The sequence below is a fragment of the Pteropus medius genome, unplaced genomic scaffold, assembly GCF_902729225.1.
Source record: "Pteropus medius unplaced genomic scaffold, Ma_sr-lr_union100, whole genome shotgun sequence".
NCBI lineage: Eukaryota > Metazoa > Chordata > Mammalia > Chiroptera > Pteropodidae > Pteropus > Pteropus medius.
The window spans coordinates 2,412,088-2,556,266 of record NW_024352004.1 but is presented as its reverse complement, the minus strand read 5'-3'; the positions used below and the strand labels follow the sequence as shown (position 1 = coordinate 2,556,266).

Below are 144,179 nucleotides of genomic sequence, written 5' to 3'. Positions count from 1 at the left end.
CAATGAAAGGTGACATGTCAGAAGACTTAAAGGTTAGGGAATAAGCCAGGTAGATATCTAGAAGAATGTTCCTGGTAGAGATAAGTGTAAGTAAAAAGTCTTGAGATGGACTATCTTGTGCGTCTGGAGGCTAGTATGTCTGGAATGGACTGAAGCAGAAAAATGTAGTAGGAGAAGAGATCAGAGGGGTTTAGAAAACCATGTTCCTACGTCATAATAAGGACTGACTTTTACCCTGACAGATATGGGAAGCCATCGAGCATTCTGTGTAGAGGACTTTCATGATTTGATTTATCTTTTAATAGGATAACATAGGATACCATATGAATTATCAACAAGGGGTAAAGGTGGAAGGAGAGAGGCCAGTTAGAAGATGACTGCAATAATCCAGAAGAATAATAGTGGCTTGGAAAAGGAAAGGCATGTTGGAAGTGGTAAGAAGTGTCAGACTGTGAGAGAGCCATAATTCTGAAGGGAGAGCCAATATTTATGGCTCAAGGATTGGAAACAGGGTGTGAGAAAGACAGAGGGGTCAAGGTGACTCCAAGATTTTTGGCCAAAGCAATAGGAATGATGGAGTTGACATTTACTGATATGAAAATCTCAGAGAGAGGAGAGTTGGTTTGGTGCAGAAGGAGGTTTGGTTTTAGACATGTTAAGTTTTAGATCCTTTAAGATAGCCAAGCTGGCAGTTAAGTATATAATTCTGGAAATCAAAGTAGAGGTCTACACCAAAAACGTAAACAAACTGGGATTTGTCAGTATATCACCATTAAATAGCAGATTTTCTGTTACACCTTCATGTTCCTTTTGCGTGAGCTCGACTCCCAGGTATTCCAGGAGAGTGTCTAGGTTACTGGCCTTAACCTCTCCTCCTTAGGAAACAAACAGGAATGGAACATGAGGCAAAATGAGTTTAAATTATTAAAAATATTTTTTTTGCATGTGACTTATTATTTGAATATATATGCTTTACCATTACTATAATAAAGACAAAGAATAACATGTACTTCATGTGATTATTACTTTTCTGTATGAACTCCCATTTAACTTATCTTTGAGCACAATAGAAAAATCAGAATTAGAACCTCTATCTTTAAAACTTACCTTGGGTAGAAGCCTGTATTATAAACAATTCAAGAAGGGATAGTCTACAGAATTTGATTAAAACCAATATCATAGAGAATAAGAATGGGATTTGATGCCAGGGATCTCATTAATCAATCAAGCAAGCAAGCAATCAATTAGATAATAGAGTAAATATTATAAGGTAACTTTAAAATCGTAAATAGAATCTAAATACTTCTTTGAGGTGACATTCACATACATAAAATGAATCATCATATAGGGAACAATTTAGCAGTATTTAGAACACATTCACAATGTTGTACAACTATAACCTCTAGTTTCAAAACATTTCATCCTCCCCAAAGGAGAGCTTAAACCCATTACAAAGTCACTCCCGACTTCCCCCTCCACCCAGCCCCTGGAGACCACTAATCTACTTTCTGTCTCTATAGATTTGACTATAATCTTCCTATATAATAGGCTCTCATTAAACAGTTCCCTGAAAATTTTTAATCCTTTTCTTTATAGCTTACTGTGTATGTTTAGATTCTTTGGGTTATGAATACGGAGTCTCTGGAAAGATGTAATGAGACACTGCAGTATAAAACATTATGATGATGAAAGTAACTAAATAAAAAATCTATACATAGGAAGGTAGACAGGACTCAATCTAAATGATAAATATGAATCTTGAAGATTTCAGAAGTTTCTGCCTTTCTTATCAGGCTTTTAATTTATCCTTCATAGATTTCACACCATCCAACATTCTATTCTGAAGTATGTTTCCAGCAGCTATAGGAAAAGGAACAATTCATGTCAGAAGGGAAGTGGTATGACTATTCCAACAATTATTTCATAATTTCAGTAAGGCGCTGATTTATAATTGGGTAAGGAATGTGTTCTAACTCATTCTTAAATTAAAAATGAAGTTATAGAAAGGAAAATTGTCTCAGTTTAACAAATATACACTTTTTTTTTTGGCAACAAAGACTGATAGCTGAGAGAAACACTATTATGTTGAAACAATTTTTCATTTTTCTTTTTCTCTTGATTTCTCCTTTTTCTTTCTTTTACTTGTCCTCCACAGTCTTCTTCCCTTTTTTACTTAGGATTAGGCTGATGAGCTGCTTGATGTTCTGAAGGCAAAGCTATGGCTGAAGGGTTTGGTAAATTGCAGACTAAATCTAAATAGCAGTGCCCTTTTCTGGTCATTTTCAGTAATTTTCAAAACGGCCTAAACAGGCAAAAATTTTTAACTGTTTACACAAGCCTATAGAACCAAGCTCCCTAGAGGGCCTTAGTGGCTTCTCTATAGCTCACCATCAATTGGCACAGTTTCCTGCAGCTTTATGAGTTCCTCATCTGTGAGCTCACTCCCCATGCTTCCCAGAACTCTCTCCATTTCGCTGACATGAACCTTTTTTCCTTTGAAAATATAAGAACATCAATTTCTGGAAATAATCATTCCAAAAATTGGTGAAGATTCATTGCCTAAAATGCTCCTTCCCCTACTTGAAAAAGTGTAAAGGGAAAAATGAAACATATTAAACTATACAGGATTATGGGGAATCACAAAATAGGACACAATCCTTTAATATTTAAAAAAGGAAGTTCTCTTATTTCTGAACACAAGTCTACCCTGTGGAGAACTAGTTTGTTTTCATAACTGGCCAAGAAATAAAGATAAAATATGAAAAATTTATATATTCTACTATTATTATTATATTTATTATTATCTTTTTGTCTGAATAATATGATTTTCTTTTCATAATGAGAATAATCTGATCCTATCAAAGCTTTAGTTTTACATTTATTTCAGTTTTATATTTTCATGGTCTTTCGATAATTAAGTGAACCCTGTTACTTATTATATTCAAATTTTAATACTAACATAGAGAATTTTAATAGAGTTGTTAAATCCTAAACAATGTAAAATCAGACTGTGGCAAAAACTGAGTACATGCCATTTAACAGTGTAAGTACAGAGGTTTCAATTTAAAAGTAATCTCTTAATGACAGATCGAGTGACATCAGCAAAAGTAGCTGAGCAGCGAGCTCTGTGGAACTATCCCCCCACAAAAATGCAAAAACCTGAAGGGAAAAAACCTATCAGAATCAATTTTGTCAGACCTCTAGAAAACAGTCAAAGATTTAAATGAAACAAGCTAAAGCTGAATCCAAGAAAAAGGTGACTTACATACAGTTAGGGAGTTCTGTGGCATTTTAACTTAGCTTTGCTCCACCCTCCTCCCCAAACTAGTTTTGATCATCTATCTCTGTCAGCAATACATTTTTAAGCACAAAAAGGCCATCTCTTATTTACCTGTAAAATCCTTCATTCCATCCACAAGTTTCTTCATTTCAAACTTTTTATTAATTGTAAGAAAATGTTAATCAAATAAACACATCAAATATATATATGTTCACATGGTTGTTAAATCTAAGCTAAACAGAATCATTCTTTGTATTCTGGATGTAGGCAGAACATTCCAAAAGTTATTTCTATAGTAAAACCAGCTAGGTTAGGAAAGCATGACATCCACTGAGAAAGGCAAAACAGGAAATGCAGTCCATTTATTGACTATAGATTTTTATCCTCCTCCTCCCCCAATGAGAGCAAAGTACATGAAAAAAAAAAATCACTCTACTTACTAGAAATGTGCCTGTTTTAACAATTGCCCTGATTTATTGTCATATAGGAAAACAAACTACAAAAATGTGAGATTCAAAAGTCAACTATTTTCATAGGACCAGATTTTTACCTTCAGAATTTGGAGAAACAAAAACTATTTTGATCAGGTCAAAGATAACAAAATTTAAAATTGGAATCTATTCACCACTGTTTTATTGGATTTTTGAAATTATCCTTTTCATTACTGAAATTCTAATTACTGTTTTCATTTTCACTGATGCAGGCAGACTAGTTTACTCTTGATTTACATGAGCAAAATATTCAGCCTTTTGAGGTCAACTTGTCAACTCTAATGACTGGCATATTTTTCACATCAGATACTCAATGGAATTTTGTAGAAATCAAACTATAAAAAGACTTTAAACACAAATTAAAGAATAGAATTAGCTCACAAATAATTATTGAAATATATATTTTTTACCAAGAAAAAGACAACTTAAAAAATTGTCACTGTTTGTAAGTTATTTGAAAAATTCATGATTTTTGTCATATTGTAGGTGATGCTATAGTATTATGTAAAAACCTCTATGACATGAAAAATTTACAAATAAAAGTCCTAGATAATTGAACAACTATTTACTGAAGTATTAGAAGTATATACAAGTCATATAATACATATGTATACATATGTTGTATATAACAACAAATATTAGAGCTGTAAACAGGAAAATATATACATATACAGTTGTTCATATGGCTGCTAATACAAGCTAAATAGAATCATTCTTTTTCTTCTGAATGTAGGCAGAACATTCTAAAAGTTATTTCCATAGTAAAACCAGCTAGGTCAGAAAAGCATGAAAAATATGAATCAGTTTCACTGGGCACCACCAGTAATTCTCGGAAACAAAAATGATAGGACCTATTAGGTGCAAGGCTAGCTATTTAATCTAAGTTACGCTTCCATGGGTCACATTTTAGCTAAATCTTGACCTCTACAATACACCACATCTTCATGATGACATATATCATAAGAAATGCTTTTTCCCTAAATGGTAAATTCAAGATCTTTCTGTCCCCAGTGATGTAACTAGGGCTCTAAGCTTGAGCCTGGGTCGTTCAAGAACCTTCTTTTTAAGCTCAATCCTAACATTAACTCCTCAGATGACTAGATCACCAATAAGCAGTAACTTAAGAATTCTAACTCTAAAGAAAAAAGGCTTAATCATCCCACATGTCCACTTTATTTCACATATACTTTTTAATCTAACGATCAATCATTTTCACTCTCTTGGTTGATCTTGTTATTTAAAAATGAGGAACAGGACTCAATGGCAAGATTAGAATAGAGGATACTCTCAAACAACAGCTATATTTTTTCCTCATAATTCTGCCCATTTTGGCAATATTAAAAAATTACAATTCTATCATAACCTAAGACAGACATCTTAAGCAAAACAAAAACAGTTTTCTGTTATGAAAATTGATGGTTCCCCATCTAGCCTCACTTTTCCTAATGGACACATCATTGCAAACAAAGAAAATAAGACAATGAAGACCAGCTGCCTATTCTTTGTGGTAGACTAAAACTGGTAAAAGCTCAAGAATTAACAAAAATATATTTTACAAAACAGTGCCTATGCTAGACAATGAAAGGATTAAAAGTACTGAAAGCAAAAAAATAACAAGACAAACAAAAACTTATAGACACAGATAACAGTTTACTGGTTACCAGAAGGAAAGTGGAGATGGAGGAAGATAAGGGTAAAAGGAGTCAAATATATGGTGACGGAAGGAGATTTAACTTTGGTGAACACACAATGCAATAGACAGACAATGTATTATTGAATTGTACCCATGAAACCTATATATTTTTGTTAACCAATGTCATCCCAATAAATTTAATAAAAGCATAAGATGAGCAAGTATTGAATCATTTAAAGGTTAGGTTGAGGAATGTTCCAAACAGACACTTCTTAGACCCATTGAAATGTTCTCAGGTTAATATCTTCAAGTTTTGCTTTTTGGCTTGATAATTGGTTTAGCCTTGATTCAGAATTTAACTTTGGAGATTGTCTCTAGCCCATCAAGAGGGATTAGAAGTCTAGGAACATAGTGCTCCAACCATGGAGCCTGGCCAGGAATGTGAGAATGTAAGCGGAAGCATAAATGGGGTGGCTGGGCATTCAGATATTCCACACATTCAAACTAAAACGCTTCAGTGGTTATCATCTGGAGTATCAGAACTCTGCCATATTCATCTGGTATAGAAAATAGGTCCCACACCTCTCATACCTCCTTTATTCTGACTTTTTAAATGTCTTTGGAAATGTTGGTGGAGTAGGAACAGAATTTTTTTTTAATAAGTTCTTACTTTTGATTATGTTCTCTTTTCCCTCTAACTTTTTTCAATTTTCCCGTGTTAAAGTTGCTTCTACGTATCCTATTCCCTTCCCCAATTCTTTTTCTAAATCTGTCCAGGTCTAATAGTGGCCCTGGCCATACTCTCATCTGAAAGTTGCTGAATATGTCAAGGGACAAAAAATATTAACTTAACGTTTTGTCCTCTTGATACCAAATAAGCATTCTCAGAGGTTTTGGGGGGATTTTTTTGTTTTTTGTTTTTTTTTATAGAAGCCTACATTCTCCAGATGTCCTGAACAATTCAAATATATCTTAAATACTTACTATCAGCTGGTAGACTATGTGTCAGATCATTAATTCCTTGTTCTGTAAGGTTCATCTCCATGTTTTGGAAAAGAGTTCCCACTTTATTAACATCAACAATCCCTCCTTCTAAAAAAGAAAAGCATACGAGAAAAACTTATTGGCTCTAAAATGTGACCATTGATATTACTTACTGTGCATTATGATTATCAGTCTTATGAGGAAGACCAAGATTAAATAAGATCTGTTTGTATATATCAACAGGTCAATAGGGTATTAGAATTAGAACAGAAATCTTCTAGGAGGCTGAGCTTTATCTCAACCATTAACAGCACATGGTAACAAGAAATCAAAATATGGCTGATAATGAGTAGAGTGTTTGCTTTCTGAACTCCCAGATTAGGTACCTCAACTCCTGACAAATATCTGTAATCAGGTTCTGTTTCCATTTATTCGGGTGACCTGGGTATTCACAAAGTCCTTTGATAACTCTACTAACTATACTGAAATTGTAATAAGTACCAATAAAGTAAATTATAGCCCAAAAAAGAGACATCTAGTGACTTAAACTAGAAGGACATGGCAGTTGAAAGGGGAGATGACAGAGAAGAAATTGGAAGAAAGTAAGAAAAGAAGCAGCAGGTTCTATTTCTCTATTGTACATGAGACTGTCTTCCTATTATGTCACAGAGAATAGAAATGGATAGCAATGGATTTCAAGCTTCCCTGAGAACATGGGTTCCTAAATGCAAACAAGACAAAAGTACTCCTTGCAATGCTAGAAGACAATTTGACTCTGTGTGGCATAACTATGACAATATCTTGGTACCAATGATTGGTATGAAATTATTACAAACAGTTTAAGTAAAAAAAAAATCAGCAAATACTTGAGGCATCTGTCAATCACATCCCATCACTACCCAGCACTGGCAGTCTTTTTGTCTTTCTCATTTTGCATAGCAACTCCTTTCATTTATTCTATTCATTAATTGTATATTTGTTACCTAACTAATATGTTAAACTAATACTTTGCTGGGGGAGGGATAAAGATGCACAAGGAAAAATCAGTCACAGTCTCTCCCAAAAGAAGCTCACATTTTGTAGAAGAGAAGAGTGGTACTCATTTGTAATACAATGAGTTAAATAAGAGAAGTTGAAGGAAGGTGGACTCTCAGGATTCTAGCATATATTACAAGGATAATAATGGGGGTACCACAATTGAAAAACAGCATGGAAGTAGGAGCTGGGTTAGGGTCCAGAGTTTGGCAACTACTGAACATGCTATTGGCATTTTCTTGTAGAGCAACTCTTCATTGCGTTGAAAAGTCCCACGAATTGTAGGGCACTTATCATAACCCCTTGCAGGACTTGTGGCCCTGTCTCAGTGTCCGCTGAGACATTTTGTCTACACTAAAAAATCCAATGACATTTGGTTCTTGATATGTGCCATTATCAGCTAAGCTAGGCTGCTGAGGCAAGAAGGGTTATTACTGATAATATAGCCACAACACATTTATTGGACCAATAATATATGATAGTATTTTTTATGTATAATCCTGTAAACTAAACATATAAATAAACATTATGGGCTATTAGAACCAAATATCAAGGAATAGTTGGCGTGGATTAAATATGCTCATGGACATTTTGATAGACCAAATGTCAAAGACTTATTGGTGTGGACCAAATGTTTCTGTGGATGTTGTGGATAGGACCAAATGTCTGCTAACCAGTATCCTTGACATTCAGGGAATTTAATGTTAATAGCACCTACTCAACAATCACATTGTGACAACTTTTCTTTTTCACTTAGATAGGAAATAGAATCGTTATAGAAATTCTCACCACCAACTGGTAGATTGTTCACCAACTCCCAATGTTTCTGATCTTTGAGTTGTATTCCCATGTTTCCCCGAACTTTTTTTATGTTGTTGACATCAACCTCTCCTCCTTCAAAGCAAAAGAAATGGAGACTTATGCCATTATTGTAAATGATGTCATAATTGCATATAATTTCAAAAATTGCCTTTGCAGCATTACATCCAACTGCTGGATGAACAGAGAGCTGACCTAACAAATAGGCCATTGGGCCTTCAGATAAAGACTTTTTTGTTAATTCTAATATAATCTCTGAATGATGGTCAAGGCAACAGAACATGTAATTATGAGTAAATACTTTGTAGTAAATTAGGATGATATAGATTGCTAATCTAAATACTATGTATTTGCTTTATTTTGAGATTACCTTTGTAGCTTTCACATTTTTCTTCACCATTTACTGTGCTGAACCAGAATTTATTTAGCTTTCCCACCGTAAGAGAAAATATGCTCATTATTAGCAAAGGCTTCAGATAAGAACTATGGAAACAACATAGTGCATTGAAGTTTTATTGCTAAAAGTTCTAATAATCCTCTATCTAACTCTAGGCATTTATACATAAAATGTTTTTAAAGATGTGTGCGGATAATAGATTTTATAAACCCATACAATTATGATGTAGAAAGAACATTAAATTATAATTTAGTGGAAAGAACTCAGTTCTCTAATTTCTAGTAGCATCTTATTCTTAGGTGCTATCCTAGGATCCTGCCTGTTATAGTCTTTATTCTATCCATTAAAATCAACCTTCTCATTAGCTAGGAAAAAAAAAAACTTAGTTGGAATCTAGAAAAACATATAGATTTAGAATATAAACATAAACTATTTATATCAAAAAAAAACCTCCAGGCAGAGTCCATTAATTCCACTATTTTATTTGAGTACATTTTTTTTTTTTATGGTGACACTGGTTAACAAAATCCAATAGGTTTCAGCTGCACGCTTTAAATGTGAGAGAGAGAGAGAGAGAGAGATATTAAAATTACAGTTCCTAATTGTATATATATATATATAAATATATATATATTTATACTGTGTGTTATATATAAATATATATATTTTATACTGTGTGTTCACCTCCCATAGTTAGATTTCTTTCTGTCACAATGTATTTGACCCCCTTTATCCCATCTACCTCCTCTCTCCTTCTTCTACCCTGTGGTAACCACAAGTCTACAGTCCATGTCCATGAGTCTCTGTTTATTTGTCCTGTTCATTTGTTGCTTGTAAGGTTTATATCCCAAATACAAGTGATATCATCTGGTTTTCAACTTTTTCTATCTGGCTTATTTCGCTTAGCATGATTATCTCGAGGTCCATTCACATTGTCACAAATGGCAATATTTCATCTCTTCTTATGGCTGAGTAATATTCCATTGTATATATGCACCACAGCTTCTTTAGCCGATCATCTATATAGTACACTTCGGTTACTTCCATGTCCTGGCCACTGTGAATAATGCTGCTATGAACATTGGTGTGCAAATATCTTTTTGGATATGGGTTTTCAAGTCTTTGAGGTAAATACCCAGTAGAGGGATTGCTGGATCATATGGTAGATCAATTCTTAGTTTTTTGAGGAGCCTCCATACTGTTTTCCATAGTGACTGTACCAATTTGCAGTCCTACAGCAATGTGACAGTTCCTTTTTCTCCACATCCTCTCCAACATTTGTTATTACTTGTCCTGTTGATTATAGCTATTCTAACAGGTGTGAGATGGTATCTCATTGTGGTTTTGACTTGCATTTCCCTAATAGTGATGACATTTTCAATTTATGATTTCAGGCTAAGATTCATTCTATATTAGCATGCATTCAAAAAGAATATGCACTGAATGTTCAGAAACAAAAGTATAAATAAATAGCAAAGATAAAACTTTGGAAAATGCATGTTAGCTGTGAAAATTACAGTTCCTAATTGTATATAGCTATACTTAATAGAAAGAAATCTCTTTAAAATTGTGTGAAACATGGAACCAATAAAAGATCATTTTTAGCTGTGGTACATATACACAATGGAATATTACTCAGCCATAAGAAGAGATGAAATACTGCCATTTGCGACAACATGGATAGACTTTGAGATAGTCATGCTAAGTGAAAAAAGCCAAACAAATTGGTGAAAACCACATTACGCCACTTATATGTGGGGTTTAAACCTAAAAGCAACAAATGAACAGGACAAACAAGCAGAGACTCATGAACATGGACAACAGACTAGTGGCTACCAGAGGGTGCAGGGGTGGGGGAGGTACATGGGATAAAAGAGGTCAAATATGTGGTGACAGAAAGAAATCTAACTATGGGAGGTAAACACATAATTCAATGCCTATGTATGCCTTACTCTGGAATTGTATACCTGAAACTTACTGGATTTTGTTAACCAATGTCATCATTATAAAAATAAAAATAATAAAGTTAATGTTTATCATATGTAATGCTTTAATTGTAGGGCAATTTGTTGCTTAACTCCAGGATATAAAACACTTAAGTTTGTAGTATAACAAAACGTATACAATATTGTTCAAGAAAGGTTGTCCTCCTCGGCTCACATTAACCTATAGTAATTCTACAACAGTCTGTATAGGAAATTTCACAAAAATAAACATTAAATGATTGTTGTACCTACCCCATGGATAATAAGCAGCCAAAAATTGGCTTCAGAGTAAATTTGGTAGGACATTAATATTTTTGATACTTTTTTTTAACTAAAGATCATTTTTTTTGGTTCTATAAACACATTTTGTGTTTAACTACAATTGGCAATCTCAGCACAAGAAAAATCCTGGCAAAATGGAAAGAGTCACTTTCTGCTTACCTTATTTTTATGAATAAACTATTTCAGGAGATAAGAATTTACAGAAAAGGAATATAATGCTCAATTCACTTACGACTTATCAGGAGTGTTATGACATTTTTCTAATGTCTTGTTTAAACTTCTCCAAAAGAAAATCAAAGGTAACATTTCCATTCTTACTATGGCATAGCCCTCAATTCAGAAAAAGTATACACTTTGAGGAACCAGAAAAGATTGTCCAAAAGTTAGGGACAACCTGAAAAGCTCTTGGTAAAAAACATTAAGTCCTCTAGGGAAATTAAATATATGTGCAGACTTAATTACAAATATTTACATTTCAAAACAGAACCATATGTTAATTATTCAGCTGCTCAATTAAATTGGATATTCTCTATTTAGTGACACATTGTTCTCACACTTTCCTTTAATTTTAGACTTGGTATTTTAAAATTATTTAAACACACTGAAAATAGCTGATTTAAATAATTTGTCTAGTAAGTTCAAAGTTTGGGTTTCTTCAGGAATAGTTTCTATTTATTGCTTTTTAAATTGTGTATGGACTATGCTTTCTTATTTGTTTGAAGTCTCATAAATTTTTGTAATAAACGAGACATTTTAAATAATATAATGTGGCAACTCTGAAAATTAGATTACCCTCCCTCCCCAGGGTTTGTTTTGTGTTTGTTTTAGTTCTTTCTTTTTTTTTTTCAATTACAATTGACATAAAATGTTATTCATTTCAGGTGTACAACATAGTGATTAGACATTTATACAACTTACAAGGTGATCACCCCAATAAGTCTAATACCCATCTGACAGCATACATAGATAGTTATTACAATATTATTGACTATATTCTCTATGTTGTACTTTACATCCCTGTGAATAGTAGTTCTGGTTGTTTGATGTTTTGGTGACTTTTTAAAACTAATTCTTTGAAATCTGTATTCTTTGTTGTATATGGCCACTGAAGTCTCTGCTCAGTTATCTTAGTGGTCAGTTAAAGATTGAACAGATTTTTTTAAATGCCTGGAACAAATAAATCTCTCACTCCTTATTCAGGAGCTCTGAATACGTGCTGGGAGATGCTTTCAACCAGGTGACTGGCAACTCTGTCCTTAGTTTTCACTTCCTTCTTGCAAAGAACCTTAAGTCAGCCAGAGTCAGGAGTATAAGGCTGCCTCAGGTCTTTCTTGAACATTCACAGAGCCCTGGGCCTGCATGTGGCCTTCTAGATCCTGAGGAACGTGGCAAAGTCTATATAGATATCTCACTCCCAAGATTTTTTGGCTTTTTGATTTCTGTGTTTTTGCTCCAACAGTTGTGTTATCCACCACCTCAGACAGTTATAATGTTAACAACTGCTTTTCATTGTTTTTGACAAATGACCCCAGGGTCAAGGCTTTTGGCACTGAGACAGCTCCAAGTCAGGTCAAATACAGAAAGCCTTACAAATGGTGTTTGCAAAAGAAGCACCAAACAGGCCAGATAACAACAATTCTTAGGGAATGAGCCTTCGAAAGAGTTCTAGTACACTTCTTCTCCCTTTAATGGCTGCCATGGTACTGGTTTTCACTGCAAATACAGGCTGTAATTTTTCAAGGATATCATGGAGCTAGAGAGCAGGGGTAAGGAATAAGGCAAGTTAAAAAGTTAAAACATAAAAAAACTCACTATTCTTACTGAGATTGTCTTTTTTTTTTTTTTAATAAATGCTCCCTGGATTGCAATAAACCTTTGGTTAATTTCTAGTTCTCAAAATGTTAATTCTGCCAATTTTTGCAGTTTTCTCATTGTTTTTATGGAGAAGAGGATTTTTTGGTGGTTCTTAATCTGCCAATTTCTCTTATATCCCCAGGTGACTTTCTGAAGCTAAAGATTACTTTACATGGCAATTATTAATAGCTCCACTTAACTGTTTTCTGTTTTCTCAGTAAAATTTAAAAGCATAAAGAGAGATCCTGGGAAATATGGCGGAGTGAGAGACGGTCTCAGATCTTTCCCCTTGAAACAACAATAAGCTGAACATCTAAAACTCAACAAAAAACACCCAAACTGCACAGCAGTACGTCTGATGTGAGATCTGCGCATAAGAACTACCAGAGGTCAGAACCTCAGGTGTCGGGAGGTATATTGGGAGAAATAAAGAAGCTGCCTCTTGCAGCCTCTGGAGCTCCTTGCAGGAGGAGGGGGAGAGGTGAAGGTACAGCGAATTCCCTGATCAGCCCTGCCTGAAAAAAATGCCAGGACTTCTACATAGCGGGCAGCAGGATCCAGTCATCAGGGCAGAAAGCAGAGAAGCGGGACAGGACAGCAGAGAAACAACAGCTGATTTAAACTGGCCTGGATTGCAAAACTGAGGCTGATCTGCAGCCCCCAACCCCTAAACCAGGGGGCCACTCCCCCATACCCTCAGAGACTGAACACCATGGAGCCCCAGGGGAATCTGAGCAAACACTACCGAAACAGCTGCTAATACTGACAGGGACTGAAACTGAGAGTAGGCGAGTGTGATTAAATATCTACAAGAAAATAAAAGATTATTTGGGCTTTATATAAAGTAGGGATCCAGGAGGCTTAGATGCCACCTACTGAAAACTAAAAGAAAAGCTCCTTTTTTGCAACAGGCTTAAGAGAAACCTTTATATAATAAATCTTCTTTCTGGACAAACAACACAATACACTTCCATTAATGTCTAGGTGGAGAAATAGTCCATTAAATACCATGAACAACCAAAGTGACAAGGCATCTCAGAAAGAATGAGAAAAATCTCCAGAAAATAAGCTGAAATATATAGAAATATGTGACTTAAGTGACAGAGAATTCGGGATGGTACTTCTGAAAAAACTCAGTGGATTCCGAAAAGAGTCATTTCAACAATTTCAGGAATTGAAAAAACAACTAGATGAGCAGAGCACGGAGATTGAAACCCTCAAAAAGAACCAAATAGAACTTCTGGAGATAAAAAACACACTGCAAGAGATGAAAAATGAAAAAGCAGGGTTGGGAAATAGAGTCGACCAAACGGAGGAAAGGATCAGCGATACTGAAGACAGAATCTAGAAATAAATCACAAGGAAGAAGAGAGAAACTGAAGAATGAAAAATGATGAAAGAGAAATTCAAGAACTAGCTGATACCATCAGGAAAGGAAACATAAGAATACTGGGCATTACCAAAGGTGAGGAAAAGGAGCAGGGGCTAGAAAACATTTTCAGACAAATAGTGGACAAGAATTTCCCAAATCTAAGGAATGAGCTGGAACTGGGAATTCAAGAAGTCAACAGAACATCCAATTATCTCAACCCAAAAGGCCTTCACCAAGACACTAATTGTATTAAAGTTATCAAAAATCAACAACAAAGATAGAATTCTCAGGGCAGCCAGGGAGAAGAAAATGGTAATGTATAAAGCAAAACCCATTAGATTATCATTGGACTTCTCAGCACAGACCTTAGAAGCCAGAAATGAGTAGAATCACATATTCAAAATATTAAATGAAAGGAACTACCAGCCTAGAATAATATATCAAGTTAAGCTCTCCTTTAGACATGAAGGAGAAATTAAGACCTTTACAGACATACAAAAATTGAGGGAATTCTCTACTGAGGCCTGCACTACAGGAAATTCTAAAAGGGGTCAGCTCATCTAAAACAAAATAACAACACAAAAAATACATAATCAGAAGTAAAGTGACTCTCAGGCAAATAGAAGCAGAGGAGTGCAACCCTTAGTAAGAAGAGAGCATTATAAGCTTAAATAATAAGAGAATTGCTATAGCAAGATAGTAATGAATGTTCAGCATACATAGGGACAAATTGAGATAACAATGACTGAAAAGAGGAGGAGTCAAAGATCCAAATTTGCAAAGGGGGAAGGAGATAAGGCATGTGCAGAAGAAAATTAACAACTATATATATATAACTATCTTTTTCATATTTGTAATGGTAACCACACACTAAAGATTCGTAACTGAAGTATGTAACATAAAACAAGAATAAGCAGAGAGAAAATCCACAAAAGCCAATCGAAATAAAGAAAACAGAAACACAAAGACAAAGAAGCAATGGAAACACTGAGCTACCAGAAAGCAAAAGATAAAATGGCTATAAGAAGACTTCATACTTCAATAATCACCCTAAACATAATTGGACTAAACTCACCAATAAAAAGGCACAGAGTTGCAGAATGGATCAACAAACAAAATCCAACCATATGCTGCTTCCAGGAGACACATCTTAGCTCCAAAGACAAATATAGACTCAAAATGAAAGGGTGGAAAATGATACTTCAAGCAAATGGCATTCAGAGAAAAGTGGGAGTAGCGGTACTAATATTAGACAAAATAGACTTCGAAATAAAAAAATGAAAGAAAGATACTGAGCGACACTTCATAATGATAAATGGAATCATGCACCAAGAAGACATAACACTTATTAATATCTATGCTCCCAATCAGGGAGCCCCAAAATATGTAAAGCAATTACTAACAGAACTAAAGGGAGAAACAGACCAAAACACAATGGTAGTAGGGAACCTAAATACTCCACTGTCAGATATGGACAGATCATCCAAACAGAAAATCAATATGGAAATAACATCTTTAAATGACACATTAGTCCAACTGGACATAATTGACATATACAGAGCCTTCCATCCCCAAATAGTTGCTTATCCATTCTTCTCTAGTGCACATAGAACATTCTCAAGAATCGACCACATACTGGGACACAGAGATAGCCTCAAAAAATATAAGAAGATTAAAACCATACCAACCATATCCTCTGATCACAATGCTTTGAAACTAGAGATCAACTGCAAAAAGAAAGGAAGAACCACAAATACATGGAGATTAAACAACATGCTACTGAAGAATAACTGGGTCAGGGAAGAAATAAAAAGAGAGATCAAGAGATACATAGAAACAAGTGATAATGATAGTACAACTTATCAAAAACTTTTGGGACATGGCAAAAGCGGTCATAAGAGAAAAGTTCATATCATTACAGGCCTATCTCCAAAAAACAAGAATGAACCCAAACAAACAACCTAACGCTTCATCTTAAAAAACTACAAAAAGAAGAACAAATGAGGCCTAAAGTCAGCAGAAGGAAAGAAATAATCAAAATTAAAGCAGAAATAAATGAAATTGAAAACAAACAAAAAGACAATAGAAAAAATAAATACAACAAAGAGCTGGTTCTTTGAGAAGGTTAATAAAATTGACAAACCCCTGGCAAGACTCACTAAAGAAAAAAGAGAAAGGACACAAACAAACAAAATCAGGGATGAAAGAGGGGAAATTACGACTGATATCACAGATACAAAGACTCATGCAAGAATACTATGAAAAAGTATATAACACCAAATTTAATAACCTAGAAGAAATTGACCAGTACTTAAAAAAATACAATCTTCCTGAATCAAGAAGAACTGGAAAATCTAAATATCAACAATCAACAGTATGGAAATTGAAACAATCATCAAAAACCTATCAAAAAGTAAAAGTCCAGGACCAGATTGCTTCACCCATGAATTCTACCAAACATTCAAAAAAGATTTAATACCTATTCTCTTCAAATTCTTCCAAAAATATCAAAGAGGAGGTAATACTTCCCAACTCATTTTATGAGGCCAATATTACTCTGATACCAAAACCTGGTAAAGCTAACACACAAAAAGAAAACTACAGACCAATATCTCTCATGAACATAGATGCAAAAATTCTAAATAAGATACTAGTGAACCGAATACAGCAACATATTAAAAAGATTATACACCACGATCAAGTGGGCTTCATTCCAGGGACACGGGGATGGTTCAACATATGCAAATCGATTAATGTGATACACCACATAAACAAATTAAAAAATAAGAATCATATGATCATATCAATAGATTCAGAAAAAGCCTTCAACAAGATACAGCATCCATTTATGATCAAAACACTTAACAAAATCAGTATAGAAGGAAAAAAGGCCATCATGACAAACCCTTAGCCAACATTATACTTAATGGTGAAAAACTAAAAATCTCCCCTTTAAGATCAGAAACAAGGCAAGGCTGTCCACTGTCGCCACTGTTATTCAATATAACATTGGAGGTCCTAGCAAAAGCAATCCAGCAAGAGAAAGACATAAAAGGCATCCAAATAGGAAACGAAGTCCAACTGTCACTATTTGCAGATTGTCTAAATAGAAAACCCTAAAGATTCCACAAGAACACTATTAGAAACAATAAGCAAATACAGTAAAGTCTCTGGATACAAAATCAACGTTCAAAAATCCATAATGTTCCTATACTCTAATAATGAAGTGTCGGAAAAAGTAGAAAAAATAAATCCTTTTGCAATTGCAACAAAAAGAATAAAATATCAAGGAATAAATTTAACAAAACATGTGAAGGACCTATATAATGAAAACTATAAACCCTATTTTAAAAAATGGAAGAAGATATAAAGAAATGGAAAGATATTCCGTGTTCTTGGACTGGAAGAATCAACATAGTTAAAATGACCATATTACCTAACACATTATAGAGATTTAATGCAATCTCCATCAAAATCCCATCAGCATTTTTTAAAGAAATAGAACAAAAAATCATCAGATTCGTATGGAAGCACAAAAGACTGAATTGCCAAAACCATCCTGAGAATAAAGAACGAGGCTGGAGGCATCACTCTGCCTGACTTCAAATTATACTACAAAGCAATAGTAATCAAAATGGCATGCAATCGACAGCAAAACAGACACACAGACCAGTGGAATAGAATCGAGAGTTCAAAAGTAAACTCATCTTTATATGGGCAAATAATTTTTGACAAAAAAGCCAAAAACATACAGTGGAGAAAGGAAAGCCTCTTCAAGAAATGGTGCTGAGAAAAATGGAAGGCCATCTGCAAAAGAATGAAACTAGATGGTTGTCTATCACCACACACCAAAATTAACTCAAAATAGATTAAGAACCTGAATATAAGATTGGAGTCAATAAAACGCATAGAAGAAAACAGGAACTAAACTCAAGGACCTTGGTCTTAAAGAGGATTTTATGAATTTGACCTCAAAAGCAAGGGAAGTAAAAGCAAATATAAATGAATGGGACTACATCAAACTAAAAACCTTCTGCTCAGCAAAAGAAATCGTCAACAAGGTAAAGAGACAACCATCCAAATGGGAAAATATATTTGCAAGCAACACCTTCGATAAGCGCTTAATATCCAAAATATACACAAAACTCATACGACTCAATAAAAACAACAAAAAATAAATGATCCAATCAAAAAATGGACAGAGGACCTGAACAGACACTTCTCCCTAGAGGACATACAAATGGCCTACAAACATATAAAAATATGTTCATCATCGCTAGCTAACCACAATGAGATACCATCTCACACCTGTTGGAATAGCTATAATCAACAGTACAAGTAATAACAAATGTTGGAGAGGATGTGGAGAAAAAGGAACTGTCACATTGCTGGTGGGACTGCAAATTGGTACAGTCACTATGGAACAGTACGGCGATTCCTCAAAAAACTAAGAATTGATCTACCATATGATCCAGCAATCCTTCTACTGGGTATTTACCTCAAAGACTTGAAAACCCATATCCAAAAAGATATTTGCACACCAACGTTCATAGCAGCATTATTCACAGTGGCCGGGACATGGAAGCAACCAAAGTGTCCTATGATAGATGATTGGCTAAAGAAGCTGTGGTACATATGTACAATGGAATATTACTCAGCCATAAGAAGAGATGAAATACTGCCATTTGCAAAGATAAGGATGGACTTCGAGATAATCATGCTAAGCGAAATAAACCAGACTGAAAAAGTTGAAAATCGCATGATATCACTTATATATGGGATATATAAGTGATATATAAGTGATAAGCAACAAATGAACAGGACAAACAGGGACTTAGGGACATGGACAATGGATGAGTGGCTACCAGAGAGTAGGGGGTCGGGGAGGAGGGAAGGGTAAATGAGATCAAATATAGTGGGTAAGGGGAGGGAGAAGTGGGTAAAGGAGATCAAATATATGGTAGCTGAAGGAAACTTGACTTTGGGTGGTAATTACACAATAGAATATATAGATGTCAAATTATAATGTACACCTGAAAATTATATAATTGTATTAACCAGTATTACTCCAATAAACTTAATTAAAAAATAAGTAGAAGAAATAAAAATAAATAAATAAAAATAAAAGCATAAAGAAGCAAATAAAAAACTAAGTACATGTTTTTCATTGGTATACAATAGTATTGGAAAATGGAAGAATGATTTAATAATACCTGAAAATGAAGGAATGATCTCTTTGGGAGAAAGAACTTACCCTAGTAGAAGGATATGCAACTGATGGCAAAGATATAACTAAATGGCATATGAGCCACATGAAAAAATATATTTATATGTAAGAAGCGGCAGTGTTTAGTAAAATGTTCCTAGGTGATGCTGCTTGATCTTATTGGACTGTGCTCAGCTTAATATATTCTCTTTTAGTTTATTTAAAGTGGGAATTACTTTGTGATTCACCACATATCAATTCAAATTAACATTTTCTTTAAGACCTACAATTCTAACCTTGAATCATAAAATCTGATCCAAGGATATGGTGATTTATGTCTATATATTAAAAGAAAAAAATGTCATACATACTAGCCAAAACCTTGGTAGCCCTTATTCCTGTGTAAACTGCTGACCTGACAGAGAACCTAGCAACATTCTCAGCTTCTATTAGAACACTAAGAATTGTGATATACAAGACATTAAGCTCCTTAAATAAAGAGCCATGTCTATTTTTCCTCACCATTGTATCTCTAGCACTTAGCATAATACCTGATTATATAGTAGTAATTATTTGTTGAATGAGTAAATAACTGGTAAAAAATAAAAAAAAGTACCAACTTTAATATATTAAAAGGAAAAAAAATTCTTATTTAAGTGAAATAAGTACTATCAAAAATATTAGCTTCAAATCCCAAATTCTCATGAGGGCATAATGATGTCTAAGTCACTCACCATCAGCTGGTATATTTGGGGTTAGGTCATTAAGTTCCTCAGCTGTGAGTTTGATTGCCATATTTCCAAGAATAGTGTCAAGGTCATGAACATCAACTTGCAACCCTACGAAAGAGAAAGATATGAGGAAAGGGAAATAAAAGTCAAAATATAATAAATATTAATTCCTGTATTGTGGTTATCAATTTCTTCATAAAAAAGAAACCCAAGACATTTAAGTGTTTAAAGAAGGCTATTAATGGACTAAAATTAATCTATTCGTTTATATACATTGAAGATAAGCTTACATTAACAATATGTTGAAAGATGGTTAAGAAACCACACAGATTAATTTTAGCAGCAAAAGAGCAAATATAACAACTTTAATATAAATATTGATATAAGTAAGTAGGGTTCAGTTTGGTCACTGTACATCCATATATACCAGCTTAAATTTTTTTCTCTAGGCCTAAGTTTTATTATTTCCACAGACAAAACTGAGGTAAACAAATAATTAGAAAAGCTTTTAAAAGTAAAACATAAAAGATTATTCAATCAATATGAACACATTAAAAATAAGTTATAGGACTGTATATGAGAATGGCAGGAAGCAATATTGAGTGACAAATAAAAAACAAAAACAAAACATCAGAGTTTCAATCTGACTTTTCAATTTATCTAACTCACCTTTTGGAGCATAATTCAACAACCTATTCTTATATATTTTTCCATTAGCTGTAGTTGTAAGAAAACACATAATTTAAGTCACAGATATAAGAGCTAAATACGCTAAAGCAATACCAAAGTTCAGAAACAAGTCATAAAATAATTTGCTTCTAAAATTTACCTAGTATCTTAAAAAATAAAACAATATGTAAATCAAATCTTTTTTACCTTTTGTTTTTCTATTTCTCTTTTTTCGATTACATTGACATTTGATATCATTTTATATTAATTTCAGGTGTACAGCATAGTTGGTAGACATGTATATAATTTACAAAGTGATGCCCCCAATAAGTCTAGTACCCACCTGGCATCCTACACAGTTATTACAATATTACTGACTATATTCTCTATGCTGTACTTTACATCTCCATGACTATTTTGTAACTACCAATTTGTACTTCTTAATTCTTTCACTGTTTTCACCCACCCCCACAACTCCTCTCTCATCTGGCAATCATCAATTTGTCACTGCATTGATAAGTCTGTTTCTGCTCTGTTTGGTCATTTATTTTGTTCTTTAGATTCCACATATAAGTGAAATCATGTGGTATTTGACTTTCTCTGTCTGACTTAACTCCACTCAGCACAATACCCTCTAGGTCTATATTGTTGCAGATGGCAAGATTTCATTCTTTTTTATGGCCGAGAAATATTCTATTTATATATGAACCATTCCTCTTTATCCAATCCTCTATGGATGGGCACTTAGGTTGCTTCCATATGTGGGCTATGAACAGAGAGGTATAAATATCTTTTCAAATTAGTGTTTTGAATTTCCTCTAATAAATACCTAGAAGTGAAATTGCTGGGTCACAAAGTAGTTCTATTTTTCATTTTTTGAGAAAACCCACTGTTTTTCATAATGGCTGCACCAGTTTGTAATCCCACCAACAATGTACAAGGCTTCCCTTTTCTCCAAACCCTCAACAACATTTGTTGTTTGTTGATTTATTGAGGAGAGCTATTCACATAGGCATGAGGTGATATTTCATTGTGGTTTTAATTTGCATTCTTTGAGGATTAGTGACCTTATGCATCTTTTCATATGTCTGTTGGCTCTCTGTATGACCTTTTTGGAGAAATGTCTATTCAGGTCCTTTGCCCATTTCTTAAATAAATTGTTTGGTTTTTTTGGTGTTAAGTTGCATGAGGTTCATTATAAATTTTGGATACTGCTTATCGGATTATCATTGGCAAATATCTTCTCTCATTCACTAGGCTGTCTTTTCATTTTGTTGATGGTTCCTTTGCTGTGAAAATTTTTTCTAGTTTAATGTAGTCCCATCAAACTAGATGTTTATTTTTTTCTTTTGTTTATTTTTTGTTTGTTTGTTTCCCTTGCCTGAGGAGATATATCAGAAAAAATATTACTAAGAGCATTATCAGAGAGTTTACTGCCTATGTTTTCTTCTAGAAGTTTTATGGTTTCAGATCTTATATTTAAGTCTTTTATCATTTTGAGTTTATTCTTGTAGGTATAAGAAAGTGATCTAGTTTCATTTTTTGCACATATCTGTTCAGTTTTCTCAAGATCATTTATTGTTTACCCCATTGTGTATTCTTGCCTTCTTTGTCCATATAGGCATGGGTTTATTTCTGGACTCTCTATCCTGTTCCATTGACCAATGTGTCTGTTTTTATGCCAATATCATGATGTTTTAATTACTATATCCTTGTAGTATAGTTTGATATCAGGTAGCATGACACCTCCAACTTTGTTCTTTCTCAAGACTGATGTGGCTACTTGGGGTCCTTTGTGGTTCCATATAAATTTTAAAATTATTTGTTCTAATTCTGCGAAAAAATGCCATTAGTATTTTGTTAGGGATTGCATTGAATCTATAGATTGCTTTGGGTAGTATGGACATTTTAACAATGTTAATTCCTCCTATCTATGAACATGGTATATGCTTCCATTTATTTGTATCTTCTTCAATTTCTTTAACATTTTATAATTTTCTGAGCACAGGTCTCTTACTTGGTTAAATTTATTCCTAGGGGTTTTTTTTTGTTTTTGTTTTTGTTTTTTGATGCAATTGTAAATGGGATTTTTTTTTCTTAACTACTCTGATAGTTCATTATTGGTATATAGAAATGCAGCTGATTCCTGAACATTAATTTGTATTCTGCTGTTTTTAAGATTTTCTCTTTGTCTTTAACCTTTGGCTTTTTAATTATGATGTGTCTTGGTGTAGGCCTCTTTAGGTTCATCTTGTTTAGGACTCTCTGCACTTCCAGAGCTTGTGTATGTGTTTCCTTCACCAGGTTAAGAAAGTTTTCTGTCATTATTTCTTCAAATATATTTTCAATCTCCCACTCTCTTTTCCCCTTCTAGTATCTCTACAATGAAAATTATGGTACCCTTGATGTTGTCACAGAGGTCCCTTAAATCAGGGGTCCCCAACTCCTGAGCCACGGACTGGTATTGGTCCATGGCCTGTGAGGAACCAGGCTGCACAGCAGGAGGTGAGCAGCAGGCAAGTGAGTGAAGCTTCATCTGTATTTGTAGCTGCTCCTCAGCACTAGCATCACCACCTCAGTTCCACCTCAGATCATCAGGTATTAGATTCTCATAGGAGGACCAGTCCCTGGTGCCATTTTTAAAAATTCTTTTTTCTTGTTGCTGCTCTGATTGAGTGTTTTCTGGTACCTTGTCTTCCAAATAGCTAATTTGATTCTCTGCTTCTTCTAATCTGCTGTTGACTCCTTCTAATGTATCTTTCATTTCAGTTATTGTATTCTTCATTTCTTATTGGTTCTTTTTTTATGGTTCCTATGTCCTTTTTTATGTTTACTATCTCTTTGTTAAAGTCCTTACTGAGTTGATCTATTCTTCTCCTAAGTTTGTTAATCAGTGTTTTGTAATCAGTGTTTTGAACTCTGCATTTGGTAGTTTGCTTGCCTCCATTTCATTTAGTTCTTTTTCTGAGTTTTCTCCTGTTCTACCATTTGGAACATCTTTGTCTCCTCATTTTTGCTGCTTCTCTGTGATTGTTTCTATGTATTAGGTACATATGCTACATCTCCCAATCTTGGCAGGGTGGCCTTATGTACTAAATATCCTGTGGGGCTCAGTGGTACAGTCTTCCTGGTTATCTGAGCAGGTGTTCCAGAAGTATCCTTTGTGGATTGTGTGTGTCCTCCTGTTGTAGTTGATTGCTGTTGGTACATCAGTGGGTGGGGTTGACCCTCAGGCTGACTGACTACAATCACAGTGGGGGCTGACCCCACAGAACAGGATTTGTCCAATCGGAGCTCTAGTGCCTGCTGAGATGACCCTTTGGGTGTTCTATTTGTAAAGCTAGTCAGGTAGTTCTCTGTTGTGGTCTGAAGCCAGCCACTAGGTATGTTGGTTATGGGGCCTCTTTGGAGGGGCTCCAGTGTAGGCCAGGTTAGTCACTCCCTGTTCCTGGCCCAGGGCTACTTAGGAGTTAGAAAGCAATCCACAGTTGGTAGCTGCTAGTGCTGGGCCCGGGGGCATGTGGAAGAGGCCACACTGTGACCCAATGCCAGCTGTCACCAGCAACGAGACTAGGGCCACAAAGCCAGAGGCACAGGGCCAGCCACCATCTGCCTGTGGCCTGCAGATCCTGGAGAGTTTTTAAGAAAGTCTGCAGCAAGAGCCAAAACCTGCTGCCCTTGAGGCACAGACACCAAAAGAGCCAAGGTGGTGGATCAACTGGGTGCAGAAGGGTCTTAGGAAGTCACTGGGATGGGGTAAGTGGTGTTCACAGGTTAATACAGATTCAGACTGGGTGCCCTGCTTGCACCTGTGGGCTGTGTGTGGGGGGTGCTCAATACAGGGACAATAGTGGCACTCGCCCTGAAGTCACACAATTTAGTTTCTCCCCTTATATCTCTGGTACCTTTCAAGCTTCTGTTCTTCTGCTGGAGCTTAGGGTAAGTGTCTGTGAGCAAGTGAGTATGTACATGGGCTTGGACCCCTTGTTCCCCAGGGGAACCTCTGTAGCTGATATATCCCTCCGGATTTTCGACCACCACATGTAGATGTGGAACCAGCCATTTTGTGTCTCTGCCCCTCCTACCTATCTCAAAGTAGCTTCTTGTAGAAGTTGTATTCAGCTAGTCTTTATATGGTTCTCCAGGTTGATTATGGCCACTAATTTAATAATTTGCTTGAAGGGCTCCAGGTTTCCCTACCCAAAATTACCTCTACATGTTTACTATGTTTAAATCAGAAAATAAAAAAGGAGACTTAATTGAATATATATATATATATATATATATATATATATATATTTTTTTTTTTTTTTACAATACATCAATCCAGAAACATGAAGTTTCTGTTCATATTCATTTCAAATTGAATACTTACTCTGGCGCTCAATAAATTCATCAGCTATAAAATCCTTTATATCCACCACTTTATCTTTAAAAAGAAAGAAATAATTTAGATGTTTTTGTAAAACAGATCATTTTATGTTATAAAGCCAGAGCTATAAACACAAAAATAAAGAGAACTGACAACCATCTGGTGACATATGTGATATGCAAATTAGATCCAAAATAAAAGCTGTCACAGATATTAATTGATATTAACTTTGAAAATTAATTCCTTCAAAACAAACCCATCAATTAAAAGAAAAAATGTTTTTAATTTTATTTTTAATAGATATATGTAGATGTATCTCTTTGAGCATTTAGGCATTCAGAAGCTTCTAAAATACTCAAACTTTGTTCATTTAAAGTGATATAATTATTTATCGTGAGGATTAGTACTATCCAAAGTTGTCTTTATTTTATCATCTGGTAGATAGATTCCTATAGCATTTAAATATTGGAAATGGCTGAAAATTCATTTTTGTGAATGTTGATATTATAAAATTGATCTTTATCACCTGGGAAGAGATAACTACCTTCAATTGGAAAGAAATTTTCATGCAGTATTTGTACTTATTTATGTCCTGCTCTGTTCCTAAAATAATTTAAAGTAGCTGAGGAAATGCACACAAAAAGTATAAATATAAGTAAGGAAACTGGAGAAAAGAACAGAAGAGCAAGAAAAATAACACAAAAGGGAGCAATAGACAAAATGCATTCCATAAGGTCATATATATTAAATTTTGCAACAATATCGAATGTGTATATATCTAACAAGAGGCTTCAAAATACATAAAGCAAAACTGACAGAATTAAAGGGAGGCATAGATGAACCCACAATCAGAGTTGGAGATCTAAATACCTTGTACTTAGTGATTAATAGAACAAGTGGAATAAACATCAGTAAGAATTAGAAGATTCAAGCAAACTAGAAAACAATCGAACCTAATTGATATTTATAAAACACTACCCAACAACTAGAGTATACATTCTTTCAAGTGCACATAGAATACTCACTTAGACCATAGGCTGGGCTTTAAGACAAATTTTAATGAATTTAAAAGAATTTAAATTATGCAAAATATATTCTCTGACTAAGTTGTATTACATTAGAAATCAATAACAATAAGATACCAAGAAAATATCCAAATATTTGGAAATTAAATAGTACATTTGAAAATAACCCATTATTTAAAGAAGATAAATTAGAAAATATTTAACTAAGTGATTATCAAAGCATGATATAAAAAAATGTGAGATGCATGAAAGAAGTGCTCAGAAGGAAATTTGTAGCTTTAAATGTTGGGAAAGTATAAAGTCAATGATCTAAGCTTCTATCTTAATAAGCTAACAAAAGAAGAGTAAACTAAGCCTCAAAAATTAAACACCAAGTGACAGTAAAAATAAGAATATGAATCAATAAAAGAGAAAAACAAACAAAAAAAAAGAAAAATTACCAAAATCAATTTTTTTGGTAAAATGACTAATAAAGTTGGTGAACTCCTACCAAGACTGGTTAAGAATAAACAAGGGAAAAAAATTAGAAACATCAGGAATGAAAAAGAGGACATCACACTACAGGTATCAAAAGGATAATAAGGCAACATTAAGAACAACTTTATGCCAATAAATTTAACAAATTAAATGAAATAAATATCTAGAGAGACACGATTACACTTAGGAAAAGTATATTTCTTTTTGTGATATTTATAGAATGACACATAGAAAGATAGAGAAAATCTAGGTAGCTCTATATCCATTGAACAAATAGAGTTCAAAAATCTAAATTTTTAGGAACAAATGTTTCCACTGGTCATTTCCACCAAACAGTCTATGAGAAAATGATACAAATCATATACTAACTCAACCAAAAAACAGAGGGGGAGGGAAGACTTCTCAACTCATTTTATGAGGCCAGCATAATTATTATACCAAAATCTGAAAATGACATCAGAAGAAATTACAGACCAATATCCATCATAAATATATATTCAAAAATCATGAACGAAATATTAGCAAATCAAACCCAGAAAAATATTTAAAAAGCTAATACCTCATGACCAAGTGGGGCTTATTTCAGGAATGAAAGTTGACTTAATGCATAATTAACCACAATAACAGAATAACCAAATAATAACTATATGATTATTTCAACAAACAAAAAATTTTTGACAAAATTCAATATTCAATTATAATTTTTTAAAAAGCCACAGAAAATTAAAAATAGAAGAGGATTTATTCAACCTGAAAAAAAGTGTATGAAAATTTTATACCTCATGCTTAATAGTGAAATACTGAATGATTTTCTTCTAATATTACAAATAAGACAAAGATGGAGGCTCTTACCACTTCTCTTCAGCATTGTTCTGAAGGTTGTAGCCAGTGCGATAAGGCACACACACAAAAAGATTAAAGGCAGCAAGATTGAAAATTTTTTTAAAAATTTGCCGTTATTCACAGATGAGTGTATACATAGAAAACTGAATTTTAAAGCCTCTACTAAAATAAGCAAATTTAGCAAGAATATAGTCTAAAAGGTCAATATACAAAAAACAATTATATTTCCATACAGTAGCAACAAAAAAATGGACACTGAAATTTTGCAAACACATACAATTTGTAACAGCAAAAGAAAAAAATCAAATATCTGGAACTAAATCTAACAAAAAGGTTCAAGCCAACTATACTGAAAACTGAAAAACATGACTGAAAGAATTTAAAGGACACTTAAATAGAGATGTAGATGATGTTAAAATGTCAATTCACTCTAAACTGATTTAAAGATTCAACACAATATCAAACCTCAATCAGGAGTTTTTTAGAAAATTAACAAGTCATTGTAAAACTTATATAGGAATGGAAAAGATCTTGAATAGCCAAAACAACTTTCAAAAAGAACAGTTAGATACTAACATTATCTGATTTCAAGACTATTATAAAGTTACAGAAATCAAGATAGTATGATATTGGTGTCAATGTAAATAGATCAATGAAACAAAATAGTCTGGAAACAGATCCACATACTAGCATAAATCAACAGAATAGAACTAAGAATCCTCAAATAAACAATCACATTTATGGGCAATTGATTTTTCAACAAAAGTGCTAAGACAATTTGATGGGGAAAGTTTTCATAACAAATAAATATCCACATGCAAAAGAATGAAGTTGAACCACACTTTGAATATATTAAAAAATTAACACAAGATGAACTAAAGACCTAAATGTAAGAGTTAAAACTCTAAAACTCTTAGAAAAAAAACATGTGTAAATCTTTGTGACTTTGGATCAAGTAAAGGCAATAGTTTCTTAGATAAAGCAGTCAGTAGGCAATGTTTTCTTAGATAAAGCACAAGCAACAAAAGAAATCATAAAAAATGGACATAATCAAAATTAAAAACTTTTGTGCTTCAAAGGACATCATAAAGTGAAAGACAATCTATAGAATGGGAGAAAATTTTGCAAACCATTTGTCTAGTCAGAATTTTGTATCTTTAATACATAAAGAACTACTCCAACTCAACAATAAAAAAATAAATAACCCAATTTTAAAACGGACAAAGGATCTTAATAGACATTTCTCCAAAGGAGATATACATATAACCAATGAGCATATAAGATGCTTAACATCATTAGTCATCAGGGAAATGTAAATAAAAACCACAATGGTATACTACTTCACACTCCTTAGGATGGCTATAATCAAAAAGATGAGTGTTGCCAAGAACGTGGAGAAACTGGAACCTTCATACATGTAGATGGGAATGTAAAATATAGCAGCCACTAGAGAAAACAGTCAGGCAATTCTTCGAACAGTTAAAAAAAAAGTTACCATATGATTGAGCAATTTCATTCCTAGTAATGTAGCCAAGAGAAATGAGAAAATATGGCCATACAAAATCTGAATTAATTAATATAGCTGAAACTAATAGTCAAGTTATAACAAAGGTTAGGAGCTTGGGAGTCAGCCTATACTATCCCTTCTTCTTAACTTTCTGTATGGATGTGATTATCAACTTCTGTTCAATTATTTCCAAATATTTCTTGAATTTATCACTATGTTAATTGATGCCTATGCTATTAAAATGGCATCTTTAAAAATGTATACCACCAGTCTCATCTCTCTCCATTTATTTTCCACAATGTGGCAAGAGAGGTCTTTCTTTAAAAAAAAAAAAAAAATCTGATCAATTGCCTGAATAAACTCTTCAACAGCTTCAATATTACTTACAAATGTGTTAAAGTCTAAGTAAAATAACTAGCAAATAGGATTCAGCAGTATAACTAAAAAAATAAAAGTTCTAGATACACTTAGTATAGTTATTCTCATTGAGGCTGATAATTACCTCAAAGAAGGGAACTGGTTCTTAGAGGAGGAGAAAGAATCTTAGATATTAGAATGGTTTGTGGCCATAGTACATAAACAGATATATAGTTTATCTGTGGTATTAAATGTTCATGGTGTATGTGTGTATATGTGTGTGTGTGGGGGGGGTGATAAGTAACAAAAAATGTCTAAAAAGGTTCATTAAGAAAGTGATAATAAACAGAAAAAAAGTTAAGAAACACTGCTTTAGGATAATGGTAGCCACTTAGATTTACTCTCTCCACATGGTCTCCAAAAGCCCACACAAAAGAACAAGTAAAGCAAATAAAATAACCCATAGCCCATGCTACAGCATAACTAGGAGGCAGAATATTACAAACTTTAATTTACATGTAAGTCAAGAAATAAAAATCTAGGACCAACACAGTCAGTTCTGGAGCCCACACCAAAATGAAAAATCAGGTGACAATTTCACAGAAGAAAAAATGATGAAGAGTCCTTTTAAGGCAGAACACAGATAATATCAACCAGAGTTTACCCATAGGTGAAACGCTAAGAATAGGTCAGAGATGTGATGGATCAGAGCTATAACCTCTGGGGAACTACAAGAAAGGAGCTGGGAAATCCATGGGACCAAAGGCGGCATCGGGATGGGGAAGAGTATTGTATAAGATTGGTGATGAAGGAAAAGATGGAAATAGTTAAAAATGAAGTCCCTACTAAATGGTATCAAAATATCCAAAGAGTCATCTATCTCCCCAAAGTTTCCATTTATTAAAGTAAATGTACTTCACTGCAGAAACTGAAGAGGGCACTCTTAAATTGTATAAGCCACCCAACATCTTCAGCAATTCCAACAAATCAGAGTAGAAATGGACAAAGGAAACTTTGAAATAAGAAAATAGATTGTGTAGAAACCCAAAATCAACTCCAAAATAAAGACTCAAGTAAAGGTACTCAAGGTAGAACAGATATGACTAAACTGTAGTAAGTAACATATAGAACAGAAATGAAAACCAAAAGAAAAAGGAGAAGGGGACCTATGAAAAAAAGTACAGAATAAAAGTGATAGATATAAAAGACAAAGAAGATGTGATATGTGTATAAAGTCTCTGAAAAAAAGAAAAATATAACAATGGAACAGATTTTACTTTTTATTGGAAATTACATGCACAGAATTAGGATAAATACTATCCTTGGTTCCTAAAACTTTACTGTTTCACACAGGGCCCACTTTTATTTATTTGGCTAATTCAAAACTTTTTATACTATAATAAATGCCAGCAAATACAAACAAAAGCTAAGACTTGGAAATAATCAGCATCTAATCAATCAGAGGGTTCCGCTTACAAAGCCATCCCTCTGCTTTCCCCTGCGCTTTATCAGGAATCCAGTGTTTGCCATGCTTTTGTTGTCTTTTTTAATGTAATTTTATTGTACCTACATATTCGTAAAATCATCAAAAATAATGTCAAACACCTCCTTATCTGATAATTAGCCATATGTTTCTCCTCTTCTATGAAATACCTGTTTGATTCTCTTGCTCACTTCTCTTTTGGGCTGTTTGTGTTCCTATGGATTGGTTGGAATTTTTATTCTTGATATTTTATGAGTTGTGAGAATTGTGAATATTTTTTCAGTGTTGTAACTTATCTTTTTACTTTCTTAAAGGCCTCTTTTGAAGAACAAAATTCTTTTTGTGTATTGTTTAAGAAAGCACCCCTACTCAAAGATATCCACCTACATTTTTCCACCAAGTGCTTTAAAGTTTTGTTTTGGACCCTTAAGGCCTTAATTAATTTGGGGTTGAATTATGCATATAATGTGAAGTAGTGATCCAATTTCATTTTTTTCCATGTAAGTATTTTTCTAGCTCTAATTAATAAACAGTTCCTTCCTTCCTCTACCCATCTGACATACCACTGTGCATTTACCAAAGTTTCATTCTCACATGTGTTGTTCCTAGAGTCTCTATTCCATTCCATAGTCAATTTGTCTACCTCTACATAAATGCCATACTGTCTTAATTTTATTATTCTGTCCTAAGTCCTGATATCTATTGATATCTATATATCTAGTACAGTCCCCCTGCTCTTCTTCAGATGTGTCCTGGCTATTCTTAACCCTTTACTTTTCATATAAATTATAGAAGCATCCATGAAAACTCTTGTTTAATTCAGATTAGAATTATACTGAAACTTTACATCGACTTTGGGAAGACTGAAATCTATTTGATTGTAAGTTTCCCTATCCACAAGCATGGCATATCCTCCATTCCTAAATTCCTCTCAGCAATTTTGTAGTTTTCAATGTGGCATTCTTTAATATTCCCTGATTTTTACATATATACATGGATATATAAATATACGATGTAATATATAATGTATAAGCATATGTTATATAAAATATATAGACATGTAACTACTACCCATATCATTTTCAGCTCCCCTGAGATCACTCCCTTGTGTCCTTTCTTAGTCAATATCTCCATTCACAAAGTAATCACTATTCTGATCTCTATCACCATAGACTAATTCTGCCTATTATTTACCATCATATAAATAAAATCATACTGTATGTTCTTTTTGAGTTTGTGTCTGGCTGCTTTCACTCAACTTTATATCTGAACTTCATTTGTAATCTTCTAATTGCACTAGTTCATTCTTTATTATTATAAATAAATATTATATATTTATTATATAATATTCCATTATGTGACTATCACAATTTATCTATTCTATTGTTCATGGACATTCAAGTTGTACCAGTTGATTGTCATAAGTAACTATTATGAAAACTGTTATGAACATTACTCCATATGTATTAAGTTGTGCACTTAAGAATTAAATCACAATGTATATAAGTTATGCCTCAATTTTAAAAATCTATTGAAAAATAAAGAAATCGGTGGAACTACAAGGACAAGAAACAAAGACTACATAGAAGATTTTAATAAATCTCTCTCTGCAATTAATAGAACCACCAGACAAAAGTTTATTAAGGAATTTAGGTAATTTAAATCAACCTTCTCATTAAAGACAACTTATATAAAGCTGGCCAAAAACAACGACAACCATATGATTCATAGCATCAAAGAACTAACATGGATAGGATCTAGAGTAAATCAGAGAACTGGAACAGATAAGGTTACTTTTCAGCTGGGTGCACTTATCGACTGCATAAGATGCTGCTGGGAGTCTAACAGGATGTGCAGCACTTGAAAGCCTTGCATGGCTAGAGGGGCCAAGGATGATAATCTAGAATCCATCAAGAGGAGAGAGCTGCGGTAAATCTCTCTCACTTAGGGTTGGAGTAAGGTTAACCAAAATTAAATAGGCCTTTAAAGGACTATAATCCACCTTTGAAATTATCCTAATCCCTGAAATTCGATAGAGATGATTCTAAATTACTAGTGACCCAGGTGCCAGAAAGAAACTAGAAACAGATACTCAGAAATTCCAGATATTGAGGAAAAAGTGTTAGAATCATACTTTAAAATAATTATGCTTGCTATGTTCAAAGAGATCAAAGATAAGTCTGAGAATTTCAGCAGGGAACTAAAAAACATTTAAAAAATCAAATAGTTGAGATCTGAAAAAATATATTAACCATAATTAAGTATTCAGTGAATGGATTTATAAGTAGAATAATCACAGCCAGAGAACTGGTAAGACTGGAAAATAGGTCAGAAAACAAACACAATATGAATATAAAGAGGATAGGAAAAAAAGGAGAGGGACTGAAAAACAAAAAAGACACTGCGAGAAAATATAATATACATGTAATTGAAGTCCTAGGAGAAGAGAGAAACAGGGGCAGAAAAAAATTTAAAGAAATAATGTAAAATGAAAACTACAGGACTTTGATGAAAGAACTTGAACAAGATTCAAACAAATGGAACAATATCCCGTGTTCATGGATTGAAAACAATTAAGGTCAAAATGTCCATACTACCCAAAGCCATCTATAGATCCAGTACAATTCCTATCAAATTTCCAATGGCATTTTACACAGAAATAGAAAAAAAACAAAACTAAAATGTCTATGGAGCCACGGAGGACTCTGAATAACCAAAGCAATCTTGAGAAAAAATAACAAAGTTGGAGGCATCACACTTCCTGATCTCAAACTATACTACAAAGCTATAGTAATTAAAACAGTACAGTACTGGCATGAAAACAGACACATAGACCAGCGGAACAAAAGAAAGAGCCCGGAAATAAACCCCTACATATCTAGTCAACTAACATTTAATACAAAGCCAAGAATACTCAATGGGGAAAGACTAGTTAGTCTCTTCAATAAATGGTGTTGGGGAAACTGGATAATCACATGCAGAAAAATGAAACTGAACCCCTATCTTACACCACTCACAATTAACTTGAAATGACTTAAACATAAGATCTAATATCATAAAATTCCTAGAAGAAAATACAAAAAAAAAGCTCCTTGACACGCATCTTGGCAATGACATTTCGGATATGACACCAAAAGCACAAGCAACAAAAGCCAAAATAAAAGTTTTTGCACAGCAAAAGAAACAATCGACAAAATGAAAAGGCAACGTATGGAATGGGAGAAAATATTTGCAAATAATATATTGAATAAGGGATTAATATCAAAAAATATGTAAAGAACTCATCCAACTCAATAACAAAAAACAAACGCTCCAATTAAAAATGGGCAGAGGAACTGAATAAAAATTTTACAAAGAAGATATATGAACAGGTACATGAAAAGGTGTTCAGTATTACTAATCATCAGAGAAATGCAAATCAAAACCACAATGATATTACCTCATACCTATTAGAATGGTTATCATCAAGAAGACAAGAGATAAGTGTTGGAGAAGATAGATAAAGAGTATTCCCCAACTCATTTTAAAATGTAGCAAGGATAATATTCAACTATATCAGTCATTAAAATGATAAAATTATTTTGTATATTTAAAAATATCTGCTTTCCCGAGCCAATACCATGTGCAACACCCCCAGAGGTATCCCTGGATGTCAGAATCATTTATCTTCCAAAGAGTTCATACCTGGCAAAGGGTCTCCAGGACTCTGTTACACTCTGTGGATGGCATTCTAATTGAACAATGCCCATGCCAGTCACAAAATAACCTCATCTCCTAGGTACCACCACTATTGGTTTCTCACAGGGATAAGTTAGGCCCTGACTTTCTCTTTTGTTTGGTTCTTTGGAGTTCAGGGCTGACACACCATGGGGCAACATTGGTGCTCACCAGTCATCCCACTGCAACTGCCACAAGATGCCCTCTTTTGCCGTATGTCCATTCTATACATACCCAACTCCCATTGGTAGAGGACCGTCTTTATAACATAGATGCATTCAAACTACTAATCATGTTCAGGTACATGTCTTAACACTTTATTAAGTAAAGCATTAGTTAAGGTCATTGTTCATCAACAATGCCTTGAGGTCAGAATGATCAATTAGATCATTCTGGATAATTTGGGAAGTATCTAAGAATAGCTGTGTAGCTCCAAAAAGGGAGCAAAATCAAATGTTTCAACAGCAGAAATATATTGTTTGCTATTACTTAATAGGCTTGGTTTGCATAAAAGATTTTTACGTGAAACTATTAGTATAGTTTCAAAAATTATTGTGTATTATAACAGCTATCAGTTATTGAGCACTTACCAAGTGCTAGGTACTGTTCTAAGTATTTTTACATTACCTAGTTAAGCCTTATAATAATCCCAAGATAGGCATTATAATCCACACTTTTCAGATGAAGAAATTGAGGTTCGTGAGATTAAATGATTTACTGAGGAATATAATGGTAGTAAGTGGCAGGGTCAAGATTCAAGTCTGAGCACTATGATTCCAAAACCCATGCTCTTCACCACTATGACTTTCAAGCAGACACATGTAAGTGGTCAAACTGGATCCTTTTAGCCACATAACACTTTACGTGTGACCCCAGAAATAATTGTGAAGCATTACAAATAATTTTTACATCAAAACTATATTACATTATTTAACTTAATGTAACTTTGTGACATTATAAAAAATTTTATGTAACTGATGTTACAGAGACAAAATAGACAAGGAAAAGAAGCTGCTGTTGCTATAAGCCATGCTTTGTATTTATCCTATGGCCCCACAAATCGTGATAGCCTTGGTTGCTTTCCAATACCTTCAAACAGTTGTGGTTTTTGATGCTGCTTAATTTAGTCCGGATTTTGTAGTCATTCTCAGCAGGAGAGTTGGTCTGGTACAAGCTACTCCATCATAGCCATAAGTATGGAATGGAGCTTTATAGATAATTCTGATGCCCTTCTCTGGGTAAAACTTACTGTTTAGGTTATTACCTCATTCTAAAGTTATAGTAATCAAGACCATGCACTATTGACATAAAGATAAAATAAAGATCAATAGAATGGAATTGAGAGTCCAGAAATAAATCATACATTTAAGATCAATTAATTGTTGACAAGAATGCCAAAACCATTCAATAATCTTTTCAACAAATTATGCTAAGACAACTAGAGAACTGTATGCAAAAGAATTAAAGTAGACCCCCCATCTCACAGCACATACAAAAATGATCTTGAAATGGATCAAAAATTAAAATAAAAGAGCTAAAAGTAGAAAACTCTTATAAGAAAACATTAGTATGAATCTTCATGATCTTGGATTATCTTTAGATATGATACCAAAAGAAGTGACAAAAGAAAATACAAAGTAGACTTCATGTAATTTAAAAACTTTTGTGCTTCAAAGGACCCTATCAAGAATGAAAAAACGACAACCCATAAAACAGGAGAAATTATTTGCAAATTGTGTATATGATAAAAAGTGTAGTACCCAGAAGGTATAAAGAAGTCTTACAACTTGACAAGTACCCAATTTTTAAAATAAGCAAAGGATATGTCTCCAAAGAACATACAAATGGCCAATAAGCACGTGAAAAGATGCTCCACATCATTTGCCATCAGAGAAATGCAAATCAAAACCATAGCATGACCCTTTATACACATTAGTATGGCTATAATAAATAAGACAGACAATAACAAGTTCTGGCAAGGATGTACAGAAATCATACATTGGTGATGGGAATGCTGCTTTGCAAAACACTTTGCAGTTCCTCAAAAAGTTAAACATAAAGTTAAACCACATTGGACATTTTCCTGGAAACATGGCGGAGTGAGAGATGTCCTCAAATCTCTCCCCTTGAATCAACAATATGTTCAACATCTAAAACTCAACAAAAAACACCCAAACTGCACACCAGCATGTCTGAGCATGGGATCTGTGCAAAAGAACTACCACAGGTCAGAACCCCAGGTGTCGGGCAGTGGACTGGGAGAAATAAAGAAGCTACCTCTTGCAGCCACCAGAGCTACCTGTAGGAAGAGGGGGCGGGGAGAAGGAGTGGCAAGTTCCCTGCCTGGGAGAGCTGTGAGCTCCCTGCCAACGGCCGGGAGAAGCAGAAGGGCAAAAAAACAAGAGTTGATTTTTACTGGCCGCAGTTGCAAAACCGAGGCTGAGCCGCAGCCTCCAACCTCCCACCCAGAGGGCCACTACCCCCATACCCTCCGAGACTGAACAACACAGAGCCCAGGGGTTTCTGAGTGCACGCTACCGAAACTGTTGCTAACATTGACAGGGACTGGAACTGAGGATAATGAGCGTGATTGAATATCTATCAGAAAATAAAAAGGCATTTTTAAGGCTTTCTATAAAGCAAGGATGCAAGAGGCTTAGATGCCACCTACTGGAAGCCAAAAGAAAAGCGCCTTCTTTGCAGAAAGACCTTTATATATTAAATCTTCTTTCTGCAAAAAAAAAGGCAGAATACATTTCCATTAATGCCCAGGTGGAGAAATAGCCCATTAAACACACATGAACAACCAACGTGACAAAGCATCTCAGAAAGAAAGAGAAAAATCTCCAGAAAATAAGCTGAAAGACATAGAAATCTGAAACTTAAATGACATAGAATTCAGAATGGCACTTCTGAAAAAACTCAGTGAATTCCGAAAAGAGTCATTTCAACAATTTCAGGAATTGGAAAAACAACTAGATGAGCAGAGCAAGGAGATTGAAACCCTCAAAAAGAACCAAATAGAACCTCTGGAGAAAAAAACACACTGCAAGGGTTGAAAAATGAAATAACAAGCTTGGGAAATAGAGTTGACCAAATGGAGGAAAGGATCAGTGATATCAAAGACAGAAATCTAAAAATAAATCAGAAGGAAGAAAAAGAAACCGAAGAATGAAAAATAAGGAAAGAGAAATTCAAGAACTAGCTGATACCATCAGGAGAGGAAACATAAGAATATAGGCATTACCAAAGGTGAGAAAGAGGAACAGGAACTAGAAAGCATTTTCAGACAAATAGTTGATGAGAATTTCCAAAATCTAAGGAATGAGCTGGAGCTTGGAATTCAAGGAGTCAAAAGAACATCCAATTACCTCAACCCAAAAAGGCCTTCACCAAGACACATTGTCTTAAAATTATCAAAATCAACAACAAAGACAGAATTCTCAGGGCAGCCAGGGAGAAGAAAATGGTAACTTATAAAGGAAAACTCATTAGATTATCCTCAGACTTCACAGCGTAGACCTTACAAGCCAGAAAGGAATGGAATCAAATATTTAAACTGTTAAGTGAAAGGAACTACCAGCCTAGAATAATATATCAAGCTAAGCTCTCCTTTAGATATGAAGGAGATATTAAGACCTTTCCAGACATACAAAAATTGAGGGAATTCTCCACTACAAGGCCTGCACTACAGGAAATACTGAAAGGGGTCACCTCATCTAAAACAAAATGACTATATATATATATATAGTTTTTATATATATATATATAAATAAATATATATATATATATATATAGTTTTATATATATATATATATTTATATATATACTAAATATATATATATATATATATTTATATATATATATATATAAAACTATATATATATATATATATAAAACTATATATATATATAATTAGGAGTAAAATGTCTATAAGGCAAATAGAAGCAGAGGAGTGCAACTCTTACTAAGAACAGGGCATTATAAGCTTAAATAATAAAAGGAGAATTGTTATAACAATACAGTAATGAACGTTCAGCATATATAGGGACAAATTGAGATAACAATGACTGAAAAGAGGAGGAGTCAAAGATCCAAATTTGCAAAGAGGAATGGAGATAAGGCTCGTGCAGAAGAAAATTAACGACTGTATATATATATATATATATATATATATATATATATATATATATATATATAAAAAACTATCTTTTTCATATTTCTAATGGTAACCACACACTAAAGATTCGTAACTGAAGTATGTAACATAAAACGAGAATAAGCAGAGAGAAAATCCACAAAAGCCAATCGAAATAAAGAAAACAGAAACACAAGGACAAAGAAGCAATGGAAACACCGAACTACCAGAAAGCAAAAGATAAAATGGCTATAAGAAGACTTCATATTTCAATAATCGCCCTACAAGTAAATGGACTGAACTCACCAATAAAAAGGCACAGAGTTGCAAGATGGATCAAAAAACAAAATCCAACCATATGCTGCTTCCAGGAGACACATCTCAGCTCCAAAGACAAATATAGACTCAAAATGAAAGGGTGGAAAATGATACTTCAAGCAAATGGCATTCACAGAAAAGTGGGAGTAGTGGTACTAATATCAGACAAAATAGACTTCAAAATAAAAAAGGTAAAGAAAGATACTGAGCGACACTTCATAATGATAAAGGGAATCATGCACCAAGAAGACATAACACTTATTAATATCTATCATCTCAATCAGGGAGCCCTAAAATATGTAAAGCAGTTACTAACAGAACTAATGGGAGAAAGAGAACAAAACACTATCATAGTAGGTACCACACTGTCAAATATGGACAGATCATCCAAACAGAAAATCAATAAGGAAATAACATCCTTAAATGACACATTATTCCAACTGGACATAATTGACATTTACAGAGCCTTCCATCCCAAAATAGCTGCAAATTGGTACAACCACTATCGAAAATAGTATGGAGGTTCCTCAAAAAACTAAGAATTGATCTACCATATGATCCAGCAATCGCTCTACTGGGTATTTACCCCAAAGGCTTGAAAACTCATATCTGAAAAGATATTTGCACACCGATGTTCATAGCAGCATTATTCACAGTGGCCAGGACATGGAAGCAACCGAAGTGTCCTACGATAGATGATTGGCTAAAGAAGCTGTAAAATACTGCCATTTGCGAAGATATGGATGGACCTCGAGATAATCATGCTAAGCGAAATAAGCCAGACTGAAAAAGTTGAAAATTGCATGATATCACTTATATGTGGGATATAAACCTAAAAGCAACAAATCAACAGGACAAACAGAGACTTAGGAATATGGACAATGAACTAGTGGTTACCAGAGAGTAGGAAGTCGGGGAGGAGGGGAGAGATACACAGGGTAAATGGGGTCAAATTTGGGGGTAAGGGGAGGGGAAAGTGGGTAAAGGGGATCAAATATATGGTAGCTGAAGGAAACTGAACTTTGGGTAGTAATTACACAATAGAATATATAGATGTCAAATTATAATGTACACCTTAAAATTATATGATTGTATTAACTAGTGTTACCCCAATAAATTTGATAAAAATATATATATAATAAATATTTTTAAAAGTTAAACTATATTACCCAGCAATTCCATTCCTAGGTATATATCCAAGAGAAATAAAAATATATGTCTATCCAAAAACTCGTACTCAAGAAAAGTACACAGATATTCACAGCAGCATTATTCATAATAGCTGAAAAATGGAAGCAACCCAAATGTCTATGAACTGATGAATGGCTACACAAAATGTGATATATCCATATACTAGAATACTATTCCACCACAAAAAAGAATGAAGTATTGATTCATACAATAATATAGATAAACTTTGAAAATAGTATGCTAAATAAAATAACTCAGACACAAAAGACCATATATTATATGATCTCATTTATGTGAAATGTTCAAAATAGACAAATCCATACAGAGGGTAGATTAGTGTTTGTCAGTGTCTGCGAAGAGGCAGGAATGGGGAGTAACTGCAAAAGGGTATAGGGTTTCTTTCTGTCGTGATAAAAATATCATGGAATTACAGTAGTGATGGTTGCACAACTTTGTGAATATACTAAAAATCACTGAATTATATACACTTTTAAAAGATGATTTTTATGGTATGTGAATTATATCTCAATAAAAAACATACATCTGACTTAAAATGCCATTGATTATAAAGGTGTTCCAATTTTAGAGATATTAAAATGCAAAAAAAAAAGAAAGAAAGAAAGAAAGAAATTTGCTTCACCAAAGCATTTAGAAATACATTGTTCATGGAGTGTCTGCATGTATGAAGAGTTCTTTGATAGGTGTTCTCTGCAGACTTGGGGGTTAGGAAAAGATGTTGGTGTTGAAACGGTCTCCCTAATTGCAAGGAGGAAGAGAGGATCCTCAGGGACAGAGGCCAAGTAATAGTCTTTAAATAGCAGGCAGGGAAATGATGTGGTGAGGCAACAGAGAAGGTATGGTAGTAAGAATGATACAGTGATTAATACTGCAGGGATTTATGGGGACCAATTAGTTGAAGTTAAGATTTCTATAAATAAAATAGATGGGAGTCCAGTTGGGTACACACGAAAATTCCAGAGGCCTCACTTGAGATGGCACAAAACAGAGCAGTGGTCCCCTACCCAACTTTCAGACCTGATTTAATTCCTATCCAGAATTCCTTGAATAAAAGAAAAAACTTCTCTTGAGGAAGAACTCTGTAATAACAGCAAAGGTATTTACCATAAATCTTTTTCAACCCTATCTTAGTTCTTCTTCCCTCATTAAAACTTGTCCCATTTCCTCACTTATTTTTATATTCTTGTATTATTTATATTTTGTAAGCTCTTGAAATCCTTTTTGAAACTATAGAGACTAAAAATTAAAGACCTAAAATCCATATAGTGATTTTTAATGCCATTTCATTATCTTTATTTTACAGTAATTTTTCTTGGAAATAGAAGTATTTACTTATCTATTGACTCTTTGAAATGTGGACTTTCTTTAATTTCCCTTAAGAAATCTTTTAAATCCACCTCCTTATTATCTGGAAGGTCAAAATTAAGCATGCTGATATCAAAAACTTGATACTGAATTGGCACATGAAATAAAGGCTCTGATTTACCTAAAATTTTATTCTAGTTCATTTTTTCTGTCTCAAACAATTAAAACAACTTCAATATAACTTTTCATATTTTTAGGAACCACCATTGAACAGTTAATGATATTAATAGCTAACATTTTTTCAGTTTTTACTCAAAAGTAAAACATATAACTTTTGAGTTCCTATATATACTAGGCATCCTTTTATGGTGCTTAACTCATGTAATCTTCACAATAATTCTATGACATGGGTACTCTTAATATGCTTATTTTTTAAAGATAAAAGCCAATAGAAATTAAATAATTTGTCCAGGACACAAAGCCAAAAAAAAGTACTAGAGGCAGTATTTGAATTGAGGCAGTCTAAGGCAGGAGGTGACATTAATGACATAATAGGACACACACACACACACACACACACACACACCGCACGCACGCACACGCACACGCACACTTGAAGATACAATAATTTACAGCAGAAAATCTAGGGCTATAATTACATTAAGGAGACTTCAAGTAACAACTAAATACCATCCCACTACAAATCCTTAGAGATGCTATATGAAATACAACATTCTATAAATACATCATCAAGTCATATGAAAAGGAAATAATAAAAAGTTAAGTGGGCACTGAGATCCAGAGTGGAAACTAAGAGTGAGTACTAAGGCTACAGTTATCTCGTGGATATATATCAGACCCAGAAATGGTGAGCTGCTTTATTTAAATGTCCATGTGGAGTCATAAAAAAAGGACTTGGGTCCATGCTAAATGAAGAGCTTGAATTTAAATACCAAATAAAACTGAATGCTTAAAGGATTTCAAACCAGTGAAAGGGAGATTAACATATATTCACTGGCCTGGGCAAACAACAATCTTCCTAATTCTTAGGGGCAGTTAGGGGAAAATCGCCAGTGAATAATGGAAAGCCCAGCCTACATCTCATGTGTGTTTGAAGTCCGAAGCTATACCACTCCCATGATATGAGAAACCCCAGGTCAAAACACAAATATTGATCCAGGTCAATAATAACCTGGGTTATCTAGCAAAAGCAATAACCAAACTGTTCTGGGGAGGTATTCTCTAACCCAGGACTCAGGGGATTCCCATAGAAAAAACAAACTTGTTAAGACAAGCCTGAAGTAAAGGGTCACCTAAAACCTATTAAACAGCGGCCTCTAGAAGTATTCCCACATGCTTTAACTTCTTAAGAGTGAATGTGTACAGGAAATGAGATCAGTACGTATTTCACGAAACCAAAGATGGAAAACAAGGTTAAATATGGGCCCACTCAGAAATAAAAACCAAAACAAAATAATTGTTCTTTTAAAATGTAGTGAGCCTTCAGGTATTTCTGTTGGTTAAAAAACCAGCAGAAATGGGACAAGTACTATAAGAGGAGAGATGAAAGTGGATCTCCTCTGAAGAAAGATTACGTATCAAAACGAAGGTGTCATGCCTTTGTTTTATTACATAATATATGGTATCTTCCCTCCCATGCTTATAAGTAATAAATGGTAATATAGTATCCAGATCAGTATGAACAGTTATATATGTCAATAAATATTTAAATTAGTAGACTATTTGGGCTCTGATTTGTATCAACCTAAGTCTTCAGTATGACTCTCTTTAGCATCTTATTCACATACATATACTCTAAAACTGTTTCCCATAAATAGAGAAAAATGAAAAGAATCTCAAGACAAAAAGTGTTCACCGTTGATGTCACAACATTTAAGTGCTTCACTGAAGTCCTCCTCAATTAAATTAACATTTAAACTTTTAAGGGCACGCTCCAGGTTAGGTATACTAATATTGTCATTATCGACATGTGACAAGATATGAGCAGCTTCTTTAATCTCTACAAAGATAAGTAAATATATACAAGATTTTACTGTTTGAAAACAAAATAATTTGTCCAAAGTCCGCTATAGGCAAACCTTTACCAAAAAAAATATTTATTCTAACCAAAATTTCTGAACAGAAAAAGCAAAATATTTTCTGTTTATAACTGATAACCCATTACCTTCAAGCAGCATTTGAAACCAAAAAATTTCATAGCAAAGAGAACATGGTCAGTTATATGAATCCATTCATTCATTAAATATTGAATGAGCTGTAAGCCTTTCTTCAATAATAGTTATGTCCTCCGCATGTAGGTCTAAAGATTTCTATCAACTGATAAGGTAAACAAACAGAGGCTAAAATCTGAAATTAAAGTTTTGATCCCCAGGGCCACTCCTAGTTCATATTGTACTCGTGTGTGAATTGGAAAAAGGTACCCACTTTTATGTATCAGTTACAAAGAGGCATACCTTCCTCTGGACAACTGCAATCTAGCATTGTGGTTCAAAGCTTTGAGAGCACATTGGAATATATGGACTGCATTTCAGTCTTCGTTATCAACCAGGCACCTTTGTGCAAGGCATAACTCATACAAATGGGGCAGTCCTGTTGATACTAGACCAATAATCATTATTGGGTGTTTTAATTTTTCATCCATCTATTTTCTACTCCATTTCTCCCTCAACCCCAAAATAAAGTTGTTGGATATGTTTCCATAGTCTGAATACTGTTGCATTACACTAGCAGATCTAAACCTTCTTGAATGTCACTTGGAAAGAATACCATAATACCATCTTAGATCTATATTCATTACACCAAGACCAACAATGAAAATTTCGGCCCTCTCATCAAAGAGCTTCTATACATTCCTTGAAGACAGGGACTAAATCTGTCAAGTCTGTAAATAAAATTATAATACATTATATAGTTGGTACTGTGAGAAAAGTATGGATAAGATAGCATGGAAGCACTGAGAAGGTTCATCTAATCTAGATTTAATGAGTGATGAACTCTGACAAATCTTATGGGGTGGGAGGTGAAATTTGAGCTGAATTTGAGAGGGAAAAAATGTGAGTCTGTCTGACAAGAAATGTGTATAAAGGAAACAGCACATGCTAAGACTTGAAACCCAAGCAAATGGAGCCAACTTATAATATGTAGTATGGCTGCAGAATAAATAAAATGCAGAATTGAGAGATGAGACTAAAAAATTAGAAGACATTTATTCAGTGATTTATTCATTTCATAAATATTTACAATTACATGAGTTAAAAACATAAAAGATTTGGAACAATGCCTAGCACAGTAAATGTAGGTATTAAATTAACTACTAATATTAGCTATTACTAAGAGCCTGCTGAGAGCCAGGATTGTGCTAGGATCTAGAAAAACAATGATGGGCAAAGTGGAGACATGGTCCTTGGCCCAATGACGCTTCCAGGCAAGTAGGAGAAAGAGATATTAATCATCAAAAACATGAATGGATATTTCTAATATGAAATAAGTGCTATGAAAGAGACATGGTTTAATAAGAGCCTATAACAAAGGAAATTGGCCTAGACTAGCAGATAATGACAGGCTTCCCTGAGAAACCTGACACTCATATGAAAGATGAGTAGAAGTTAACTAGGCAAAGAAGGTCAGAGAAGAATATTTCAGGGAATATGATATGCAAAAGCCTTTTTGTGGGAGGAAAAGAGAGTATCCAAGGAAAAGAAAGAAAGCCAATGTAGCTGAAATACAGAAAGCAAGGATAATAGTGCAAAATTATGCTAGAGAAGCATGCAGCATTTTGATCTTTATACTAACACCACAAGGAATGTTTAAGTTATAAATTGGGGGAGGCAACATGATCAGATTACTATTTTGGAAAAAAATTTCGGTCTGACTAGAATGGGCTAGCAATCCACTGGCACTTGACAATGATTCTAAAAAAAAAAAACAATTCTTTTATAGGGCAAGTTTTATATATATATATATATAGTTCTTACCATCTGCCTTTGGTAATTTCAAATTCAAAGACAAAGCCTCTTTCCTAAAATCTGCAAATTTCGAGAGAGATATCACATGATAAGAAATAGCACCCTGATCTTATCCAGTTTGAAAGGAAACCAATGGATAGATTAGATACTTTTTTTTCTCAGTAACATTTATCATTGATGACTATTGCCTTCTTCTCAAAAGTCTTCCCCTGGCTTGCAAAATATTCTTTTCTCTTCATGCCCCTCTTACTTCTTAGATTCCTTAGATTCCTTCATGGATTTGTCATCCTCCACCAGCTTAAATGTGACAGAGTTTCTAATGTCACAGATGCTTCCATTCTCCCTAAGAAGGCAGGTTAATCCCCAGGCCCATATATTCAATAAAATATTTAATTATTAGTCTGAATTGTCCTTCTCTGTTTCTGCTCACCTACCTATGATCTAGCTAATCCTGGAGTATTTATTACCTAAAGACAAGTTGCAGTTATACCCATTCATCCCATACACTTCTGACAGAAATGCAAATTGGTACAGAGATCTATTTGAGGGACAAATGATAGAAATAAAATCTGTTCATTTGCATAGATGGACCATATTACAGTTAGATAACAGTTTAGAACAACTCAAAACTAGTCCAGGTATTACCTTGAAACAAAGGGAGGTTAAAATAAAGTTCAGTTATATTTACCTTTATTTTTTAAATTTGCTTTAAGCAGGATGAACAAAACAACCAGTTAGACGTACTTTCAAAATAGAAGGTTTGGGCAGTTTTATAAGATTACTCTTATAACAGGATTTCTCAATCGCAGCACAATTAATATTTTGGGCTACATAATGATTTGGGGGCTGGAGTACCGTCCTGTACATTGTTAGGCTGTTTAGCAACATCGCTGGCCTCTACTCACTAGATGCCATCAGTTTGACAACAAAAACCATCTTCAGACATTGCTAATTGTTCCTTGGGAGGCAAATCTGAATTTAATTTTTAGCTGAAGCTAAATGTAAAGGCAGGAAATGGCTTTCTAAATATGGGTAAAATCCATCTGGGTTCATCCCAGATAAGAATATAGATGGATCAGGTAAATTTTTGTAAATAAGGCAAACAGTAGCTCAATACTTTTATAAAGTGTTATAGAGACAAACATTTTAACAATTATTCAATGATAACTTGTAATTATCAAACAGCCTTTCACCTAAAAAAAAAAAAAAAGCTAGAAAAGTATTAAGACCTCTCTAAAACTAATAAAAGGAAAGGAGTTAACTTTGAAATGAAATTACTCTAAGAAGAAACACTATTTTGAAGCCACACAACATATAAATACTTCGAGACCTACTTTACATATAAATACTTTGAGACCTACTTTACAATCTAGTACAGGAGATCATCCAGGCATTTGATATTATAATAACTAGATCTCTGTGGATATATACTATAAGGCATAACTCTAAAACATGTTTATAGTAAATAGTGTTCCAATAAGTTTAGAGTGTTATTTAGGAAGTAAGTATTAAAACTTAATTAGGATTTGGTAAAAATAGTTTGAAACCTCTGGATAAAATTTTAGAAGAAATTATTACAAGCTGATTGTTATCTGCTCAATGAGTTCACCTTCAACAAAGGAATCATCCACTATTTCTTGAAGACTATCATCGGTGAAATAAATTCTATCAGTGTTTTCAAGTATATCTGAATATTTGTCCTTATCAGACTGATTACTTTCTTTCATGCAGTTCAATGTCTTAATGGTCTTATTCAATGCTACAAACACAGAGAATATATGTACAACATGTAATGCAGTCCATGGATCTAAATCTTTGGGACCTAACAAGAAAGGTGAACTCTTCTAGATTTGCCAGTCCAAAATGGCTCTTACTAGCCACATGTGGCCATTTAAATAAGTAGAGCACTCCTACTTATTCTCCATTCTCCACTCCTATAGCTTTCTATAGACCCTTATCTTTAATTTTAAAATTATTTTTGTTAAAATTCTGGATTTGGGTAGACTATTCTTCTATGAATAAAAGTATACCAAAGTTTCTCAAGCTATTCTGTTAATGATCTCATCATTTCAGTAAAAAATACTCTTTATTCTTCATAACTGCTCTCAAACCCCAATCCTTCCCTTTCTACTTTCCTTCCCAATGCCCCTGCTCCTGTCAGCTAACTTCATCCAATTTAGAGAATCATCATACTCTGTTATATTTAGTACAATAACGTCAAACATTTGGAACAGGAAATTCATGACTGACCTCCCTTAATTTTAAAGAGAAAACTTCACTTTTTTATTAGTTTCAGGTATAATAAATAAATAAATGAAATCTTTACATCTGCAACAACATGGATGAATCTAGAAGGTATTGTGCTGAGTGGAGTAAGTCAGATAGAGAAAGACAAATGCCATATGATTTCACTTACATGTGGAATCTAAATATAATAAACTATATAACAAAATAAACAAATATAACAAAAAATATAACAAAATAAACAAATGTAACAGAAACAAACTCATAGATACATAGAACATTTGAAGGTTACCAGATAGGAGGGGGATTCGGGTAGGTGAAAAAGGGGAAAGGGATTAAGAAGTACAAATTGGTAGTTACAAAATAGTCATGGAGATGTAAAGTTTAGCAAAAAGCATATAGTCAGTAATACTGAATAACTGTACAGTGTCAAATGGGTACTAGATTTATTGGGATGATCACTTTGTAAGTTGTGTAAATGTCTCATAACTATGTTGTATACCTGAAACTAGTATAATATTGTACACCAACTATAATTTAAAAATAAAAAATATTAAGAAGGAAAAAAATTTTTATTAAAAAAATTGAAAGCAGGAGCTCAAAGAGATATTTTCATACCCACGTTCATAATAGCACTATTCACAATAGCTAAGAAGTGGATGCAATGCAGATGTCTATTGATAACCAAAACATGATATATATACACAACGGAATATTATTTAGCATGAAAAATGAAGGAAATTCTGACACATGCTACAACATGCATGAATCTTGAGGGCACTATGATAAATGAAATAAGCCAGTCACGAAAATACAAATACTTTATGGTTTCACTCAGGTATCCAGAGTGAACAAATTTACAGAAAAAGAAAATAGAATGATGGTTGCCAGAAGCTGGAGAGACAAGGATGGATAGTTGTTTTTAACGAGTATAGATAGAGTTTCAGTTTTGCAAGATGAAAAAGTCCTGGAGATTGGCTGCATAACAATGTGAATATACTTAATACTAACATCACTGAACTATATACTTAGAAATGGTTAAGATGGTAAATTTTATATTATGTGTTAGTTACCACAACTTAAAATAAATTTTAAAAATAGTATAAATAGGGGGGAAAAGCAGAAGAGTCAGCTGTGACCAAGACACTTATTACTTCACAAAACAGCAATGAAACAATGACTGAGTTAATGAATGAATGCTTGCATGATAAAGCATTCAAGAAATCTATTTGCTAATATTGTCTTCAAGAAATCCACTTAAGCACTTATATTCATCAAAAATGAAAAATAATAATGTAACTTTTAAAATTAGACTCTTTATCTAGATATAAAAGGAAGTCTCTTCTTTTGGATTAATTTTTCCCTAGCTGAGAAGTCTTTTTGAAAGAAACAAAAAGCTTATCTTTCTTTTTTAGTATAGGAAGAAACAGAAGAAAGTAAAACCAGCAAGCCTTAATCTCTTTCACTTCTCATTTTAATATTCTTTCTCTATCTGACTTACTCCACTCAGCACAATTAATGCTGAAAAATATTTTAATTATTTGTATAAAAAAATAAAATCATTGCAAGCTATAAAAACTGGATTGTGGTGATAGTTATATAACTCTACAAATTTAATAAAAAGCAGTGCATGGGTGAATTTTATGTATGTAACTTAAACCTCAATAGAACTGTTTTTCAAAACGTTCTAAAACAAAGGTGAACAAAACCAGTACTTCATTCAAACAAGTTCCTTATAAAAATTTAAAAATCAATTTACCCATCAATTGCTAATAATGGAGTTAATTAACCTATTTGGCTTTCTCATTATCATTACTATTATTGTACATTTATGTAGCACTTTTCAGTTTATAAAATCCACATAACAACTCCAAGGTAAACAAGTTAGCTACTATTACGCTGATACTGCAAGTTTTTTTTTTTTTTAATGGCAAATGGCTTGCCTAAGGGTTTCAGTACTATTATGTATCTATCCAAAAAAAAACTCAATTCAGTTTAACCTAATTCTTCTCAACCTAACCACTCTTTCCTCCATATCATTTTAAAATAAATTTCCTACCTACCATCATATTCAGGAAGACTTTGCTCCTTGAAGACAGCACGCATAAAGTCATCTAACTTCACCATTCCATTTTCTGTAAAATAAACAGATTATACATTTTGTTTTATTTTACATAAAAGGAAAATACACATTTTAATAAAACGTGAAAAAATTATGTAGCCTTTACTTCATCGTCATCCTATTTCTCCTTTATATCCTGTCTCCCTAGAAGAGTCATTCTAAATTAGATCAGTTCATTTCAACAATTACTGAGGACATGTTAGTGCCAAGAACTATGCTAGGCACCAAGAAAACAACAATAAGTAAGATAAAGTCCCTGATTTTTCAATATCTATTACAAAGTGCAAAGGAGTGAGCTAGGTACTCAGTTCTTGATAGATATAGGAAAAAGAAAAGGTGCCCATATAGATAGACCATGAGAAAGTTAAGGAGTCTATTTCACACTATCATGAAAATCCAATCAGTATGCCATCCATTAAGACACTTTGACAATACTAATAAGTCCTGATAGACTCAAGTATCCCCATCCCTAACCCTAGTATCCAGCAAGTCCAAATAATTACCTATTTTTATTTATTTTTATTTTTAAATTTACAAGTATTTTCCAATTTAATTAAAAATAATTAATAAACTACCTATTTTTAAATACAAACCCACCGCAGTGATCATGCCAATCCTGATAAGCAGCAAAAAGGGCTCAATTATTTAGTAGCATCTACTTCTAAATTTTTAAATCAAATCTTCATTCCTATTTGCCTTAGCTAAGAAATTTTGCTCAGTTTCTAAGAATTCGCTTCTAAAATTATTTCAAAGCATGTGTTTCCCCAAAATGTTGCCTCTGCCCTCTCCTCTCAAGTGGATTTCTGCTATGGACAATTTTTACTTAATGACAAAACAACTTCTCTAAAAACAAAAACCCTTCCTGGGAATTTAAATTCTTCCTTGAATTTAGGCTGTTGACTGGGGTATGTCATTTAACATCTAGATGCTAACTACCTGCCTCGATAGTTATCATTAGCCTTAAATTTCTAGCTATGGTACTCCCTCTACATTTGAGAATCTCCAATTATTTCTCCTTACATCCCTGGACTATTTGCTTAGAGACTTTGTACCCCTTGGATACTGTGATTTTGCTCCTGAACCTCTCTATAATTGTACTGGCCTTCTGCAATACCTGTCTCATACTAGAAGGCACAGCTAGAGATAGAAATGAAGCCAATTGAAACAATTCTGAGATATGAAAGGCCTAGGCCTTCTAAACTAATCCATTAGGTCAGACTTTACAGAATTATTTTTTTACTATTTTCTATTTTTATATGTTCTTTCTGAATCTTGTTTAGAATGGCCCATTCTGTTCTATTTCTAGTTGAGAGAACTTACTCCAACATTTAATACTATCCCATAAAAGTATCTAATTTTCTCATAAAGTATTGTAGTATCAGTTTCTCACCATTTCTACTGGTGTCTGTCACAATCTTCTTGAATTCCTTATCTGATAAAGAAATTCCTATTGAAGGCAAAATGGACTGAAGTTCTTCTGCAGCAATGTAATTTCCTTGGGGTTTACTGATAGTTTCACAGACATTTTCTAAATATATAAAATGTAGAGAACTATTCAGCAACAGAATTTATGTGTCTTAAGCAATAATTGTTACCTAAAATCTTTATCTAGTAATCAGAAAGCAAGTTTTATTTACTTACTATTACCTTACAGAAGGATTGCTTTTCTCTTCATATTTCTGTTATCTTACATTATACTTAACTTTTCTCTTATAACTCACACATGAAAGTATCTTGAAATTCTATAAACATTTATAAACTACTTGTTTGGAGAAACAGAATATTCCAGTGACCCAGCCAATGCTGCTTGGTTCTGATTAAAATATAATGAATAAATCCAAGAGATCAAAACACCAGTATGTTTTAAATTCAAAGATTCCGAGCAAAAAGTGAGAGTTCTTCCCTATAACATTACTTTCTCATGATTTCAGCTCACAATCTTCAAAATCATAAAATCCTAGAAGCAAATACGTGTGGCCATGATGTGCCTCCTAATTATATTACTTCTGAGGTATTACGGCTAAAATGCATAACCTGGATTTATTCATGAAGAAATATAAGGAAAAGCCAAAATGAAGGATATTATACAAAATAACTAGTCAATATTCTTCAAAAGTGTAAAAGTCATGAAAGATTGAGAAACCATTCACATTAGAGGAAACTAAGGACATATGACAACTAAATGTAATGTGTCATTCTGGATGAGATCCTGGACCAGAAAAAGGACATTCATGGAACAACTGACAAAATTTGAATAAGGTCTTTAGATTAGTAAATAATGCTGTATTCAATGTTAATTTCCTAGTTTAGATTATTGTACTGTGGTTATATAAGATCTTAATACTCGGTAAAACTAGATGAAGAGTATATAAGAATGTTTTTACTTTTGCGTAATTCTTATGAATTTAAGATTATTTTGAAATGAAAAGTTAAAAATGTTTTTAAAATGTAAATCAAGGGGCAGTCACATTTCATAGATGCCCAGTTACCATCAATTTATTTGGAGAAGTTATATCAGCTAACCTATTTCATTACTTCTCTATATAGAGGAATTAAGTATGCAGTGGTAGGTGACATCATTTGATTTTGGTGACACTAGGAAGATTACCAGTTTCTTTCTCAGGCCTCTTCTATCCACTGGCTAACTGCCTACTACTCCATTATTTCTTTTACCAGGGCTTTTATTCTTACTGAATGAAACACAGAGTAACAGCAATATATCAGTAAAGAAATCAGAATAAATAATTGTGTAGCTCTTTAATAGATCATACTCCTTTTTCAACTGAGTTATTTAAAATATGCATTAGTTTTAAGATTCACTAATTTTTCACTAAGCACTCATTTTAATAATTACATTTAATACTAAATGCAATAAAAAGGTCAGAAAGTTTCTTTAAAGAATACAAACATAGCTTAAAGAACTTCAGCCAAGGACTATAGGAAGGAGTGCTTAATTGGGTTCTATACACAGTACTTCAGTGATTTAAGTAGTATGAAAGGGGAAAACATGTAATTGTTGGGAAACCATTGCTCATCTTCGAGGAAGACCATAAAGCCTGGGAGATTTGAGATATGTAGTATTAGTTATTTTCTCTTGATAGTCCCATATCCATAAGAGGTAATGCCTGAAGTACTATGGATATCATATATTTAAATTATGGAACTCTGTGCAAAAATTTCACATAGACTTCTTACATATTTGGTTAAATAAATTATAAAATAAACATTTCCAAGGGAAAACAGGCCCTCTATTTTCTAGGGAACTTGAGTGACTCCAACTGATCAATGAATAAGCTTCTCAGTCTAAGTTAGGCTCCCCCAAAAGGCAGCATCTGAAAAGGAACTATTATCAAAACCACAGCATTTTATTTATTGGCCTATGTACCAGAAGTGGTGTTTACCCAGAATACTGACAATTGAAATGCCTACAACTAATAACTGATTAACTTAGCTTGTTTCTATGATACTCAAGAACTCAAAAGGACCTAGACTTTGACTTACATATATGATACTGACCTAGAGCATTAATTGTAGTTTTTTCCTTAGATGAAACTTGATTTAGGAGGCTGGACTGCCTTCTCACAGCTGGCTTCTGAAGTTTTGGGATGCTAAAAATATCGCTTATATCCAGAGACTTTTTGAGGCTTGTAATACTCTTCAAGTTTTGTGGTTCAGACTTTGAATCATAAATTTCAACCTTCTCTGAACTTCTCTTAAAGTTTATGCTATCTTTTGAATATGATTCCTGGAATCCTACATTATTGCTATCAATCCCATCCACGAATTTTCTTATGTGCAAATTATTTTTTGGTCTTTTAAATTCCAGGTCATCATTATCCTCCATAATTTTATGATATTGAAGTTTTTTTCTATTTAACTTTGGGGATAATGACAGTTTAGGCAGTCTGGAAGATAAAACGCTTTTCTTCCTACATGGTAGACAACCTCCTGACACATTTGATAACTTTCTGTTTGAAGTAGCTTCATCCAAGGCTGACCATTCCATAATTGCTGAGCAAGAAAAAGATATTCAATTATTTCATTTACTTGTACAATTTGTAATATTGTTTAAAAAATAAGTCCTCATGAAAGATATTCAAGATATTATCCGTTGCTTAAATTGATAAAACAAATTTAATAAGTTGAAAAAAAACTAACAGAGCTGAAGGTCAAAATATGTTAACTATTAACTAGGTTAAATATAATCTGCTGAAGCTTATTTAGGTTTAAAACTTAAATACTTATTTAAATATACTTAATATATTTAATATATTATCCCTTAGTTATGAAGTTGCAGAACCATGAGGAAGTTGTAGAGGGGAAATTTTTATTTATAAAGTTAGAATACAAATAATTACTAAAGATTCTCAATACTTGTGGGAAAAATTAACTTTGTATATAACATAATATCTTTAGAAAAATATTAATACAATGTCCCAACTAGAACTTTATTTACAAAATTTATCTGATGGCTCCGAATAGTATTTTACATTTAAATAACACATGTTAATGTATTTCAAATGTTTTAATACGTAATCCTCAGAACAACTCTAGGAGATTGTCAAGCTCCTATAAAATCAAAAAACAGACTTCAACAGAGTAGCAGTACAATCTTGACTACGAAGACATTTCGCTTAGAGAAAATAGAAAGTCTCTTTGCGTAGTCTATATTATAATGAACAACTAAAAGAAAATATTTGAATTTTAAACATCTAAAAAAATTTAAAATTAATTTTTTAATTGACATATAACACTGTATTAATTTTAGATATTAAAAGTCTAGAAATCTTTAAAATTGGTGATTTGGATCTCTAAGTGTTATCTATCAAAAAGAAATAGGCTAAGTGAATAGGTAAAAAAAAAATCTTTTGACATTTCTGTTTTAAGCCAAGACATCATAATAGAGACCAACTCTCTCCTTCAGACTTAAACAACCAAAAAAAACTGGACAAGATATGAAAAGGAACAGTTTTCAGACATCAGACAATACGCAGCATAGGACAGTAATCCTTTAATGAAGGGAAACAAATGAGTTGAACCCTACAATTGCACCAGCTTACTGTCTGGAAGGAGTTTCCATGCTACGGCATAGGAAAGTAAAACTTGAACAGAGCCTGCTGGTCTGAATGAGTAGAGGAAATAGAGATAAGAGAGAAAGAAGGCCAAAGAGGCTAGAATATGACAACAGAGTGCCAGAAAAGAGAGAACTGCTGAGCTATGGAGATCAACAGAGGGGTCCACTTGACTCTTTGGCTGAATATTAATCAGCACATACATGAGAGGATACTACTACCAAAAGACAAGGGAAGAACTACCAGAAAAGTGTAGGTAGAACAATTTTTGTAACTCAACGAGAATTGAGAGTGATTTGTGATCTTACCAGTCACAGCAGAAAGACCTTGTAATACATGGAGCATCCATAGACTCATCTGAAGAATATTACCTCATAGTAGAGCTAAATTAGCTTTAAAATGCTTTTTAAACTTTTTTTAAACTTTTAAAAGCAAGTCTCAGAAGGACTCAACTGATTCCAAGAAACTCAACTGTATCAGAACAAATTCCAACACTGTTTAAGGCAATCCAGCAAACAACAGTATAAACTTTACAATGTACAGCATCCCATCAAAAATTAAGAGGCATCTAAAATATCAGGAGATATGAGCCATAACCAGTAGAAAAATCAATTGATAGAAACTGACTCAGAAATGGTAGAACTTATAGAACTATCACACGACTACATTTACATAGTTATTATAAGCATTTTTTATATGTTTAGAAAGGTAGAAGAATATATATGAACATGTTGCTTTTATTCTGTCTCTGTCCTCCTGCCACTTGTCCCTGGACGTTGGAATAGACATAAAAGTGTATAGCAGAGTATTATAAATAAAGCCCTAGATTTCTGGCTAAAGAAACAAACAAATTTTAAAAAAGAACTCTAAGAGACTAAAAATCACCAAGTAGATTGTGGAGAGAATGAAGCTCAGAAAACTAACCTCGTGAAGTTGATTATGAACTCCTAGACTCAACCCTGAGCTGCACATATATAGATTTGACCATAAACTGTACACCATAAATTTTGTATACTGAACTCCAGGAGAGACTACCACCTAGGTCCCAGTTGGCGAATAGATGGCCCACAGATTTGAATAGCACTGCAAAGGTTGTGAATAACAAACTGATACTGTAATTACAAAACAAGAAAAATTGATTAAAACTTTTGGCCTGAACCAAACTGAGTCCAATTCCTGCTGAAAATAAATTTCAACATTTCCACAGAATTTCCATGAAATTAAGACCAACAGTCTCACAACTTAATATTCAAAATGTCCAAGATATCATTCAAAATCACTTGGCATATAAAGAACCAAGAAAATTTCAATTTGCATGGGAAAAGTCAGTCAACAGATGCCAACACGAAGATAACAAAGAGGTTGGAATTGTCTGACAAAGACTTCAAAGGAGCTATTATAAAAATGCTCCAGCATACATGGGAAAAATACTTTTGAAATCAATAGAAAGGAAGTCTCAGAAAATAAATATATATAGAACAAGCAAATGGAAATTTTAATAGGCTCAATAGCAGAATGGAGAATGTTAGACAAAGAGTTCATGAAATTGAAGATAGAGCAACAGAAATTATTCAATCTGAACGAGAGAAGAAAATAAGAATAAAAAAAGATAAACAGAGTCTCAAGGACTTAGAGTACAATACCAAAGAGGTCTTACATTTGTGTCAATCGAATCTCAGAAGAACAGGAAAAAAGAGTGTGGTACAGGACAAATATTTAAAGTTATAATGACAAAAAAAATTTTCCAAATTTGGCAAAAAGCAAATTCAAGAACTTCAATGAACCCCAATACAATAAATGCAAAAATCCACTCCCAAACACATCACGATCAAACTGCTAAAAACTAAAGACAAAAGAAAATATTTTGAAAGCAACCAGAGAAAAACAACACATTTCATGATTTGAATAACATCCAATTTCTCATCGGAAACTGTGAAAGCCAGAAGTAAAAGGAATGACATTTTTAAAGTGCTGAAAGAAAATAACTATCAATCCAGAATCCTATATTCAATGAAAAAAATCTTTCAGTAATTAAAAAAATAAAGATATTATCAGATGAAGAAAAATTAAACCAATTCATTTTTAACAGATCTACTCTTTAAAAAAAAAAAAACTATTGAAAGGAATTCTTCATACAGAATGGAAATTATACCCAAAGACATCTGGGCAGTCGAAAATGAAGGAAGAAAAATATAGAATGCTAAAGATTTGGTTAAATATAATAGACTATTTTTCTCCTCTTTACAGTTTAAAATTTGTTTGGATGTTGAAAGCAAAATTTATAAACATTGTCTGGTGGTATTTTCAATGTACGTTGTGATAATACATAAGAAAATCACAATATAAAGTGGGGAGGGTAAAGAGACCTATATAATGGTAAAATTTCTATATTCTATTATGACATAGTAAAATATGTATTTAAGTATACTGTAAAGGTTAAGTCTGTATATTGAACAATCATTGAGAAATGTAGAGATATGATGAAAATATCTATAGATAAATTTTAAACGAATATTTTAAAAAGTTCAAAAAAGGAGGCAAAGAAATGGTTGAAAAACAGAAAATAAAAAAAAATAACATGTATACCTATCTATGAACATATAAGTAATAAAATTAAACATAAATGGTTTAAACACTCCAATTAAAAGACAGGGATTATGAGAAAGAATAAGAAAACATCACACAACTCTATGTGGTTTACAAAATACAGTATACCAAATATGATGACATAGGAAGGTTAAAAGTAAAAGGATGGAAAATATATGCCATATAAATGCTAATCAAAAGAAAATGGAAGTGGTTATATTAATATCAGAAAAAGTAAACTTAAGAAAAAGCAGAGAAAATTACCAGTGATTACATATGCATTACTTAATGATAAAAGTTGATCACCAAGAAGATATAACTATTCTAAAGGTGAATGCAACTAACAGCAGTTTCAAAATGCACAAACAAAAACCTGACAAAACTTAAAGGAGAAAAGTAGACAAATTCACAATTATATTTCGAGACAACATTCCTTTCTCAGTAATAGACCTGGTAGAAAATCAGCAAAGATACAGAAGTAATACATGACATAAATGATTAGAATCATGCATGGAAATGTGTGTATAATCATCAATAACATCCAGGTAGGAAAAGAACAAAACACAAAAAAGCTTCTATACCAGAAATAAAATTAGATTTCAAAATAAACTTTAACACTTTCAGATAATGATGGCAAATTGAACGAACTTCAAAAAATCTATTTAAACTAAAGAATTTTTAAAACATTATATATTAATAATAAAACAAACAGGAAAAGAAACAAGTGCAATAAAATCTGGAAGCTAGAAAGCAAACAAACTTAGTAAATCTGAAAAAGCTAAATGCTAAGCCAGAATAGAAGAAAGCCATGAAGCAACCCAATTTGTAACACAAAGCCTCCAAATGCTCAGAATTTATGGCATTTAGGTACCTCTAAAAGTGAGGGTAAGTGTAAAGCTAAAACTAAAGAGTTGGTTAAAAGTCCATTTAAGTAGTATTAGATATCTAGATTCCCTCCACATAGCCAGATATTGACCTTCTCCCACTGCAGCAGAAGACTAAAAGTTCATCAGAGAGGATTAAGCACAAGGTCTCTGGATTAGGAAATACTAAACACAACAAAGAGTAGGAGTATTATATGGAAAATGAGTAGGGAGGGTTACATGACTATTTACACTGAATAATCGGAACTCCAGTTTTTGGTCTCACTAAACACCTATGGAACTCTGGTAAGCAAGCCTACACCCTCCAAGAAGGATATAGTAGAAGCTTCTTTTTGAACACTCTGACCATCTCAAAAATTTAAAAAAATAAAATAAAATAAAAAAAAAAAACAAAGATAGTAATATCAAGGGTTTTCTAGGCAAACAGCCCAGCCAGGTCACCCTATAGCAGAGTTTCTCAACTTCAGCAGTATTGGTATTTGAGGACAGATAATTCTTTATTGAGGGGGGCTGTCCTGTGCATTATAGAATATTTAGAAGCATCCCTAACCTCTAATTACTTGATGCCAGTAGCACAGGTTATGATGACCAAAAATGTCTCCAGATGTTACCAAATGTTCCCGGGGATGGAAAAAATCCCCAAATCACCTCTTGTTAAGAACCACTCCCCTACAGTGTTCAGCCTATTGTCAACTAGTTCCACCCTTAGTCTCAGAGCTTGCAAATAGCTTTTTAGTTCACTGTTCCTCAACATGAGCAGATAATCAAAGATCTCCAGACTTTTAGGAATGCCTCTGAAACAAAAAGCAAACAACCAGATAAACTATCTTGGAGGAAACAGTAGAAATAAAAAAAAAAAATTTAACCATTATCAATATCCTCAGTGTAAAAGAAAATATTATGTCCATGAAATAACAGGAGTGTCCATGAAACAAGAAGAAGGTATTGTAATAAAATAACATTAGGAGGGGAAAAGAAGTTCTTGGAAATTAAAGAGTACAAATCAAAAATAAAATAGAGAGGTTGAAAGGTAAAGCAAAGAAATCTCCCAGAAAGCAGAACAAAAAGGCAAGAAAAAAAAGGTTTAAAAAAAAGGGAGAATCAGCCCAGAATGTCAATATCCAAATAATAAGAGTTCCAGAGAAAACATAAAAATAAAAGGAAATCATCAACAAAAATGTTTTAATTTCCCAGAATCAAAGGATGTTATATCTGCACAATTGCTGCAAAGAAACCTACTTTAAGGTACATGATCATGAAATTTCACAACATTATATGCAAAGAAAATAGCCTATAAGCCTGTAAAGTCAAAATTCAGTTATATACAAAGGATCATATTCAAAATTCAGTTATATACAAAGAATTTTAAACTTCAACAGCAACACTGAAAAGTAGAAAATCCAAAATTCTGAGGAAAACATATTTCCAATCTAGCATTCTATACCCAAACTATCAATCAAACATGAGGACAGAATCTGATACAGGAGGAGAAAAATGAAAAGCATCCAGGATGTTAATGAGGAGAGATCCCAGGATGACAGCTGCACACAAGATGTAGGGGGCAACAAATCCATATCGAAGAATATCAGAATAATACCATTCTAAGGAAGATTTCTTCAAGAATACAAAACTGATAGACTCTCTGTTACATCAAAACGAAGAGGATATTTAGACAGGTTGCAGTGTTTGGGATTGGATCACTAATAAATTTTTTTTAAAAAACCAAGCAAAAACATAAATAAGACAATTATTAATTTAAAAACAAAAACTTGCACAGAAGAAGAAAGTAAACACAAGATACTATATGGCTCAGTTGTGGATAGTGTTTATATTAACATGTTAATATAAATACTAAATTAAAAATTAATCAAATTACCTCTTAACTATATTGGGAGAATGGATAAGTATGTAAAGAATAAGTGGATGTGGTAGGAACAGGGCAGATAAAACAGAACTAAATCTTTATTTTTTATAGCAGGGAGTTAACTATATCTACCCAAAATTTTAAAAATCAACAAGTAGCAAATACACATGTTGTTTACAGTCATGTGGATAAATACCAAGTAATTAGCTAAAACATTTTAAATATTTGCTTCTGAGAAGCTTGCCTGAAGTATCAGGCAAAAGGTTGCTTTTTTGTGTAGCAAACTTTATATAGAAATATATGCTGTAATTCTTAAAATTATGTACATAGATAATCTTGAACAAATGAATTTGGACAAATGAGAGAAAGATTAAGAAGCAACATGATATGCAATAGGAAGAGATTAAAAAAACAATGTACTTAATGAAGAAAAACTAAATAACGATAGGAAAAAACATACTAAATTTTTTTAAATAGTCAATGTAAGGATGTCAGAGTGACCCACATTGCAAATTAAATATTATCTTTTTAAAATATTACTATTTTGTTTTAAAGTTGACTTTATGTTATTAAGGAAAATATTAAGGGAAAGATGAAAGTAGAAAAATTATGAGATACTGATATTATATAATCAACATTACTTAGGTATATTTAGGGCGTTATATTAAATTTTTATCTCCCTGATTTAAGAATTAGAGCAAAGAGTTCAGAGAAGGCTTTCAAACCCTGTATTATGAACCTCATAAATTAGAATTTAATTTAAAAACTATTTATAGACAAAACTTTCTACAACAAGAATTCACTTACAAACATCTTCATACTGTCGCTGTAGTTCATCCAAAGTAAATATAATATCCCTGATATCCACCTGGTGGTTACCTGTAACAGAAATTTAAACTCTTTTGTTTAAATTCTATTTTGAACACAAGTATAGCTGCCATCCTATTCTAATATGAAAATAACATAGAAATGTGTGGAAGTAGGAATAGAGGGCCAGCTATTATGGATATTTGAATAATATCTGGAATTGTGAATTAATAACTCATTACACACTGAAAAATAAGACTAAAATATCACTTAAAAATTATTTTTGAATGAACAAAATATACTGAAGGCTGTGAAAAATAATGCAGTATCTACATTGTGTACATCAGAAAAACATTTACTTAGCACCTTCTATGTCCCCAGCACTCTCATTATTATAACTTCCTACCATTCCTGCCCCTGCCCCTATTTAAGACCATTTTCCTTCTTGGGCAATGCATGACAGAGGATGGGTTCAGATGCAGTCATCTTGAATAATGTCATTTCAATTGTGCTTGGAGGTAGAAAATTATTTTCCCAATAGTTCTTGCCTTTGAATGCTTGCCATCCAAGGTGAAAAAGACTGGGAGTTGGCTTAGCCATCTATAAAAATATTGAGTTGTTCATCAGTCTATTCACAAGAAATCAACTGTTCAATTATATGTATAAGTGAAGACCCTGAGAAAAAGATGCAAGTTTTTAAAGTGACTTCTGAGTCAAAGAAGAATTATACACAGTATAGTTTTAGTGTTGGGTAAGTTTGATTCACTCTGGTTCTTTGAAAATTGGTAAGCTATATCAGGTTACAGGGCTTTAAATTACAGCAAGTATGTATTCGACCCAATCAAAGAAGTGCTAGACCAAATTGATGCTATTGTCTTCTGATTAGAAACTGATTACTATAGTTTGGTTTCTTATTTCCTTGGTATTCATCCTTATCCTGTTCTAACACCTCAGAGAATCTCCCCAGTGAATTTCTGGCACTTACTATAGATTGATTCTATGTCCCAAGTTCTTAAACCATAGCTTCAGCCCTCAAGCTCTTAAATTTGATCAAGTATTTTGTTGGACCATACATACATTAATCCAGCAGAGAAGGTTATATTGTTTTTATCTGTTCTCCACTTAGAAAACTCCCTACTCTGGACAGAGGTCCAACATCAACCAATGAGAATGCAATAGCCAATCATTTATACAGATTTACTAGCTATTGCTCAAAATTTATTTCTTGCTTCTAACAATAAAAGACACGTATCATGAATCCTCCCAAATAAATGTTACCTATTTAAATAGTCCCTGGTGGCCAGAGAAGCATTCCGGAATCTGAAATTACTATTTTGTCCCCTATCTGGCTTATCAAAACCTTAATGAATGATTCCTGGTTGAAACTGAGACAATCAGTATGGTTATAGATACTGTTTATTTCAAAAGAGAAGTTCAAAACAGCCTCCTGCTATAATATTTGTACTTTTAGAGGAAATTCAACCTGGAAAACACAATTACCTAGTGTGAGGGAAAAAAAAATGATCTTAATCATCGAGGTCACATTCAAGGCAACATTACTTTGAAGGTGTTAAGTAATCATTAACACTACATTTCTGTAATCTTCAGAGTCCCACAGTATCAAAAAACCTCCTCCAACAAAGGTTGTGTTAGTCACTTATTTTTCACCAAGTTCGTCTCCAGATAACTAACCTCTGTGAGAGAAAAAACTACTGCACCAATACCCTATTTCAGAAACCAAAATACCTGACACTCCCAGAACTGCCATCAAGTGATTTTCCATATTCCTCTTGCCATATATGAATAGAGCAAACACTTGCTGGACTTTACTGCAAATTCCAGTGGCATAATTATTTCCTCTTCATTATGACACTCATAAAGACTAACATTTTCTACACCTATCATCCTTACTCCAAAAAAAACAAACCAAATACAAATACAGGATGCTAGAACAGAACCTACAGTGCTATCCCTTATACTAGAGGGAAAGCTGAATTATATTATTCCTTACTTCAAAATTCTGGTGCAGAAAATTCATATGTCTCCTACCTTGGTGACCCAAATATTTTGGCTTTCTGGGTTTGTTTTTCCTTTAATATTTAAGTAAAATAGCTCAAACCCCAGACCATATGTTATATGAACATAAGTTAATAGTTTCTTCAAACTTTGAGGATTCCTGAGTTGTCTGTACTCTTGTGGTTGATTTTTGTTTTGTTTTCTATTCCCATGGACTCTTAATCACACTCATTATCACATTCTACAGTTGCTACCTCCCCTCTCCACCCTAAGCCTAGCTAACATAAAACCTATAGATCTTTATCCTTTAAATCTACCCACCAACAATATTAACACACAGCTATTGTACATAACAAACTTTTACTGATAATTTGCAAAAATTGGAGTTTTTAACAACACATAGTATTGTCTTCAAGTTCTCCTGGCCGCTCCGTAGTGATTGCTATACCCCCATCCACTCTTATGTGTAGATTCCCTCAATCTTCTCCCTCCAACTGCAGATGAGCTACTGTTGTATTCTAAATTCCTGTTGTTTTCTTACATAGAGTGCATTGCCTTACCCTTTGCTCAAACTAGGAGTTTCCCAGGAGGCATTAACTCCCATAATCAAACATATCTATTAAAATGATTTTCCAAGTCAAAAGACAAGGACCTTCCTTAGGAGGAATATTACCTCAAGTTTCAGCCAGCTTATTAATACGACAAAATGAAGAAATCTTGTTTTCCCTGATTGAGAGAGGTGAACTAAACAGTGAGAATGATTAATTCATTCAACATATATTTGTTGAGCAATTAATATGTGCCATAAGCACTGTGCTAGATACTGAGGTAACAACATTGAGCTTAAGTAAACATGATATCTGCTCTCCCGGTGCTTAGTTTTATTTAAGATACATAGATCTTAATCAAACAATTAAAAATACAAATTGCAACTGTGATTAGTGCTGTGAGGGTGGATAATATGAGAATTTTATATAGTCAGAGAGGTCAGAGAAACATCCCTAAAGATTAGAGTTGAGTTTAGATCTAAAGAGTAAGTAGGAATTAACTAGGAGGAGAGGAATGTTCCAGGAAAGGAAAAGAACACGTGTAATGGCTATAACAGGAGGGGGCATAACATATAGTTGAAACCCTAAGAAGGCACAGAGAGCAAGGGAGAATGTGGTCTGAGATAAAGCTGAAGATCTGGGTAAAGTCCAGACACTGCAAGGCCTTGTACACAACACTAAAGGGCTCTTTATCCCAAAAGATATTATTAGATTTTATGCAAGGAGGCTAACATGATCAGATGTGTGTTTTGAAAAGATCATCTGGCTACAATGTAAAGGAGTATAAGATTAGATATGAGTAGGCTTATTAGGATGAGCTGCAATGGTCCTAAGGAAAGATTATGGTAACCTAGACTAAGGTAGTAATTTCGGAAAATAGAGATATTTAAGAGATATCTAAGAGTTTAAAATAAAAAATAAGGGATTGTAAGCTGCCAAGGTCCTTGCAATCTGTGAGGTCAACCAAGGGTTGCCTTGATTTAAAAAAAAAAATTTTTTTTTTAATAATAGTACTTTATAATGATGACATGATGAGAACAAAGAAAACAGAGTTATCAAGGATTATTCTTAGGTTTCTGCTTCATGTTTCTTGAGCCTGTTCTAGATGCCAAACCTGGTGATAAATGTTTATATTTAATTTCTATAACAACCCTATGAAATGAGCATCATTTGTCCAAATTACCTCCCAAATAAAGTAGAAGACCTGGAAGCCCAGACCAGAATTCCATAAGCCAAAAAGCAAATGCCCTAAAGGCTAATAATACGGCTTGAGAGTAGCTTTAAAATCTCTATGTTGTAGTACATTCCTCCACTTATGTCTATCACCTCATAGCCCACAATAAATGACTACTTAGTGGAACTCCACATTTCAGCAACCAAAAGCCTAATACAAAGCTGCCACAAACAAATGACAAAAACCAATGGAAACCGACTGGAAAGGACATATCTATTTTCCTGCCACATTTACACAAATGGTTCCCTCTGTCTAAAATATGTTTCTCCCTCTTCACCACCACCTGTAACTAATTAACCCCTACTAACTAATCCTTTAATTTAGCTCAGACATCTCCTCCTATAATGATCTTTCCCTGGTGCTACCAGTATGAATTAGCAGCCTATACACATTCTATGGTAGTACATGCTACACAACATTATAGTTTTCAGATTACTTGACTCCGGATTAGAATGTGAGTTCCTTCAGGACAAGAAATGTGTTTTATTCATCTGTGTATCATCTAGCATAGTTCCAGATACAGTAGACATTAAATGACTATCAGACTCATTAAATGGATAAATCAATCGATCACTAATCAACCCATTTTTGTAGGACATCCCCTGGTCACATGTAAACACATAATATAAAACATCTGCTAAATATATTTACAATGTTTAAAGAAATCTACATTTTACAGAGAGTAACTGAATAGTATAGGAAGATTTTGTAATCAAAGCTACATAATAAAGTTGAAAATTCAAGAAATTTAGGTCTCCTAACTTGTGGAGTCAATGCTCTTGACACTAGAAATTACCTCTTCACAAAGATAAGAAATCACTATTGGAAAATAGAGATAAGATTGAAAAGAAAAAAAATTCATTTTTATCTTAGACTTTACCAAACATATTAAAATATAACAATTTTAGAAATTTTTCATTTAATTTTTCTAGATTATCTCTTACCGTAGACACCAGAAAGCAATGTTGATGGCAAAAAGCAAGAATCAAGAAGGAAAAGAGGAAGTATGAAGCAGAATACTGATATCCAAGAAATATCTATACACATATCAACTCAAATAACTCACTGTCAATACTAGCATGTTTCATTACTTCCTGAAAAGTTTCAGGGATTACAGGAATATCCATGCTATCCAAAACAGCAGCCACTTCATCAATTGCAACTCGACCACCTTTTATACCACAGAAAATCTTTAAGGCATTCTGGAATGCTGAAAAAAAGTAATAAACAAATAAATTACTGTATCATGAAAATCAAAAGCTTTCTTTGGAGATGCTGATTTTGTATCAATAACCTACTGGGAAAAAATAATTTTACATAGACTTAGGGTTTTTAAAAATTTACCTGCAAGTAGACATTTGCCCAGTTCTGGCCACATTCCTAGTATAAAATGTGATTTTTTGCTATTAGTACTACTAATATACTATAAATAATAGCTGATATTTATTGAACACTGTTTATGTGCCAGGCACTGTGTTAAAAACTATAGGTTATCTCATTCAATTATCACAAGAGGCCTATAAAAGAGAAATTATTATTCTTATCCCTACATTACAGATAAGGAAACTAAGGCTTAAAAAACCCCTTCTGACTACACAGCTGTAAATGGAAAATCCAGAATGCTAATCTAGTAGTATTTCTCCAGAATGCTTGCTTTTAACCATTATACGATACTCATCTCTTAGTTAAACCTTATACGATACTTAGTTAACCATTATACGATACTCATCTCTTAGTTAAACCTTATATGATACTTAGTTAACCATTATACGATACTCATCTCTTAGTTAAAACTTTTAACTAAAACAATTTCTTACCAGTTGTATAATATACAACAGCAAGGCAGCTTAATCCAAAATTTGGGGGAGTTATTAATTATTTAAAAATATAATTAAGAAGATAGTATAGAGAGAAGAATGATATAGTTTCTTTTCAGATTTTTTATCATACTACAGAGTTTGTCAATGGTTTAACCACTATTAAAATTAAGTCACGAATACTAGAGGTTTCAGACTTTCGGAAGCACTATTTCTATCATGAACATGAAGAGTCCTTCCAACGACTTTCTTTACAATTTATATGCAGTGTAAACTCAAAGTTACTAGGAAACCCATTAGAATATGAAATTTTTAAAGAGAAATACATGCAGATTTCATACACAGTGAAGAAAGTACTGTTAATTAAAGAGAGAAATAAACAGATGTAAGACTTCAACAGAGGGGGAAAAAACACATGAACAAAGGCATGGAGGTAAGAATGAAATTGCATATTTGGAGATTTATGATTAGAGCATGGGGTGTTTGCCTGCGAAAGGTTCTATGGAGAAAGGCAGAGCAGCAAGCAAAATTATGAAGAGGTGAGGATGTCAACCATAAAAGTTTGGACTAGATTCATTTGAGAACAGGAATAGCACCTAGATTTTTGAGCAGGAGAATGACATGACAAAAATTGTGTTTTAAGAAAACTAGACAAGCTGTTGTATGCAGGAAAAAGTGGAGACTGGAGATAGAAAATTAAGATGCCATCATAGTGATCCAGATTTTTTAACACTTTTTATGAAATAACTCATGTCTAATTTTACTCAACCTAGACTACTGGGGGAAAAAAGGACTTAAGAGATTCTGAAAAAAAACATAAATTCATATAACCACCCGACCCTAAAATCAGTTACTATCGAAATCATTCTCTTCTATAACTTCGAAGAGTTATCTTTTTACCTGGATCCTGAGAGACCAAAGAACAAGCATCATTCACAGCTTTAAGGAAATCTGAAAAATCCAGCATTCCATTAACTATAAAAATGGTTCAAAAACAGAAGGAAAAAAACTCCATCAGTAAATTTATCAGTGAACTCGCTAAGGACATAAGATAAAAATGTAAACTAAAAATGTGAATAGAATTAACTAGCATTAAAATACCATAGTCTATAAACAAGAGCAGTCAAAATTAACATCAAATATAGAATGTAAAAAGAAAACTTACCAGAAAAATTTTTACATACTATAATTATGTAGTATATTGTGTTGCAGCAATAATAAGGATTATATAGGCTAGAACTGGAGATACAGCAGTACTCTTGACTCAAGGATCTAATTTTTATAATTGTAATTAGGTGCAAAAAATATATGCAATGTGCCAATTTTACATACGTAACAGGATAGGATTGACTTTGTCGTGTTCTAGAAGAGTCCTCTGTACCAGTGGTTTTGAGGGAGATTATGGATCCAGTTGAGAGTATAATTAAAGCTTTGCTTGACACCATTCTACCTCTCTCTCCTCTCCCTCCTCTCTCTATCTGCACTTACATATAAACACACACGATGCATTAAACAAATGCATACAATAGTAAACCAATTCTTCTCACCCAAATCATCTCATTTTTCATACAAAAAGTAATGGCTATTTCTTAAAAGAAAAAAATCTAAATTATACAAATGAAATTTTCAGTAAGACATTTTTGTTTGGCTTGAATGAAAAGTTGAAATTGTGGAGTGGTTTTTTTACATGATGTTGCACAATTCATCTCTGATAGCAACTAGAACTGAAAACCCAGACTTACAAAGTGTGCCAAAGCACAGAATCAGGGTTCTTAAATTTCATGTTCCAGATAAGCATAGATCTGTGTCAAGAAACATCTGAATTTTTCAAGATTCTTCAAGTTAAATAAGTTGAAGAAGTCATTTTCATCTATCATCAAGTAAATGAGGCCAATTTTGAAAGCGTTTTACATCAATGCTATCTACGTCCAGAAGAAAAATCATTAAAAATCCACATTTCAATTTAATGTCACCTGAGCAAAGTAACCTAAAAAAGAACAATTCAGTGCTTCCAGTGGTCTGCAGGCTTCTACCTGCAGAGAAACTGACAAGGCCTAATTGTTCACATTTCCAAATGACAGAAGCTCTTTCTCCGATATTGGCGAGTTTGTCAAGTTGTCTGCCTTAAAACTTCTTTTACAGTGCCAACAACTTAATAAAATGCATAGAAGAAAACATAGGAACTAAACTCAAGAACCTTGGACTTAAAGAGGATTTTATGAATTTGACCTCAAAAACAAATATAAATGAATGGGACTACATCAAACTAAAAAGCTTCTGCTCAGCAAAAGAAACCATCAACAAGGTAAAGACACAACTATCCGAATGGGAAAATATATTTGCGAGCAACACCTCCGATAAGGGCTTAATATCTAAAATATACAAAGAACTCATACAACTCAATAACAACAACAAAAAAAACAAATGATCCGATCAAAAAATGGGCAGAAGACTTGAACAGACACTTCTCCCAGAGGACATACAAATGGCCAACAAATATATGAAAAGATGCTCGACATCGCTAGCTATTAGGGAAATGCAAATCAAAACCACAATGAGATATCATCTCACATCTGTTAAAATAGCTATAATCAATAGGACAAGTAACAACAAATGTTGGAGAGGACGTGGAGAAAAAGGAACCCTCATACACTGCTGGTGGGACTGCAAATTGGTACAGTCACTGTGGAAAACAGTATGGAGATTCCTCAAAAAACTAAGAATCGATCTACCATATGATTCAGCAATCCCAATCCCTCTACTGGATATTTACCCCAAAGACTTGAAAACTCATATCTGAAAAGATATTTGCACACTGATGTTCATAGCAGAATTATTCACAGTGGCCAGGACATGGAAGTAACCGAAGTGTCCTATGATAGATGACTGGATAAAGAAGCTGTGGTACATATGTACAATGGAATATTACTCAGCCATAAGAAGAGAAGAAATACTGCCATTTGCGAAGATATGGATGGACCTCGAGATAATCATGCTAAGCTAAATAAGCCAGACAGAAAAAGTTGAAAATCACATGACGTCACTTATATGTGGGATATAAACCTAAAAACAACAAATGAGCAGGACAAACAAACAGAGACTCATGGACATGTACTATAGACTAGTGGTTCCCAGAGGGACTATAGAGTAGTGATTACTAGTGAGGTGGGGGAGGAGGGGAAAGGTAGACGGGGTAAAGGAGGTCAAATTGAGAGGGATAGGGGGAGGGTGAAGTGGGTAAAGGGGATCAAATATAAAGTAGCTGAAGGAAACTGGACTTTGGGTGGTGAACACACAATAGAATATACAGATATCAAATAATAATGTACACCTGAAAATTACATTATTGTATTAACCGATGTTACCCAAATAAACTTAATTAAAAAAAAAGAAAAAAAAGAATTGCTAGACAAGGATTTTTGTAATAGCAAAAATTTTAGAGGCAACTTTACCATTAATCAATATAAACTCAACTAAAATTTTTATACATATGTATAAAACAAAAGGCTAGGAAGGATATGCAACAAATTATTAATGGTGTTTACCAGCAGAGATTAGAGAGATAAATTGGGATTACGAGATAATTTTCATTTTGTAATTTATAAACTTCTTTAAGATAAAAATACTAATTTAAAACAAAAAAATCTCTATAAAACATGTTTCATGTTCAATTATTGAACTTTTTCTTGTATTTACATTTATTGCCAAGATTTTCAAAATCGGGCTACATTATTTTCGATGTAAAAATTAATGAACAAAAGTTTAACATAAGTCATCTAAAATTGGTTGTATGGGTTTGGAATATACCCTTCTCCTTTTTATCCATTAGTTTCCCCAACAGTAAATCCAAGTGACTGGAAGAGACAAACTCTAAAGTTTTATTGCTTTGAATTTCTAATAACAATATAATTTAAAAGCCTTAAAAGTTCACATTCTTTGACCTAGAAATTTCAGTTTTAGTTATCTATCTTTGTCTGATGAGAGCTAGAAAGAGAGAAAGAGAGCATTGTTTATAACAGCAAAAACATTAGAAGTAACCTACATTTATAGTTATTATTTATACAGTTTACTCTTTAATTTGTTTGTTTTTTAATTTGTCTTTTAATCTGCTCCATAGAACAACTCACAGTCACAAAGGCAGTATGGATCTATATTTACACAGAAGTTGACTATCATCTAATGATAATAGAAAAAGGTAACAATAGTGTATGCATATGAGTTCATGTATGTTTTTAAAATTTATTTGTTCATGCATGTGTATACAACTCAATTATGCACACATACACACCTTTATATGTATATGTTGGGAAAATCTTAGGAAAATAGGTAAAAATATCAAAGTTTGGTAATGGGATTACACATGATTTTGACTTTTTATATTCTTCTGTGCTTTCAGAGAACAAAGTTATTTCCACTTTGGAGAATTGTTTTAATATAAATCTCCAAAAAATAATGTCAAATAATAACACTTAGATAACCAAATATGTCAGAAAAAATAGAATTGTTTCTTAAGCTTTTTAAAAGTTAGGGTTACATTTATTAATTTATTTTTAATACTTCAGAAAGCTGTCACATATAGATGCTCAAAAAGTGTTTGAGCGACTTAGATAGATGGACAGATAGATACATGTACACTATTTCAACTTGTAAGTTATTACTAGATTATTTAGTAACATTCTATTGGTGGTCCATTTTGACTTCTAGAATTTTCTATCTGCAAATTTTTTATAATAAATCCACATCTTATATTTGAGAATCTTGATGCTTTCAACCTTAGAGTACTACTTTGCATTTAGGTGTACTAAATTTATTCTTATATTTTATTTATATCATTTTTATTCTAAACTTGTCTCTCCTCCTCATCAAGCTTGGAATGGTCTGTAGATGTAATGAGTTCTCTATTATCTACTTCTTTGATTAAAGTATCGAACACTGACTGCAAAAGAGTAATTATTTTTATATGTGCTTAAAAATGTAATTATACTTGGAACTAATTAATATAAACTTTTAAAAATGTAATTAATAGGATTTTGATTTGCATTTCCTTGAACATTGGTGATACTGAAGATATTTTCATATGATTATTGGCTATATGTTATCTTTCATAGGAAATACTTGTCCATGTATCTTGCTCATTTTCCAATGCCATTGTTTGTTACTGATTCGTATGAGTTCTTTATACATTCTGAAAACTAATCCTTTGTAGTTGTGTGAACTGCAAATATCTCCAAGTTTGTAACTTGTTTTTTTACTTTAAGGTGTTTTTTAAAAAATAAAAGTTTTTGATTTTAATATAGTTAAATATATCAAATATAGTAATCTCTTCTTTTCTACTCAGAAATCTTTGCCTTAAGAAATTTTCCCTAATCCAAACCATTTCATACTCATGCAATTATCAAAAATGAGAAGTCTAAAAATAGCAAATGTTGGTGAGAATCCAATCTAGTAATCAATCCAATTATGTGTACTTAAGGCCCAATTTTAATATCATTATTGTAAATGCACAAAAAAAGAGATTTTTTTAAAACATATTTTAAAGCTTAGCTTTTTCTATAATTTGTAATTAATCTGACCAACATATTACATATCCATGTTTGTAGACCATTAAACTAATAATGAAAACATAAAACTTACCATCAATATCAATAGTCTTTAGTGCCTTTCTCATTTCTGAATCATTTATGGAAATCTTCAATATACGATGGATCATTGGAAGATCATTCGGGTAAATCTTACCACTTCGAATTTTACTAAAAATTGTACAGGCTTTTTGAAGTGCTGAACACACACACACACAAAAAAAAAGTTAATTCGAAGGAATAACTATCCGTATTCCTCCCACCTCCTCTCAATGGAAAAAAAACCACAATAATCATTAAGAGAAGAGGCACAAATCTTTGTGTTCCAATTCTCTGCTTTAAAATCAATCTTGCGACTTATTTAGGTATGCCTGGAGTCAGTGACCTCTAAATCTATGAGTTTCTTAAAGAACTCTCAGAGACCATCAGGAAAGCAATCCTGAGGGAAAAGAAAAAAAACAACAAAGTGGCAAGCACCACATTTCCTGACTTCAAGCTATATTATAAAACTACAGTAATCAAGATGGTATGGTACTTGCATTAAAACAGACACATAGACCAATGGAACAGAATAGGGAGCCCAGAAATAAACTCATGGTATATACAGTCAACTAATATTTGTCAAAGGAACCAAGCATACTTATGGAAAAAAAACCAGTCTCTTCAATAAATGGTACTGGGAAAATTGAATATTCACATGTAAAAGAAACTAAACCCTTATCTTAGTACCCTTCACTTCTTGACACTGAGCTCTCCATATCTTGGGTCTCTCCTTTATATTTATGAAATAATTTGGCATAATCACAAAAATTAACTCAAAATGGATTAAAGACTTAAATGTATGACTATAAGTCATAAAACTTCTAGAAGAAAACACAAGAATAAAGCTCCTTGACTTGGGTCTTGGCAATGATTTTTTGGATATGACACCTAAAGCACAAGCAACAAAATTAAAAATAAACAAGTAGGATTACATCAAACTGAAAAGCTTCTGCACAGCAAAAGAAATGATCAAAATGAGAAGACACTGTATAGAATGGGAAAACATATTTGCAAATCATCCAAAATATATAAAGAACTCATACAACTCAATAGCAATAATAATCATCATCATTATTATTATATTGTTATGTTATTATTAATTATTATTTTTTATTATTATTATTCAGTTAAAAAATAGGCAGAGGACTTGATTAGACATTCTTCCAAAGAAGATACATGAATAGTCAATAGGTACATGAAAAGGGGCTCAACATCACTCATCATCACAGAAATGCAAGTCAAAACCACAATGAGATATCACCTCATACCTATTAGAATGGCTATTATCAAAAAGACAAGAAATAACAAGTGTTGGCAAGAATGTAGAGAAAAGGGAACCTGCGCACTATTGTGAAAATGCAAACTGATGTAGCCACAACCTAAGTGTCCATCTACAGATGAATAAAATGTTTATATACATATATATCAACATATATATATGTATAACCAAACATTATTCAGCCATAAAAACAAAGGAAATCTTGCCATTTGTGACAACATTGACAGAACTTGAGGGCATTACAATAAGCGAAATAAGTCAGACAAAGACAAATACTGTATGATCTCATTTATGTGTGGAATCTAAAAAAATTAGAAAATGAGATCAGATTTGTGGCTACCAGAGGTGGAGAGTGGGTGAATTGGATAAATTGGATAAAGGTGGTCCAAAGGTGCAAACTTCCACTTATAAAATAAATAAGTACTGAGGATATAATGTACAACATGACTATAGTAAACATGGCTGTATGGTATATCTTAAAGTTATTAAGAGGGTAGACTCTAAGAGTTCTCATCACATGGAAAATTTTTTTTTTCTTTTTTTGTACCTATATGAGATGATGGACGTTAACTAAACTTATCGTGGTCATCATTTGACAATATATGAAAGTCAAATCATTATGTCATACATGTTAAACTTATACAGTGCTACATGACAAATATACCTCAATAAAACTACCTAATATGATGATCAGAGTTAAGGCAGAGAGAAAAAATATGCCGAATTATTTCATAAATATAAAGGAGAGACCCAAGATATGGAGAGCTCAGTGTCAAGAAGTGAAGGGTACTAAGAATTTTAATATTAAGGTACCAAGAACTAAATTCCAGTAGAATCAGTGACTTTGGTGCTTACTAATTTATTCATCATATATAATATCCAGACTTTATCCAAAAAATTTTGAACTAGAATAAGCATATAGATTTTACTTATCTCACCAATCAACAAAAGATATTTATAAATTAAGCTATCTATTTATGCTTGTTCACAAAATGCAGCATGTGCCACATCATGTAATATTAGCTGATATCATAAGCCATGAGAAGTAAAGAAAAAGATACTAGGTAATGAAACAATTTCTAAACAGCACACAATCAGGAAATTTATACAAGAAATTCTAGAACCAATAATTACCACTTAATTCTTCTGAGTACACATATCCTTGTGGTACCTCATCATATAGCGTCTGGTTGAAGTTAGGAAGCATTTCTTTTTTCCTGTCAAAGAAAAAGTCACATTAGAAAGTAGCAAAAATACACAAAATAGTTATGTCATTTTCCTATTAAAATATTAGAAAACCTATCAATAGCCCAAGAACTATCCAAATGATAGTGAATTCCACATTCTTCACCCCAGAACTCTTTGTTTCTTTTAGATATTTCTCTTTGGAGTGCAATTTACCTTAGTCAGTAAGTAGTGCTCATAATCCACTATCCTTTGGCTGTGGCCTAATTCTTTCCACTCTTAACTCAAGTCACAGCAAATTTTACAGAAAGTAAATAAGAATATCTTTTAACAGCCAAAGAATCCCAGATCCCATAAACCTGTCAGTAAAAATATCTTGAAAAAATGATTCATCTAATCCCATAACATATAAATAACTGAAATCATAGAATGTTACTGTTGTACGATTCTTAACACGAGTGGAGTCTGAGGCCCAAAAATATAAAGTGAATTGTGCAAGAGCCTAAGCTAGCATGTGAGTTCAATTAGGACTCAACATCAAGAATTTAAATTCCACACACAGTGCTCTTAGGGCCACATGTCCTTCCTAGTCTCTTTGTTTGCACAAACTATTTAGCATAATTTATATGGAAGGAATAGATGACTCCATAGAGAAAAACCTCAAATATGAACCCAACATTTAAGGAATATAATATAATGATTTAAATACCTAACAATTGAAGAAGATGTACAAAGGGGTGATAAAGTCTTGTGAATGTTGTATTGATTCGGCAACTTGTATAAAGACTTTTCTTTCCTAATCATCTTCTTTGACGGCATCACAGAGGAACAGGCAATCTAGACCCAAATGCAAGAATGTTGGTGCCAGAGATCACATTGGTAAACCAGAGTCTTGGACAATAAACCTCTTAAAAGATAATTAATCATACTTAGGCTCCTTGCTTAGCTATGCTTTTGATGTAAAATTGCTTCTTGTAATAAATTAGAGTTTATATATACTAAAATTTTAAATCAACTGTGCAATATTCTTTTGCAAAGCCATATCTTTCTTAAGTATGCAACTAATAATCTCCTAATTAATATTGTATTTAATAATCAATTTACAGAAATGGATTTTACAAAGCAGGGCAAATCTATAGTATAGAGAAGATAAGACCACCAAACTGTAGGCTACATATACAGGCTCAGCCTAATGAGCAAAATAATGTGGAGAACCAACAGCTATTCAAATAACACAGGTAATTTTGCTTTAAATTACCCTTATGATTGAGAAAATTACCACAGATATTAATAAAAATTAACATTGCATGTGTAACATGATTCAAAAGCGGCAACCAGCAAGAGAGAAAAGTATTGCTTTAGAAAATGAGGCCTGTAATTATAGATGTCTTCAATTTTACACAGAGCCTAGAGCCTTGACTTTTAAAGACCACGCAGGATATAGAGAGATGACTCCCAAGCCATACAAAATTGATAGGAATTGGTACCGAGATCCCAGATACAGCTCAAATCTTCAAAGAGCAATGTTTTCAGCAAGAGTAGGCTATAAAAAAAAATTTTATCCCCCAATAGGAGTATGCAGAGTACAATCTGTATTTGTCTCAGCTCCAGGTTGGGGGGAGAAAGAAAAGAGAGAGAAAAAAAAGTATGCCTCTGGATTAGTTATAGCCATACCTCTATCCACGCATAAATTTAGAATTCAAATCTATACCGAGTATATGAGCCAGGGAAAGAGAAACCAAGAAATTCATTTAAAGTGGTTTCATTATTTGTAAGACCTCTGAAGTGCATGGTAGAAGCAAATTCAAATTCTCCTGGAGGAGGCCACTCTAAATCTAGATTCTCACAAATTTAAATTAATTATATACAAAAGAATGAAGAAAAAATATAAAGCACCCAAGGATATAAGTTAATATGAGTGAGATTCAAACAAAACAACAAATAGGAGATTTTGGACTTCATTTATTAATTTATGAGATATCAACTTTGAAGTAACTATAGAACATAAGCAATGAACATGACATTAGGCAGATTTTAAGAAGAACCAAATAAAACTTCTGTAAGAAAAAAATATAAGCACTGAAATTAAATTCTCAATGGACAGATTAAGCTGCAGATTAGATTTAGCTGGAGAAAGAAAAACTATAAAGTAGATGGGAGAAATTACCCAGAACAAAATAGAGAGAAATGATGAAAAATATGAAGCAATGTTAAAGAACATAGAGGACAGAATGATAAGGTCTAATATACATCTAAAAGAAGATCCGGAAGGACAGAATAAAGAGATTGAGAGGAAATATTCTAAAAGATAATGAATTAATATTTTCCAGAACTGAAGAAAGGCACATGTAGTCTCAGATTCAGGAGGTACAACAAATAATCAAGACAGAGAAATAAAAAATATATATATAGCTAAGTAAACATATAGTGAATGTAGTAGGTTAATGGTGGCTCCGCAAAAAGATATCCTGATCTTGGAACATGTGAATGTGACTTTACTGGGAGAAAAAGCCTTTGCAGATGTAATCCAGTGAAGGATCTCAAGATGAGATACATAATGATATGCTTATGAGAAAAGTACAGGGATATTTGAGATATAGACACAGAGAGAAAGCTATATGAAGAGCAAGACTGAAGTTATGCTGCCACAAGCCAAGGAATGCCTAGAGACATTGCTATAACAGCAAATATTTAACAGGGAGAATAGTAATAAAAATACTGGTCTAATGAAGAAAAAAAAGGGAAAAAATTTCATATTATTCTGAAAGGGTACCTTGTTCTATTTTTTTTTTTTTTAAGGAGGAGGAAGAGAAAGGGGAGGAGACACAAGAACAGGGGAAAGAGGAGGAAGAAAAAATAATATTTAAGATTGTGACATTTCAATCATTGGACTAATTTGTAATGAAATGTCCGAAGGCTAAGGATAACATTCAAAAGTAAATTATTTCCAGATATTTATTTACCTCAGTTCTTTCAGTATGCAATTGTACTTGTAAAGTTTTCTTTCTCCTGACTTTTTTTCCTCCTGAGAAATCAGAGGATTTCTCTTTCCCAAATAGAAATATCGACGTTTCACACCTAGTTGCACAGAAAATTGGAATAATTCATGAATTACTTTTTTTCTTGGTTTTTCTTCTTTTATATTTTACTTATGGAAATTTTCAAACATATATAAAAGTAGATAGAATAATGTGATGATCTCCCCATGTGCCCATCACCCACGCAGCTTCAATAATGGACAATCCTATTTCATCTATATCCCTATACCTGCTCCCATACTTTATTATTTCAAGACAAATTCCAGGACATTTCACGTGTAAAGATTTTAATAAGTATTTCTACAAGGTGTTTTTACTCTTAAAAAAATTTAAACTCCAAGCTCATCTGTACACTTCCTTTCCCAGACCTACAACTAGCCATTTCTCCAAAGAAATGATTGCTTTTAACAAGAGATGGTACTTCAAGACTAAAGTCTGGGTACTAGACGTTGAACTGCTTTTTAATAATTATCCTGCTTTCTTATGACTTAGTTCACTCTTCTTTCTGCTTCTTTCCCTCCTCTTATTAGACTGTCAAAAGCTTTAAAAAACAAACATTCCATAAACTAAACAATGAGATGAATACAATAAGCCTGAATTAAATTCGAAAGAGAAGATCTCTCAGAATTTGCATGCTTTGCTTCAAGTAATCCAGGGTATACCTAAATTTCAAAAACAACCCTAAAATTTTTTTGTTCTCCTGGGAGAGAGATTAGATTCTTAACTTGTATGCATATTGGAATCACCAGAAATTTTTGAAAAATACTGATACCTGTGTCCCATCCTCCCAAATTGTGATTTAATTATTTTGGAGAGTGGGCTGACACCTGGAATTTTTAAAATACGCCCAGGTTATTCTAACACAGAGACAACTTTGAGAATCACTATGGCAAATCCCCATAGGATTTCCATACTTATTCTTCCTTGTATGGAAAACTTTAAGTTCTTTAGCAGAAAGGGTTCTTTTATTTTAGAGTAACCAGCTCTTCAAGGGCTTAGGCGATACACAGGACAATGACTATATTGAATTCTGAACCCCATGATATTTGGATTTTTATGGAGGCTTTCTCATGTAGGCATGACTAGTTATTAACTTTATTCCAGACCTTCTTTCCTCTCTGAAGTGCTTCTAGGTTGGTGAACACATTTACATTTTGGGAGAGTGATGCACTCCAACTCCACAGGGACAAAAAAAGCTCCTGAGTTCAGTACTCTCCCAGATCTCTCCCTATGTATCTCTTCTGGCTGTTCATCTGTATCCTTTATCATATCCTTTACTAAACTGGTAAACATAAATATCTGTTTTTCTGAGTTTTGTAAGCTGCTCTATCAAATTAATTGAGCCTGAAGAGGGACTTATAGGAACCTCTGATTTATAGCCCACCAGTCTGAAGCACAGGTAACAACCTGGACTTGTGACTGACATCTGCAGTGGGGTAAGGGCAGTCTTGTGTGGGACTGAGCTTTTAATCTGTGGGATCTGATGGTATTTCCAGGTAGACAGTGTCAGAATTGAGTTAAATTGTAGGACACCTGCCAGTGACAAAGAATTGCTTGGTGTGGGGAAACCCACACATCTGGTGTCAGAAGTATTGTAAATGTGGTAGTATTATGAGAGTAAAGAAGAAGCATAGGAGAACTGAGGTTTTTCCTAACATAATCACATTAATAAAATTAAGGACAAAAATCATATGATCATCTCAATAGAAAAAGCATTTTACAAAATTCAACATCCTTTCATGATGAAAACTCTCAACAAAGTAGGTATAGAAGAAACATACCTTAACATAACAAAAGCCATACATAACAAGACCGAAGCTAACATTATTCCAAATGATGAAAAGCTGAAAAGTTTTTTTCTTTAAGATCAGTAACAAGACAAGGGTGCCCACTCTTGCAAGAAAAATAAATAAAAAGCATCCAAATCAGAAAGGAAGAAATTAAATCATGTTTTCAGATGGCATGATCTTACATATAGAAAACCCTAAAGACTCCACCAAAAAACTATTAGAACTAATAAATTCAGTAAAGTTGCAGGACACAAGATCAGTATATACAAAAATCAGCTGCATTTCTATACATTAACAATGAACTGACAGAGAAATTGAGAAAATAATCCCATTTACGATAGCATCAAAAGGAATAAATTACTGAGGAATAAATTTAACCAAGAAAGTGAAAGATCTGTACACCGCAAACTATAAAATATTGATGAAAAAAACTGCAGAAGACACAAATATATGACAAGACATTCTGTGTTCCTGGATTAGAAGAATATTGCTAAAATGTCCTTACTACCCAAAGTGACCTATAGATTTTAATGCAATCCCTATCCAAATTCCAATGGCATTTTTCATAGAAATCGAACAAATAATCCTAAAATTTGTATGTAACCACAGAATTCTAAGAGCCAAAGCAATATTGAGAAAGAAAACATAAAATTTCTAGAAGAAAACATAGGTGGTAAGCTCTTTGACATTGATCTTGGTAATAACTTTTTGGATTTGACATCAAAAGCAAAAATAAACAAGTGGGACTACATCAAATTAAAAAGCTTCTGCATGGCAAAGGAAGCCATCAGCAAAATGAAAAGGCAACCTATGGAATGAAAGAAAATGTTTACAAACCATATTTCTAATGAGTTAATATTTAAAATATACAAGAAACTCATATAACTCAATAAACAAATAACTCAATTTAAAAATGAGAAGGAACTGAATAGACATTTTTTTCAAAGAAGACATACAAATGGCCAACAGGTACATGAAAAGGTGTTTGACATCACTCACCATCAGGGAAATGAGAATCAAAACTACAATGAGGTGTCACCTCACACCTGTTAGAATGAGTATAATCAAGACAAGAGATAACAAGTATTGGAAAGAATATGGAGAAAAGGGAGCCCTCGTGCACTGTTGGTGAGAATGTAAATTGGTGCATGGAAAATCATATAAAGGTTCCTCAAAAACTTAAAAATAGAACTACCATATAATTCACTTCTGGGTATATATCCAATGGACATGAAAACAAGTATCTCTAAGAGATATCTGCACTCCCATATTCATTCTATTATTCACAATAGCCAAGATATGGAAAAAATCTAAATATCTGTAAAAAGATGAATGGTTAAAGAAAATGTAGTATATATACACAAGAGAATACTATCCAGCCATGAAAAAGAAGGAAATCCTACCATTTGCACAACATGAATGGCCCTTGAGGACATTATGCTAAGTGAAAGAAAGTCAGTCGGAGAATGACAAATAATGTAGGATATCACTAATATGGGGAATCTTAAAAAAACAAACTCATAGAATGATGGCTGCCAGGGGTTGAGGGCGGGGGAAAGGATTATAGGGAAAAGATGGTAAAAGGGTACCATCTTTTGAATAAGATCTAAAGATCTAATGTTTAACAAAGTGGCTACAGTTGATAATGCTGTATTGTATAATTGAAATTTGCTAAGAGAGCAGAACTTAAGTATTCTCACCAAAAAAAAGTAAATACGTGAGGTGATGGATATGTTAATTAACTCAAAGGTGGTAATCATTTCACAATGAATCACTGTATTAAATATATTATAATATACACTTAAATATATTACAATTTTCTCCAAAAAAGGAGAGACAAATACAGACATACAGTTAATTGTTCTATTGTAATTGTAACTGGAAACTATCATAGCTTATAGACCTCCACATGGCTGTGAGAGAAGTGAGAAAAGTGTAAGGGCTTTTTTTAATCTAGAAATTAAAACAACACTTCCGAATGTCCACTAATATGCATGATCCTCTACACTTAGTACATTATGAGAACACATGAGCTATATTTTTAGTTCTCTCAAACTTGTAAAATTATAATTCAATTAAGTAATTCAGAGTTTAACTTACATTTTCTTGTGTTCTGGGCTTGAACCCCTAATTTTAGGTGAAATTCTCTTATCTGTCGTTTTAGAATGTTTGATGTATTTCTTGCTGTCAATAAGTCTTGATAGGTCAGTTGCAAAAGAATTACAGCCATCATCTGATAAAGTGATATTTTCTTCTGCCTGGGGAACAATCAAGAGCCACAGTCAGCCATGTTCTCTTTGGACATGTAAATTGTATGTGACATTCTAGGTCAAATCATTCATTACAGTTCAAAATTCTCTCTAAAATGGTGCCACCAAAGGGAATTTTGTTGAAAAGTGTTTATCCCTTAGTTCATTGGTCCAGATTAGGTACTTATTCTAATTGCCTCTAACTTCCCTCACTGCATTATGCAACTATAAAATGTACAGCATTTATAAATGTATCTAGTTATTAAAACTAGTTCTTAAAGCATCATTAAACTTAACTTCATTAAAAGCTTCTGTGCTGTGAAAGACACTGTCAATAGGATGAGAGGACAAGCCACAGACTAGGAGAAAATACTTGCAAAAGATATATCTGATAAATGATTGTATTCAAAGTATTTTTATTTTGTATATTCAAAAATTATACAAAGAACTCTCAAAACTCAACAAGAAAAAGAACAACTCAATTAAAAAATGCGCAATAGATCTTAACTGACACCACCAAAGAAGATGTGCAGATGGCAAACAAGCATGTGAAAAGTTGCTCAACATCATGTCATTGAGGAATTGCAAATTAAAACAACATCAAGATACCACTAAACATCTATTAGAATGGCCAAAATCCAAAACACTGACAACACCAAATGTTGGCAAGGATGTGAAGCTAGAGGCAGTCTCTTTCTTTGTTGTGGGAATGCAAATGGTACGGTCACTTTGGAACACAATATAGAAGTCTCTTACAGAACTAAACATACTCTTACCACACAATCCAGCAACTGTACTTCTTGATATTTACCCAAAGGAGTTGAAAACATGTCTACACAAAAACCCGCACACAGGTGTTTACAGAAACTTTATTCATAATTGCCAAAACTTGGGAGAAAAAAATGTAGGTTCTTCTATTCCAACGAATGTACCATGGTGGTGCAGGATATTAATAGTGGAGAGGCTGTGCATACATATATGGGTAGGGAGTATATGGGAACTCTCTGTACTTTCCACTCAATTTTGCTGTAAATCTAAAACTGCTCTAAAAATAAAGTCTACTAAGAAAAAAAGAAGATATAGTGCTTCTAAATAGACACCTCTCCCCCCCCAAAAAAAGGAACTAGAACTAGGAGCAATAAACATGTTTAGAAAAGAAGGAAATGAAGTTGGAAATATTCTCTCTTGAAATCTGTCTGCTTTAAACAACTGGACTGCAACTAGTTGATCAAAGGTACATTTGTTTTTAACCCCTGAACAGATTACACAGGCAATTTATAAAGCAGATTACCAACAAATTTAATTTCCACATGAAATAGTAATTAAGGGAACTATGTCAGTGACTTCTAGAATCTGCACACATCTCTCCTACAACAGAAGCACACCTTTAACAATTTGTTTCAAGAAGGCAATCTGATTTGTTGCCTTGATGAGATGTTTGTTACCAATGATGAAAGGATTCCTAGAGAAGTTGAGAAAAATGACCCAAAATAGAAAGCAGGAAAAAAAGATGATGGGGATTTAAAAATATGGGATGGGTGGTGAACAAAAACCTGTTATCGAAGGCCAGATGAATGGAAACAGTCAAATAGTGGGTAGAAACTGACGACATAGAAGAAAAAAGGAAGAAAACTATCTCTGAAACTCTGTGGTTAAAGGTGAATCATTTGTGAAGCATAAACCATAAAGCTTAAAGAAAATAAACTGGTATGATATTTTAATATTGTTAATTTTTAAGAATTCATCTTCAAAATCAGTTTATAAGGGTATAATCAACAATATACTAGGTATAAAAAGAAGGGACAGATTTATAAATGTAACATTAAATTATGTATCTCAATACTTAGCAGGAAACTCTGAAATTGTTTTGGAGATTATAGTATGGGTACGTGTCTTATATGGTGGCTCCAGATCCATTAAAAGAATAAATTTAAAAGATTAGGACTCTCAGTTGACAATGTTATATTATACCTGAGCCATGTACACCTGAAAAATAGTGAACATTAAAGGAATCGTCTTTTGTGTCCTAGAAAATGACTTACAGCAAAGAACCACTCAAGAATGCCTCTTTGCTTACTTATGACAAGGCCAAACACAGACCCTCAAAATTCCTTTTCTTTGCCTCATAAATGATTAGCTCAACTGTTGTGTTCCCCACTGATTAATTAGAATAAAGTGTTTAAAAACTGAATTTTGGTGAACCTACTCTCTCCTATAGGCCCCTGAACTTTGGCCCACCTCAGCCTAAACTGGCATACAACCCTTCAGAGAATAGGCTGGATTCATGGTAAAATATGCTCTGATCTATTTATCCAATCAAGGTACTCTTTCATCCCCCTTCCCCATATCCAGTTCTTCCTAGCCTTGCTTACTCCTCTCCATAAAAGATAACCCCTTTTCGCCTTTGAAGATCTTATGGTCACAGCATTCTCCCTATTGCAATAGTACCCCTCCTCCAATTTCAATAGTCCCTTTCCTTCCTTGCAATAATCCTTATGAATAAAGTTTCTCATTACTAAGTCCAGATATATTTATCTGACACAGTTAGCCAATGCATAAGAACATCCCCTGAATCACAGATAAGAAGACTAGAGAAACTTGGTATCTTTTATATTACCTTTTGGTTAGCCGCCAACATAATTAATTACATTATCTACAACCTCTCATGTAGTTTAAAATCATCTGGTCTCCTGAAAATTATCCCAATCCCTATTCCAGAAAATACTCTTATCATACACCACCGATATCTTGATACTTCAGGGGTTTTGGGATGAGAGTTCAATTTATGTTCACTAAAAAAGTTCAAAAGTCGTGTTAGTTAGTAAGCAAGATCCAATGACTATATTACCCTATGAATCTGTTTACTGATTACAGATGTGAGGCAATACAAGCTATTTTTTTAAAGAGAAGTCATCTTTAGAAACTATTTTGAAAAAATACCTGGCAGAATAAATGTACTTTAGTGTCCATCTTTTTGTTTAGAGGTAAATTCTTCCCTTGAGGACTCGAAGATCTCGATGAATAAGTGTAAATGAGCAATAGCACAAAAGGATTTTCTGCCAAAAAGAAAAAGAAAGAAAGAAAAGAAAAAGAAGAAATCATATGCCCGTTTAGGAAACTTATTATACTTATCTACCTGAAGTTATCCCTTCAATGTAATACTTATGGCATAATGTCTAATAGATATTCTCCAACCCAGATATGTGTACAGAAGCTAGAAAAAGCAGTTAACAGATCATATCACGGGAGATCATCCTTTCCCTTATCTTTTGTAGTGCAAGGAGAGAAATCCAAATTCAAATGGCATGAAAAGCAGAGAGATCCAGTTACATTTATTGATTCAGATAAACCCAGAGAAGAACTACTAACACAGCAACGATCACCGTTATTAAATGCTTACTGTATACCAGATATTATAACACTTTGATATGAATTATTTCATTTATTCTTCACAACTATCATTTAAAGAATTATCATTTTAGAGATGAAGAACACAAATAATGTAGGGAGGAGGCAAGAGAACTAAAAAGTTAAATCAAGCTATATTCAGAAACTGCAATAAACTGATCAGCCCTGAAGCCAGACCATGAGGAAACCTACAGAACAAAGGAAGACTTCTGCTGGGATTGCTAACAACCCATTTCCCCCACACCCTGAAGGGAAAACAGGAAAAACAGTCTTTAAGTGGAACCCTACACAAAATAAATTCATTCTCTATGGCTAAAAACCATACTGGAGCCTATGGATTGAAGGCTGGGAACTGCCAGCAGACTTTTCACACTACATATTCTTACCTTTTCATGCTACATAGTCTTATCTTCCTCACTGTATGTTCATATCAAAGGAAAATGCCAGTAAACTGGATCACCAACACACACAAACACACAAACACACACACACACACTCTCTCTCTCTCTCTCTCTCTCTCTCTCTCTCTCTTTCTCTCTCAGGGGCTTTTTCCCTTATCTTGGCTTTTTGTCTTTGCTTTCTCTAGTCTTTCCTTTTCTCCATCTTTAATAGACTTCCTTTTGACTCTAACTTTTGCATGTGTTTGAATTCTTTCTTATGCTCTCTGCCAAGAGCCCTCTTCTCTCTCAGTGCAGAGCTTGGTCTCCCCCAACTCGGGGGAATTTGCCTTGTCCTCCATCATTAAGACTTAGATCAAGTTGCCCAAGATTACACATCCAACAAATAATGGAGTCAGAATTTGAATTTAAGCAGTGTACCTCAAGAGCCCATGGTCTTCAGCACCATACAACAATGCCTCTTAAAACAATACTATTGCAAACAAAAGATGTTTTAGCCTGTTTTAAACCGGGCTTCCACATTATGTAAATGTGGTAACCAACTTCACATACCAATTTTAGAAATTACCAAAATTTTCAGTGTTTTTTAACTCATATCTGTGCCATTTCTGATAAGCTGTTTATTACATTGCTAGTTATATTACATTGTTAGTTGCAAATATTGATATTCTAATAGACAGTACTTTAAGACCTTTTATTTCTAAAATATGTTGTAGTAATTATTGTTGAATATGATATGTCTAACATTCTTGGAATTCAAACATGTTAAAAATAAAATAAAACCACATTAAAAATACCCATCTCAGAAGACATCAGAAGGCTATACAGGTTTCCTCAGTAAACTCTATGTAACCTCTTCTAGATCTTCTCTAACCAGTTCAAGCTTTACCTCTAAACTACTTGGCATAGCACTTACTGTTTTCATTATTATTGTCTTCACTATTCAAGTGCTGTTAATCATTTTGTTTTATAATTTTATTTATCACATATATAACTCTTATATCAACTATAGCCTTAATTTCTAAAGAATGGACTGATATCATTCTTTGAATTACTTCTCACAGTAGCAAGCACAGTGCTATGTACACATAATGAAGGAAGGAAAGAAGGGAGGGAGATAGGAAGGGAAAGTGGAAGCAGAGAGGAAGGGAGGAATGAATAAATTTTCTCCCTATTGAGCTTACTCACCAAGGGTTTTAAGTCTTCAAAGTACTTAAGCAGAGTAAGCATAATTTAAATAAACCCTGAAGGGAAAAACTGTTTCATAATTTATTCATCTGATTATCAAAAAATTGGCAGGTCTTAATCTGCTGGATAAATCAAATACCACATAACCCTCTCCAAGCTAAAACAAAACAACAACAACAAAAAACAGCACAGGAAGCTTCTTTGGCTTAACTCTGACAACGGAATTGTTTCTCAACTCTTATGACATACATGTGAATTTGCAAGGACAAACCAAGAGAAATGAAGAGTTGTATCCTTCTTCTCCAATTATCTACCTATTCATCCCTCCCTCCATGAATTCAACATATATGTATTTATTGCATGTTTACTGTGCTAGGCTTCTTTCCAGGCTCTGGGGATATAGCAATGAACAACAACAACAAAAATCCTGCCCTCGTGGAGCTTACATTACAGCCAGAGAAAGAGACAATAAAATAGAGAAATAAATATGTAATAAGTTATCTGTGATAAGCACTAAGGGGAAAAAAGTAAGGCAGGGAGGGGAATATGAAGTAGGATGTTGGGGAAAGATGCAGGGAACAGGTTGGATGGCCAAGGAAGACTTTACTGAAAGGGAGACTTGTGAACACAGACCTGAAAGGATTAAAGTAGGGAGCCAATGAATATCTTAGGGAAGAGCATTTCAGCCAGAGATAAAAGCAAAAACAAAGGCTCTGAAGCAAGAAGAAGCTTGAATGTTCAAAGAACAGTGGGAAGCCCCATGAAGCTGAAATGGAGAAAGCAAAGGGGAAAAAGGAAGGGAGATTAGAGAAGTCAAGGGTGGGGGACAGATCATGTGTAGTCCCCTAAATCATGTGTGGCCCCCATATTCTGAGGAGAAGGGAAGCCCCTGAAGAGTTTTGGGCAGAGAAATGCCATGATCCAAAGTCCTTTCTGAAAGGATCGCTCCGGTTGCTACAAGGAGGAAAATCAGATGGGTCTGGGTTCCTGAAAGCCAAGTGAAAAAAAAGTACTTCAAAAGAAGAATGAGTGATCAACTGTGACAAATGCTGCTATTAGGTCAAGTAAGATGAGTACAGAATGACTTATTAGGTTTTGCGAAATGGAGGACACCAACGATCCTAAGAGGAACCACTTGGGTGGTATGGTAAGGAAATAATGTCCTTGGAGAGAAAGTGGAGAGAGCCAGAAGAGATGACTCTTTCAAGGAGTTATGCTATAAAGGGAAAGAGAAATGAAGTAGTAGCTGAAGAATAAATGGGGTTACGAGGGTTTAAGATGGGGAAAAATAAAGGCACGTTAATATGTTGATAGAAGTAATCTAGTAGAGGAGCAAATATTGATCATAAAGAAGGGGAGAATTACTGGAACAATATTCCCAGGTAGGAGAAAGGACAGTGGATTTAGGGCACAAGGGGATGGTTTGGCCTTAGCTAAGAACAATATTCATAAAAATAAGAGATACGGTAGAATAATTGGGCATACATAATTACATACAGAGTAGGTGAATAGATGTGATTGTGAGAGCTTATGGAAATCATCACTGATTTCATTTTCTTAGTGAAACAGGAAGCAAGGTAAGTGAGAGGAGGTGCTCTACTTATCATGATAAACAAACAGTCATGTAGCAGAGTAGAAGAATAGCCCAGGGGAAATCTGATAAGGTTGCTGGGCAGCATCAAGTGCCCTTGAGTTTTGTGACCATGAATTTAGAGTGAAACTAGTAATTATAGCTGTTTTTCTCCAGCCATGTCCAATGCAGAAATGCTGGCATTCAGTAGGCAGAGATCTAGATTTACTCTAAGGTTATGACTTAGACAAGAAAGAAAAATGAACTGAAAAGGTGATGATGGAATGCGGGGGTGGGGGGAAGGAAGACAACGGAGTGGTTTTAATGATTGACCATGAAACAAACTGAGTAGATGGGTGAAAAGTAAAGACAAGAGAGAGTGAGTGACTTTTTTTTTTTTAAGTATATTGAAGATCTTGGTGGGGTCCAAGGATTGCTGGAGTTGGAGTGAGCCTAAAAGATAGTAAAGTGGTGGTTGGAAAGTGGGATATACTGATTGAGATAATGGAGCTGAAGTCACTGATAATGCAAGATGGAAGCTATGAAGGGAGGAGGTGACTGGGAAAAGGTGAAATTATTGTAGTAGAGGAGCACAGGAACAGAGACCAGAGTATTTAAAGGATCAGCGATGTAAATACTAATCACAAGAATTGTGACAGAAGTAGTGTTGGAGTGACAGAAAGCCAGGAGCTGAAATTTGACTGCAACAAGGAGTGGCGGTGGGTGGTATAATCTGATGATGTGACACATACAAAACTGAATTTTTAAGAATGGGAAAAAGGTTTGGAAGCAGCTATCAGAACCAAGAAAGGCATCTATTACCACTCTGGTCCCAGGGGTACTGGGAGAGTAAGAGGGAACAATAGCCACCACTAGCCATACCATGTATTCTGCCTACTACACTCTCCAACACACACTTCCTTTCTCATTTTTCCTTATATCTTGATTGTCACTATCTGATTCATCAAAATAGCAAAGAGAAGTGAGGAAATTCAAAACGCTCTGATACATCAAAGGTATTTTTTTAATATTATGATTGATTCATTACCTACATAGATCAAGCTATTGTATTACTACTAAAGGGTTTTCCAATCCTTAACAGAGTATAGAATTTTCAAAGTTTTGTAATTTAATAAATATATGTTAAAGTGGGGGTGTGGGGAGATTCTGTTTATTGTTACATGAACTCACAGAATTTATTATAGAGCTAGAATAATCTTGGAAATCTCTCTAGTCTAATCCCTTAATTATATATATTTGAGGAAACTGATACACAGAGATTGTGATTTGCCCACCCAACGTACACAAGAGTAACCAAATTCAGGTCTCTGACTCCCAAACCCAGAAATAGTTCCACTAAACCTCACTGCTCTTTAGTAAACCAAGAGGCAGAGCTGAGGTAAAGAGAATCTGATTCTAAAAGTTCATCCTAACACTCGATTTTGTTTAGCGCTTTGTTTACATCGTGCTTTCACATGGCACTTTCTCACTTGGTCAATGATCACCACCTCCACTGAATAACTCGCTGCTTCTTTCTAACCTGTAACGGGTGACATCCCTTCACCAAGTACTTTCTACTCTTTCCTTTCCGACCGCTGCCCTCACAAGCCGCCCTACTCACTCATTCGCGCTTCCCTTGCTAGGCTGACTGCAAACGTCATCGACAGCAACTGCATACACAACATCTCTGCATCTACTGCCATTAACTTGCGAACATTAAATTTATCAGTCCCAATTATCATCTCCATTTACGAATATTGAGTGAACATCTTCATGCAAGAACCTGTGCCCTGGAGATTCCCACAGACTCTGCCCTTACGAAGATTATGACTTCAGGGGAAGAGAGTAAGTAGCCATGTAAACAAGGAAACTATCTGCCCGATGAAAACAAGTGCTCTATCACAGGTCTAAGAGTACGCCCAAGGAGCAGGGACGCTTCCCGAGCACAGCGACCTCCACCCTACTAGAAATAGCACCAAGGCTGAGGGACCACGAGACCCGGCCCTCTTGTCTCTCACTCTGCCCCTTGGCTGTCTGCCTGGGTCTCCAGCTATCAGTCACCTCGCGGCCCTTTCTGGAACCTTCGCCCGTCTTTGTAACTGTTCTTCGTCCCTCGCACTCTGGTGCACGCTCCACCCTCAGCTTCGGAGGCTCTTCCTACCCTTCGCCTCAGCGGACCTCGCCTGCCCACCTCTATCCCGAGAGTCTCACCGTCGGGCCCCCGGGGCTCCCGCCCCTCCCGCACCGCCCGAAGCCCCAGCTCCTCGACCGCCTGCCAGTCCTTGCCTCCCGCCCCGACAGCCCGTCGCGCCGCACGACGCGCGCCGACCGCCCTCCCGGTCTTCCACGCAGCGAGGCCCCGCCCCCGGTCACCTGACCAAGTCCGACGCCCCGGCCACTGAGCGGCCTCTGCCGGGCGGAGGCGGAACGCCGGCTGCAGCTGCGGCCGCCGCCGCCGCCACGGCCGCCGCCGCGCAGGGATCCAGGGCCGCTGGGAGCGGCTGAGCTCGCCGCCGCCGCCGCCGCCTCCGCACTGACTGGAGTGCGTTGCGGCCGCGCCCTCCTGCCCCACCTCATAAGGGCCTGTGACCTCACCTCACCTCACCGAGCCTGGCCCGACAACCTAGACACGAGTGGTCGGGCTCCTCTCCGCGCTCTTGCCTCCTTGCGCCCTGGCCTCGATTTCGCCCTCCACCATTCCTGCTCTCTATTCTTCCTGCAGCTCTGTTCATTCTCTGGTGTGCTGTCCCACCCTAGTCTGACCCCATTTCGATATTACCTTCTATCCACCTTTTAAATACCACTCGCCCTTTCTTCTCAAACATTCCATCTTGTTTTCATATGCCCAATAACGGACAGCAGCTCCAAGCCATTTGTCCCACTGCTTTGCTGAAATTTGTTCCAGGCTGCCCTTTGGAGGACTAACGCTTAATTTTGGAAGAGATACTTTGGGATTTTTTTGAAAATCAACTTCTCTTTTTGTGTATCCTGCAGATGAAGCGATGCTAGTAAAAGAAAATACAAAGCGATTTTTCCTGGCTTTCCGCAGATATTATGTCGCTAAAAGGTCGTGTAAATCCAATTTGGTGAAATCTCTTGTAAGGTTTGCTGAAGTTGTAGATACTCTGTCAAGCAAAGAGCATATTTCCTTCACCAAAGCCCACGATTTAAAGTATCCTTTTTTGCAAACATACGGATAAATTTGTTCACATTGATCCAACCTGAGCTCTCCTTTATTTTCACTGTGGTGAACAGTATGGGCGTTAGAGACAGATCAGTCCAAACTCAAATCGTAACTATTTACTTGTATGCAGTGAGGCAAATTACTTATGGTCTCTAAGCCTCACTTTTCACATTCTTCCAGGATTGTGATAATTAAAAATTGCCTGTGTAGTGCTCAATAAATGTGACAATGGTTCATTTCTTCAGGGATACTACTTTTTATCTTTAACCCTGCTATGTTGGAATTCTTTAGTACTTTTATAATGTGTATGGGTATCTCCCTAATAAAGCCTGTAAGTAATCTGAGAGCTGAGACCATGTCTTTTATTGCTGTAAACATCCGGCCCTGCATCCCCTACCTCCCCAACCCCACCCTGTTCACAATCACCTCTATTATTGGATTCAACCCAGGTATTCATAAAGCATCAATTTCTAATGCGTAAAGATTGTAATGGGTTCAATCCAGATTGTGGATATTTAACAAATCTTGAATGCTGTATCTTTTTAGTACTGAATCTATTGATGAATTAGGCAGTTTGACAGACTTCCAATAGCACCAACAGTATATTAGTTAGGATTAGATTCTTTTACCAGAAACAGAAAATCCCTAAATAATAGTAACCTAAGCAAGATTGAATTTTATTTCTCTTACCTTCATGAGGTTCAAAGATATACTCCACAGCTGTTATGATGTGCCATAATTGCAGGACACAGGCTTCTATTTTATTGCTCTACTGGCTTTCATTTCAACAGTGGTTTAAGGGAGGTACCTTAGAATGCCTTTTAATCAGACAAAAGACACTAAAATTTTTAAGGTTTTGCTTCTTGGATCCTTTTATTTAAATAATAAGTCTTCTAAAAATCTTAAGGCCTTTGTCCTTCAGCAGAAGCCCGAGGTACAGAAAGATTTATCTCAAAGGTATTTATGGATATGGCTTTTTATCTCATGGACTGAAACCCAATAGGATTCACAGGAGATCCACAATATTGTAAAGAGCATTATATTGTCAGAAACACTGCCAGCTTGGGCTGAAAGAGAGTACAAAAAGGAAAAAGGCCTTTGAACCCTCAAATTCTATAAGCAGAAAGCAGACTGAAAAACTAAGTGCAAACATATGCTACTGTTTGTGGAAAAAAAAGGATGACTTAGAGTGTGAAACCACGAGCCTAAAGGGTAGAACCAAAAGCCACGGACAATATTACCAGGACTTGAATGTGGAATTGCAAACCTGTACCCAAGTAAATTTCAGAATTGCTGTGGACCAAGGACTTGTGTATCTCCTATATTCTGCCTGTTGGAACAAGAATGTAGCCATTATCCTGCCTGTCCCACACTATTTTACATTGATTATTGCAGGAAGAGAGGATGTGGCTTTTTTCCTTTAGTTCACAGGACTTCAGATTGAGAGGTAGTGTGCTAGAGTAGCTATACATAAGGAATTATATCCAAGAAGTCTCATCTGCCCTGCACCTATTTAAAGGCTAAGACTCCATACTTTGAGCTCATGCTATAATGGAATAAGACTTTGGGACCTTGGGAGGGGTGAGTGTATTTTGCATGTGAAAGAACTACAAATAATTTGTGACCAGAGGGTAGACTGTGGTGGTTTTAAAATATGTCTACAAATACTTTGATACTTGTATTAATTTGCTATTGCTACTGTAACATTATCACAAACTTGGGGCTCAAACAACAATTTATTATCTTACATTTCTGGAGATTAGAAGTCCAAATTGGAACTTACAAGGCTAAAATCAAAGGCTGCATTCCTTCTGGAGGCTCTAGGGAATAATCCATTCCTTACTTTCTCAGCTTCCAGAGGCTGTGTGCATTTCTCGACTCATGGCCACATCACTCTGACCTGCTTCCATCAGTATATTTGCTATTCTCACTCTGACCCTCTTACCTTCCTCTTACGATGACACTTATGATTACAGTAAGGCCACCCAGGTAATTCATGATAATTACTCTCTCAAGTTCCTAATTACATCAGCAAAGTTCTTTATTCCATGTAAGGGAACATAGTCACTGGTTCTGGGGACATGGATATCTTTGGGGGTGGAGGTGCAGAGGCACAGGCAATGCTCCACAATGCTCCTCCCTTCAAGAAGTGGCATCTAGTCCCCTCCCCTTGAATGAGGGCTGGATTTAGTGAGCTACTTATAATGAGAGTGTGGCAGAAGTAATGATGTGACACAAAACTAAGTCATAAAAGACATTGCTGCTTTTCCTTACTTTTTCTTGGATTACTTACTTGGGAAGAAATCAGCTGAAATGCCATGTGGACCCTCAAGCAGTCCTATGGTAATGTCCAAGTGGTAAGGAACTAAGCTTATTGCCAATAGCCAGAATGGAACTGATGCCTCCCGCCAACTGCCATGGGAGTAAACCATCTTGGAAGGGGAACATCTAGCATCTCTGAACTTTCAGTTGACTGCAGCCCTGGACAACAGCTTGAATACAACATCATGAGAGACTCTGAGCCAGAACCACCCAGCTAAGCCATTCTGACCACAGAAATTGTAAGATAATATGTTGTTTTAAGCTGCTAAATTGTGGGGTAATTTGTTATGCAGCAATAAATAACTAATAAAATCCCCTGAGTCACATTTTGATTCATGATGTCTGCTTAAATTCTAGCTATTATCTTTACATACCAGCCTGCAGAAAGAAGGAAGGAGAAAACAAAGACATGCTCCTTCCCTAACAGGCACTTACTGGAAATTGTATGCACCTCTTTCATTTATGGCTCATGTCTATGAGATGGGCATGGCACACCTAGCTGCAAGAGGGGCTTGGCAACATTGTATTTATTCTGTGCAGCCATGTGCCCAACTAAAAATTAGTTCTAATACTATGCGAGAAGCGGAAAACAGATGGAGGGGGCACAATTAGCAACCTCTGTCACAATGGATGATTCTAAGAGTCAGGAAAAGCAAAGTCCAGCATACATTCATCAACGTTTTTCTTATTAACAAAGTATTTCTGTTGACCACCAAATGATGTTTACACACCCATCACTGTGACCTCTCCAAAGAATCATACCAATTGTGCATGAGTCATGGGAACTTATTTACATGGCCATTTAAATAGCCGACTAAGTAAAACACAATGAATTGTGAAACTTTTTCCTTACAGAGTTCTTTTCAGGGACACTAACCAAGAGTAATTTACAATGGAAGTTTTGCCTAAAGGGACTTATATATTCTAAATGCTGCTTTCTAGATACTTACATTCTGTGTGCATTCTTTGGTATATTGTCAGAAAAGACACAGATGATAAAAATGTTTCCTCTGTGCAAGAGGTTGGAGAGACATTACTATGACAGCAGATGCAAAAAACGCAATCCTGTTCCTAAACTATAATTTTCCTTTCACATAGAAACCATTCATGGGTAGCCTCACTAAGTGGATTTTTATTTAACAATATGGTTAAACTTGATCATAAGCATTTAAAACGGTCTCCTAGTGTGCTTCAGTAAAACTTAAATTAGGAAGGTATATTTTCAGAAATATATTATTTAAAAAAAACAAATAGAAACTTTTTTGACAACTGTTAGTTTACTTGCAAGGCATATGTATTCTTCCTTACATCAGAATGAAAAATGAATGCACTGTAGTTCCAAGACGATCTGCTTGTAATTGGTCCCAATGGTTATTAGATGGCTGTTATTCTAGAGTTCAGACTACAGAGGCCAAGAGTTAAAGGATTACAAATATGATTTGACATATAGACTTTTCATTTCATTTTCACATGAGGTTCTCCATTTTCATCCAGACATTTATTCATTAGTTATCATGATGTAAATAAAACAATGAATCTTACAAAGTTTCACCATAAAAGGATTCAATCTATGTTCACATAATCTTTTTATGATGTCATACACTGTATTCTGTTCAAAAAATCTATATTATTAAGGACTCAAAGGCAACGATTATGAGACTTCTATGAAGTACTTCAACCCCACGCTGTTGGTGCTCAAAAAATTTTAAATCACAAAAAGCAAAGTTACAAATTATAAAGTCTTATTCTGGTATCTTTTGGATGATAATGCTAATAATAAAGATTTTGATCCCATCTCCCGTGAATAAATGCTATAAGAGTATTATCTTGCTTCAGTTTGGTATAGATAAAAGGTTTCCGTAGATGTCTGCCAAATATCCTGTTAGCTGTTTCCCCCGGTCCCCACCCCGAGGTTCTGATCTATTACTTATTTAGTTTTTCATGGGAATTTGTAGCTGTGAGTGAATCAAGAGCCTGTGATCACTTAAGTTGGAAGGCAAGATCAAAAGTAGATTTTCACTTTGTGGGTAGAAATTTGGTTTTCTTAATCTATCAGCCAAGGTATGTTCTTAATCCTTTAGTAACTGAGGATTGCTGTAATCTTCTTTCTAGGCCAGAAGTATATAAATCCTTATATCAGTGATCAGTTATTCTCAAACTTGAGCATGCAACAGAATTACCAAGAGGACTTATCAAAACACAAAAATGCTGGGCCCACTCCCAGATGCTCTGATTCACTTGTTCTGTGAATTTTCATTCCAAACAAGTTCTCAGGTGATACTGATGCTGCTGGTCCTGGGACTGCACTTTGAGACCCTCTGATTTAAATAAAAGTCGGGCATTTAAATGGTCATGTAAATAATTTGCCATTAAGCCTTTATCTTATCAGTTTATTCTTCCTGTAAACGAAACCTAGGATAAATTGATGGTCTGTTCTGTTGAGGCTATACAAGTCCCTAAAAATCCCCAATTAAAAAAAAAAAAAAGAATAACTCTTAGAACAGTAATAACTTACTCATTTTGAAAAGGTTATTAAAGTCTAAAGAAAAGCTGTAAGTTCTGAAGCTAACTTTAATTCCCATAGTAGTCATCATTCTGTTAGATTTGGAAACCTGCTTGTCCTAAAATAATCATTTGTGAGGCAATAACACTTATTCTTTTCACCCAAAAGAAACAGAAATAACACAGGAAGCACTAGGCAGCCTTAGGCCAATTCTTTTTGGAAAACACATTTAATTCACTGTTACACAACTCAAACAGAGGAGGTGGTTAGGAAGTCAGAAAGGCACTTAGGTCATTTCAACCAGGAATACTTAACAAAGAGAAGTCTCTTGAAATCTTGGATGGTCTAGGAATATCTGAAAAGTAAAGAACATGACTCCTTGTATGACAACTTCTCAGGAATGTTCAAAGCTTCCCATTATTGTCCGCAGACCCTGAGATTTGTGCCACAGACCAGGGCACAAATAATCTCTTTGGGCTGTATTTTCTGATGCCAAAATACTATTTAGATATTCACCCTACATGATGCCAAAACTGACTGCTGTTTGTTCTGTCCTGAACTCAGCTATAGGTTCTCCCCACATACAGACAGCACTGGCTTCAATGCCTATGAGCCCCGTTCCAGAAGCTCAGACAGGATTCCTACTGATGTCTTCATCTTTTGCATACCCATTCTTCCTCCTTTGATATTGTCTCTTCATATAAGCCATCCTATCTAAAGTCCAACTACTATGCTAATGGACTCTTGTCTCAGTAGCCAAAGGTTATAGTTAGGTTCTAAACTTCTTGGATTCGTTATCATCCCTCCCCATTCCCCTTTTATCCTCACACTACATTACCATCCCCTACAGTAAAGGGTAATCCATGGTGAGACAGGGCTCGGTCATTTGCCCCATTCCTAATTCCAAGGCTTACTCTCAAGGTTAGCACCTGGATACAGGATACACATTTCAGCTACTTCTTTTGGATTTCTCCTCTCTAATATGTGTGTGCAAATGAGTGCAAAGTGAACTAAGATATAAGAACTTATTGGAGCTTAAGTGCTACATCAGGAGATGTAACTGCTAACAAAAGTTGGAGAAGGGGCTCTAAGACAGGAGAGAATGAGGTTTTTTCACTGAGAAAGGTGATATGGAATGACATCTGCTCTTGCCAAAGCCATTTTGCTCTAAGACAGGAGACAATGAGGTTTTTTCACTGAGAAAGGTGATATGGAATGACATCTGCTCTTGCCAAAGCCAGGTCTTTCAGATCTGCCATCTAAAAAACACAAACAATATCAACATCCCACAAAATCTTCATTGCATGTTCAATATCACAGTAAGTCCCAGCATCTTAGAATGCTGACACTGAAAGAGACCTTCTAGATTGGCTGGTCCAAACCCATCATTTTTCAAACTAGAAAAACTGAGCCTCAGGGAAAAGAAAGTGACTTGCTTTAATTAAGGTTAAAGATTCCTTAGCTATAACACAGGCCAGGACTTAGATTTTCTGATCATCAGACCACTGTTTATAGGCCCTTCCTTTTTTCTTGTGGGTTGGGGGTGTTTGTTAATGTCGAATGAATGGAAACACCAATAGAGCCACTGCTATTGTTAGAAAAAAAGAATAGCCACTTTCCCTCCCCCTCAGGGAAAAGTCCAGCATGTCCATGCACCCATCGCCACAGACATCCAGGATGAGAGAGCCCTGACAGAGCCCATGACTGGGCAATCATGAGCTATGAATGATGCTAAGTAGGGCTGTCCGTATCCAGCCTAAGTCTGTGTGGATTTTTCCTCCTCTCCTTTGTCATCAAATAAAATTACAAATATAATACAAGTGTGTTTCTATACATATCCTTTGGTTTAAGTAAGCCTCATCATGGTTTCAGGTGCCCCAATGAGAAAAATAAAATAAAACTGTACTTGTGGCCTCTCAGATTAATGACTGAGTTAAAATGAGGTTGCCCAGCCCACAGGAGAAAAGGCCACACAGGCTGATACAACTGGCCCATCATTCTACCCTGGCACTTATGCCCAGCAGACTCGGAGACCGTGGGAATGACTCCTTCACAAGACATCCCAGAGGTAGATAAATGTAGTCGGCCCCATAGATGGACACAGCACATAGAAGCACAAGATTGGATGTGCAGTGGTGTCTTAGACAAGGGGCAGAAGGCCTGAAGGGCGGGCCAGACCCCTGGCTCTAACCATAGCACCCTCCCTCAGAGGCCAAGCTTTCAGTCATGAGAGAAAGTCCCCGTATGTAGTAAATGTCAACAGCAGTGAGAGCGTGAGAGTAGGAGGTAAGAAGTAGGGCTGGTCTAAGGGTGAAACATATCTAAACAAATCTCTAAGGTGGAGCTGCCAATGGGGCAAATCTGAAGGGTGATGATTATGAACGGGGGGGCCCTAGCACATTCCTCCAAGCCATGCGTGGCCCCCCAGTGGCCCTGCCATCATCTCTTGCAACAGATCAAAGAATTAAGTAGCAAGGACTCCCCCTATGAGAGAACCATGCTGGACAGAGGTGATGGAAAAGGCACAGACTCTGATGGTTCAACTCTCCCCTGATTTCTCCTTCAGCCTGAGGGAAAGGGAAGGAGATAGAGGTACAGATGACACAACGAGGCTGCAAAACCCAGCAGTTTCTACCATAGCTGCTGAGAGTCAGGCTCAAGAACCATAAACTCAGGATAGAGTCTGGGTCTCTTTTTCTGGAACAAGAGGCCTCAGCGCTGCCCTTCTCTTCAGGGAGAATGGCCCGTGAAGGAAAGCTGGCTTCTCACTGAGGTAATGAAGAACACCCACTCAGCTACCTAGGTCATCTTCAGGAGGTGAAGCAGGAAGAATCTGAGGTGTTCTGAGGACAAAGGCTGAGGAGCTCTGCTTATCCAGGACACGTTACAAGCTTTAAATTATACATTCCCCCTCACGCAGCACACTCACACGCACACATGCACAGAGACCCACACTTCCACTTACTGACATTCTCCCAACCCACCCCACTCCAAGCCCCCAATCCCGCCCCACAGATATTGTCTCCTGTAAACACGACAGCAGAGATGCCCACAATCCTGGGACAGTCTGATAGTGATCGGAGGACGACTACTTTGCCATTAAGTGCCCCGGTAGGTGATGTTGGTGAAGGTGGATGTGGCTTCTTTATACAGTGGGTTGTTGGCCTGCAAAGAGAACAGAAAAGTGTCTTATAGTGAATTCTCAGTCATTCTCTACTTTCACGGCTTATGTTTCATCTGAGATGTTTGCCCAAGACATCCTCTCTGGGATATAGCTTCAATGAATAGCTTAATGCTCGTGTTCTCACACATTCACTCTTATGATGGGAATGGTTAGGAAATAAGAGGAAAGAGAAAGTGAATACCATTCTGCCACTATTTCTAAGGAGTTAAATTCGGCCCATTACTTTTTGGTGATCCCCTAATATTTCAGTATAGCTTTTCACCATCATCTTCTATTTCCTCCCTCTCTTCCACCTCTCTCTTTTACCCTTCTCCCCTTTTTCCTTTATTGTGATCATGCTGAAGGGTATGGGCAGGGGAGAGAAATGTAGAAGGTGATGGTTGGAACATAGAAGACAGCTTTTGCTCAAATAATTCTGAATATTTTCTCATCTCATCTCTTCAAGCACTACCCACAAACTGTCATGTCAGAAGGAAAAAAGTAAGGCCCTCATTAGGTTTCCCAAATTATTTTCTAATGTAAAATGACAAATCCCATAAGGTCTGGTAGTCCTTGCTGGTAGCTTCAAGAAACACAATACGTTCTCATGTGCCTCAGAGGTTCAACACATCTACACTGTCTGAACAGAAACATCTCAGTTTTTTGGGAAACCTTATACAAAGGCCTGAGGTCACCACTCAATGGGAACAAACTTGTAGCCTAACCTTGGACAATCAGGGAGTCAAATGGCCATGTGGAAGGTCCAGGAAAAAAGCTGAAATGTAGATGAGCCAAAAGAGAATAGAGGAAAATTAAGTGTATAGAAGGTTTTCAAAAATGCTTGCTTGGATTCAATCAGGATAAACTGCAGGGAGCACAAAAGTGGAGTCTGATTTGAGAGCTATCATCATCACAAGAGGGAAAAGGAGAGAATGAGATGGAAGGACATCCTGCCACTATTTCAAGGCTGACGCAAAAAGGAATAACCTAATTCCCTTCCACTTCTCTGTGCTCAGTTTCCCTACCTACAAAATGGGTATAACGTTGCCTACCACATAGGGTTGTTACAGGGATGAAATAAGTTAATTCATAAAGAGCATTTAGAACAGTTCCTGGTACATGATGAATCTTCAGTAAATATTAGCTATCATTGTACTTTTTCTGCTGGTGTTTAATACTTTAAACTCCATTAGTATGTAATGTATTATATCTTCTCAATGTAAGATTCTCAAGCTTGTCTTGTCACCCTCAATTGGAGAATATTTCCTTTCCATCTCTTCACAGTGTTCAGAGCAGAGTTGGGCCCTATCCGTACTCAGTCAGTACTCATTGACGTGGCCGTGGTCACTGGGTGGTAGAGAGAGAATCTCGTGGTTTCCAGGAAGCAGAAGGACAGTGGGATAGTTAGACTATCTCCCAATTTCCATAAGAGAGGCTAATCGGAAAACTACAGTGCTGGCTGAATCTGGCTGCCCTAAGTATCTGCTCTGTCCATTCAGGCTCCCAAATCAATGACTTAAGAAAATGCCCAGCCCAAACCAGCCCAATCTCTTACCGTGTCCCATTTTGCTCTGGCTCGCTCTTCCTCAAATTTTGCAAATTCCTTCCGATCATGAATGGTAATGAGGAGCTTCCAGATAAGCAGAGTAGCAAGGCCGATGAGCAGAATGGCCCCCATCACTGAAAGCAGGACCACTAGGATGTCGGGGCCCTTGGGACACTCTGTTAGGAGAGAGCACAGAGCAGGGTGGCTGTGAAAGGAGCAGGAATCACTCGAAGTAGCTATAAATAAGATCTTCTTGACAAAGTAACAAAGTACTAGAAAATTCTCTGAAGGAAAAAGGACTTATAAAATACATTAACTATTTATTAAAATGGGGGGGGTGCTATTTTTAGGATAGCAATCATCTGTCCTGAGTGGTTTAAATCAGATTTGGTGAGCTGGCCAGTCACTGGCAGAATCTGGCCTACTGTGTGGGTTCACACAGTGTTTATCAAAAATTTGATTTTGATGGCATGTTTCAATAATCAGGAGGTTCTTCCCCCTAAAATTTTAAGTTCTTCTTCTTAAAAAAAAAAAAAAAATCAAAAGATCTAAGAACACTGAACCTATACTCTTACAAGACAACAACAGGTCGGAACCAAGGAGCCCCTGCCGCTTTTAGATGGGACATGTTTTCTAGCTGGCCAGAGTCCTCACCACTCTCTTTTCTCCACTAAACAGAGGCAAAGTGTGACTTGTCATTGAGTCTGTGCTACTATGGGCTCTGGAGCCAGACCGTCTGGATTTGAATCCTGGCTTACCACTTACTTTGCTATGTGACATTCAATCAATTATTTAACCTTTCTGGGTGTCTGCTTCTCCGTCTTTAAAATGGAGGTAATATCACTGACTTCAAAAACTTGTTATGAGAAATAAGGAAGTTAAAGAACTCAGTGCCTGGCATAGAGTCAGTGCTCAATAAATATCAGCTACCGTTGCTACTGGTATGCTCGTTGTACCTGGCTATCTTTACCAATTTATTTACCTGGCTCCTATAGGTGTTTGAATTAGTTACCCTCATTCAGATATTTTCATCCCTGAGGACTGAGAACCTAATGACCTTTTTAGCATACTTAGAGACCAGGCGGCCTGCCAACCAAGACAATATTTTGGGTTCCTTCCCAAAATATTTAGTCATCTAAAATCCTAACCCTATTGAGAGCCGACTTCCTGTTCAACCCCAGTCAACCACCAACAGACAGAGGTGCATCGCCCCTCCGAGGGCTAAGATAAGTATGCTCAGCAGAGCTCTGCTTCCTATAACCCACAGGTGTCTGATGGATGACCTCACTCCCGTAACTTCTCAGGTATTATGTAATTAGGTGTTTGTATATATGGGTATTGATGGGTCTGGAGAGGGGGGGGTCACACCCACTTTCTACAGCCTCCCAACTCCTTGTCTAAACATACACCCTATGCTCACCACACACTACCCAAAAACAACCACCACCACAAACCCAAGCTGGCATTTTCCCAAGCCACCAAATTACAACCTGTCTACAATTAAAGGAACGCCTAGAGAAAGGCTGTGAGCTTCCAGTGTCTGAGTTCCCAGGAGTGAAGGGCCCCAGTTCTTCTGGGAAAAGCAATTATGAATTCTCTGGAAGACTGAGGTCGGGCTGACCCTTAAATCTCGAAGTGAAATCTCTTCAATTCTGCATATCAGTGTGGGCAAGACAGATAGAATGCCAGGGGGACTTGGGGTGGCAGGGCGGGGAGAAGAAGCTGTTAACCATTTGTCCTGAAAGGAGTAGATGGCAGGCTTCCTGAAGATGAGATCAGGTGGTCTCTGAAGAGCCCTCCCAGCCACAGTGATGAAGACCCATGACAAGGTCAGGAAAAATTGGGTAGAGCCAGCAGATTTGACAAACAAAAGTATAGAAAGTCCAGTTAAATTCGAATTTCAGATAAACAATGAATAACTTTTTAGCATAAGTATGTACCAAATATTGCATGGGACACACTGCACTTTAACAGGCAACCCTATCTGAGAGTGATGAGAGCCCAACTCAGGGCTAACCCCAATTAGCCAAGCCAAATTTCTTACTGCCTTGCAGTGGCTCAGCCCTTCAAAGAGAGCATCTGCGAAGGTATGAGTTGAGGAAGAGGATGAAAATAATCTCCTCCTATATTCCCGGACCCCAGATGCTACATTCTACTCGAAGCCATAGTTCCTGAAAATGGTTAGGGGGTGAAAAAAGAGACAGAACCTGGAATTCCAGCACTACAATATATGAAATGTGGATCCAATCTCCTAATGTGGAAGAAGGGGCCGACTTCCTGTTCAACCCCAGTCAACCACCAACAGACAGGAAGTTGGCTCTCAATAGGATCAGTAAAAGTTACCCCACCCCCACGGGTTATTTGTATCATCCCAGGTTATCATCATCTTTATCAACTCCAGGTAGTAGATTCCAGTCTCAGAATACCAGGCCAAAATATTTTGGTAAGTGATACAGCAGGAGCACCAGCAAGGATTATTGTAGCAAAGAGATGAAGTAATGTGAAATCCAAAAGTAAGAACACACCGCCCTTCAGAAATGAGAAGGGACGAAGCTACAGAAACAGTGGATGTGGAAAATCTGTGAAACGTGTTAACACAGATAGAGGGCAAAGTGTGAGGAAGTTGTGGCCAAACAATCCACATCTGTTCTCCACAGATACATACCCAGGCTCTTCCCTCCCCTCTTCCCAGTGTCAGGTTTCCCTTGAGTCACTAAATAAAACTAAGGTGATGCCTTTTCTTTCCCTTCCATTTCCCTTATGAAGGGTGAGAGCTCCAGGAAAGGCTGATGAACAACATCACAGATGGGGGCACCATGCTCTTCCCAACACCCTGGGTGTCATAGAGGTAAGAGTCTTTTTTCCATCTTCATTCTCTTCCTTCTCCAAGCAGCCAAAACTCTAACAGATATTAAGATGTATATAAACCTGCCTGTCTCCTAGAAATAATCAGTTCTATTAATTCATTCACAAGCCACTTATTCAGTAACTTCTCTGTAGATTACTGAGCCAAGTATGGGGATGTAACAGTGGATAAAACAGACAGTTCCTATGTTCATGGAGCTTACGGTATACTGAGGGAGACAAGTGATTAAAGAAGCAATTTGATAGTGTGATCAAGGCCCTTCTAAGAAAAGCATAGCTGTGATGAGAATCAAACAGGCGCTCCAAACCTAGTCAGTGGAATGGAGGCTAGAGGATGTCTGAGAAGGCTCATTGGGAGAAGCGACATGTCTAAAGCAGAGGCGTTAATAAAGAACCAGGATCACTAATAAAGAACACAGAGGCATTTTGTAAACAGAGCCTGACCCCTTCGTTTAATGGTCTATGGCTGCTTTCCTGCTAGTATGGCAGAGCTGAGTGGTCACAGCAGAAACCATATGGCCCGCAGAGCCAAAAATATTTAACATCTGGCCCTTTACAGAAACTTTGCTGGTCCCTGGTCTAAAAAATGATTTGAAGAAATCCCTATAGCTGTAAAGAATGTCAAGTAACCAACCAATTTAGCCTCTGCCTTTGCAGATTGTTCCTTCACTCCCATAAGTTCTTGTCCACCCCCAACAGAATCACGGCCCTTATCCCTCTGCAGTGTCATGATCAATACACATGTCTGTCTCCCCCATGGTCTGTGAGTGCCACATCTGCCTTATTTATTATTATATTCCTAGCCCAGTGCCTGATATATAAGTACTCAAAAATGTTTTCTAAGGATTCATATCTTGATCTGTCATTTAATGGAAAGGAAGGAGATAAAGACGGTAAGGAAAAGCAAGCAAATCTACTGTGTTGGATGGTGACAAACCTGTAGCTGGTCTGTGTATGATGGCAAGAGCCTCTCCTGCACCCAGAGGGCCTTGAGAGCAAGCATTGTTTTCAGTGCTCAGGGCAGCCTTGGGACGGCACCTCAAACCTTTCACCACATCTTGTGGTGAACCTGGTAAGATCAGCATCTCAAACCATCAGGCCTTCCTCTGAAGCAACAAGCAGGTTGCTCTTAGCAACCATTTAACCTTTAGTAGAGCAGAAGCCTTGTGCTGAAAAGTCCTAGAATTTAAATTCCTTACTTCTTAACACTATCACCTCAAAAAAAAATGCCATGATATACTTTGTTCCTTCATGGGATCCATATTGATCTTCTTCTTCTCCTTACATACCTTTTTATTTTTTCTATCTCCTTAATTAGCAAGTTACTTTCTTGCTAATATTTGTATTTATATAACCCTCACACCCAGATAACAAGCCTTAACTTATCACTTGTAAGGTCAGGCTTAACCTGGCTATTTGGTTTAAGAGGCATGATGGATGGAAATTACTGCCTAACATGGTTCTCCCTCTCTCTGGGGGAAGGGCCAAGGGCCCTTAGGGCTCACTCACCTGGCTCTTCTACCACATATAGGATAGACTTTCCACTGGAGTCTTCATAGTACTGGAACCTGATGACACAGTCATCCTCATTCTTATAGGTACAATTCACTGCATCCTTGCCAGTGTCCTCTGGGAGAGGGAGAAAAATGGGAGAATGAAGAATGGGTCAATTACTGGAAGATGGGACCACCCCCAAACCTTAGTCATGGGATTTCTGGGAAAATATGCAACAGGAAACCCTATGCTTGACATTAGGCAAGATGCCTAAATTTGAGATGGCTGTCGTACCTGGCAACTGCCTCCATATGACCCTGACTGATATACTTTGTTCCTCACAGGCTGTTTTTGGTTCTTATTCCTTCCTCTGAAAGGGACATGACATAATAGTATTACACAATCTGCTTCTACCACCTACCAGCTGTGTGATCTTGGGTGAGTTACTTGACCTCATTGAGTCCCTCTTTCTTCATCTATAATGATACCTTCACCTCATAGGGTTGGTTGAGAATTAAATGGCATAAAGTAAACAGTGAGTGTTCCCTTCCCTTTCCTTTCTCCGCTTGCTCAATGATTCTCAATAGTTTGTTTATTCAGCCCTCATGGTTCCTCTGTTTCTGCTTCTGATCCAGTGTTCCCCTTGAGAACCATCCTTTCTTCTCTGACTCCCATTATGTTTTGTTGGTTTCATCCCTTCTCATTCTAAAATCTGTGACTGACAGTGGAACTATGGGTTATGCTCTACCAGCTGCACTATGCCCTACACTGATGAAACTGATAGATAAAACTCACACATGACGAGATTAAGCAAATGTGACAGGGTCACACAGTAAATAAGTGATGGAGCAGGACAGGCACATGAGCCTCAAAGCACAGCCTACAGACTTTAACTCAATAAGTTTTTAGTAAACCAGTGGTATTCTAGTACCACAGAAAGAGTAAAAATTTTAAGATTTGGTTCAAATCTTAACTCACTGCTAATTTGCTTGGGTAAGTACTTAACTTTCCCAAGATTCAATTTCCTCATCCTCAAAATGAAGATAATAGTACTACACTTCTACTTTACCAGGTTGTTGGGAAAAGAGTAAGATAATGTGCATGAAGAGATACTTTGATAAACTTTTATAAGTTATATAAAATTCCATGCAAATAAGCATTTATTTTCTTGATTACCATGGGGTGGGGGGAGGGGTTTAGAAGTACTTACCAACTAACTTTAATACCCATCTGGTCTAGATAATAAAAATCTCACATCTGAGCAGCCTCTCCTCCCTAAACTAATCACAGGAAGCACAGTCTCCTCCGAAGGAAAGATTGTCTCTTCCAACTCAGTCCTCAAATCATTACCCTTACTCCAGACCCATTTCCGATATTTGCCAAAGGGTCCAGAGATCTGGCTCTTTTCCATAAGACCCCTTCCCAGAAGCTGACTGACCAGCTTTGTCTTACTGTAGCTCTCATTCAAAATGTGTTTCCTACCTTCGTAGGAGATTACTATCTCCAGAGAGACTGACATCTCCCGGTCACCACCCAGTGCCTACTTGGTTCAAATGACTACATCAGATGTGCTGACAGCAGCAAAGATCATCTCCCTTTAAGTCAAGATGAAGAACAAACAGAATAATTACAGGCAAGTTTTGCTTCTCACTGTATTTTGTCTTATTCCACAAGGGGCTCCTGAGAGCCAGAAAGGCTTCAGGATAACGGTTTTGGCTACAAATGCCTAAGGGTGAAGGTTTTCCTCCAAACCAGCAAAGCTGAATGCTGGGCATTCTTAGTTAAGTAAACTTAGTAAATGCTTACTAGCCCACTAAGCTAAGACTGTCATGGGCAACTGCTTTCCCACTCTGTGCCTCAGTTTCTTCATCTATAAAATGGGGTGATTCTCTTCTTGAGGAGGTAAAGTTAGGGTTGCCTGATTTATCCAAGTTATTTGTGTGGTGACAAAACAGTCACGGAGACATAGAAGACAGCACAGGGAGCACAGTCAATATGATCATAGCGGCTGTGTGTAGTGTCAGATGGGTACTAGAGTAATCGGGGGATCACTGCATCAATTATATAAATTATATACAGTCTACTGTACTGTATACCTGAAACTAAAATTAAAAAAAAAAAGTTATTTGCAGGGTCTTGCTGAGTCTGTGGGCTCTGGGAACAGAAATGGGAGGGTCTGCTGAACAAATTAGTAGAGGTGCAAGGGACTCTCAGGGAAGGCGGTTTTTATTAAGTGCCTACTCTGCATCAGGCCTGCAGGACACGCCTTCGAGGTCAGAACTACTCTTTCGCCTTACAGGTGAGAGGCGAATAGTTTCCATGACTAAACCGGGAAAACCTGGAACCTGGGTGTGCAACTCGAAGACACGCTAAACTTACTGAGCTCCTTCACAGACTCGATCTCATCACGACAGTAACGGTTGCAGGTATTTTCCTCGAGCAGGGTTCCCCGGTTGAACTTCTTACACTCTACACACTCCCTGAGGAAGGAGTACACCGGGATTAAGGCGAGGGAAGGGCAACCCTGAGAAGGTTTCAGTTTGGCTTTGACCCCCGTACCCCAGGAAAGCTGCTCCACCTCAGAAAACACACACATAGAAACATCTGTGAGACAATCCTGGGGGCCCAGAGAGTCACGTCTGGAGTTCAGGGGTGGAACTTGTTATGTCGCGTCCAAGACTGTGACAGGAAGGTGAACCCTATTGCACATCTGGGAACCCTGAAGTCATAACTGGCCACATAGTGTGGGGGCCCAGTGCAAGATGAAAATGCCAGGTCCCTTGCTCAACAATTACTAGGAATTTCAGGACAGGGAGAGCAGAGCATTAAACGAAGGGTGGGGCCCTTCGAAGCATGCGGGGCTGTGCAATGCTGGGGTTGCATGTCTGTGAATCAAACCCTGATCGAAGTAGAAAGAGAAATGGCAGTGCCACTGACCCAGGCTGACAGGGGCTTCCTCTGACCACCAAACGAGTGGCGTTTGTACTGGTGAACATCCCTGTTTCGCACAGTATGTTTCACAACTCCAGCCCACATCTCCCACAGAATCAGAACATCAGCACTGGAATGTTCCCCGGAAATTATCTGGTTTAGCCTTCCTCCCAACTCAGGGTTCCAGGAGAAGGGTTTCTTCCTCCCAACTCAGGGCACCCTAGGAGAAGGGTTTCTCCAAAGGAGTCTAGCTGGTATGAGTTTGGCTCCACCTCCAACTTTCCCCAAAGTTTTCGGTAAAAGAAGAAACCTGGCCTTATGGCTAGAGTGGACTCCTCTCCCTAAAGCTTTGGTGAGTAAGAGAGTGAACCTGAAGAATTGAAGGTTCTAGTCTGGGGGGCCCTCTCCAACCACTCCCCTGCCCAGACACCCAACTCTCTCCAACTCATTTCTCTGCCCACTCACTTCTTAAAGGTGCAGGCATCAGGGCAGGTGGGACACTTCTCACAGGTGTTCCCGTAGGAGCCTGGCTGGATGCAGATGCAGCTGCCACATTCACACTTGCCCCGGCCGCTGCACAGCAGCCCATTACTGGACATACAGGTGTCCGTGCGTGTGGTACAGTTGCAGTAGTAGCCGGTCCAATCTGAGTCACACAGGCAGTCCCCACAGCTGCACTGGCCATGTCCTGAAAACACACAGCCCATGAAGGCAGACCAGCTGGAGAGGGTCCCAGCCCGTGACAGCAGCTCCAGCCTCTTTCCACCTCTCATCACCCTCCTCACATTGCCACACGTTAGCCACCACACTGAACTGTTCACCAGCTTCTACACTAACCTTGTATCCTCGTGCTTGTATTCATGCCGCTCCCTCTGCCCAGGTGCTTTTTCTTCCTGTGATCACTACCAAACTCCCCCTCACCCTTTAAGGCTCAACTTAGATGCTCCTTCCTCTCTGTGACTTTTTCTGACCTCCCCAGGCCAACTCAACTGTCCGCTCTTGTGTTCTCCCAGTACCTATATAGCCCTCTATTTCAGCCTTATGTTCAAATGTGCTTGCCTGTTTCTCTTTCTAGATTGTGATCGCCTTGTTGGGAGAATACATATCATATTAGTTTCTGCATCAATAATGATTAGCATATCACCTGATATAGAATAAGCATGCAATTAACGTTTATTTATTTATTTTATTGAGCTCATACCACACGCTGGGCACTGGAGATTCAGGCAGGGTCCCGACTTTCATGGAGGTTACACACACACATTCACCAACATGTGCCCTGTGTTGTATTGTCATATTATTGCAAGGAGCCATCGGCCCTGGTAGTAAAGACCTATTTACTTTACTACCTGAGTATAGGAATGGAAGACAGAGGCTGGGATTGAGCAGGCATTAACTCTCGATGCTATATTCCCCTAATATTCACTTAAAAAGGCTTTAAAACTTGGCTCTTAAATCCTGCAGAAAGGTGACTCATTCCCTAGGACTCTGAATCAGGAAGAACTGGATGAATAACAAAAATCTGATTGTTAATCAGAGGAAAGGCAGGGAGCAGAGGGGAAGTAATCTGAATTGGCCTGCAAACCAGGCCACTGTGCAAGCAGATGGGCCCCACGCTGCTGGAGAGGAGGGTGGTACAGGCTCAAACAGCCATGAGCTGGCACTTCCTGCTCTCCAGTGACCCCCAGTGGGTCTGACTAATGTCTCTTGGCCACTACGGTTCCCTCTGCCAGTGAGCCTCAGACCATCCTCTAGTAGCCACACTAGAATTCAAGACTCAGACACACTTTCACTGCCTTAGAAAGAAATGTCTGTTTCCCAGGAAGGATGGGAAACACAACTTGATCTGCCCTAGCTGCCCAGTACATCTTCAGTGTGTTGCTCCTGAGCCGGCAGAAAGGTAGAGAAAGAAGAAAGATTGCATTTTGAGGTCGGGTTCTATAGAAGTAGAGCTCATGGTGAGGATTCTTGTTCAAGTGACTTACTGGGGAAGGAGAAGGGAGGGTGGGAAGCAGGACAGGGCAAGAGCGGAAAGCTGGCAGGAATGTGGTTTCGGCTGGAGAATCCTTTCAGCCGGATCCCGCGGTGGGCTCCAGAGCGTGGATGGCACCACAGAGCTAGCCCCAGCTTTGAGACAAAGGGACTGGCCTTGTGTAACCCCTTACCCATCAGTCACTGGCCAAGGTCTGAGGGCCAGACAGCTCCTGTCAGCTGAAGATAATGCTCCAGAGAAGGGGCAGCTGTGAGCTATTAAGAGCAGCCCTAACAGCAGCTGGGGGGAGGGTGTGCCAGTCAGCAGAGTGGGACCCCACAGTGTCCACTACACCCCACTTTTGGCCGTGGCTCCTAGACAAGGAAAGGCCGACCCTACAGAGGTCTGGCAGCACTCAGAGGCCTTCAGCCTCCGCAGAAAACTTTGTCCCATAGTGTTTCCTTTGTAAAGCTAAACAAAGTGATCTTTGAGAAGACAGTCTGCCAGGCCAGCCGGGAGTGAGGCTGGGAGTGGAAGTGGGAGGCCAGAGCCATCAGGCTGACCCCAAGCCTTGGCAGGGTCAGCCCGTACAAGGAAGCCACAGTGTGGTAATGTCGCAGGACTGGCACCCCTCCAGCAACAGGGCGGCTGAGCCTGGGTTCACAGGAAAGTCAGAGGGGTGGGGTGAGAAATGAAGAGAAAGTGTAAGAAAGAGGAGGGAAGCAGGGAAGGAGGCGGTGGGATGTAGGGGAAGAGGAAAGGGAGGAGGCGGTGTTTCCGGTCAGAAGGAATGTAATCACTCTCTAAAACTTGACCTTCTGAGTGCTTATTTATGAACCAGCCCCTCCTTTGACATCCCACCTCCTCCGTGAAGCTGCCCAGGCCTCCTCTGTCCACAGTGAATCTCCCCCTCCAGTGGACTCCTATAATACTCACTCTGGGATCCGGCACTTTCTGCCTCATCGGTGAATTATCCTTAGGTAAGTTAATGAAAGGCAACACTGTCTTATTCGTGCCTCTCTATCCCACAGCACTACAAGACACAGCACAGAACCTGGCTCACTGTGGGGCCTGATCAATTTGCGTTCGTGGATGTGGCAGGTGGAAGAGTCTCTTGAGGACACGATGCACACTCCTTATGTTTGAGGCAGGGTGCTGATACTGTGCAAGACCACACTTCCAGTGGGGAGGGAGGAGGGGTGAGGCCAGGGGCTAGAGAAATGGCCAAGTCATAGAGCTCGTGCCTCATGGGCCCCCACTTGTAACAAAGAACAGACCAAAGGCCAACAGCTCTGGGAAGGGACAATGACAAGCTGGGCTATAAGCTCTGAGAGGTCAGGGATGATGCACGACCCTTGTTCACCCATATGCACCAAGTGCCTGGTACAGGGCAGGTGCCCAACAAGTACGTAGCCCCAAGTACCTATCACTGGAGAATATGATGATGGCACCACAGGGTTTAGACCTGAGGCTGGTGGGCATCCAGCCCCCTTGCAGGAAGTGGAGGAGGGAAGTCTGTGAGAGGTTGCAGTGGCAGCCTGGGGTTCCCCCATGAATTAGGCTGCAACATATTGAGGACCAACTGTTCTTGCATCAGTGGGAGGAAGGAACTGGGGCTGCCAAACCAGGCAGCTTTGTTCTGTGGCTTCAGTGGGGCCGGCAGCCAAAGGAAACACACGCACTCTGGCTAGGATCTCTCCCATACTACCTCACACCGGACCAGGAACAATCAGGCCATGGAGGCCTAATGGACCTCCCTCCGTCCCCGGCGTCCCCAATAGGCTATCTGTAGACCTCTCCTAGGGCAACCCTCTCCCTCTCAGTCTCAACCTTTCCCCCATGGGTCTCCCACGTCAAGCTTACTCATTCTTTTCGGTATTTTGAATAGGATGTAAATACTATTAAATATTAAAATGAGCTGAAATTCCTGCCCTATCCCCCAGTTTAGACTGTTGTTTGTGTGTGTATGCCTGTGTATACCTGATCTCTCTCCCCTAATTTCCGATACCATTTTTCTCCAATCTCTCTCTCTCAAATTCTGTTTGCGTGAGTAAAGGAAATAATGTTGTAGGCAATAAAAAGGAGCCATTCATATATTGCTTAGGCATGCTTTAGAATGACTCAGATTTACCTTTCTAATCGAGCCTTCTTTAAAGGCTGATGGTAAAGTGAACCTCTCGGTGGGTTAGGTCGGCTGATTAGAACCCCCATGCCCACCAAGGTCATGCACTTGGTCACCATAGAAGCCATTTATCATCTCTGTTTGGCCACACAATATACCCATAAAGCAGTCCCAATCAATTTGCAAATGTCATAACAAGAGCAATTAAGCCACAGTAATTCTAGCCCAGCAAAAATCTACCCCCAGTGCCCAAGCTGCCTATTTGCCTCGGTGTGTCAGCAATTAAAAACTACCTTAATATCCGCTTGACTTCTTCTAGCTGGGGAAGTACCCCTGGAGTGGTCTTTGGGACAAAGGAAAACCAGTTTGAGATTATCAGGAGGCCTCAAGATTTTACTGAATTTTGTAATGAGAAGGACAACAATCTAATATGCAGGTAAAAAGACTCAAAATCATAATCTCAATCAGTGGGCTGGGACTCTCTATGGCAACGCTATTCAATACATATCTGTGCTGCGCAACATAGCAACACTAGCCATATGTGACTCCTAAGCAACAGAGGAACTGAATTTTTAGTTATAAATTTAATTTACATTAAAATTTACTTAAATTTAATTAATTCATTTAAATTGATTAATCTAAATAGCTAACATGTGGCTAGTGGCTACCATATAGGACAAAAACAGACCTAGAACCCAAAAAAGTAATAATAGTACCAATAGTGATAACAAAATAACACCAACATTTAATAAGAGCTTACTATTTTTCAGTCATTCTTCCAAGTGTGCTGGCTCATTAAATGTGCTCCAATGTCTTGTATTACTAATTTCCAAGTCTTCACATAAAACAATTATTACTAACTTTGCTATATATTCTATGTCACCCATTTTCCAAAGCTATAAATACCAAAACTTCAATTACCATCAGCCAATGATTTACTTTTTTTACCTTAAGAAGAGACTGGCTCATATCCTCAAAAAGATTTGGATCCAGTGACTTAAATATTAAGGGGAGAGCAGATGAAAGAAAAGACGAAAACTGTCTTCACCATCAAATTTCCCCGCTCCTTCCCACGCTATTCCAGGAGAGAAGCTCCCGTGTCCCTGTCCCCCCATGGGCGAGGACCTAGGGAGCTGAGGGGAATTAAAGAGGACCTCATTTCTGTTTTCTGCCACTGGAGTGGAACACCATCTGCTCAGCTCTGCCCTATGGGCCTTCCTGTGTCCGCCTCAAGCTCTGGCCTACATTTCCAGATGCTGCAGATGTGTGAGTATGTGTGGGTACCAGGAAGGGACATGTGTGCAGTTCTACTCACCTGAGCACATCTCCCCCTTGTAGCGGACACAGGAGAAGTCATCACACTCACAGTACTTGCCCGTGATCTTGCCAAAGTCACTGCTGTGGCAGACGCACTGGCCACAGAGGCACTCGCCCCGCTGGCTGCAGACTGGCTGGCCCTCTTGGGGGCTGCACTCGTCCTGCTGTGAGGGGCGGTAGTCCTCTTCTGAGCACTCACATTGGGATCCCAGCCAGCCAGGCCCACAGCGGCACACCCCACACTCAAAGGTCCCATTGCCATTGTTGCAGTGGCGGCTGTAAGGCTCGGCATGGGCCTGGCAGGCACAGTCACAGTCGAAGGTGACCTGCACAGTAAGACTGTCTTTAAAGCCCACAGGCTTGATGGCGAAGGACTTTTCCTTCTCCTGGGGGCAGCCACGCACCTTGGCCTCGATGCTGAAGCTCACCTGGATGGAAAGATCGCATTCAGACACAGGTGGACCCTCTTAACACTCCAGTTCTCTGCCCTGCTCATTGTGAGTCTCATCCCCGAGTATCTATCACTATATCTATATGTAATCTATCAATTATATACTCCTATATAATCCTCAGCCTTCCCACCACTAAGGTCTGCAAAGCAAAAGCAAGAGCCCTGGAATAGTTATGCAGTTGTGACATATCCGGCTGGGTACTGAGACCATGTGTTTACGGTTATGATATAGAAGGCTGGGTTTTTTTATTCCATATGTGAAATAAACCAGTTCAAGCAGAACAGAATCCGTGATCTTGTGAATGCTGTGCTCAGGCCAGCTAAGCTAGCTGTACCGATTACGTAATATCACAGGACACACAGGGCACTCCTTTGCACCACACAATGCCACACAGTGGTCAACCACAGGCTCAGGATCCACTGTTCGATTTCCACATAACATTTCATCACGTGTGCAGGCCAGTGGTCCTTACATGGGATATGTGCCCATGTGCCTAGAATATATAGAAGGATGGATGGATATCTGGAGATAAATATAGATAATATGGCTAATATAGATAAATATAGATATAGACCTGGATGGTATGGATATAGAAATCCCCCTCTTTTCCTCTTTCCACTTCACCAACCCTTCTCCCCTTAGGCAGAAGCAGAGGAGAACCAACCTTTAAGAAAGGGAAGCCATAGAGAGACGGGAGGGGCAAAATGAACATTTACATTCTGAAATTACATCAGGGCAGGTATTTTTGCCTTTTCCATTTGCTATTGAATCTTTGGCACCTAGAACAAAGCCTGACACAAAGTCAGTGCTCAATAAATGTTAACAGAAGACACCTGCCGCTTTACCTTGTGGAGGAAAGAAAGGCACTACCATGGGGGAGGTCAGAAGCTGATTAGGGACTGAAGGTGAGAAATATTTTCATTTGCAATCAACTGCGCGTAAACAAACAGAGGTAACCTAAATGTAAGTTTTTTAAAATCCTGACAGAGAAGTTTGCTTAATAGAGAAGATTTAGGCAACAGAAGCCTCAGAGGAAAAGGTCGGCAGCTCCATTCCATCTAAGCTGTGATGACCTTAGGGAAGAAAGTCATCTGTAAGGGAAGGAAGGGGTAGGAACCCTCAGACACTCCAGGGCACAGACCAGGATCAGAGCCTCAGCTTCAACTCCTGCCCAGCCCACCTCACCGTGTCTCCAATCTTGAGTCCAACACAAGACTTGAGGCCTGGGATGACCTCGTTGTTGAGACAAGTAGCATTGAAGGACAGAGACAACTCCTCAGGAAGGTCACGCACTTCCAGCTCTACTTTGGAGCGGATTTTCTAAGCAGAAAAGGGTGAAGAAAGAAAAAAAAAATGGGCTGAGAGGAAATGGGTAGGAGCCAGTTCCATTCCAAGCAAAATCTACCAGGTGGCCTTGGACTCACCCTGGCGGTGCCAGATGCTGAGGTTCACGTGGAAGCTGACAGAGCACCCCCAGGAGCCTGTGACTTAGTATTTCCCAGCAGGACTTGCTCCCTGCCTCTTTCTCCACTTGTGTCTAGGTGAGTCCGAGTAAAATCTAAACCAACTACACCCTCCTGCAGGCCTCATGAACGCTCGAAAGGGAAGTGCGAATACTGGTCACCTATGATAGTAGCGCTCTCTACCTAAATTTTAATCAACCTCACTCCCTTCCCCTCATCAACTCCCTCTTTCCTGTATTGTTGGAGCCCAGCTCTCCCTCACCCTGCTGTCTCCCAACCCCCAGTCGGGGCTCTACACCTTCCTCCTTCCCATCCTCTTTCCCTTCCACCTCCTCCAAGCTCTTCGCACATTGTTTCTAACATGGCCTGGCATTCCTTTTTGAGCCATTTCTTTCTCAGAAGACTGCATTGCTCCCAGTGTCGATCATCGCCCAGCCCCTGGAAGAACATGAGGAAGGTAGTGGACTAGCAGCCAGGACTCCCAAATTGGAGCCCTCCTGGGTAATGCCAAGTGAGGTGGTCTCTTAGCAGGCCCATTCCCAGCGCAAAACACTTACCCCATAAGCATCAACAATGAGCTGTAGGACATTGCTGGAATCGGTGGACAGAACTCCCACTGTGGTCCCTGGGATGAGCTCACTGTAGTTCTAGAAAGGAAGACAGATGTCCAGGGCTGACCAAACAAAGGTAGTGGTCTCCAGAAGCCCTCCCCAAATCAGGCTGAGGTTCTCAAAATGAAGATTGAGGGAAAGACAGGATATTTTACTTGTCATTGCCAGGAATCTAGCAGTTTTTCAACCCTGAGCAAAATTAAAGAAAACTTCTCACACCCCTCACCTCATGGAATTTCTCCCCTACCCCACTGCAAACATCAACATACACATCCTGCTAGGTTCAAGGTTGGAGATGAATCATTAACTCTTGGGAACAGGTTGGAGGAGGATCTTTCCTGGTTGGGGACCATGGCCAATACTTGCGTGGGTTGGTTCCCTGAGTCAAGTCCACCCATCACAGGCCCCACTCCCACTCCAGGAAGTCCTGATAGCATAGTCACCTGGTAGAGATTGACTACTTCTTCAGTCACTGCAAAGATCAAATTGATGTTTTTCTGGGATAACTTCTCAGTCATCAGCCCCAGAGAGGGATAATCCTGTAAAAAGGGAGGGTAGGGAGGTTAGTTAAGAAGTCTATTCACATATATCCCCAAACTCTAAGCCATAGAACTTGGCTTCTCTGGGCCATAGTGTAGGCAGTAGTGGTGCTTGAATCTTTCCCATGATGAACATAAGGTAAGGGGATAAGTAGCAGCACAAACCCAGTTGTGAACTCCAGAGAGAGATGAAGAGGTATAGGATGGCAGTGTCAAAACTAAGCACCTCTTTCCTCCTACTCAAATTCAATGCATTAATGTCAAGGAGCAGCTTCCATGGGCCAAGTACTGTTCGATCTCATTGTTTACAAGCTTCCTCCTATTTTGCAGCTACTGACAAATGCCTTGGCTTGGTACTTGCAATCCCCACCACATGGCCCTTCCAACCTTCCTTACTAATCATCATCAACCTTTCTCCCTCTTCACTTAACACTGACCTGGCCCACTCTCTTTCTGCCACCTAGAGCAGCCTTCTTTTTGGTAATCCTCCTCCTTCCTTAGGACCCAGCTGAGGTCCTACCTTCTCCATGAGGCCTTCCTTGACCATCTCAGCTCATGACAAGCTTTCCTCCTTTGAATATCTAAAGCCTTATTGATTGTGCTGCCCATTTAGCACTGATCATGCATCTTGTGTTGTTGGTAACACATCTCCTCAACTAAACTAAAACCCCCCTGAGGGTAGGACCTCCATATCATCTCTTTACCTCCCTCAGCCCCTGGTAAGGAGTCTTGCATAGGTTAGGTGTCAATGGTTACTGACTCACCCATTGCTGGGTAGTGTTCAACTCAGATATGGCTGACACCAAGGAATTCAAGCCACAGTGGAGATGCTGGTGAATTATGAACATGTCCCTAGGATCCTAGACCTTGTGGATAGCTCATGAGGTCATCAGCTCAGGCTCCTGACTTTACATAGGTGTACCTTTAAGCCACCTAGATGAGGTAGTTGCTATATTGTCTTTAAGAGATGAAAAATTCACATCTCCCCCCAGATATCCAGAGTATCAGTATTCTGAGGATCTGTACATTTTCTTTATGCCTAAAAGCAGTTTCTCCTTTTCCAATTTAAACTCATTTCCTCTTATTTAACCTTATTTGGCCATAGAAAACAATGTATAAGAAGTCTTCTCATGTGTCAGCTAAATCATCCTTTAGCCTTTTTCTGTCAAGCTAAATGACTGTGAGCCCTCTAACCATTCCTCACAGGACCAGCTCTCCATGCTTTTGATGATCTTTGACTCTTTTTCCTCTATCTCCTTCTAATAACCACAGATAAGCATGGGATTCCAAGAAGGGGCTGATCCATGCACAGTAGACAGGAAGGCCTGCTTTCCAGTTAGACTTGCAAAAGTCCTTTGGGTCCATTCGGATGCCAGGATGCTTCTGCTGATACTGGAGGCAGTAGAGGTAGTCGTAACACTGACCACAGGCAAGATCATTTCTAATCGTTGTGCAGTTTGTACCCTGGATGAAGGTGTCCAGTTGATGGAGGTGGGGGTGAGGGCAGGCTGAAACTAGCCCTAAACTCTGCCCAGAGGAAGGACTGCCATTTTCACATTTACACAAGACTCTGCCCAGGTTAGGGTAGTAGGCCATAGTGAACAGGGACCATAGGTGATGCCAATCTCACCATGGTAGTAGAGGCAGAGTAATGGTTGTCACTGCCAACGTGACACTGCCCATCATTGGGCTGGACAATGCCTGCCAACCTTCCATCCAGTGCTATATGGGTCTTGGCATCAGTGGTAAACACCAGCAAGTGGGATGCATCATTCCTCCAGCCAATCTTCTCCTGTTAAAAAAAAAGGCAAATGAGAGAAAGCAACTTTAGCCATGTCGTTGGCAGAAAAAAAAGAACGAAGGACCTCCCTGCCTGAAGGTCTGAACAAGTCGTCTTAGAGAAGGGCCTCAGTCCCAGTCCTCGGTACACAAACTGGAACTTTCCAATTCGGGGGTTTCTGTTCTCTTAGGAAAACAATCTCATAGCAGATTAGTTCAAGCAGCTGAAAGACACCTGATTCAACTCTAAATATAACTCTTCCAACGATAATCACATGGCCCATCTAGAAACCCACCTGCATCTGCAGAGCTGGGCTGGGCTGAAAGAAAACCTATCTGAACATCTGCCCACTCTGCTGAGCTTAAGTTAATACAGCTTGATTCTATAGGCTTCCAGAGAAGATGAGATGATGCTTTCCCCCAAAAACATCTGGGACTATGAGGTTCAAAAACATGTCAGCTCTGGCCAGGGAATGGATATAAGCAGAGCTTCTTTATTGGGAGCAATTTATTGCTTATACTATATGAAGCTCTGCTTAGTTCCTCCCTTATTTCACACAGAATCACTACCATTGAGCCACTTCCTTCCCCATTTGATCTGCACTAACCACACCTGGCACTCCAAACTCACATCACAGACTGTCGCCTGCATGATGGCATCAAAGCCACCCTCTGGGCCATCTCGGTTCCGTGACACACTCTGCTTCTTCACCTCCTCATTGAAGCGGGTCACCTGGTCAGTCAGTGTGAGCACATGTTTGTAGCCGAACATGGGCAAACAGGTGGTCTTCATACTGGGAAGGGAGGGAGATAATTTAAGTAGACACCATGATGGAAAAGGCTATGCTGGGAGTGGTGGGGAAAGAGAGGGGAACAAATATGGATAGTGGTGTGACCATGCCAGTTCTATACAACCACAATTACTCAAACAGTTCAGATTCAAATTCACCCTTCAAATTACCTGAAGCATCACACTGACCTTACCTCCAGCTAGCCTAGAGAATAACAGAGTGAGCTGCAGAATGAGACTGCCTGCGTTCATAATCCCAGCTCCTCTACTTCTAGGTCATGAGACCCTAAGCAAGTTTCTCTGTACTTAACCTATGAAAATGGGGATGTGATAGCATATATCTCATAAGAGTTGTGAGGCTTAAATGAGTTAACACATATCAAGTGCTTAGATCAGAGTGAGGCTCTAGTTGTTGCTATCACCTCATATTTAATGCTTTTCTAAAGTAACATTAACACAACAATAAAGCAAAAGTTCATCAATAACAATGTCCCCGAACTATCAATAAATTGATAAATCTGTGCCAGACAGAAGTATTTCTATCACCAGACCAGTGGCTTGTTTGTTTAATTGATGGCTGACATGTTTACTAGGGAATCTTACGACCCCTGTTAAGACAAGAGTTTAAAAAGGCATGTCATATAACTTTGGAAACTAAAAAGTAAATTCATACCTTGTCAGGCTCAGTAACCACCATTTTAAATTATTATAATCCATAGTCTCCAACAATTAGATAAACATGCCATTCAGTAATAAGCCAAGGTGTCAACAGAGGCACCCTTGTCAATTTACAGACTATTAAAGAGTTCAATAAATATCATTCTCACTTTTTATATTCCTCTAGGACTTAATTCCTTGCATTTTAACCCTGTAAGACTCATCCTCTTGGTGATGAGGCAATGATGACAGTAACAATGAAATAATTCCTCTATTTACTTATCCATAAATTTCTCTCAACTTTGGATCTCATTTCTCTCCCATTCTCTCTTGTCTCCTATTTATTTGTGACCAAGACCAAGAAGCTGATGGATTTTCTTTCTAGATATCCAAACAGCCTTGGACTCTATTGACATAATACTCCAGATCAACAGGCTGGCCTACTTGCCAGACAGGAAGACCAAGGAAGAGAGGAGTTATGATTTGGCCAGAAGGCAGTCAACAAAGCTACCCTAGAGCTGGAAATAGAAACCAGGACTTTGACTTGCCTGGGGAGAAGAGGAGGGTGCTGCCTTGGCTTCTAGTGGAGGGACTTACTCATAGCAGGGGTTTTTGAGGGCCTCTGGTGGGGAGATGTACATGTATGGTGACACGGGTTTGTCCACAAAGGCCCCAAAGCCAATCCGTAAGTTACTGGTGAGCTTGCGCATCTGGGAAGCCAGCTTGGTACCCAGGTTCTGGATGCTCCACAGGTCATCTTTCATAGAGTAAGACAGGTCCATCAAGTAGTAGATATCCACAGGGTAATCCTCCACCTGCCGGACCTGGACGGAGAAACTCTTCGAATCATCTGGAAGGCAGAAGGATGTTAGTTTTTCTCCTCTTCTCCCTCTAAGACTTAATAAGTGGATTTGGACACAGTTAGGATAAAGTAACTTCTTGATCAAGCCAAACTTGAAAGCCCTGGTCCCTTCTCCTCTCCCCTTGCAAGTCTATTCCTCTCCCAATCTCTTGATCCTCTTACTTTCTTTTCCATTTTCTAAAATTCTCCGCCATCTCTAAATGCCCATCTGCCTAACCTTCTGGATCTCCAGGGTCTACCACCCAGTCCTAGAGGTTGCGGCAGTTACTACACTACAGATTCTGTAAAATGTAAGAACTGTGTCCCACCCATCTCTGAATCCCACAGCACTCAATACAGGCCTTGCGTGTAAAAGGTACTCTCTTAAATTTTCTTTGATTTAATTAGAAAATCAAAATCAATGCTTCGAAAAGCCTAACACATCCTCCCTCTGAAAGCCTCCTGCCCCTTTTTTTCTGCCCCCATTCCCTTGCCACATCTCACATGGGGCTTACAAATTGTTTTTTCATCTTACATCTCATCTGCGCCTCAACACGAAGCTATAAGCTAGGTAAAACAGGCACTGGAGGAAAGAAGAAACAAACTTTTTTTGAGTACCTACTGTGTTAGAAGGGTTAAGTAACTTTCCTAAGATTAAAAAGCTAATATATAAGAGAGTCAAGATGCAAACTCAGATCTTCTGACTCCAAGTCCCAACACCTTACATTTATCTTCCATTCTCCTGCCCACGCCTCCTCCCAACATCCTTCTCTTCCCTCCCTATTTCCATTGTGAGCTACTTTGCCAAGGCTTCCTGCTCAGACCTCCACCTCATGCCCCGTGCCCATCTGTCTGGTATTGCCCCATGATAAGCCGCATCCTTACCTGGCCGGAGCCGGAGCGCAATCCTCTGGGGACTGACTTGAGTAATCTGAGAGCTGTCTCCAGAGCCCTTGTCACTGAGGGGTCTGGCCTCCAGGATGCTGGCCTCACTGATGGGGAACTCGATGGACTCCAGGGCACAGTTATCCGTCAGCAGATTCTCCTTCAGGTTGCAGCGGGGAGAGCCCAGAGGCAGGGCCTGTAAGACAGTAGCCCAAGGGGCAGCTGTGATCAGGAGCTATGGTGGCTCTCTATCTCCAGTAGGCTCTGGAGCTTACCCAACATTTTGGAGCTAAACCAGAGTAAATGAACTCATGTGGTCCTTCCTAAGACAGACCGTAGTCCCATTGTACAGAAAGAGGAAACCGAGGTAACAGAAAGGTTGGGTGAGTGTCCGTTTCTGGATTCGTAGCTAAGAAGGAAGCCAAAACAGTAAGATGTCTGTTAAACTAGAATTTTTCAAACTGTGAAATGCAATCCACTTGCGGGTCCCAAAAATCAATGTAGTGGGTCTCAATTTATTAAATAAAAATGCGATCAGATAGAACAAAAAGTATCAAAGTATATAAATATTGTTTATATACAAAAGTAAATATTGTTTCCTGAAACATTTATATGTTGGAGAGTGGGGTATAATATGTATAACAAATAATGATATACAATGTTTTTCTTTCTAGAGGTCAGGGTCAAAACAGTTTGGAAGCCACTGTGTTAAAACACTGGCTAAGGTCTGAGATCCATGAGGACAGTGACTGTTTCCTCTCTGTTCCCAGCACCCAACCAGGACTTAGCACAGAGGTGATAGGGGAAGAACTATGGGGTAGCAGCAGAGAGTAGGGGCTAAGAGCACAGGAGTAGATTGGCTGAGACTACATCTCAGCATGGCCTCTTACTAGCCAGTTACTAGTGTCACCTAATCTCTCCTTCCTTGTTTCCTCAGCTATAACATAAAGATAATAATAGCCCCAGCCTCACAGGGACGTTATGCAGGACTAGATAAGACAATGCATTTAAAACACACAGCATGGGGCCTTCCACGGGGTAAGTGCTCAATAAATGTTAGCTATTATTATAAGATACTCTATAAATAATTCGTTCCTGTATAAGTTAATTTTGAATAAACTTCACGAGCTTGGGCAAATCTCATGATGCCAAGCCACTGGCCAGAGGCTGTCCTATCGCTTCAAGCTTCCTTCCTTATCCTGGACAAAGAGCCAGTTGAGCACCCTTCCAAAAACTCTGGTGCGTATTCCACGGCCCTCTGGAGCTCTGTGTGTTTACATCTGATTATTGAATGGGAGACACACTGCACTGGGATAAATGCTGGAAATCAGGAAACAAGTTCAATCCCAGGTCTGCCGCTAACTAGCTATGTGACCTCAGATAAGTTATTTTGCTCCTTTTAGCCTCAGTTACTTCACCTATTTGATAAAGGGGTGAGATGACATGGTATTTTCCTTCCTTTCCCGCTCTGACATTTAGCAAATTTAGCCGCTCTGTGTGGGCAGAAGTCCACGGGGGCTCCTTGCCAGGTTGAGGGGACTGGCGGGAAAGCTGGAAAACCCCTCCCTGGACCTATTTCACAATATCTAGGCCTTCGGGCTCTCAAACCACCTTCCCATCCCTACCCACCCCGTCACAACCACTTCCAGAAGAAGCAGAATAAGTCACGCCAATATCCCGGAACTACTAGTGCTAACATTTATTGAACACTTTCTGCATGGCAAGCCCTGTGACAAGCGCTTTACATGGATTGCTGCAATCCTCCTATAATGCTGGAACTATTATTATTTTACAAGTGAGGAATCTGAGGCTTGGAGGCTTCACAAATGAGGAACCCAATCTTCCAGGTAAGAAATCTAAGGCTTGGAGCAGTTAAGTAACTTGCCCAACGTTAATGAGCTAGGAAGTGGCATAAGTGAGATGCTAACTAGATAGTCTGAATGTAATTATCTTCACAAAATGATATGTTGTATTACATTCTGTAAAGAGTGAGAATCAAGGCAGAGAAGCAAGCATGTGGAAGCAGTGGGCCCAGGAAGAGTCACACCTGAAAATGCCCCAGGTAGGGAGTAGAATGCAAGATGAGGATATGGCTGGCAGCTGTATTTCCAGGAGAGGGATTGGGCCACAAGGAGCCATCCATATGTTGAAAATCTGGATTCTGTAGCCTAAAAACCCCTCCAGATGCTCGGAGTCCCTCTCTCTCTCCTGCCCAGTCCTCCAGATAGGCTGAACAGCTTCCTCCCGTGGATGGAAACATGACACCACCAACAGTGCTACAGACTGGATGTCTGTGTCACCCAGAATTCATATGTTAAACTCTGGCCCCCAAAGGTGATGATATTAAGAGGTGGAGCTTTGGGAGGTAATTAGGTCATGAGGTAGAACCTTCCTGAATGAGATTAGTGCCCTTAAAAAGAGGCCCCAGAGAGCTCCCTGGCCCCTTCTGCCACGCGAGGACATAGCAAGAAGGCAGCCATCGATGACACAAATTTGCTGGTACCTTGATCTTGTATTTCCAAGCTTACGGAACTGTGAGAAATAAATGTTTGTTGTTAAGTCATTCAGTCTATGGTATTTGCATTATAGCACCCTGCAAGGACTAAGACAAAGATATGAGGACCACCCAGGTCCGGGCAAAAAGTGGAAAGAAGAGCTTCTGGAAGCCAGCAGCTTCTTTCTTTCTCTCAGCTTCATGGGTATGAGGTAGAGAAATGGTATCAGCAGCGGGAAATAGTGCACATAATTTAATCTTCCTGGCTCAAGAGATTCTAACAGGGACAGCATAGATCTTTGAAGTCTCTGAGAGAAATGAAAGTCCCCTCCCCACACTCAACTCTGGAAGAGGACAGAATGGCGGAAGGGAGAACTCATGAGCCCTTTGCTTTTCTGTGCCCAAATACCTCTTGCTGCCCCTACCCATCTCTCTCAACCCTCCTTCCTTAGGAAGCAGTCTCTTCCTTGCTCAGAAAACTTCCTACCTTATCTCCGATTCCAGTTGCCCGCAAAGGCCGAAGGAGAAACCCTTCCATAAAAGGCAATGATTGCATAGACCAAGATGCACTGAGGAGCAGAGCCTTTCCAGGACTAAAACAGATGAAGGAGAGGGAAGGGTGAGGCCAGGACACCGAATGAGAACAGCGAGGCCGTCATGTATCTTTAAGTAGCATCAGCAAAGGGAGAGAATGTTTGGAGTCTGAAGGGGGGTGGTTTCCTGACTCCATTTTCTAACATGACAATGCTTCTCAGAAGAAAGTTTGAAGTATTAAGCCTTGCTGACAGTCCTTATGGTTTGTTATGAATTTCCTTAGAAATATAAACACTAAGAAACAAAAACTATCTTCCTCCCTCCCCTTGTGGTCACTGACATCAGAGATCAGGAACATAACAGGCCTGCCCCTTAGCCACACTCTCCCCGAGAGCCTCCTGTCGCAGAATACCAAGGCAGTGACCTCAATACACTTGGGCAACATGCCTTTTCTAAATAACCCAGGCTGAGAAGGTAGAAGGAATGTCTCCAGGTGACTCAGAGAGAAACTGGAAGGAAGAAGGAGGAAAAACAGAGTTTTAGCTCCCAGTGAAACCGGATATGACACTAAAAGGGCAAAAATAACAAAGACCCAAAGGAAGACTGAAGCAGAGAGGTGGGAGGTTCTAGCCCACGTGCCATGGGAGCCGAATTCCCACCCTCTCTTGGAAGAATGGCACATGCTATTACTCCCATTCTCCATTGATCTCGTTTTGGAAATTGGGGAAGTACAGCATGATTAACTGTCATTATCCTCCCTATCAGCCAAAGTTGGTCAGGGGATAAAATAAGACTATGAATGTGAAATGCTTTCAAAATATAAAAATCTCACTATAAGTCAAATATATTCAAATCCTTTTGATGTGATTTAAACAAGTAAATGCAAATAGAAGGTGACTCTTTTCTACTATTACTGATATAACTATTACCATTATTGCATACTCTGTTTTTGAAGAACAAAACACAACATGTCCTGGTACTTATTTTTTTTCTCCAGAGAGTTACCAAATACCCCCCATCCAAATAAACTAACACTGTTCTCTTGATTGACACCCAGTGAGGACAAGAAATCACTGGGACAAGAAGTGTGGAGGAGACAGAAAAAAGGAGAGGAATAGGAAAGCATTTTAGTTCATGGTTATTAGAACTCACACCCCATTGTTTACAGGGAGAGGAGCTCGTTTAATATTATATACATATATTTTTTTTACACTTACAAGGTAGAGTAAAACTCTCAAGATGAACATTAATCCTCCAGATTAAAAAAAAGAAAAGAAAAAAGGTGGAAAGGAAAAAAAAGCAGCAGAGCAGTGAGAATAAAATTATGTTAATGACTAAAAAGGAACGAAAAGTAGCCTAAACCTTTCCCCTGCAGACGCAAAGAAGAAAATAAGCGAGTCCTGTTGGAGTCTTCTACTTTGCTAGACCCAAACCCATTCTTCTTTCATCCCCGGATATCAGGCTGAGTGTGAGCTGGTCCACCTTCTGATGTGCTCTCAGGACTACATTAAAATTCCTAGTATTTCCCTCCACCTTAGGTTTGAAAATTTAGCAAATATTTAGGACATGCTTATAGTAAATATAATTTGTTGTTTAATTCAAATTTAACTGAGTGCCCTGTATTTTATCTGGCAACTTTAAATCCACCTCCACCCATCATGACCCCAATGGTCAGCCCTTTCAATTAGCAGTATTTGCCAAACTTGCTATCATAACAACCCATTCTGATGCAATAGGTACAGGGTCTATCCCGGGAACCTTTATACTTAAAAACACCCCAAGTAATTCTCACCACCAGGCAAGTTTGGAAGGGTCTAGATTCCAACATGGCGTCACTGAGGCCAAGACCACAAGTTGTATCTCTGTGTGAGGCTGGCCTCTTTGCTAGATTCACAAGTCAAAGATAGCACAGCACCCCAAACCATGTGAGTATCCACATCCCCCCAGAACACACCCTATGCAGATGGGCCCAAAACTCTGCACTCATCCACATTGGCTATGTTTTCCTGTTGCCCAGCCAAGCGCTTGCTACACACACCCAGAGATGCTGTCCTCTAGGACCAAGAGAAAGCTGAGCCCAACCAGTTGTTTTTCTAGACACTGCCAATCCTGCCTACAACAGCCAAGGTAGGGGAGGCAGAAGCAGAGGGCTCTCCAGGGTTGATTAATCAACAAATCACATACAAAATGGCCCACGTGGTTCACTTTTGGTTAAGTCAACAGCCAAGGCACTTTCAACAGTTAAACTCAGTCTGTGCAGGGGAAGCCCTCAGGAAAAACATTGCAGCCATATTTAGGTTACAGCCTGGGATTCCCACCTCCCATTCCTCCTTGGCTGACGCATTTTGCCCCACAAGGGGCTCTTCTATTGTCCTTCCCTCCTCCCTTCCTTTTCTTCTCCCTTTCTCCCTTCTTCCCCTCCTCCCCCGCTCCTGTTCTCCCCGTCCTTCCCTCTAGCTCAGAGATAGTTGTAGTCATTCATTAAATCCTTGACCTCCCCCACATTCCTATTTATATTCCATCCTCCCAGAGAATATCTTATTGGACCTTCTTCCTCCTCTTATTAGTTTTCTTTGGTCCAAGATGCACCCATTTCCTCTTTGACCCCACTCCCCATTCCTAGGTTGGTCCTACCTTATGCTTTGATCCTACCCTGTACCTTCCCCCTTACCAACAGCTGCCCTCCCCTGGTCTGTCCCAGGGGACAAAATTCACAAGGGTCATCAAAAGTAATCTACATTTGCTTCTCTGAAATCTGATCACGAGGTGTAAGGGCTTTATTTGGTCAGGCCTCAGCACCCCTCAGTTATCTAGCTTGTCCCTATGTAGACCAAGAGAGGTGACAGATACTCCAATAATATGTGCACTTTCTTCTTCCCTAGACTCCTCTGGGCTACAGTTGTCTCCATTTTCTCTTGCTTTGGGTTGAAAAGGAGGAAAGAGGAGGGGGAGCATCCTGTGAGTGACACTAGGGCTTCTCCCCCCGCGGCCCGTACCCCTCGGCTCCAGCCAGCTTCAGGTCATCCAATCCAATCGGTCACCCTCCCCATCCAGCTTTCCCTTCTTCCAGGATCCAGCTGTTGAATTCCAACTTCCTTGTAAAAGAAGCTTAATAATGTCATGACGGTGACCAAGGGAAGGAGGATATGGCAAATGAGAAGGGAGGAGGCCACACCACACTTGAGCAGCCAGCTCAGCCCAGAGGGGTGGAGAACCTGAGGGGATGGGGGGGAACAACTCAACCCTCCCTTTCCCCACCCCAACTCCCAGCCCCAGGGAATATTTCATTTGCTAAATGAAATCAGTGTGGCCCAGATGTTGGGCAGCTGCCTCTGGAAGCAGTTCCCGTGCTGAACTGCACACAGGCCAAATCAGTGTGTTGGGCTGGCCTCTGCCTCTGGCAGTCCTCTTATGGAGGCATAAACACAGCCTCCCCTCCGCTACCTCCCCCCATACCCGCCTGTCAGAGAGGTTGCCTTTTTAGGAAACTCAGCAGACTGGGAAGAGAAACAGACAGAGAGAATGAGGGCCTGGGTTAGAGCAGTGGTAAAACCACAAAGGGCAGAAACATGCGTGACAGAGAGGGTACCTCAGGTGGCTGAGAAGCAGTTAGGCCAGAAGTTCAGGTAACCACCTGCAAGGGGCCAGGCTAATGACTCAGCCTCAGACTCTGTAATCACTGGAATCTCTCCAGCCACACTCACCACCCTCCCAACCTCAGCCAGGTCTTGCCAGCTCCAGATTCCCGTCCCAGCCACAAACATAGCCATTCCCTCAGACACACTCATTCCCTAGGGCCCCAGACACAACAAACCCTCTGCCTAGACACAGCTAACCCTTTCTTGTCATCCTCCCATCCTCACCAAATTGGCCCAGCTCTTTCTCTCATTGACACCTGGAGAGGGAAGGAAAGAAGAAAAGAAGAGGAAGAGAGAAAAAGGTATAGATAGCTACGGGGCCCAATCATCAGAGAGAAAAGGGGAAGAGAAAAGGTCTGACTAAACAGGCCCCCGCACGAGGGCAAGACTCCTCTCTTACTTGCCTTTAAAAACTTCTGAGGTACAGCATCCCTTGTATACCTGTAACTCTCTCCCACATCTCCTTTTGAGACCTGAAGCCCTGCTTCCCTGGGGTGCTGCACCCCAACAAGAAGTAAGCAAAGAGTGGTAAAGGATGGCAGTGGCTACAGTGAGGCCAGGAGGACCAAGGTAATTGGCCAGAGCCACAGGCCACACCGTGGACCCTGGGTGACACTTCGAGTAACAGCCCTATAACGGCTCACGTCGGCATCTACCAGTGGGAAGGCTTCGCCCTTGTTTTACTCAGAAGGGACAAGGCGCTTGTGTATTTAGGAGAGAGGAGTTATCCCATGGGTCTGTTCCTGCACGAAAGCGACCAAGCCTGGGGAAGGAGTTAGGTTAGGTTCCTTACCTCATCTGAGCACCAGGCACACATGGGACTCACGGCCAGGCACTGCTGGCAGGAGCTCACACCGCGTGTGGTACAGATGTTGGGCCCTGCAACAGAGCAACAAAGGCATTAATTAGCCCTGATCTGACTTGATGAAGTAACTGGTCTGCCCATCCTTCCCAACTCTCCCTATCGCCCAGGTTCACAGCTCTCGGATGCACACAAACACACCCTAACCAGACCACAGACATTTACCAAACACAGGCCCTGTGATAAGGAAGAAGGAGAATAAGAAAGGTCGAGAGCAACTCATCACTACCCACCATTGATGGCGCCACAGTGATGGCAAGTGAGAGAGCAAAGCTGAGCCGTGGACCCAAAGTGTCAGCTCAGAACCGATGGAAAGGCTTTAATTAACTGGTTTGCCACCTACATTGTGCACATGAAATCCTGAGGTCCAGAGGAGTGGCACTGTGTCCTCTCTCCAATTATTCTGGTGCTATAGTCACAGCCACTACACAGGGGATCCAAGGCCCTGATGTTCAAACAGTAACATGCAGCCTAAATATTGGAAGGGGTGGCCATGGCAGTGTCCCAGTGGCCTACCAGGGAAAAGCTAATTTTCTGGAATGTTCTCAAGCTTCCCACCACATATAGACTGGTCAAGGGAGAACAGCAGAAATGTTAGAAAAAAGCTGACTGATATAAGCTGGAAGAACATCGAATTTTGGACTTGGAAGGCCTGTGTTTGAATTCTGAATCTTCTTACTAGCCATGTCATGATCTCGAGCAACTCAATTAACCTCTATGAAATGATAATATTTATCTCATAGAATTTGTGCAAGAATTCAGGGAGGCAAGGGAGAAGCACTTGGTATATAACAAAGTGCCACTCAAATATGAACAGTCTTTATACTGTCAAAGGACAGAGGAACAGAGACAACCAGAGGGACCAAAACAGCCCCAAGAAGCTCAGCTTGGAGTCAAATCTTAGGCATTTGCTTGGACAAAAGTTCCCATCCTTCATGTGACCCCTAGCTCAGCCATCCTGGCCTCAGCCAGGTACACCCTGGAACATCCCCCAGAGAGGCCTTTTCCAACAGAAGGAGCAGAAGGAGGAAGATGCATTCTTCCTCATAACCTGTGACTCGATTATCCTGACAGTTCCTTTATCCAGTTTTCTAAAGCGGCCCCTTTGCCCTCAGCTGGTAAGAGCAGCAGATATATTTGGGGAGAAATCATCCTGACAGTTGGGATGTTTTCTCAGTATCCCCAAAACTTATTGAGCTGAATGTCTCAGTCATTGTGACTGAAGTCCCTCTCTTTCAACTTTTGGACAAAAACATACCCAGATAATGTGCTTACACACACACACACACACAGACACACACACACACACACTCACACACACACTCACACACACACACACACACACACTAGTGTCAGAAAAATTATCCAAAGTTTGGAAATAGGCTAAACTTTGGGTTCCCTTTCAAAATAATTCAGGGTGTGGACTAGCATACCCGCCATGCTTAGGGATTTTCTAATTTTCTGGTGGTGGGTACCTTTGTTTGACTTCTATCGGTTAGAACATTTTACAACGTTGTAAGAGTAGAGGTTAACTTGTAGAAAACCAATAACAAGGAAATGATTCTCCATGAGAACAGTGTATATGATTCTTACCCAATGGCATGCAAATGACTACTGTCTAGTAAAAAGGTAACTCCCCAAAATTAGGGCTTATTGCCTTGTAGGACATTAACCAATTTTGAATCTATTAGGTAACTGATTTCAGCATTCCTTTGACTGACCAACTATATATCTCCTTTCCTTGAATCCTCTTTTGAACTGACCTTAATATTAACTCAGTTGACTTTATATTTGTGTGGGATTTATATTTTAGTGGAAAATTACACTTTATCAGTGTCCATCTCAGGACCTCACTAGGGGGCAGAGGGATCTAACAGAAAAGGTACGCACACAATCAGTAGACTGTGGTCCTAACTGAATCACCCCCCTAATAATGTGGCCTTCGGTCAGTCATTTAAACCCTCTCAGTCTCAGTTTCTTCAACTCCAATATGCCTAACATATAATTATTTATGTATCTGCCATAACAACTCTGCCACGCAATGTTTTAAGCCCTTCGAGGCCTGCCCGACCCAGCCCAGCACAGTTCTTGCTCAAAGGATATGCTCGATAAATACGTATAGGAGCAAATTGAGAAGCACTGGACTAGAGGTACTGGACAAGTTTCATTTTGTCTTTTAAGCAACTGAGCTCATTCCTCCAAATGACATATAGGATTCCAATATAAAACATGTAAATGAACTGCAACAGTTCTTCAAACAATTTGGATTTTCATTGTTCTCCTAAAAATACTAGCTTACATGTGGAATCCTTGACACATCTTCTGGGACCCCCAGGTTTCCTCAAAGCCTTGAGTCTGTCTAATTTCAAAGGCCTTTCCCAAATCTAAAATTCTTCAAGGGGATGCTACCATAAGCCCATGAGTAACCTCTGGGGCTCCAGCCTCTGAACCGATTATAACCTTAGCATGTGAGTTTGAGGACTGTGAGGTAGAAATTATGGCAGTGGTTCCAGGCCTGGCCCTAAAGCACCAAGGCCACCTCTGAGTTGGGGCAGGACTTAGCCATGCCCTATCTGTAATAGAAGAAAGGTGGCCAGTTTTCCCAGAGTTGCCAGATTCAGAATGCCTGAGTGTTTAGAACCAGCAATGCTCCCTAAAGGGGCTGCCCAACCATCTCTTAGCTCACAATTGCTCTTTCTCCAGCCAGATGTGAACACAGCCCCCATTATTGCCTTAATGGAAGAGTTCTGAGAGAAGCAGAGCCTGAACTATTTTAGGTCTCTGCCTCCCTTTTTAAAGTTTCCATGGGAACTGGCACCCAGTGGGGTAATTTGGGACATAAATGCCATTGATTTTCACTAGGGAAAGAAGACTGCGAGAAGAGTTAGAAGCGAGAAGAAGACGGTGGAGGGTGTGGGCACCATCCAATTATTTTTGAGAACTTTTCCTAGTCTATATATTTATCCATCCATTCATTCTGAAATTAGTGTTTCCCTATGAGTCCTTGACTTGCAGCCACAATAGAAGGCCTTGCCAGATGTGAAATAAACAACAGGCAGCCCCCTCCCTGTGAGCGGGCGGTCCCTGACCCCAGAGCATGAGGAGCTGCAGGGATTTGTTCGTTAGGAAGTCACGCCTGGAGAGTGATGGTTCCCCAGTTCCCCTTACCACCTCTTTCCAATGAATCACAGGTTGACTTCGTGAGAACCAATGACCCCCCACCCCATGATACCCCCTACCAAGACCTGCCACCAAGGGAAGGTTCCCTGGAATGTGGTGGCTGAAAGTGACTGATTCATCAGAAGTCTCTGAGCTCGGGCCATGCTGATTCAATAAGCTGCTGCTCCGAGCCACCCCTCCCTCCTGAACATGTGAAAAGAGTTCCAGTCATTCATGGGCCAATGTTCCTATTCAGCCTCAAGGGCCCAGATTCAGAGCTGCTAGAGAAGTGGGGGTCTTCACTGGAACTTTGTCATTGAAAAAAATGAACAATTCCTACCACCTTTTTCCTCTGACAGTTTAGCCGGAGCATGGAAATACAGTGCACTGGCTCTGGTCCTCACAGGGTAATGATGCGAGTAATCCCTGTCCAATTCTGAGCACGAGGCCTGGCAGAGAACTCAACAAATGCTGCTGCTACAGCTGCTATTGTTTTTGTTGTTGCTGTTTGATCCTGAGTCCCAAGGCAGGTGAAGGGTTTTACTTTCTTTTTTTTCCCCCTGCAGACACCATACACGCAGCTGAGTATGTCCTGAACACAGGGTTGGTGGGGGCATGGAGCCAGAAAACATCAGAAAGCATAGAGGGAAATGACCAATTGTCAGATCTGGCATCTAAATGGAGTTGGGAATATTTAGTGTTCAAAAATCCAATCTAAGAGGGATGGCCAAGAAGAGAAGGCCCGTTAGAAAAGACAGACGAGACCAGCCAAGGAGTTTGCCTGGAAAGAAGAAGTAGAAGGCTGTGGTTTGACACCTCAGCCAGATTCACAGAACCAGAAAAGAGACAAAGGGGGAGGAGAAAAAGGAAAATGAGGAAGGGAGTTGGAACCAGTGGAAGTCATAATGCGTCAATAAGAGCTATTTTGAGGACATGCTGTCCAGTGAGACAGGATGTCAAAATGCAAAAAGGGGCCACCCTAGTGAGGCCAGGGGACTTCAGGGAAGAGCAAAGTCAGAAGGAGAGGTATTTAGTGAAAAGGGAGGATAATCTCTCTTACTGTCTGCCAGAGAGGAGTTGAGTTCTGGCCTGGGTTCCCAGCCCTGCCACTGACCTTTGGCTGGTCACTGATTAGGTCCATGGGGACACAGGATGACTCAGGCAGTGCCTGATCTTCCATCACAGTCACCTGGCTGGGTGAGTCATCCAAAAACAAAACATCTCATGCTAACTGCCCTGTGGATGCACAAGTAGTTTCTCTAGAGCACATTGCTAAGAAAGATCACTTTATTTTTGTTTCTTCACTAAATGTGGCAGCAGCTTGGTAACACAAGGAAGGGGAAGGAGACAGGAAGGTGGAGTTCAAGATAATATATACCTCTGTGCTCTGAGCAGAAAGCTCCAGAAAAGCATCACCCAGAGCATTAGGAAATTCAAACTACCATATAGAACAACACATCCATATTTCAGAGATTTTTAAATTTTTTTTTAAGTGCATCAGAGCCGATTAAATATGGTATTTAACATCAGAAGGTATTTGTGTATCATTTGCCTCCATCAATATTAAAATGTGTTATGGGTTGAATTGTGCCCCCCCACCACCCAAAGATATGTTGAAGTCCTAACCCCATGTACCTATGATTGTGGCCTTATTTGGAAATAGGGTTCTTGCAGATGTAAAAAGATGAGGTCACTAGGGTGGGCCCTAATCCAATATGACTGGTGTCCTTATAAGAGGAAAACACTACATGAAGATTGAGACACATGGGGAGAATGCCATGTGATGACAAAAGCAGAAATTGTGGTGATGTAACTGGAAGGTAAGGACCACCAAGGACTTCCAGCCACCACCAGAAGATAGGAAGATGCAAGGAAGGATTCTCTCCAGAGTCTCGAAGGGAGCACGGCCCTGCTAACACCTTGATTTCAGATTTCTAGCCTCCAGAGAGAATGAATTTCTGTTATTTTAAGCCACCCAGTTATGGCAGCCCTAAGGACCTAATACAAAGTAAATTTGCATTTCCATAGCATTTATGACAAGATTTTGAAGAGCACTGCCCTGAAACATTCTGTATGATTGAGAACAGCCAGCCGGGAATGAAAACTTTGCTATGGTTAATCCACCTATGGACGATGGAAAAGTGGTTACTTTAGTTTCACGCTTTTCTACTAATATATATGAATGGCATCAGCATTCATTCATTCATTCATTCACTCAACAAATTGCCATTGAGCACCTAACTGCGCCCAGCACTCTCCTAGGCACTGAAGACACATTGCTACACTAAACGAACCCCGTCCTCTACTGGAGCTTAAGTTTTAGTGAGGAAGATGAAAACAAAAACAGACACAACGAAACAGTACAATTTCAAACAATGGCAAACGCTATAGAAGAAGATAAAGCAGGATAAAGGAATAGTGTCAATGAGGGGGCAGTCAGGTGGTCAGGAAAGGCCTCTTCTAGCTGACATCTCAAAATGATATACGGAAGAGAGTCATGGGAAGATCCAGGGGATGAGCATTCCAGAAGGGAAAAAAACGATGACAAGAGCTAAATGGAGCTCGCTCTCTTAAAGAAATAGCAGGAAGAGAGAAGGAGGAGAAGAGGGGCAGCGGGGTGGTTGGGGAAGCGGTCGGAGGACATAACACTAGGAAACTGTAGCCATGGTAGGGAGTACGGCTTTCTTCCTCCATGTGGTGGAAGCCACTGGAGGAATTTGAGTAGACAAAGATCATTCTGGCTGCTGAGAAGAAGGAAGATAGTAGAGGAGCAAGACCAGAAAGAGACCAACTAGGAAGCTATTACGATAATCCAGGCAGCAGATGGCAGGGGTTTGGGTTTGGATGATAGTGGTGTTCATAGCGGTCAGACTCTAGATATAGTCCCAGAACGTGGGAAATGACAGAAAGATAGGAAGGATTTTTCCCCAAGCAAGTAAATCCCCTTGGACAAAGCTCGAATATTCTAACCACTGGTTATACCCTTTCACTGATCCTTCAGCCAGTAGACCCTGCCCTTGTAAGTGAAGCCAGGTCAAGTCTGGTAATTGCCTCCAACTGAGTTAATTAGGTAGCCACACGCTGAACACTCCACAAAGCCCACCTTCAGATAGAGTCCTGTCTTCTGTATGCTTGTACCCAGCCCCTAGGAAGCACTGTAAGGGCAGCGCTATTATCATGTAACGGAAGGCCAGGTGGGGAAAGCATGCAGACCAGCAGGCAGGATAAGTTTAAAGCCACTTTTAAAAAAATAGATAAATAAAGCCACTTTTACCAGCCCACTGGCTGTGTGAACTCAGGCACATCCCTTCAATTCTCTGGTGCTCTCTCGAGGTCCAGTGACTCTTTGATTCTGTCCCATCCTTATTCAAGAACTTATCATTGTTCCCTAGTATTTAACAGGTCTAATCCACTCAGGCAGCTGCTCTCTTCCCCCCATGCTCCCAAGTATGGGCCGAATACTTAACTCGTCAGTAGTTAGGATTAAATGAGATGACATTTGTGAAAGAACCATCTACAGTGGACACTTAATAGGTGTTGGTTTCTTTTCTCCTTACCTTCACACTAAGAACTTCCTGCATCAGAAATGCACATCCTCCTCCCCTCCATCTCAGGGTCAGACAAGAGAGAGATCCTTTTGTCTCTAACAGGATATAGTAAAGAAATCACTGGTCAGGGACAGTGATTTCTAGCCCCCAGGGCTAGACTCCACCAATGCCACTAAACTAGTTGTGTCACCTCTCAGGGCCTCCCTTTGTGCTCTTCTGTAAAACAATGTTCTTGCATTAGATGATCTTCAAGGTGCTCCCAGCTCTGGAAGTATATATTCTAACTAGAAAACCCCAAAAGGGTGAGCAACACTCTAGGAAGCCTAGCATCCCAGGGTCCAAGACCCCTCAAACAATGCATAAGAGTCCATTTCTTCTTAATTGATATTTGATTCAAATGCTGCACCTCAAGGTCTGGAAAATGTTATCAGCACAGGCTCCACCTCCCATCTGATTCATTCGGTCCAGAGAAGAGGGTGAGCCTGTACCAAGCTCTGTGTGAGGCCCAGCCCGGCAACGCCTTGTTCATGACTTCCTTGGAAACCAGCTGTCCAGTTCTGCTGCTTTTCCTCCTCCAGCTCATGTCTGGTGGGTATGGACAGTGGGCAGCAGCACTGTCACCAGTCCTTGCTGCCATCCTATCTTGCTAGGAAGGCAAATTGGTCCCATCATTTTAGAGGACAATTTGGCAAAATCTATTAAAATTTAAATTTAAAATATTTATGTCCTTTGACCCGGCAGCTTTAGTTCAAGAAATTCAGCCTGGAGAAACAAACAAAGGGCATAATGGTGAACAAAGATATCCCCTGCAGCTTTACCTATGGTAGCAGTTAATTGGGAATCATCCCAATGTCTGCCGACAGGAAACTGGTTAAGAAAATTCAGGTGTATCCATATAATAGTATGCCTTCTGGCTAGAATTATAGCTCTAGTAATCAATAAATAATGGAAAACCATAAACTGACATACAAATATGCCTATGAAATATTAAGTGACAATGATCCTATTATAGATGGTCCTGCTTAAGAAATATCAATAATGATAAATAATGATATGTGGTGACATATATATAGGGGAAAAAAAACACAGGAATAACTGTCAACAGTGGTTACATTTAAGGACAAGACCACAAGAAACATGTCCTTTCTACATTATTCTATTTCTGTACAGCTTGTGTTTTGTTTTTTGGTTTTTTTTTAACAAACTGAATTACTTTTACAAGCTAAAAGAAAAGTTCAAGCTAATTTTAAGCATCCTCTCTTTCTCCCTCCTGTTCTACATTTCATTCATTTAAATGTAGGCTTCCTGGAGAATGCCAGGCTTTCTACAAACAAGAGCATCTTCGGCATCAAAATCCCATGGCCTCTTGGAAGCCCTCATCTCAAGAATGAACTTCGTCCAGCTCATTCCCACAGCCTTCAGGAACCACCCAGGAGACAGCATGGTCTGTTCTCAACATGTAGAAGTCCCAGAATGAACATATCACACTCCTCTCCATAAGTGGGGAGTTGGTTGAACCCACCCCTGACAGATGGCTCTGGCGAAGGCTTAATCTGAAGCAGTTTATTGCGTGTGGCAACTAAAGCAGGAGATTGGAATCATCGGAGGATCTCATAGACCATGGATTTCTCTATCCAAGAATCCCCTTAGCAAAGAGATTTAGGAGTGACTACATGGACTTTCAAAGTGGCTACAGAATGTGCCTTTTGCTAAACTTTTGGAGCTCTCTTCTAGGGCGAAGTTTTTCCAGCGTGTTTTTAACTACGGACCTCCCATATTTTCCCCCAAAAAAATCCTTACATGGAATTTCAGATTATTGATCAGTTAAAAGAAAACCGCCACTTGACAGTGGGGCAGAGCAGAAGCAAACCGAAGTCTCTCCCTTCATCTCCTTTGCCCACTTTGCAGCCCCTGAGACACCAAGAAACTGAGGCCCAGAGGTAAGATGACTTGTTCAAAGTCCCCCGGCAAATTGATGAAAAAGCCTGCAGAGCCATAAATCGAATATATGTTTCTCAATTCCAGACCAACAGTTTTTTTCACACTGAGAGTTTTTTTTTTTTTCTACATGAAAGGAAGTGGCTTTTGTAAATTGAAAAAATGTAACATGAGTTTAGGCAAAGGAATACACACACATGTGAGAATTATTATATGTGCAAGAAGAAAAGATCTGAAAAGCACACACCATCTGATCGATAGTGAACATTATGGGGGAACAGAATTAAAGGAGAACCAGCCCCTTTACTCTCCAATGTTTGACTTTCTTATAATGAGCATATATCACCTCATTCTCTTCTTAACTGTTTCAATGTCTTTACTGCTTTCAGGATAACTGTCTCAATGAAGCAGCCTCAGATAACCTCTTAGCATTCTGATACATGCAATAACACGAATGAATCTCAAACACACTCTACTAAGTGAAAGGAGCCAGACTTGAAAGCCTACATATTGTATGATGTCATTTATATGATATTCTGTAAATGGTAGAACTAAAGAGACAGGAAATAGAGCAGTAGTTACCAAGAACTAAAGATTAGGAAAGAGAACTGATGACAAAGGAGCTCAAAGGAACTGTTTAGGGTGATGGAGATATTCTGTATCTTGATTGTGGTGATGGTTACACATTTGTCAAAATTCATAGAACTATATGTACCCCTAAAAAGAATGAATTTCACTATATGTAAATTATACCACAATAAACTTAACTTTTTAAAAAGAGTGGTCCTATAGATATTGTATGTATGGAAAGAAAGGCAGATTTTATCAATATTTTGCTGGAGAGTTTCACATTTAAAAAAACACCAGCAATTTACACAAGAAGAACAGGCAGTATCATTTCCCTGCTTCCACCTGCATTTCCATTTGTGACCCGAGCTCTATCAGGCACAATCATCTTCCCGTTCAGAAAGGGAGTTCAGAAGGGAGTTCAGAGTTCAGAAGGGAGAAGGGGCGATGGGCGGAAGTAGCAGGCCAACTCTGGGCAGCAGAGGGAGCTGGGACAAACCAAGTGGTTTCTCCCTGAAGCTGCTCAGTCATTACCCCAGTTAATTATCTGTCTGCTGATTCATGGGTTGCGGTTCCTGTGGGTATGCTTTCTCGCTATTCCTGCCAGCAAGGGCAGAAGGATTCTTAGGGCTGAGAGGGGATGATAACCAGAGATCCCAAGTGGGGTGGGGAGTTGCAGTGAAGGAATTTCTGTTGAGAAATTCCGGAGTCTTAACCAGACTCCCCCTCCTTGCTGTTGCCTCCTTGCCCCATCTTCTGCTGTCCCCAGGACACCTCTGCCACTCACAGGCATAATTTTGAGGAGGGGATAAAGGAGAATGATGCCCTACTGTGTGTCACCTCCAGGAAGGAAGAAGAAAAAGGAGGCCCTTCACAGAGGGTCCTCTGAGTTTCCAGCACCCTCGAATCAGAGGTCTAAATGGTGCAATAGTGCAGAGATCCAAATGCCCAGAAAATTCATGGCCTCCGCTGTATTCTAATATTCTCCAGAATGCCCAGATAGAGCACTTGAGAATCATCTGCGAGTGAATGCTGATATTCAAATACTGAGTTCCTTAAAGTGAGGCATACCACCTCTAGATGCCTTTTCACAGCATTCCATAGATGTTTATTTTACTGTCTGTGCCAGGCACTGGGCACAGAGTGTTGACCAAATAGGTAAGTGCTTCTCCTCATGGAACCTGAAATCTTGTGGATGTCTTTTAATTTCACCTTTTCCCAGAGATAGGATTTAAGGTTTTCTCATGGATAAAGCAAATGCATAAGCCGCTGTCTTCCTTAGCCTCTTCCGTGGACCAGAGTGGCTGAGATATGCCAATCCACCAATGGGGAATGGGTTGAAATAAGAAGCGGCCCCTGTCACATAGGTGTGGGGAAATGGACCCCCACTGGTCTCATTCTGGGAGCCTGGATTACCCTCGCTCATGAAGCAGTAATAGCTCTTACCTCAAATACATGGTAGATATCATGGATAGGAATAAAAATGACAATAGTAGTTGCCACTTATTGAACACTTATTTTGTGCCTGTATCTCATGTAATTAGCATAATCATAGAAGTATTGTTTTCTCTACTTTGTAGATGAGGAAACTGAAGGTCCAAGAGATTAAGTAACTTGCCCAAGGCTACATAGTTAATAAGAGGCAAAATCAAGAATTAAACTCACATCTGACTGGCTTTAAACCATAGCTGTCCCTTTCCCCAGAACTCCCATGTTCCTCCAGGCCCTGAGGGTTCTACAGAGGGTTCAGTTATAGAGTTTCCAGGATATAAACTCAGGAGGAGAAATCAGCTCCTCAGCTCAGAGCTAATCAACTTAGATGGTGACAGCAAACAAAACTTGTCATCCATTAGGTTAGAATAAAGACCTATATGTGGGAAAGCCACAAAACCCCAAGTTTCTTGGGTGAAGCTAAAAAGATCACCTTTGGACATAAATTCCGAACTCAATTCTATCCTCAAACAATCTGTTCTCCCCATATCAGACTCATCTATTCTGGGACAGTGTCTCTGTGCCACCTCTACCCAGCCTTTTCTGTGCCCCTTCAACACTGTGTGTCCCAACACGACTCTCCTACTCTCTTCCCACCACCCACTTCTCCAGGGATCTGATGACACCTGCAACCCAGCCACCAACACTGGTGTGGGAGATTTAAATATAATCAGATCTGCTTTGATTGGGGGCTCATTAGTCTGGAGTCTGACTCTAGAGTCCATGCTCGTAAACACTACTCTACCCTGCCTCTCCGAGGGAGTCTGGGACTAGCTCAGCACAACTCATCACCGCAGCTGAAATTGCCCCAATCACTACCAATTTGTGAACCGATCTCCTAGATTCTATGTAATGCAAACTTAAGTATGTCAGTGCAGAGGAATCCTATATGGATCAATATGACTGATCAACCAAAGATATACTAAGGTCAAGGCATGGAAAGAGACACCAACATAATACATCTACTCTTCATCTTCACCAATATTGAGGCATGAACCATGCTAGGTTCTATCATATGTTATCTTACTTCTAAACTGTAAGAAACTATAATGATTAGACTAAAATCATCCAGAAATTCAGAACACTATGGATGCAAAAAGAAAAGAAAGCAAAAAAATGTTTTAAGTTCATGGAAGCTGGCCTCTCCAGAGGAGACCGTTGAGTTGCCCTCCTGTATTTCTCCATTGCCTCCCATCAACTGCAGGCAGCATCTGACGAGGCTCCAACATCTCCCAGGGAAGAATGTGGGAGATTCGTATTTCTGTGCCATGGTCATCAGGCCACTTGCTACAGGCTAAATGCATCGGTTGACTTGTTTGAGCTTCTATCACATGGGAAGCTTCAGCAATGACAACTTAAGACAGTCCCCTGTATTTTATCTATAACTTCTCCATCAAGATATTGTTCACAGAATGTGGCAATTACGTTTCATTGGGTGTAGACTTATCTCCAAACTCTTCAAGTTTTACACATTAAATATATACAGCTTTTTCTATGCCAATCATACCTCACTGAAGTGACTTTTTTAAAAGATATCATTGCCTTCTCCTGTATTATTTCTTACACATGCTCACGCGATCACACAGAAGTCTTGAAGACAGCCATCAAACTATTTCTGAATAGTATCTTTAAAAGGGACTTATCAGTAAATCTTACTTTAAAAAAATACTTTCTGCAGGATCTAAATTGTCCTAAAATGAGTACCTCTCCTTTCTTTAAAAGTATGTATATGCACACTTGTGCGTCCTCTGCAGGGGAACGCCCCAGAGGACTAGGAGCCAGAGTTCTCCCTGGAAAGGTCACCAGGGTTCTGGGAGAACCAGGGGCAGGACCCCTAGGTTGTGCTGTGCTCTGCCCGACCCCAGCACCAATGAGGTTGAACGCCAGCTGCCTTGGCCGCTGATGGCGTGCGCAGCAGCAGGAGAGACTAAGCCAGGGATCCAAGCCAGCTTCATGGACCCTTGGTGTGGCTTCCGCATACACTGAGGTATTTCGGATGGCAGAGGCACCGCTGCTACCTAGGAATACTGCAGGAGGCAGAGCCCTCATCCTCCTCCTAATCGCTCCCACAGGGAGCCACCAAGTTAAGAAAGGACAAAAAACCACGGGAGAAAGTGTAAATCAAGGAGAAAAAGAAATGTGGAGTAACTGGCAAACCGCACGCACACACTCTCATCCGAGAAGCTACAGCCGCAACCCTCAGCCAACGCGCGGGAACTGCCCCGGGAAGCGCCGGCTCGCCCCGGCTCCCCCGCCAGTCTCCCAACGCGCGGCCCCGACCACCTGTGAGGAGCGCAGCCGGGGCTGAGCCGGGGGCTCAGAGATGCTCCCGCTGCGCCTCGCGCGTCCACGCCGCGCAGAGCAGGCGCCTAACCCGGCTAACGGTTTCGGCGTCTTGGGGGATCAGCTCCTAGGTAGCCCCTCACCCTGCCACCCCGGGGGCCGAGAAGGTCCCCAGCTTCAGGCTCCGACAGCCCCAGCTGGCCCCGCGCACTCCGAGCGCCACCACACAGGACCCACCCACCGGTCTCCCCACTTCAAGTCTGCAAACTGGGCTGCGGCGGGATGCGCAGCGCGGATGACGGGAGAGCTGCGTGCCCGCCGCCGGGAGCCTCACTCACCTCCGACGCCGCCGCCCGCCAGCGCCCCCAGCACCAGCGCCGCGGCCCAGAGCGGCCGCGCTCGCATCTCGTCCGCCGGCCGCCGCGCTCCGCCTCGGCCGCGCCCGCCCGCCCCACAGCGAGCGGCGCAGCCCTCGGCCGCTTTTCCCGCAGCGGGAGGGGAGGGGAGGGGACGCCGTGGGTGGGACGCAACGGGGCGGGCCACGGGCTTGCTCTTCCTCTCCTAGGGCGCTTTCCTGGACCCTGCGCCCGAGAGGGAGAGGTGGGAAAACGCATTCCTCTCTCACCGCCTGGATCCGCAGGCGTGGCGAGGCTGGGACCCCAGCCGGACCGTGGCCACATCCTCCGCAAAGATTCTGGTCCCAATATCCGCGCCCGTGCGCTTGGCACGCTTAGAAAAGTCAGGAGCCCGTGTCCCCTCTCCTGACCTAGTCCCACCTCTTCGGAGACACCCACGCGGCTTTCTCTTTCACCTGCATTTCTGGGGCACTCGTCCTCCGGACCTTGAGTTTCATTCATTCATACGTTCATTTAATTGTCAAATATCTGTTGAATGCCTACTCTGTGTCAGGCACTAGTTTAGTCCTTTATTTTTCAGTAATTTTTTCTTGGGTGAATTTGGTTTTCAGGTAGACTATAAGTCTCTTGAGGACAAAAACCACATCTCAAGCTTGTATAAGCGGTGATGCCCATAAAGGGCCTCGCTCTACAAATACTTGCTTGCACATAGTAAGTACCTAATAAACATTTCAGGACACAGTACAGTAGTGCCCCTTACACAGGGGTGGGGTGGGGGATACTTCCAAGACCCCATATCGATCTGCCTGAAACTGCAGATAGTACCAAACCCTATAGGTACTGTTGTGTGTGGTTTTTTTTTCCTACATATTCATACCTTTTCCTATAAGGAGGCACGTTATGGCTTCTCCTTGGCATATCTGAATTGCCAGGATCACTACTCTTGTACTTTGGAATCATTATTGAGTAAAGTAAGAGTTAGTTGAACACAAGCACTGTCATACTGCCACCATCTCTCTGATAACCTAGAGTGGATGGGTGGCACTATACAGCCTGGATATTCTGGACAAAGGACCAAAAGGGTGATTCTCATTCTTTGCAGGACAGAGCAGTGGGGGGCAAAGGGGCTACTCAAAATTGCACCCAATTTAAAACTTGTAAATTCTTTATTTCTGGAGTTTTCCATTTAATGGTAATATCAGACTATAGTTGACAACTAGACTATGATTAAGGTAGACTACAGTATACTAGTTAGACTACTGTATAGTGTCTTCAAACTCAAACTCACAGGCTTTGGAGCTTTAACACAGTTTCCTCAAAGTACTCCCCCTAAATCTTTCCTCTGGGTCTCCTCTGGGTCATCACCGAACTAGAAACCTCAAGAAGCTCAAAGGGGAAAAACACTAGCACTGTGAACAGGAGGCCACACAGAGTGGCTGGGGCTGGTGCACCCTGCAGAATGGGTGGCTCTAAAACAA

At 37.9% G+C, this 144,179-nt stretch overlaps 2 protein-coding genes across 4 annotated transcripts; both read right to left on the bottom strand.

Annotated features, from left to right (window-relative positions):
* Nucleotides 1–34,805: 34,805 nt before the first annotated feature.
* Nucleotides 34,806–84,853, bottom strand: EFCAB13 (EF-hand calcium binding domain 13). The gene is given in 17 exon segments (XM_039846847.1): nt 34,806–34,854; nt 34,856–34,952; nt 41,524–41,592; nt 43,366–43,509; nt 45,485–45,535; nt 47,085–47,234; nt 49,783–49,854; nt 51,232–51,369; nt 53,358–53,852; nt 61,055–61,126; nt 65,919–66,062; nt 72,304–72,447; nt 74,704–74,786; nt 75,464–75,591; nt 77,718–77,832; nt 81,683–81,840; nt 84,772–84,853. Coding segments are annotated over 17 exon segments (2,139 nt in total). The 5' UTR covers nt 84,802–84,853.
* Nucleotides 84,854–96,614: 11,761 nt separating this feature from the next.
* ITGB3 (integrin subunit beta 3) lies at nt 96,615–143,040 on the bottom strand. 3 transcript variants are annotated; one of them, XM_039846843.1, is made up of 15 exons: nt 142,684–142,784; nt 129,291–129,376; nt 121,832–122,027; nt 120,703–120,955; nt 119,290–119,452; nt 118,510–118,671; nt 116,784–116,879; nt 116,287–116,376; nt 115,452–115,586; nt 113,813–114,242; nt 108,869–109,091; nt 107,852–107,952; nt 105,488–105,607; nt 101,123–101,289; nt 96,615–99,569 (listed from the first exon to the last, which is right to left on the bottom strand). In XM_039846843.1, the coding sequence occupies exons 1-15, from the start codon at nt 142,748–142,750 to the stop codon at nt 99,504–99,506; spliced, it is 2,355 nt and encodes a 784-aa protein (XP_039702777.1). In that variant the 5' UTR covers nt 142,751–142,784; the 3' UTR covers nt 96,615–99,503. The 3 variants fall into 3 exon arrangements, with proteins under 3 accessions (XP_039702777.1, XP_039702776.1, XP_039702778.1); XM_039846842.1 differs by lacking the exon at nt 129,291–129,376 and having other exon boundaries at nt 142,684–143,040; XM_039846844.1 differs by lacking the exons at nt 107,852–107,952; nt 108,869–109,091; nt 129,291–129,376 and having other exon boundaries at nt 142,684–143,040.
* Between the last annotated feature and the right edge of the window lie 1,139 nt (nt 143,041–144,179).

What these genes read in the sequence shown, in the direction of transcription:
- ITGB3 (XM_039846842.1), bottom strand. Translation starts at nt 143,025, where the DNA reads ATGTGGCCACGGTCCGGCTGGGGTCCCAGCCTCGCCACGCCTGCGGAT. An exon ending in TGCGCTCCGGCTCCGGCCAG is followed by an intron (nt 120,956 to 121,831) that starts GTAAGGATGCGG and finishes TCTGCCTTCCAG; the next exon opens with ATGATTCGAAGAGTTTCTCC. An exon ending in CCAGAGCAAAATGGGACACG is followed by an intron (nt 99,570 to 101,122) that starts GTAAGAGATTGG and finishes TTCTCTTTGCAG; the next exon opens with GCCAACAACCCACTGTATAA.